The sequence below is a fragment of the Pinus tabuliformis genome, chromosome 2_2 (genome assembly GCF_031772625.1).
Source record: "Pinus tabuliformis cultivar Carrire ecotype Pingquan chromosome 2_2, CPIR1, whole genome shotgun sequence".
Lineage (NCBI taxonomy): Eukaryota > Viridiplantae > Streptophyta > Pinopsida > Pinales > Pinaceae > Pinus > Pinus tabuliformis.
The window spans coordinates 1,013,194,750-1,013,338,928 of NC_142300.1; the positions used below are offsets into that span (position 1 = coordinate 1,013,194,750).

At 38.8% G+C, this 144,179-nt stretch overlaps 1 protein-coding gene across 9 annotated transcripts; it reads left to right on the plus strand.

Moving 5' to 3' along the window:
* The first annotated feature begins 27,764 nt into the window (after positions 1-27,764).
* LOC149196810 (uncharacterized) lies at positions 27,765-119,757 on the plus strand. 9 transcript variants are annotated; one of them, XM_089405646.1, is made up of 6 exons: positions 27,765-28,301; positions 29,314-29,479; positions 29,884-30,189; positions 30,325-31,218; positions 118,137-118,430; positions 118,529-119,757. In XM_089405646.1, the coding sequence occupies exons 1-6, from the start codon at positions 28,195-28,197 to the stop codon at positions 119,138-119,140; spliced, it is 2,379 nt and encodes a 792-aa protein (XP_089261772.1). In that variant the 5' UTR covers positions 27,765-28,194; the 3' UTR covers positions 119,141-119,757. The 9 variants fall into 9 exon arrangements, with proteins under 9 accessions (XP_089261772.1, XP_089261771.1, XP_089261773.1 ...); XM_089405645.1 differs by having other exon boundaries at positions 27,769-28,301; positions 118,134-118,430; positions 118,529-119,754; XM_089405647.1 differs by having other exon boundaries at positions 27,770-28,301; positions 29,389-29,479; positions 118,134-118,430; positions 118,529-119,754.
* The last annotated feature ends 24,422 nt before the right edge of the window (positions 119,758-144,179 follow it).

Sequence of the window (144,179 nt, forward strand, 5' to 3'; positions counted from 1 at the left end):
GGGGTAAATGCTACCAATCCATCACATAAGTGTCGCCGACATGTTCAAGAGAAGTCATCCAGAGAAGTCACTTGTGTCCCATCCACTACCATACATTATACTTCATTCTTTCATGACCGCCATCCTGAACCGTATATCATCAGATTGTTTTCACCTCCATCAAAATCATTTGCTCCGTTCTGTGTCATTGATGTGGGATTCATTAAGGCCCTCCTTTGACGGATCACTTCTTGTCGACATCAGCTCATTATCCAAGAAGTTGATCTAGGAACACCCCATTCAGTACTTTGAAGCTTGCATGCCTTAATGGCAGGTTTCTCACTTCCGGCGACAGGTTTACATCAATGGCCTTCGACCGAAATATTTTGCGTGGTGTTCGACACCAAGTCCTTTATTCACACCACGTGAATTGTACTGTAGTACCTTGAGGGTCATTATCATTATTGGTGATTCATCTCGCGCTTGTTAACAGTTTACATCATTGACTGGTAATCAAGCGATGTCTTTCCATGTTCGACTTCAGAACATTTCTCACATGGATCGACTTGTACTTCGAGTGAAGATCGGACGAGATTGAAGACCCCGAATCTAGTTTCATCCATCCGGGCTGCGATATATATTCAGGAAAATAAAGACATTAGAATGTACAGCATTGCAGCACAGATAATCATCCTACCAAAAGGATGATGGCTCTATCAGAATCATCAGTCTACACTCAGACGATTGTCTGTCCTATGTACATTAAAATGAATTTATAAAGTTGAGCATGGGAATGCCCGCCTCAGCTAGATCATGAAAAATAGTATGAAGATAATGTATTGTATTGTATTACAGGTCTCCTCCCAGCATTGAAAGAACTTCAGATCCTCATAATAAAGCATTTCTCCTGATTAACGGCCTCATACTTTAGGGGGCAACTGTTATAGAAATTTTTGTGCCTTGCAGCACCAAGCATGAAATGTCCATAAACCAAGGGCTCCTAAGTCCCTAAAAGTGTTGTTCCAACCCCTAAAGGAACAAGGTCAACAAATTACAGCTTCTCCCAGAAGTTCTCCACCAGAAACTGCTCAAAATCAGTCAAATCAGGATCATTTCAGCTGCTCCACTGGCTAGTTGCGTTGCATAGCACCTAAATACACTAGCTAGGTGCGTTGCAACAAACTTGTCTTTAGACGAGAACGAGTTTCACTATCGCTAGGCTCGTTAAAACATAGCGATGGGTTTGCCCGAAGGGGAAATTATAGAACAAGCATATGTTATCCTCCTCAAGCTTGAAAAAAATGAAGAGGTACTGGTCAGCAATGACTGGGGAAAAATTGGGAAGAAAACTCAAAGAATCTTTATTGGTAGCAAGTCGCTCTTGAACATTACACTTCCACTCTGTGTCCGAGTCGGGTTGGGTTGTTTCATTCACCGGTCACATCACCATGGTCACGCCATACCATCCACATTTGGGGTAAATGCTACCAATCCATCACATAAGTGTCGCCGACATGTTCAAGAGAAGTCATCCAGAGAAGTCACTTTTGTCCCATCCACTACCATACATTATACTTCATTCTTTCATGATCGCCATCCTGAACCGTATATCATCAGATTGTTTTCACCTCCATCAAAATCATTTGCTCCGTTCCGTGTCATTGATGTGGGATTCATTAAGGCCCTCCTTTGACGGATCGCTTCTTGTCGACATCAGCTCATTATCCAAGAAGTTGATCTAGGAACACCCCATTCAGTACTTTGAAGCTTGCATGCCTTAATGGCAAGTTTCTCACTTCCGGCGACAGGTTTACATCAATGGCCTTCGACCGAAATATTTTGCGTGGTGTTCGACACCAAGTCCTTTATTCACACCACGTGAATTGTACTGTAGTACCTTGAGGGTCATTATCATTATCGGTGATTCATCTCGCGCTTGTTAACGGTTTACATCATTGACTGGTAATCAAGCGATGTCTTTCCATGTTCGACTTCAGAACATTTCTCACATGGATCGACTTGTACTTCGAGTGAAGATCGGACGAGATTGAAGACCCCGGATCTAGTTTCATCCATCCAGGCTGCGATATATATTCAGGAAAATAAAGACATTAGAATGCACAGCATTGCAGCACAGATAATCATCCTACTAAAAGGATGATGGCTCTATCAGAATCATCAGTCTACACTCAGACGATTGTCTGTCCTATGTACATTAAAATGAATTTATAAAGTTGAGCATGGGAATGCCCGCCTCAGCTAGATCATGAAAAACAGTATGAAGATAATGTATTGTATTGTATTACAGGTCTCCTCCCAGCATTGAAAGAACTTCGGATCCTCATAATAAAGCATTTCGCCTGATTAACGGCCTCATACTTTAGGGGGCAACTGTTATAGAAATTTTTGTGCCTTGCAGCACCAAGCATGAAATGTCCATAAACCAAGGGCTCCTAAGTCCCTAAAAGTGTTGTTCCAACCCCTAAAGGAACAAGGTCAACAAATTACAGCTTCTCCCAGAAGTTCTCCACCAGAAACTGCTCAAAATCAGTCAAATCAGGATCATTTCAGCTGCTCCACTGGCTAGTTGCATTGCATAGCACCTAAATACACTAGCTAGGTGCGTTGCAACGCACCTAAATGCACTACCAGGATGCGTTGAGCGGGAAATGACAAATGGAAATGCCATTCCGCGAGGTGGAAAGACAATGGAAGCTTCCAGAATCTTCTCCAATGACACTTGCCTCATTGAATTCGACCAAGGATGAGTAAGAGGCTCTCAGTCTCCAAGTGGAAGCAAGAACTGACAGAGAGAAGACACTAATCAAATCATAAGCTGACTCATCTTCCTTGCATACATCTATATATGGATCCCTCATCCCAGAGATCCAGAGGCTGGAATTTTGTACATTGCAAAGAATTGATGTTGGTTTTGAGATAGATATCAGAGTATTGGGTGATTTATGCTTTGTTGGAGGTGAAGAGGGGCTTCTTTGCTGGGAGGTTGATGCTGGATCAAGAATCATCGGTTGTAACTCCTCCTGGATCTTCTTGTTATATCAATAAAACTATTTGAGTTTCTCCTACATGCTTGTGTATCATTGATGCTTGTTACATTTGTATGTTTAGCTTAAATCTGATCCTAAGCTTTTTATGAAAGATCCATGTCTTTGTGTAGTTTTCTTCTTCTGTAATCTTACAGGAACTTGGTGAAGCTGAGCAAGTAAGAAAGCAGGTAGCTGGAAGCTGTCAAAGAAGAGAGGGATTGGATCAAAGGATTAGTGCAAGACATAGGTCGGTTCTTTCTATCCCCCTCTATCTTTAATTCATAAAGGAAATACAAAAGTAGTTTTCTCTGTTTGTTTCTAAGGTAACTGTCACACCTTAGTGGGATAGAGTCGTTCTAAATAGACACTTTTCTCGGTAACACTTACCCACACCAAGCCACATCATACCTTCGGCCTAGGTGACGACCCTCCCCCGTAAATCCTAGAAAATTCCTAAGGGTAGGAAATCAAATATATCTAAGGCCATCCAAAGGGTTGGGATTGAGGTGGTGACAAGAATACAAACCTCCATTGATCGGGTTCTTAGAGCATAAGGCAACCCTGAATTGGTTACCCCATGAAGTGCCTATCTTTCAACTATAGGGGTTTGGCTAGCCTAGACAAAAAACTGACACTCAGGAGACTTTTTGGATCTAAGAGAATCAATGTATTATTCCTACAAGAGACATTGGGTGAGGGTGTTTCCATCAACACCTTACTAACATCCATTCTTCCTAGTTGGACATTCCATACACTTGATGTGAGAGTTCGATCGGGGGGATGTGCCATAGGTTTCAATAACAGAACTATTAATATTGAAAACATATGGGGAAGTGAAGGTGTATTGGGTGCAGACATCACATCTATTGAACTAGATGCCCCACTCCACTTGATAAATATATATGGACCCTGTCATAATCGTGTGGGCTTTTGGGATAAACTAACTACTTCATATTTTATGGATAAGGACAATATCATCATTGGAGGAGATCTGAACTTCTCATTGGCACATGCTGAATCATGGGGCTCTCGAGCACAGATTGATCCCCTGACATAATACTTTGAGCTCTTATTGGATTCTAAAAGCCTCTTGAATATAGACACAGCCAAGATCCAGCCTACTTGGTGAAATAGGAGAATAGGTGAGAATGCAATGGCCCAAAGATTGGACCAATTTATCATTAAAGCACCACTGGTGGATCGCTTGCATAGAATTAGATAGTGGGTGGGAACTGGGGGAATATCTGATCACTCCCCTATCTTTTTTTAAGTAATGAATCCAATTGTAAGCCAAACTCTCCTTTTAAATTTAACTTGAAATGGCTTGAGGAAGCAAAATTGCATAATATTGTAAAGGAATCTTGGATTCACTATGGCCAATATAACAAATCCTCATCGGCCACAATCACATCTGATAATTTATCTCGGATCAAGAATAGGACCATATTATGGGTAAAAGGGAAAAAGATAAGAGACAGTACTACACTACTGAAAATTGAAGCAGAAATTAATGAGATGGAGGGCACAAGCAATTCAGGTTATATATCCACTAAAAGGAAGGAACACATTATCAGGTTGGAAGAAGAAAAGATTAAACTCTTAAGACAGAAAGAGGAGACTTAGTGATTAAAAAGTAGAGCCATTTGGCTACAAGGCGGGGATGAAAATAGTAAATTCTTCCAACAATGTGCCATGGGGAGGAAATTAATCAATACGATATGGAGTTTAAGAGATCAAAATGGCAGGGAGGCCAACACCTTCAATCAGCTTGCGGATATGGGCACTAGATATTTCTCCCAAATGTTTATAACCCCATGAGAAGCTACCATTGCAGAAGTACTCCGCATTAACAGGACAATGCCTCGATTTGTGGACGAGGAGGATGTGGAGAAATTGAACAATCCAATCACGTTGGGGGAGATTAAAGTTGTATTTCTAGTTGTTTAAAAAGACAAAAGTCCTAGACTAGATGGATAGCCTATTGAATTTTATCTTACCTTTTTTTACCATATTGGATTAGATCTCCTCATGGCTATCAAGGATTGCAAACTGTTTGGGAAGATGCACGAGGGGTTTAATTCTACACTTATAGCACTCATCCCCAAAGCTGATAACCCCCAAAAATATGATTACTATCGACTTATACCCTTATTCAATTGCATATACAAAATCATATCCAAGATCATTGCTATCTGCATCAAGCCCATCTTATCCAAGTAGATATCCAAGGAGCAATTTGCATTCCTTAATCATAGGCAGATCCATGAAGCCATTGGTACTGCACAAGAAGGCCTACATTCCATTAAACTCAAGAACATTAAATGCATCATTCTCAAGATTGACCTTTCTAAAGCATTTGACAGAGCATGTTGGACATACCTTCAACTTATACTTACCCACATTGGCTTTCCACATACTTTCATAAAATGGATTATGTGTTGCTTCACATCTGCATCATATAGCATACTCATCAATGGGGCTGCATCCAATTTTTTCCATGCTGAGCACGGCCTCAAACAAGGGTGTCCATTATCACCCCTCTTATTCCTCCTGATCATGGAAGGATTAAGTCGACTCATATCCAATGCCCAAGCATCCAGGTCATTAAGTGGGGTCAAGATGACAGATGTATCCTATATTACACATCTTTTATTTTTCGATGATGTATTAATCTTCTTAGATGGATCTGTTCAGGAAATTACTTGTTTTAAGCATATTCTGTCCTTGTTTTGTAAAGCTATAGGAATGAAGTCCAGTCACAACAAAACAACCATTATGCTTGTAGGTTGTTTACTAAGTGAACAAAGACATGCTCTACAACAATTTCAATTCACATGACTAGACTTTGAGTTTGACCTCAAGTATATTGGCTTTAGACTCAAACTAAATGATTACCACATTGCAGACTGGTCTTGGCTCATTGCAAAAATTGAAGGGCACATCAACATATAGCAGCAAATATGGCTACCTAGAGTAGGCATATTAGTACTAATTAAATTAGTACTAGAGGCAATACTAGTATACTGGATGAATCTAGTCTAGATACCAAAAGGCATCACCAATAGAATACAAAAAATATGTCGTAGATTCTTATGGAGAGGGAAGCATGTTGGAAGGACCTTTTCCTAGGTGAAATGGGAGAGAATTGGAAAGCCCAAAAAATGGGGACGATGGGGCATAAAGGATTTGAATATATTTGGATCGACTCTAGCAACAAAAATGGGTTGGAAACTAATAACATTAGATAGCTTATGGAAAGATGTGGTCTATCACAAATACATATACCCACTTAAAATTATGAAATGGGTTCATAGGCCAAACATGGGTAGTATTGGTTCTTCAATCATATGGAAAGCTATTACCATTCCATATCAGTCATAAAAAGAGGATTGGCATGGTGGATTGGATTTGGTGAGCATGTACACCCTAGAATTGATGCATGGTCGGGCTATGGAAATGCGCACATACTACCACTGGCACTCAGACAGTATCTTGAATTGGTTAGTATCACATAACTCTCCCAAATTGCAGATGGGGGAACCACTACATGGATCTCATAGGCTTGGTTATCAGCATAGGATCTTATGTTACCGGAAATTTGGAGAAACAATTGGACCAGGTACATTGGGTTATTTGATGATGCACTTGTTAGAATAACTAATCGAGAGGATGAAATCATCTAGGCTGCATCCCCTTGTGGTCGTTATACCCCTAGGGATGGATATAGTTTCATTATATTGGAACAAGAACTGGTGGAGGTTGTATGGTGGTGGTGACCCCTCTGGAAGCTTAAGGCACCACACAAATCTTGTTTGTTCATGTGGTGCATATTATCAAACAAAGCACCTACTGATGATAATCTAAATCGTCGGGCTATACATGGACCATCACAATGCTAACTTTGCAAGGAACAAGCTGAAGACATAGACCATCCCTTCCTACATTTCCCAATGACAAAGTAGGTGTGGAATCAGATATATATCTCCTTCGACATCAATATCCTATGGAATGGGGAACAACTCACAACTGCTTGGAAAACATGGTGGACCTAAACAACATCACAAAAAATTCAAAATCTACCCCTACTTGTCTGTTGGGGTATGTGGTTGGCCAATAATCAGATCATATTCTAGGACTCCCTCATCCAGTGGGCATCTATATGTAATAAAATTGAAGCACTATATCATTTAGTACCTGAGGAACAAATATCGAAACCTACCTGTACTATTACACCTGAGGTTATTGATATACCATTTTGATGGGAGTATTTTGATGGATCAGCCCAAGACACTGGTTGTGGGGGAGGAGAAATCCTATTCATATCGAAAATACATTTTTACAAGCTCAAAATGGGATTACGGCGGGGCACACTGTTATAGACAATTTTGTGCCTTACAGCAATAAGCATGAATTGTCAATAATCCAAGGGATCCAAAGTTCCCTAAACATGATGTTCCTACCCCTAGAGGAACAAGGTCAGCAAACCAACAGCTCTCAGATCAGTTCTCCACCTGAAAACACTCAAAAACAAGCAATCCTGAAATCAAAGCAGGTGCTCCACTAGGCTTCTGCGCTAAAACACAACTGCTCCATGGTGTACCTGCGTTGCAAAGCAGGTTGAACAAAGCCCACCTGCGTTGGGCGAGTTTGGACATGTGGCACAGTGAGTCATTGCTTTGGAATCTTCCAAAAATGACACTTGGGTCAGGTATTTCGCCTTGTGATGAGTCAGAGGCTTTGTTTCTCCAAGTGGAAGCAAGGTTCACCAAGTGGACTCAAGAACTGAAGATCAACTAAAGATTAACTGAAGAGAGAGAGGACACAAGGCAGCTACACATCAGTTGCAAGCTGACTCATCCTTTCTCAATTCATCTATATATTGAGCTCTCTCCTATGAGCTCAGGAGGCTGGAATTTTGTGCAAAGTAATGATATGCTGTTGGTTTCATTCTTGAGTTATTGGGTGATTGTTTGAGAGAGGTGAAGAAGAGCAATTCTTTCTTCTGGGAGGTGTTGCTGGGTTGGAGCCTGCAATGGTTGTAATCCTCTCAGAACCTTTATTTCTTCATTAATAAAAGCTATTGAGGTTCTTCTATGTGCTCTTGTTTCAATTATGTATTGTGATGATTGCATGTTTGGTTTACACTAATCCATGAACCAGTTATGATTGCATGCCTCTTGTAGTTTCCTTCTTTGTTATTGTGCAGGATCTCATTGCAGCTGGGTGAGCAGAACAACAAAGAGCTAGGAGCAAGCGGCCAAAGAGGAGAGTTTGGATTCGACATTAAGTGCAAGGCAACGGTTAGTGCTTTCTCCATCCTCTTTTGCTTTCATAAAGAAGTAAACCTTCAGTAGTTTGTTTTACAGTTGTTGCTAAGGAACTGTCACCCTTAGAGTGGGTTAGGGTCATCCGAGTCGGATACTTTTCCCTACAACAAACTGGCGACTCCGCTGGGGATCGTATAACTGAAAAGGTCCAACCGAGCATTTGTCACTTCGGGCTCGTTAATACATCGAAGGCGACTAGAGTCATCTTTAGCTTTTTCTCGACTCTTAAAACATGAAAAAGCAAAGTTATGTTTAAAAGCGTCTAATAAAATTCATTCAAATCGGAAACACAAATTTTCCCCTTTATATTTTAGTTGATCGAGTAATCCGCAATCGTGGAAGAAATTCAATTGAATATCCGTCGTTCTCGGAGGCTTGCGAGTCAACTGTCTTTGTCTCCGGAATAAAAAACAATCCGGACAAAGCGAGCTCGTCAAACCAGTTCAAAATCTCCTTTCAAAGTTAGAACAAGCGTTCCAACAACATCTGAGATTCTGGTCACTCCAAACATTTCTGGAAACCCTGCCTCAATAGAAGAAGTTCAATCGCCACAGAGGGACAGTAATACTGATCCTAGTCTGGGGGCAAATACTCGTATGACTGAACCAGTTCCATCTGTAACCGGTCCAGAGAGTTTTGTTCCTCAAACATCCGTCGCGGTCGATACAACCCCTTCTTCGGCACCGGAAATCTTTTACGGACCTGACGGTCTTCCTCTTCCACCTGGTCTGATTGCGATAGAGGAAATTATAGAGGAACCGCAAGTATCCACTCCAATTCAATTTGGAGTAGGGGTCACTCTATTTCCTGCTACAACAGAAGTTTGTCCATCACCAGTGGAAGTTCCTGTAGAATCACTAGGTGATCAATTGGATAGACTAAAAATGACTGAACAGCCGTCGACATCTAGGACTGTGTCGAATGACACGGCGACAGCAGAATTACCTGCTGCAAATCCAACAATGTTCGCCGGCATACCATCTGTCCCAACTAGCTCGCAGTCGTTAGAAGGAGTCCATCAAGAGACTATCTCGACAGTTTGGTCTGTTCCTGTTTGTTCCGGAGTAATGTCTGGTAACTCTCATGGTGAGGCTCATCAAATTGACCCTTTTGGGAATCTAATTAGGCCATCCAGTCCTCCAAGGCAGGCAGTTGCCTTGAGTTCTGGGTTGCTACCGTATGGGGGGCAGTACCCATACGGGAGCTCTCAACCTTATTCAAGTTATGGCGGAATTGCAACGAGTAGTTGGGTACCTGTGCTATCCCAGCCACCGAGAGTTGTATATTCTATGCAACAGTGTGTACCTGTGACAAACATCCCAACTACACCGGCTATTGTGACCGTGTCGCAAGTTCAAACAATGCTTGTTGTGTGTCAACCTCAGATTGCTCAGGTTCTCATGCAACAGCCACTTGACCCTGCGACCCAACTACAATCACCTACTGGTGGGACAACACAAGTACAGTTGGGTACGACTACCCCACATCTTGGTCCAATGGTTAGTGTAGCGCAACAACCCATGGTGTCGCAACCGTGGATAATGCAATACCAACAGCCGCAATTCCAACAAGTGTACCAAGGTTCTGAACAGCAAATATTTGCGAATACTGGACAACCATATATTCAAAATGGTCAAAATCAACCACTTTATAGTGGCCAAGTCCATCAACCGTATTCATCATACCAACATCAACTCCATTATGCAGGTATGCAAAGACCGACTGTTCAGGCGATTCCATCGTATCCTGGTTACGCTTCACCTAACTTGAACCAGCAGTTACCATTCGTGGCGACTTTAGAGTTGCCTGATTTACATCGGTTAACAAACGATCCAATTGCTTACGCCCCTTGGTGGCCAGTGATTCCACACAAACTCCCGTCCGACATTCCTAAATTCAATGGAAATCCAGGTGAAGACCCGTCGAATCATGTGATGACATTTCATCTATGGTGTTCGTCGAACACTTTGAATGACGATTCGATAAGGCTTCGCCTCTTTCAGAGGACATTGACAGGTCCGGCGGCAAAATGGTATATAGAATTGCCTAGAGCTTCGTTCGACAATTTTGGCTCCCTTGCCACAACATTCTTGACCCACTTTCAATTACCAATAAGGTACGAAACGGGAACAGAGATATTGACTAACTTCAAACAGACAACCGCAACTCATATATCAGATCATATACATGAGTGGCGACGTCGACGAAGAATGGTTAAAACATACGTTCCTGATCAGCTTTTAGCTGAGTGGTTTATAAAGTCATTACTTCCGGCTATAACGGAAGATGTAGCAAAGGGAGGAGTCGTAACAGAAGAGCAAGTTATCGCTCGTGCACAATACTTGGATTTAGTATATACTCAGTCCGGCACACTCTATGACAAAATACCAGACGCCCCTAGACCAGAGTTTTCAATCCCTCCTCCTCCTAAATCAAACAGTGACTCTCATGCCGGCGATGGCGTGATTGGCACGACAAACGCGAATCCGAAAAGGACCAATCAAAAGAAGGCCCGTAAGGATTCGAATCAAAATGCGCATGAAGAAGTTCTTGCTTCGGAACTAAATGCCGTATCGACAGATAGGGGCAAAGAAACCAATCAACCAGGAAGCAAGAAGAATCAAAACAAAGGGAGGAAGAATAAACAAGGTGGGTCATCCCCTAAGAAAAATTCTTCAAACCCTCCTGGGAATAGGAAACGGTTTCCGTGTCAAATATGCGATGACAAAGATCACAACACTAAGGATTGCCCATTCAAAGCTGAGCTAAAGAGGTTCTTTAAAAGTCCTCATACCTCACCTGTGTCAAGTGATCAATTTCCTAACCCAGGTCAAAATCTGGTTGATAGTGGAAACGCTTCCCCGTCCCAAGTACTTATGTTGTCGATTTCGAAACAGCAAAATGATGCTTTAATTTCGACAAGGAGCAAAGATTATGGGAATCCGCAGGTGTCGAGCGATAAAGGGACAGATCAACCTAGCAGTTCGACGACAACTTCGGCAGAAGTTGTCCCCCCCATCACACATGAATTAACAATAAAACCGCCAAAGGGAGTAATACACAAGTCGACATTCAATCCTCGTGCCAGAGCGGCACAACATTACAACATAGTAGAGGATTTGGCGCAATCGCCATCTTCTATGTCGACTCTTGAGGTATTACAGCATTGCCCATCCCAAAGGCAGGCATTGTTATCAGCGATTGGTGGGGTGGATCCTAAAGATTCCAATCTGGTATCCTTTGATCATAAAGGGTATGATCCTTAGTTGTCGGCTCAATTAGCTTTCCTCGTCCAAGTGAAAGCCCTCAACAAAACAGTTCATAGAATGATTATTGATGAGGGAGCATCGACATGTATTATGTCGATGAGTTGCTGGAAAACTTTAGGATCTCCAACCTTGTCGCGATCATCGACAATGTTAAAAGCATTCGACGGGAGGATATACACCCCTTACGGGATCCTTAGTAACCTGAAGGTTGAACTAGGGGGCAAAACAGTAGAAATAGATGTTGAAGTCATCGATGGCAATCTTGACTATAACATCCTACTGGGAAGGCCATGGATTTATGCCATGCAAGCTGTTGTGTCGACTTATTTTAGGAAGATCGCATTCCCCTTTGAAGGAGGGATTACGGTCGTCGATCAACAAAACTTCCTCCCTAATGGTTCACAAGTTACAGGAAGCGTTCCCATGATCCATGGTAGCGACCGGTCGATTCAAGACATTGGAGTAGGTCTGTTGAAAGACCCCACTATGATGGGAACTTTCGCGCTACCACCTCCTATTTGCATAGGAAATGTACCATTTGTAGCAACATGCAATATGGTATCCACCTTGAAAGTCACAGAAGGCAGAGTCACTATGGATCATGCAATGGTTTTGCCACCAAACCCCATTGAAATATTGTAGCAATCAATGTTTCATGCGTGGGAGGCAAACCCAAATCAACGCTCGTCGAGCGTTTGGGTAGATAGATCTAGGGAATATGGTACCCCGTTAGATCCTTGGTCGAAAGTACATGGGACTGACGAAGGAATCTTACAATCAATGATGATTAGGGGGGCACCATGGAATGATCACCACCATCGTTCCCTTCTTCCAGAATACGAGGAAGATACTCAGAAAGATCTTTACCACCCTTCAGTCTTTGAATTCCTAACAAATACTGTAAACACGGTGGATTCCGAGCGAAACTTATCAAATATCGAAGAGACCATAGCCATAAATATCTCAACAAAACCTGATGTTGTAGAGAATATTCATGTTGGCAAAGGTTGTTCCCCTTCAGAACTGAAAATATATAACGCTCTCTTTCGTGAATTTAGAGATGTCTTTGCTTGGTCATACGATGAAATGCCAGGCATCGACTCGAGTATTGTTGAACATGAAATTAAGATGTATCCTGATGTCAAACCAGTAAGACAACGGCTTCGACAGGTGCACCCTAAGAAAGCCGCTGCCATTAAAGCAGAAGTTGAGAAACTTCTCCATGCTGGATTCATCTACCCGGTTCCTCTAACTGATTGGGTATCGAATATTGTCCCTGTTATGAAGAAACAAGGGATGATAAGAGTGTGCGTCGATTATAGGGATGTAAACCAAGCTTGTCCGAAGGACAACTACCCTACACCCTTCATCGACCAGATAATTGATGAATGCGCCGGATGTGAAATCTTTTCCTTTATGGATGGATTTTCGGGGTATAATCAAATAAATATCCGCCCACAGGACCAGTCGAAGACTGCATTTATATGTCCGTGGGGCACGTTCGCTTACCGAAAATTACCCTTTGGCTTGAAGAACGCAGGGGCAACTTTTCAGAGGGCTATGAATTACGCCTTCCATGACATCAAGAGCATTGTTCAACCGTATCTCGACGATCTTCCGGCCCATTCACGAAAGCGGACTGATCATCTGCAGCACTTAAGAGCAATATTTTTACGTTGCCGACACTACAAGATAAGACTCAATCCTCACAAATGTGTGTTTTGCGTCGGTTCTGGTCGTTTACTTGGCTTTGTAGTCTCTAAAGATGGGGTTCGTCTCGACCCCTGTAAGGTTCAGGCAATCATTAATTTGCCTCCACCTTCGAATTTGCTTCAGATTCAGAAACTCCAAGGGAAAGCAAACTTTCTGAGGAGGTTCATTCCAAATTACGCAGAACTTGCTAAAGGTTATACACGTCTTTTGAAAAAAGATGTACCCTTCGATTGGGACCAGGTTGCGCAAGCTTCCTTTGACGCTTTGAAAGAGTCCCTAGTAAAAGCATCATTAATGTACGCCCCAGATTATCTTAGGGATTTTAACCTGTATCTAGCTGCAGCAGATACAACCATTGCGATGGTTTTAGTACAAGAAGTCGATGGAGTTGAACATCCTGTATATTATTTAAGTAAAAACTTAAATGATACAGAAAGTAAATATTCTTACGTTGAAAAGCTAGCGCTCGCTGCTGTTCAAGCGGTACAGAGATTTCAGCATTATATCCTCTTTAGGAAAACTACCATTCTGTCAGATTGCAACCCCATGACTTATATACTGTCGCGACAGTTGCTGGGGGGCAAATATTCCAAATGGATAGCTATCCTTCAAGAGTTTGATCTGGAATTTGTGAAATCCAAGTCAAAGAAAGCTCTAGTATTCGCAGAATTATTATGCGATCTCCCGTCATCGTCCAACGACGAAACTTCCAAGGAGTCTATAATGGACGAGACTTTATTTCTGATATCTGCAAGCGATGAATGGTATGGAGATATAATTATCTATCTCCAGACCCAAAAGTTTCGGCCTGACACCTCTCACTCCGAACAGAAACGTATACGATACCAAGCAAAAGACTACATAATCGTCGGTGATACTCTTTACCGTCGGGGTATCGATACCGTTCTGAGGAGGTGTCTCACCCATGAAGAAGCCGAAAAAGCCCTGAATGAGTGTCATTCGGGCGCGTGTGGGGGGCATCAATCAGGTTTCGCTACAGCCCAAAAGATATTAAGAGCAGGATATTTTTGGCCAACGATGTTCAAAGATTTCATAATCGCAGTCCGAAGTTGTCATTCCTGCCAAATCTTTGATAGCAAAACTAGAAGACCACCCGCACCACTGCAACCAATAGTTGCGGTTGGGCCTTTCGCCAAATGGGGCATCGATTTCATGCAATGTAACCCCACCTCGACCGGGGGGCATGGGTATATTATAGTCGCAGTTGACTATTTTACCAAATGGGCCGAGGTGATGCCTACATTGGACAATACTGGTGAAACAGCTGCCCTATTCTTTTTCAATCATGTAGTCGCCAGGTTCGGTGTACCCCAGGCTATAGTTACAGATCATGGATCGCACTTCCGCAATCACATGATGGTCGAATTAGCTGCCAAACTAGGGCTATCGCACGACAGCTCTACTCCGTATTATCCACAAGCCAACGGACAAGTTGAAGCAATCAACAAGGTCCTGAAGCGTATGTTGCAGAGGATGATCGGAGTTCATAAAAGAAGATGGCACCTAATCCTGTATGCAGCCTTGTGGGCCTACCGAACCTCGGTAAGAAACGCGACTGGTTTCACACCTTTTCAATTGGTGTACGGTCTAGAAGCAGTCTTACCGATCCAGTGTGAAATTTCGTCGCTTAAACTCGCAATTGATCTCCTCCCCGGAACTTCGGAAGAAGAGGCTCGTTTCATGGAATTAATCCAATTGGATGAAACCCATTGTGATGCCGCTTTGGCTAACGAAGCCCATAAGAAACGAGTCAAGGCTCAGTTCGACAAAAATGTCAAACCCCGTGTCTTCTCAGAAGGTGATTTGGTCTTGCTTTATGACCAAGAATCCGATAAATTAGGAGCAGGCAAATTCAATTCCTTATGGATGGACCCCTATATTGTTAAAAGAGTATTAGCAAAAGGAGCCTACGAGTTAATAGATTACGACAGAATTCCACTGGCACAGCCCCGGAACGGGCTGTACCTCAAGCGTTACTATGCTTAAATAGTAACCTGCGTGCTTTTGTTATATTTTGTTTTCGCCAAAGTTCTTACTCTGGTTGAGTGATTCCCTTTTGCATTCGTTGCAGATGTCAAACCTCATGGAGACATGTGTTGGATATGCCGACGGAGCAAGTCGTAGTTCGCGAAACCTATCCTCCGCAGCGTGGGCCATTTTTAATCCAAATGGCGAGTTAGTAAGTTTCAGAGGTGTATGTATTGGGCAATCAACGAATAACATCGCTGAATATAGCGCGTTGATAGAACTACTCTCTGATGCCATCGCACGAGGCATACGCCGACTAATTGTCAGGCTATACTCACAGCTCGTAGTACTACAACTCAATGGTATATATTCTGTTCGTAATCCAGCTATTTATCGCATGTTCCTAAGAGTAAAGATCTTGGAAAGACGATTTGATTCAATTCAATATCAACATATTTCAAGAAATCTAAACACATTAACAGACTCATTGGCAAACTATGTGTTATACAGACATTTGCAATATTTATAAAGGACACATCATAAAAAGTGTACATATGAATCATCCAAAGCAACCAGAATAAGACTCGAAAATCAAAATATATATAAGCTGTTCATAAAGTTCATACATGATGTTCTGCAACCAAGACAAAATTGGTCATATGACCTAAAAACTCAAAATGCTAGGGGGCACCCTAGCCTAGTGATGCTCCTGATAATAAGCCACAGTATGTGCGATCATGCGCAGAAGACGGGTCCATCGTCTAGGTACACCGATAGTATGCTGCTGCATCGGTAAAGGTAACTCGTCAACCTGTACATCCGGAAGACCACGGGTAAGGTTCTCAACCTGCCCCTGCACAGCTGTAAGGGTCTCTGTGTCGCTAAGATCACGGATAATAACCCTCCGAGCAGGTTCCTCTGCCGGAACAGTAACAGGTGGCCTCGGACGAAATGCCGGACGAACAGGACCGACATCTGCAAGCGCACATGAGTTCAATTAAAGTCTTGAAAGAATAAAGCACAGGAACATTATGAATGAAAACAATGAACGGTAATATAGTTGAAGTTCTTACCAGTAGCATCCCACTGAGCACCGTCTGGCAGTACCATATCCGGATCGCCCCGGAAATCCATACCAACATATGGGTACTCGGAAAAAGCCATCTCCTGGCGATCGAATCACCTAAAGAAAGCAGCATTGAAAGAAATCTGGGATTGACCGACATGCCTGGACATGTGATCGACCCATCGCTGCATACGTGGCTCGGTAGGAGAAGGCACTCCGAGATCAATGTACTGAGGTTGCATCAGAGGGATCTTCTCCAAGGCGAAGGCAGTCAGAATTGAACCAAAACCAAAGTTCTTCAGCTTCCCGTCCTTCACCTTGTTCAATTGATTTTTCATCTGACTAAGCACTGCATCACTCCAGTTGAAGATTTTCGGTTGGAGACATTCCAAGGCGTGCTGCATATGAGACCTGTTGGCGACATGTAAAGATGCGCTACTGGCCATCCTACCAAGAGTATACAGAATGGACCTGAGAGGCCTGCTAGTAACATCACGGATAACCACCTTGCCATCTCTGCTCGGCTGGGACCCCTCCCTGCAATACTGGCGAACATAATCTCTCACGGAATCATTCCCCCGAACTGTACCTGATAAAGAAATGGGGGCACCCCGCCTTGACAGGCCAGTCAAGAAGTAAATATCTGTCACAGTCAATGGAATAGGTTTGTTCCTGATCTGGAATACTTGGTTAACAGGATCCCAAGCATCAAGCAAATACTGCAGTAGTGAAATCTGTGCTCTCATGCTAGAGATACGGAAAAACTTCAGTAAACCACAGTCTCGCAATGCGCCCACCGTAACAGGATCATGAAGGGCAATCATATCCTCTTCTTCGTGTTCTCGTTCTCACCATGTTAGGGCCATCTTGTTCAAGAATCCCTGCAAAACAAACAAGAGGATGAGTCAGCTCCTGAAATTGATGAAAAACTGGCGAAAATTTCATCAAAATCTGTGAAAAATTGTTGCTTTTATGCCCCAAAGCAGGTGCCCAGTGTACTACCTGCGTTGGAGGACAAGCTGCCTTCAAGCAGCTTGGATCCCAACGCAGGTTTCGAATGGGGTACCTGCGTTGATCAGAGGGCGCCCTGGCAAAACCCCAGAGGCCCAATAGAGCAACAAAACAGGCATAAAACAGGAAAATGAAACCATGAAAATGAAGAGCTAAGGTTTAGCTCCTACCTGGTCCAAACGGCGCCGAAAATTGTCCGCAGAATCCTCCGGAATCAGCTGGTGAAAATCGAGGGGAAAGAGGCTCCTCCAAAGCTCCAACAAGCAAAATGCAAATGAAATGGTAAAATGAGAGGTAAAACCCTTTTTATTTGCTTTCTTACGTAATTCAAGGTAAATGTTGTAAGTTAATCTCATTTTCAAGTAAATATTACCCATTTCTAACTAGTTTGTTGCAGCAAATTGAAAATGCAGTGCTATCAATGAAAAAGAGAAGCAAATTATGGTAAAGATCAAAAGTAAACCATATAATCGAGCAGTTTTAGCAATGTTCATGCTCGTTAAAAAATAAACACAAGAATCGAGCAGTTTTTGTGCAGAATTTCATGCTCGTTAAAAAATAAACGTAAATTGTGAGCAATCTTTCCCTAGCAGTTCAAGCTCATCCAGAAAAATGAACCGGTAAACAACCTCGAGAAATGTAACCTTTGAGAGCCATATTAAAAGCCCTTGGTCGTGTTTTTATGCCATCACCTCCATCTGTTCATTTGGCCAATCGTTCACCTCCATATGTTTGTTTACCCATTTTGAGGAACAGCTGCGAAGAGTGATTTCACTTAGCCATCCTTGTGACACTGCCGTGATTGGAGAATTCCAACCTGTACCTGGAATATGCTGCTATCCCTGTTCATCACTCGTTCCTCAAAAGACGAGTCTTCTTTGAGCTCTTTTCACAGACTCGTAAAATATGAAAAGTTTGCCGAGTTTTGGCCTTCCAGCTTGTTAAAGCGACCGGAAAGCTATCCCTCCTCTAGATTTTAATCTTTTTGGACCTGAGGGATTATTGCACAAAAAGATCGAGCGCTTGTTTGTTCGGCTCGTTAAAGCAACCGAAAATTCATCCCTTCTGTATTGTTTTAAACTTTTTCGGACTTAAGGGATTAGATGACGAAAAAGGAATTTTGGAGTTAACTTTTCGTGCCTTCTCAGACTCTCTAAAAATGAAAAGGACCGAGTTTTCTTTGTCGTTAGACTCGTTAAAATGATTAAATAGCGGCAAACTTGTCTTTAGACGAGAACGAGTTTCCCTATCGCTAGGCTCGTTAAAACATAGCGATGGGCTTGCCCGAAGGGCAGGTTATAGAACAAGCATATGTTATCCTCCTCAAGCTTGACAAAAATAAAGAGGTACTGGTCAGCAATGACTGGGGAAAAATTGGGAGAACCTCACAGTATTAATGGTAGCAAGTCGCTCTTGAACATGACACTTTGTCCTCCGTACCGCATCGGGTTGGGTTGTTTCATTCACCGGTCGCAGAACCATGGTCCTCGCCACACCGTCCACAATTGGGGTAATGCTACCAATCCATCACATCAGTGTCGTTATATGTTCAAGAGATGTGGTTCTGTAAAGAGTCAACCGTGTTCCACCCACTGCCATACATTATCCTTCATCCACTTCATGACCGCCACCCTGAATCATACATCACAGTTTGTTTTTCACCTCATCATAATCACTAGCTCCGTTCTGTGTCACTGATGTGGGATTCATTAAGGTCCTCCTTTGACGGATCGCTCCTTGTCGACATCAGCTCATTATCCAAGGAGTTGATCTAGGAACACCCCCCTCAGTACTTTGAAGCTTGCATGCCTCAATGGCAAGTTTCTCACTTCCGGCGACAGGTATACATCAATGACCTTCGACCAGAAGATTTTGCATGGTGGTCGACGCCAAGTCCTTTATTCCCACCATGTAGATTGTACTGCCGTACCTTGAGGGTCATCATCCTTATCGGTGATTCCTCTCGCGCTTGTTAACGGTTTACATCATTGACCGGTAATCAAGCGATGTCTTTCCATGTTCGACTTCAAGAAATTCTCACATGGATCGACTTGTACATCGAGTGAAGATCGGAAGAGTTTGAAGACCCCGGATCTAGTTTCATCCATCCGGGCTGCGATATATATTCAGGACATAAAGACATTTGATATGTACATCATTGCAACAGATGATCATCCTTTTCAAAGGATGATAAATTCGGCAGAGAATTATCAGTCTAGCATCAGACGATCGTCTGTTCTATGTACCAAAATGTATTTATAAAGCTGAGCATGGGAATGCCCGCCTCAGCTAGATCATGAAAAATGTATGAAAAATAATGTATTGTATTGTATCTTATTACAGGACACTTCTCAGCAGATTGAATGAACTTCGGATCCTCTCAATAAAGCATTTCACCCGATAAACGACCTCATACTTTAGGGGGCATCTGTTATAGACAATTTTGTGCCTTACAGCAATAAGCATGAATTGTCAATAATCCAAGGGATCCAAAGTTCCCTAAACATGATGTTCCTACCCCTAGAGGAACAAGGTCAGCAAACCAACAGCTCTCAGATCAGTTCTCCACCTGAAAACACTCAAAAACAAGCAATCCTGAAATCAAAGCAGGTGCTCCACTAGGCTTCTACGCTGAAACACAACTGCTCCATGGTGTACCTGCGTTGCAAAGCAGGTTGAACAAAGCCCACCTGCGTTGGGCGAGTTTGGACATGTGGCACAGTGAGTCATTGCTTTGGAATCTTCCAAAAATGACACTTGGGTCAGGTATTTCGCCTTGTGATGAGTCAGAGGCTTTGTTTCTCCAAGTGGAAGCAAGGTTCACCAAGTGGACTCAAGAACTGAAGATCAACTAAAGATTAACTGAAGAGAGAGAGGACACAAGGCAGCTACACATCAGTTGCAAGCTGACTCATCCTTTCTCAATTCATCTATATATTGAGCTCTCTCCTATGAGCTCAGGAGGCTGGAATTTTGTGCAAAGTAATGATATTCTGTTGGTTTCATTCTTGAGTTATTGGGTGATTGTTTGAGAGAGGTGAAGAAGAGAAATTCTTTCTGCTGGGAGGTGTTGCTGGGTTGGAGCCTGCAATGGTTGTAATCCTCTCAGAACCTTTATTTCTTCATTAATAAAAGCTATTGAGGTTCTTCTATGTGCTCTTGTTTCAATTATGTATTGTGATGATTGCATGTTTGGTTTACACTAATCCATGAACCAGTTATGATTGCATGCCTCTTGTAGTTTCCTTCTTTGTTATTGTGCAGGATCTCATTGCAGCTGGGTGAACAGAACAACAAAGAGCTAGGAGCAAGCGGCCAAAGAGGAGAGTTTGGATTCGACATTAAGCGCAAGGCAACGGTTAGTGCTTTCTCCATCCTCTTTTGCTTTCATAAAGAAGTAAACCTTCAGTAGTTTGTTTTACAGTTGTTGCTAAGGAACTGTCACCCTTAGAGTGGGTTAGGGTCATCCGAGTCGGATACTTTTCCCTACAACACACACACAATTATGTAGAACAAAACAACCTCAGACACCTATTGATTTTTGCACTTGAGAAAAACTGCAACAGGATACAGATTTTTGGGGACTCAAATATACATCTCATTTTCATCTGCACACACTCAGGGGATTAATGGATGAGGTCATTACACTAAAATCACACTTTGATTGTATTCTCTACTTGCACATATATAGGGAAAGGAACAAGATTTCTAACGGCCTTTACAAGGAAGTCACGCAGCAACCGAGGGGGTAGTGGATAATTCAAGAACACTATGAACATGAAATATATCAGTTCTTCCATAGTTCATTCATTGAGCACGATGGGGGAGATGTACCGAATGATCTTCCATGATCATTCGACTGGTTTTAATTTTTGATAAATATTTTTTTATTGTTAATGATGTTATTATCATGTTTATATTATATGGTTTTTTATGTAAATATTTATGGTCCTTTTTTGAACTATGATGTGACACTCGATAGATGGCTTGGTCCATCTCTAATATTAGCATACTCTTTTTGCAGATGATACAACATGTAATTTTCTTTTTGGATAATGGAAATTACAATTTTTTTCTTGGAAAAAAAAACACATTGTTGTGTCGAGAGACACTCTATAGCCGAGTATGAGGGAGATGCTATCACAAAATGTTATATTTAAAAATATTAAAATAATTCTCACATTAACATATTTAAAAATGGTAATAATAGAACAAATCAATGCCAACCATAAATAAAATACTTCAATTTTTACCTTAATTTTACATCAACTTTATTGCGCTAAGATGCACTCTCCAGCCTAGTATGGAAGAAAGGTTGTAATGTCTTGTTATGTAAACATTTTGACTTGGTCAAATTACATAAAAAAAATAATAAAATAAAATAAATAATCATAATTATTAATTATTAAAATAAAATAAAATAAATAAAAATTAACCTTGGCGGTTTTTGGGCTTTGGGTTTTGATAACCCATGGTTTTTTCAATGGTATTCTTATATAATATAGCCTATTTAAAACTTCGATTGGGATGTGGGCTGACAGTTTGGACAACTTGGTCTTATTAATGATCGGTAACTCTGAAAATAGTACCATCGCCCCCCCACATGCTCAAGGCAATGGGTGCGGTGACCCTTGGCATGAATGCATGGTGGGGTGGTGGGAAAGGTGGCGGGACAGGAGTTGAGGTGAGGAATAAAGGAGGGCAGAGTACGAAAGCGAGCATTGTTGGAGTTTTTTCTTGTGGCAAAAGGCGGTGTTGTAGTGGCTCAAGAGGGAGACGGAACCTGTGACTCAAAGCTCGACGACGAATGGCATTTGAACGCAGGTATGTTATTTGGCCTTGCTCCTCCACATAATTATGTTATGGTTGGGGTTTTGTTGGGGTGAGAGGAGGGTAAATAGGAATAAGGCCTGGGGGGTAGAGAACTATTGGTGGCAATGGGGAAGGCAATTGTTGGCAATTGCTTAGTTCTACGCCCATATCCTTTGCCAGGTGGGTAGTGCCTATGGTAGTTGGGGGGATAATCTCATGTTGTTGGGTTTGGAAATATCGGGCTCCTTAAACCATGCTTGGGGCAAGGCTGACTGTTGCAAGCAAATGGGTGAGGGCAATGAGATGGAAGAAGGGGGAAGGGGGGATCAGTCGATAAGTTGCATGGGAAGCAGTCAGTATCGCTGCAGGCAAAGAAAGTGTTGGGTTAACCGGAATTCCTCTCGAGATGATGGCAAGGCCAGAGACCCCGATTAGAAAGCTAATTGGGTGAAACTGAGAGGCAACCCTATTACTCCCTGGGCAGAGGGGGAAAGGGACCCAATTTCTTCCTGGCAAACTATAAGGAGAAGGGGGGACTGTGTGAATGGCTTAGGCAAGGGAAGGTTGACCTGTATGTGAACAAAAGTTATGGGGCTTGGAAAGGGGAAGCGATGCGGGCTCGGTCTATGGAGCACTCCATTGCCGAATTCGGTCTATGGACCACCCCAGCTCTGAGGTTGAGAGAGCAAGAGGAGAGGAGAAGGAGGGGGTGGTGCATGGTGTTGGAAAAACCATTCAGAAAAGTGCCCAAATTGCAATGCTTTGTTTTGGTTTAACAAACCATTTTTGTCACCAGGGTTCAAGAAATTTGGACATGGCTCGACCTAGGAGGGGATGCGGTCGTGGAAGGAGAGGCCCGACACCTAGGAAAGATAAAGAGTCAAGCATGTCAGAACCTCGAAGGGGCAAGAAGTTGATAGAACACCTTATCACTGAAGCAGTGGAGGCTTACCGTGAGGGTACGGATGAAGGAATCCATAAACTGTTAGAAGAGTGGGAGGAGGAAATAAAACAAGGAAGTGAGATAGATGGAAAACTGGAGGACTTTAGTCCTAGATCTAGGCAACACCCGAGGAAGAATCATGCAGTTCAAACAAACTCTTTACCTTTATTGGTTAATGAAGAGTTTATTAGGTAAAGCAATGGAACAGATTTATGTGGGAATGGTAGTGACACTCCAAGGTATTTCGAGATACAAGCGGGATTTGCATAAAATCCTCTTCCAGCTTCATAAACAAGACATCAGGCTGGATAGGATTGACTGCCACATTCCTTGCATACTGGAATTGAATGAGATGCCAGGGGCATCAGCCAAGGATCTGACACTTATTGAATCTGCCTCAAAGGAGCATAAGGGATAGACTCTTACCTATGCATATTTTTGTTTTATGCGAATAGATTTTAATTTATGTTATGCAAACATCAGTTTAGATAGATATATAGTGTATGGACATGAAACAGAGACATATCTCACTTGGCTAGAGAGATTAAGACTTTACTGTTTTTGGATGGATTATAATGCGGACAGGTGGCTAACATACTTGGTTTCCCTTCGGGAAAGTTGAGGCCACCTGGTCAATCTATGTGGTGTAAATTTGCCTTTGTTTAATATAAAATGGAATGGTCCTGCCATGCCTAACAAAAAAAAAATAGCCTATTTAAAGGTGTGTTCCATCTCATACTTAGAAATCCTCTCATACTCAGATTCATAGTCACTTGCTTTTCTTTTCTTGGGCAAGGCCCTTCACACTACCCACACGAAAAAACCCAAAATAATCTTTGCACATTCCTATTTACACTAATCTACCCCTACACACATACCTATTTACACTAATCTACTCCTACATGAGATTAATTTCACATCTCTCTCATAGCCTTACGCCATTCCATGAGGGAGTTACACCTAGAGCTACATACCAATTTAAAAATATTTGCACACAAAAAAATATTTCCATTATAATAAACACCCATATAAATACATCAAGTATTATTTTAAGATAGAAATATTATCTTAACCACACAATCAATTAGTTCAGTAAATATCTCAACGAAATACTAAACTATGAACTATTTTAGTTGGATTAAATCTCTCAAATCCAACTAATTAACAATTAATAAAATCACGTAACAATTATAATTATGAAGAGGAATATCATTCAATATGAATATGATAAGTAGGATCTAAAGCTCCAAGTTAAAATATTTTACTAAACATGAATATTGAAATATTTTATTTATGACCCACATTAAACTTTTTTTGTTATTAATATTTTTTAAATATTATAAATCAAGTGCATGTTAGGAATGGAAAATTGCATATCTCTTTCACAATGGAAAATGAAAATATATAGATATTTTTAATTTAAATCACTTTTTTTTTTCTCTCTATAAAATTGATATAAAATTATGTTATTTAATATTTAAATATGGACAATGAAATATTCAATTGAACATAGAATGAACTACACATCATATAATTATATCAATAATATTATTTTTACATGCCATTTGTCAACTTCAAATTATGTCCACATTAAGTAGTAAAGGAACTCCATATCTCCCTCGTACTAAAAAGTAAATTTTTTTTTTTTTAAACTTTCAATTAATCTTCTATGTATACCAACCTAGATCCATCTTAACTCTTGATCTATTAAGCGTTGTGAGGGATCAAATCTCTCAAAGTGCAAAGCTCTTTTTTGAGTGCAAAACTTGAGGAAAGGTTTGCACCTCGAGAGATTTGATCCCTCTTAGTGTTTGATAGATTTGGAGTTAAGATGGATCTAGGATGGTATATGTCTCTCACAGTGATAATTTTCAAGCCATTTCTTTTCATGTGACCGAGAACTAAAGAAACTATCGGTATCAATGAAATGGGTGTAAATATTTTTTAGTGCAATTAATGGCATTTAAAATCATTCTAGTCAATTGGAAAGAAACCGCCATTGTCCAACATTTCCCTACCATAAGCATTTTATAGAAACATTATTTAGTTGTATTGAAGAGATTTGGTGGGGCACACACCATCATTGAAGATGGATAGAATATTGTAATACACAATAGTCTAATCAAAGGCTTTAGGGTTGTGCAAGCTCCAAGATTCCATTTTCCTTGCCAATTTTAGATCCCTTTATGTGGAGGAAATACGATCAAATTTGAAGGGGATTTATGAGGATGATGAACTATCGACTTCAAAGAAGGAAGCATGAAACTATAGGCTTGATGAGCTAAATTTCATAGCCATGTCTATACTCCTTGTCTCGACTGGATGAATTTGTAGGAGAATCTACAAAACAAAAAGTAAAAAGAGGGATCAAGCCAAGTTCAATTGCATCTATGAGTATATTCTCTCTGCTCCTCTTGTCATAGCTATTGGTGGAACCCTAAGAAGTATCTCGACCTTGTTGCACTCCTACATGCAATTGTCTGATGGAACTCATGGTGACAAGACCAATGAGATTGGTTTGAGTTATGATGATAAATCACACCACCAATCTCCACAGCGTAATGATCTTACCATACTGGTGTATAGTAGGTGAAATGGGAATAACATGAGCTTAGAATATTATTGGTGGAATACAAGGCATTTTGAAGTATTGAAAATGAGTGTAAGTTGGGCATGTCATGGATAGTCTTTGAAAGCCTAAAAATACATCTGTGATTATATTAGTTTTAACATGTCGATATGTATTAGCAATATATATGTCTGTAAAATAAATAATGATGAATTACCAAAATTAGATAAAGATGCCACTTTGCAAAACTAACTCTAGATACATTCAATATCTAAACTGCTTACCTAGATAACTGGCGAGTATAGTGGTTGACATCCAGGTATCTCGGTAGATGGAAGCATGTCCATAGAATGAATAGTAGTCCAGTGATTGCAAATGCAAAGTTTATTGTGGTCTCAAGCAACTATATCTTCAAGATATCGAGTGGAAATAAAACTCAACATGGATGGCTTTCTAGTTAGTTTGGAAGTTGTGGATCTAGGGAAACATCCCTCATTAGTTGAAGACATGAGATTGGTCTACTATTGACGTTAAGCAACAGCGTGTGGATGTTGTTCAGTAATTGAATTCAGGAGTTTCAGAGTGAAACTCAAGAATCCAACTTGCCAACTACACCTTTATGTAGGTTATGAGACAACTTGATTGGGTTCACTCCAATTGATTTTGACAATGATTAGAGATGCAAAACTTTGCCAAAAAAGAAGATAACAAGTACTTGTTAAGGGAGGGTGTTGGAGATTTAACTCCTACTAGCCAAATGCATATTGAACTATATTCCTCATCATAAATGCAATTGTTATGTGAGTTTGTTGATTGTAAAATAGTTGGATTTGAGAGATTTAGTCCAACTAAAATAGCCCATATTTTAGTGTTTCGTTGAGATATTTGCCCAACTAATTGATTTGTGTTGTTCACATAATATTCATATCTTAAACCAATACTTGATGTATCTATATGTGTTTCATATAATGGAAATGGTGTTTTGTGTGCAAATATTTTTAAATATATGTATATAGAGAGAGAAAGAACACAATTGTCCTTATCCAATTAATAACTTCTTTCTAATTCAATGTGTCTGTGTCTATAAATAGAGAGAAAGGAGGGAGAGCTTATATCCTATGTATATATGTTTTCTACTTCCCACCAAATATGAAAGGGCATGTATTAACTTTTTAATGTGGAGAATGTGAGTCATAAATAAATAAAATATTTCAATGTAAATTATATATGTGTGTGTGTTTGTTCAAAACCACCACATATATTTTAACTTCAACTATATATTTTAAAATTGTTTTTAAACAAGTATAGATTCATTTTAATTCTAGATCTGCCAAAAGCCTAGAGAAATCAAATCTATTGAAGTGCAAACTTTATTTCAAGTTTTACATTCAGAAAAATATTTACATCTTAAAATATTTGATTTTTTGAATACTTAGTAAATCTAGAATTAAAATAAATATATTCTAATATTTAATCAAACAAACAAAAATATACAAAATAATGCCAAACATTTAATCAAACAAAGAAAAATATGCAAATGCACTTGCCATATTTTCCAGATGCATTTTCCCAACTTTTTTTTCAATAAATGATTTGGGATTTCTTTGGAGTCATGGATTAATGGTTCTAACCACGCCAGACGCCCTATATATATATGCTGTGATCGATAAAACCAATTTTTTTTTCTCATATATATATATATATATATGAGAAAAAAAAATTAGTTTTATCGATCACAGCTCCACCAAAATGGCGTGGAAATGCGTTTTGAAGCCGCATGGTTTTTGGTCCACGGCCATTGGATATCGCGTGGGAAAGGTAGTGGCATCGTGCAAAACTCTCTCACATATCTTCTTTACGAAGTAAAGACTGCTCCCTGAAAGCAACAACTTTATCAGAAATTTGACTTCAGAACCAACATTCTAAGAGGAAGTGGATTTCTGTCTTTTCCCACAACCGAAAACCGTTAGCTTTCTATCATCGCTGATGGTAGTTGTTATGAATGTTCACTGATGCTACAGTCTTATTTTAATTTTCCTTCCTTTATGGGTTATCTTAACGAAAGAAATAATTCCTTTTTCTTTTTCTTTTATGAGGAAACGCAGAGTCTGATTGGAATCCAAGTAGAGTTGGATTCAATGCAAGAATAAAGAGCCAGAGAATGCCATTTGGCAAAGTGGCTTTGGTGGAAATGGAAAGTACTACTTCACAGCCTTATCGCTTCCCTTTACACCTGAGCTCATGGCATGGCAAGAGAGCCCAGGCAGTATTTGGCGACCTATTAAGGCAATCAATAATATCCGATTATCTCATGTTTGTAAAGCCCAATTTCACATGTATATCAAGAGCAGAAGTAATAAACTTGGAGAACCCAATACAGAATCAGAACAATTTACATAAACAGCAAGAAATTGATCATACACAATACAGAATTTGGAGAATTTCTGAGAAGAAAAGAGTAGTATTCTTATGTTTGAGCCCAGCCTGCAAGCTGAGAATGGGGCAGATAGCGTTGTAGTCCAACAGAAGGGCATTTGGATCGGGAAAAACATGAGAAGCCTTGCATTGATACCAAGGTTAGGTTCATTTGTTTATCATGGACTTGGGTTTCTTATTTTTAAATGTATGTTCTGTATTATTCATTGTACTTTTATCGTAATGGCTCCAATTTACATTGTAAAGTGCTAACCCAACTGATAGAAAATCTGCCCCCCTCATTCTTTTTGTTTTCTTGTAGCATTCATTCTGATATTTTATGATTAGGCAGCAGATAGATTATGCATTCGCATTGATACCAATGTTATGCTCATATTTTGATCATGGAGTTGCGTTTCTCTTTATTAATGCGTTTGGAAGTTTTTCATTGGTTTTTTAATTTTGATAGCTTCATTTTTCATTGTAAAGTGCTGACCCATCTAACATAATCTATCTGTTCTACTTTCATTTGGTCTTTATTCTGTTGTTTATTCTGCAAATAAAGTTCACATTTGCATTGGTACCAAGGTTAGTTTCATTTATTTATCTGGAGTGAAGCTTCTTTATGTTCGCTTGTAAGAAAGATTTCATGAATTGGCGTTATGGTTTATGTTTTGTATGTGTGTTACTCATTGTATTCTTATTGTTTTATATTTTACCTCTTTCAATATATTTATTTATCTCAATTTGTTCTGAGATGCAGATAGATTACACGTTTGAATTGATATCAAGGTTAGTTTCATTTTTTAATCATGGAATTGGGTTTCTCCTTGTTCATAAAGTTGGGCTTATGGTCTTTTTTCTGTAAAGTGCTGATCCAACTGATAGAATCTATCATTTTTTAACAAAAATGGTATTTTTTCTGTTGTTTTTGCTGGATACACATTCGCATTGATACCAATGTTAGGTTCATTTGTTCACCGTGGGGGTTGGGTTTCTGTTTCTTCATTTGTAAGAAATCTTTCAGAAACTGGGATTTTACCGATTTTGCTTGTTTTTCATTGTTTTCTTATTTTCATTGCTCCAATTTTCATTGTAAAGCGCTGACCCAGGTAAAGAATCCGTCATTTTTTTTTTGTTTCCTCTTTACTCTGCTGCTTCGACTGCAGACAGATTACGAATTTGCATTGATGAAGGACCATCCTCTTATCCTGCAATGTATACAGAAATGTTTGCTTCACGTGGAAGAAGAAACCACAAGAGATGTGGCATATCTCAGACCTCTACTGGTCATGATTCGTATAGTAATGTTTGGCGTCTTCCCAAAGCTTCTTACCAGGTGAGAAAACTTAACAATAACTGCTACAAACTTTTGACTGTATAGCTGCATAGCTGTTACTTCTGTCTGTCGGAGCTGAATTCTTCTGGATAATTTAAGACTGAAGAACAATCTCATTGTTTTTACCATAATCAATCCAAGAAGTCTGAGAAATGTAAATTCAAGCAAGATATCTCTCAGAAAATGATGCCAAGATTCTACTGAGAACCGAAATGGAACTCAAGTCTATGGGCTGTCTTCTCATTCAATTTCAGTTGTAGGCAAGCATCTTCAGACTTCAGCTGAGGTTGTATAATAGCTTTTCAAGCTTACGGTATTGTTTTCTTTTTCTTAGTATTTTTCCCACCAAGTTTATCCACTGCATATTGTTTCTAATATATGAGTCCTGTGCCCTACCATTTCAGATTCTGAATGATAAAACCAACCTTGAAGTTGTTTGCAAGACCATTAAGGCTTCTGCTCATTCTATTTCTGTATCAAGGACAGTAAAGGAGCTTATTGAGATGGAGTCAAACTATGAATCATTGAAAGCGGAACTTGAATGCTTGAAGAAAGATTTTCAGTGCTTCATAAAACAGTTTGATCCAATCAAGGAGCCACAAAATGGCACTGAAAATACAAATTCAACTCAAGTTTCTTCACAGTTGGAGGATAGTGGACAAAAAACATCATTATCAAGCTATGACCAGAAACCAAATCAAATTCCCAAGGTGAATTGTTTTATGAAGAGGTTTTAGGAGTGCTTTTGGTCTTTTTATAGATATTGTCCACTTCTTTGAGTGTAGCTCTTCTCTGGAATTAAATCAGGTTGTTCTGAGTTGTAACATTTACTACATTTTTTACAGGCTACAGATGCAAAACCTCCTCTCCTAAAAGATGGAAAGACCCACATTCATTTATCCAGCATAAAAAAGGACCCTGTAAGTGCATCTGAGTTAAAGTTACATCAGCCTAAAGAACTCAAGACTAAAATTGCAGTAAGTGTAATTTCACCTGAGCAAGCAGGTACAACACAAAAAAACCTGGACTTATGTTTTCTCAACGATTTGAAAGAAAATAGTGAGTACCTGCAGCTGGAATTGAGATGCCCAACATCAAATTCAGAGGCTATAGAAGGAATCAGGTCTGAGAGAATATGTCAGTCTTCAAGAAGTAAGCAACAAATATCAGGGAGTATGTGTAGTAAGAAGGAAGACCATAGCTCCCCCGAATGGGAATGCTATAGATTTACAAATATGTTAAAAGAAACCAATGCCTGTGCAGAAACATGCCAAGAGCCAATAAGGGTGGAAACAAAGATTGTGGATCTGGCCAAATATGAAGAACAAGGTGACAGATCCACCGGGTATGTTCTTGAAGATTTGAAAAACAGTCTGAAATCCCTAGAAAATGAAAGAAAGAAGATCAATGAGGCCATTCAAGAAATACAAGAAACAAGAGGACCTACTGTTGAGAAAGACAGAGTTCGGCCAGGGCTGAAAACAGATTGTTTAGAGGCCTGTGTTCTTCAGAATTATAACCATGTTTATCAATGTCCAATTTTTGAACACGTGGAGGAAAATTTAGTGCCAACAGAAGACAGAGATGGGGAGTTATTCTTCTCTTTAAACAAGAATCATTGTCACTTGATGTCTGCAAATAGCAATTTAAACTCACAAGAAGGCAGAAGAGATATTAAGGTGGCTCAGCCGAATTCAGAACTTGAACTTCTCAAGGCGCAACTAAGTACAAATAATCAGGTAAGAAAATTAATGACTTGTCACTTGTTGACTGATCTAATTTCTATTGAAAATGCTTTCTTGTATCATGTCTTTATTCATATAGCACAGCTTGCTCAGCTAAGAAATCCAATGACCAGTCTCTGCAAACTTTCCCCTGACAGGTTTCTTTTAGTTTCCTATGTTTACTATTATAGCACAGCCCACTATGTTTCAAAAATATTACATCTATTATAAAGTAAACCTCTAAGAGTGCCTAAAGTCTCCTAACCTTTCATATGCAGTATGTTGCTTGGTTACATATTTTCTTTGGCCATGCCTAGAACACCAAATATTAGGAAGCCAAATGGTATTTTATGCCCAACGTTGAATATTAAACAGCCAAATGGTAGTCTATGCCCTCTAAACTTCCATTTGTTGTCGGAAGATCACAAAAGGAAGTGCTTGTTCTTGCCTATAACTTATTTCTGAGCTCACGCTATGTTTAAAGAAACAAAATATTGATAGGGAGGATATTTTCAATTTGTGGATATCATTATATAAGTTATTCTAGGAGAATATGTAGAAACTCGTTCAGGTCCTTAGAACTTTTGCCTACACTCTAAAGTATCGGTAGATATTGATAAAATTAAAATAAGGTGGTTCAATGCAAGAAGGAATCTTATTCATAATTTCCCAAAACTGAGGAATCAATGAGAGGTCAATCAGACAAATATTTTGAAGTACATTTCCTTCAACCGAAATTAAAACCAGGGCTCAGAGAAAAACGTTTGCAGAGGTTAGAAGGCTTATTATATCCTGGAAATAAGAACAGGGATGCAAAATTTCTTATTTAGAAGAAAAGAAGCAGTTGGTCAGTGACAATTTCCATTATAATCTCTATGTGAAGTATGGAGAGAAGTATTTCTTCATGAAGTCAGACAGAAATTGAGGAGATATAGAAGGGTTTCATCCTTCACACCTTAGGTCAAAGAAATTAGCCCCATCCCTATGGATGACCTATTTACTTTGTAGAAACTACCAGAAGCAGACTAAAATATTTTCGTTCTGACCTATAATTTACGTTTTCCACCTTTTTGTTTAAATAGCAGAAAAATTGCAGTAAGAATTCTGGCAAATGTGGTGAAAAGTCAACGTTTTGTAGAGTTTAGGAGGATTGGCGTTCTTCTTCAACTCCTCTGCTATGTGTACCTTTCTTTCTCTTTTGCAATATCCTCTCCACGGGGAACTCTGGTTCTCCTCACTCTTACGGAGAAGTTTGTGGAGCATATAGCTCCTCATAGGCGGATCCCTTGGTTCTGTTCAAAACCTTGTCAGTACTTGAATTGAAAAGCAAGAAGCCAATGACGAATAAAGCTCTCCAATTGGTCAAGAGATGGGTCAAGATCTCGATGTTGAATAGGCCTCCGAAGTTGGCCGAAGAGAAAGCACTTAGATGTGTTCATCACTTGCTTTGGCTTTCCTTTTGAAACTTGATTAGCGCTTAAGTGACCAAAAAACATTCTATATCATCACTAGCAGTTGTTAAGTTTGAGATAATGAGACAAGGCTATGAAGAAATTCGAGGATTCAAGAGTATGTATTCACTCAATTACATCTATTTTTCAAACATCAAAACAGTGTAAGAAGTTACATTTCAATAACGACATGCATGGAAATTTTATTTGGACTTGTAAAAACAAATTACTTAAGCAAGGTAAATTACAAGACCCAAAAGAACTAATTCCCAAGGTTTGTTCGCCATGGAGTTTCTTCTGGATCAAATCATGACTTTTAATTCAGGAATAAAACTGCTCAAAACACTTAATAAGATAGTAAAACACTAAGGAAGTAGATATTACCTTCTCAGTGACGAGGGAAAAACCCAAAATGTTTACCACTTAAAAACCCGTCAATTCCACACTTTAAGCCAGGTAAACATGCTATAGGATGTATATGCACTTTTCATGATTGAAAAGAGCACATAGCCTTATGTATATGCTACTATGATCACTAGATTACATAAAAACAATCTTGTAAGTCTTGACTAAGTATGAGGGATTTGGTTAGGTTTCAAAATGACAAGAAAGATATGGTCTAAAATCTATTCTAGTGCTACAAATCTGTTGTGCAAGATTTAATTCAAAATATTTCTAAAAGTAAACAACACCCCATGAGAATTTCAAATTACAAGCCACATGTCTAGAAATTCAATTTTTCATAGTTACATGCATTTTCATGATGATCGTAGCAAATCCTCTATTGATTATTTTTTAATTTCAAGCTTGCTCCAAATGTTAACTCCAATTCTCCTTTTCCAAATATAAAAGTTGCTTACCATTTGACCACCCTATCAATGCCCAAATAGATACTCTTCTTCCCCAAGGACCCCTTAGTTGCAATGGGTTATATGAGAAGAGTACAAAAACTAGCATTCAAATAGTGTAGCTCCTCTATAGCATATGAGGCCCCCATATCCCAAATACATACACAATCTTGAGACCAAATTGAACACCAATTCACCAAGAAAGGTTTGATCATTACAACATCGATCCAACATTAGGGTGTAGAAAGTTGGTATCTCACTGTGAATCCTCCTTCTTAGATAGCCTCTTAGGCTCATGCCACTTGTCCATCTCATGAAATATACTAATTATTTTAATTGTTAATTGCATATTATTTACCTATCCATATGTTACTCCATGCACAAGTAATTCTTTTATTTAAAATGCAAAATAGAAATTATTCATCACATCCCAATCTCTTTTCCTATTTTCACTCTTAGATGTTCCCTAGATCCCTTTTTTGTCCCTCGCTGAGTGGTTGCACATGAAAGTGTTATTTTCTATTTAATTAAAACTGATTTTATTTCCATTTAACTCACCCCTTTCTATATGTTTTCCATTTTCAAGAAGTAAATTCCATTTGCGTTTTACCAAACATGTGCATAAGTCTATATGATCAATCAAATCACTCATGCAATTCATTCAATTTCCCATGCTAAACTAAAATCCATATGGAAAAGGATACTTTTTTCGAAAGTTTACATAACCAAATCAAATTTAATACCATGGGTGAGACCAAGTTAACTGAAACCCTTAAAGTATTTGATACAAAGAGCTAGTCATGATCACTACATCTCTTCAAGTACCTTGTGCCAAAAACTTGACATAACTTGTGCAATTCTTTAAGTTCATAATACCAAGGGTTCCATGTCCCTATATGTCCTTCATGTACTACCTATTCGTATGTACCAAGGGTGTAATTTTCCTACATGCCTTTCAAGTGTCATTTTTCAATAATCGGGGATGGTGTTATGGTTAGGACTTAACTAACTCAACTCATTCACCACTGGTGACTACCTCAACCCACCCTTACAACAACATATAACTTCTAAACATAATCATAAAAAATATGTTTCAACCTATTACACAATAGGGAGTCTAATACCTAGGAATAGGCAACCTAGATACCCTCTCCTTGTTGGTACTCATGTCACATCTCATCATACAACCCTTTGCCCACATGTGAGCTTATTTAACAAATGTTTTCCTACCTATACAAACATATAGAGATAACATATCAAATACAATTGTCTAATAATCATGAACAAACAATAAACAATATCATATACATGTCAATCATATATAACTGAACATTATCGCGGACCCACATATCTTGAATCAAACCAAAGTCCATATTCAGCGACAATTCTTCCCAGTGCACTTGACAAACCATCAATAACATTTTATAACATAATATATTTCATTATGTAACGACATATTAATTTATAATATCTCATAGCATCACACAGATATTAAAGCATAAACCATAAAAGATATATGTACACATTAAGCAACAATAACATCAAAGTAGATAAAAGATCTAGATCACATCATCCATAAATGTATCTATCAACCAACCAATTCATTCTTATAACCAAAATGCCCTCAAACAATAACGGTAGATCAATTAAATAAATTCAACACAAAAGAGGGCACTACATATACCTATTTTTCAAGAAACTCCATCTCGAAGTTCGAAAATAAATAAGGAAAATGATGACACATCGTAGTTGCATCCTCCCAAGTAGTTGAATTTGGAATTAACTATCCCACTAAGCCTTTACTTGGTTGACCAAAAGATGTTGGAGTTGTTGATTTCATTGGTCCAACATGTGGATCGATTCAACCTAGAAGGATCCCCTGTTCTACATCTACAAATGAATCAAATTAATAACATGAGAAGGATCTAAGGTATAAAGAAAAAGATAAGACACATGGAAAAATCATGCATAATCATGCATATGATTGTAACGCAAGAGTATAAGCAATTCTTCCTCATCTTTCAATCATCTTAAATGGCCTTGTTACAACAAAATCACCTAGTGATGGTTTGCATTAGGTGTTATATTTTGTTGTAACAAGCCCCAAATATCATGGTGAGAACCTAAGTCACCTGACACAAGGACACAAGACACGGAGTACCCGAAAATACAAGTATCTAACACGTGATACGACGACCCCATAGAACATGACATGAAGGACATGTTATATATTATGTATTAAAAAATATAATATACATTAAAAAATATAAAAAGTTAGTGAATTACACAAAATATTAAATATCTAAAACATTTGCATGATGATGATACAAATTCAATCACACAACTAATGCATATAATTAAAATAGCATTGAATGCAAACACAAACCATCTCTGAACAAAAAATACATCAACAAAGAGGCCCTAAATGGCTTGTACAGTAAAAAAAATAATGTTATAACACATAACTAGTACTATATCAGCAAAATCATTGCCTATGTTGGGATCCTCATCACCAATATCACTCTCTAAGAATTAAAATAAATTAGAAAAATTTTAACTTGTCAAATTGGGACTATGTTTGAGTGATGGGTGCATTTTTACTAGGGTCATGATAGAAGAGTTCAACAACCAATGCCACCAACATTGAGGTACATAGAGGGTTTGGTCCTCTTAATTAAATGCTAGCTCCATACCCTCATACATAACAAACTCCAATGGAAACATTATAATCCCCCCAATACTAAAATTCTGAAAAGTATTAAGTCTGCTAGATTTTGAGTGGGATTTAAAATTCTATTTTCTCCATATGAAATCCAATGAAGCTAAAACCACTCTCAAACATCCCAAGTCAATTATTAGTAATGTTAAAAATTTAAGTGAAAGTATGAAAATTAAAGATAAAGGAGAATGCCACTTTTACTTTAAGAATTTAACATTACCATTAATAGCATTAGTAGGGTCTGGACAAATCCACTTCTCAACACTTGGAATCCCTTCTAACATTGCTTAATTTCCCTTATTTGCACTCCAAAACCTTTGCAACCTCTAAATCTATGACTGAATTGTGTGAGAATGAGGCAATAAATCAATTTTGAGATGTCTTTTTCACAGGACACGTGTCTAAATTTTGGGACACTAGTAGGGCTCATGTCCTACACAAGTCAAACTCATGTCCAATGAATAGGACACGAGTCAAACTCATGTCAAACATGTGTCAGCCAGGTGTCGTGTCCAACACAAAAGATTCGAGACATGAGGGGGGGAGGAGGGGGAGACATGTTAGGTGACTTAGGTGAGAACTTGGTTGCCTTGTTACATTTAATCGAATACTTTTGTGGTCTAACTCCCAATTACAATTTGTCTACTTCTTTCTAACTTTTATCTATTCTATGTGCATCAACACAACTTTCCTATCTATCTTGAAATTCTTTCAACCTTTCTTAAATTTTACATTTCCAATTTCATTTCATGAATCATTTGTGTCCAATTAGAACTCTATCTTCAAGTTTGTCCCAACTAGGAGGAGCTTTATAGGGCCTTTCATATAAAACCTAAAAAGTTGTCATCTTAATCAAACTTTGATAATTGTTATTATATGAAAATTTCATAAGTAAATCCTCTTCTCAATGATTCTATCAATGCATTGCATACATACACAACATGTCCTATATCAATTGATTTACTTGTTTTGTTTATCCATTTGTTTTAGGATGATATGAAACAAATGTATAGGCAAAAACCTTCCTATAAGTATTGAACTTATATATGAAATTATCTTTTTAGTAATGCCATGTAGTCTCCTATCTCATTTATAAAAAAATGTGTTATTTTTTGTGCTTGGCAGGTATTCTTTACTTGTTAAAAATGCAAACTCTTTGTTAAAATGTCTTCTTGATGTCATTGGAAATCCCACAAAGGATTCCATCAAAATAACTTCCTATTTCAATTTAGTTATTGTATATGGCGCCAATAACCCTGGTAGATTCTAATGATCAACCTTTACTTATAAACATTCTAGGCATCTGACAACGTAACCTATTGTGTCTTTCTTCATTCCACCCTAAAAGAATAGCAATTTTAGATTTGCATACATACTTTTCGCTCCAAGATGAGCCATATGACTATCCTCTGTGCTTCTTTCGGTACCATGATACAAACTTCTTCATTTGGAGGCACGTAAACCCTTCTATGGAATCTTAATAATCCATGATCATCCAAAGTATATCCTCATACTTGGAATTCTCATTTCTTCATTTTCTAATTTTGTATTTAATTTTGCATGCCACGGATAGCTTTTTTGTAATTTTAGTATATTTTCACTAGCATTCTTCTATAAAGGTACCATTGAGGAGATCTCAGGACTTATACTCAAGGCATCTTTTAACTTATTTAGTTTCCCTTTGATATATGTTACATCAAAATCATAGTTAACCAATAGTTATATGTTACGTTAAAATCATAGTTAACTAATAGTTATGACCATCTTCTCTATCTAACATTCAAATTACTTTGTGTACATACACATTGAAGTCCATTAATAATGGTCGATCTTCAATTCACAATTTCTTTTAACCAAGAAATATCTCCAAATTCTCAATGTTACCACACAATCCCACACCCAAGGATGAAAAATCCTAATGTCTAGATGGAGATGTGAAACTAGGAAGATATCTGCTACCAACTCAGCATCACTCCTCTGCACTTTAGACAAGGGGTAAACCTAAGTCAAGAGGAGCTTCCTTATCATTACTAGGCTATGTTCATGTAGTGTAGAGTGGGAGTAAAGAGAACTTAACAACATCAACACATGAAATGGAAAAGTTTAAAAGTTTGGGTGATGAATAAAAGAGATACAATGCCTTATTATTTGGGCTAAGGAGTCACAGATGCAATCTAAGAGGGCATTCTATTAAGGATTAGCAAGCAAGGGATATCAAGATGAGAAGGAATGGGCTTCACAATAAGAGGTCCACAACCAAATTAAGTGTAGAAGTAGTTAAGAATTCACTCGCCATAGGAGTTTTAAGGCTTTCAACCAATTTATATCTTGGATGAGAGGTAAGTTCTCACTCACAATATGAGATCTAAGGCTTTAGCTCCTCTTCCAGAAAAATACTCCTAGTCTTGACTTTGACATTCTCAACCTACAATCACACGTATAGTAGAGTTGCACCTAGAACATTACCCCACATAAAATATTGTACAAATATAAAATCACAACATCAAATAATAATTTACCTTATTCCATAAGCTTCAAGAAAATAATTCGCAAGCTTCTTCATTCCCAAATTTCCCAAATACGAAATGGAGAGAGAAAACCTTTTTATAGGTTTTAGCTGGACTCTCCTCTATAATAATATATAATATTTCCTAAGAAAATATTAAAATATTTACAATAACCACCTATGTGGGCATATTAGGTCAAAATCCCATGGTAAAGTGCTTGGATACAATGTTCTAGGTGATTGTAATTCCACATGCCTCCTTCCTCCATCTTCATCTTCATGTTGAGGAAAAATTTGAGTGTCATTTTTCCTCCTCATGTGCAAGGCACTCTCCAAGAGATAACTAGCTCCAAAACTTGATCAAATAGCTACAATAAATTTCCATAAGGTGTGCATGCATGCCAAGGGTAAAGCTCTATGATGAGGGTGTTATAATAGAAATAACCACCTCCAAATAATATTGCTTGGTCAAATGAGTAGGGTGAATTTGAGTTGTTTTCCATGTGTAAAGCTCCGAACATGAGGGTGATCTAGATAAGCATGCAAATGCCAAGTGTTTTCATTATTGAACTCTTCTAGGATCTTTTTTTATCAAGAAAACTTTAAACAACCCCCTTTAGCAAGTGAGCCCTCGTTTCTTGTGTTTTTTGTGGAAAACTTTGAATAAAATAATTGTGAAATGATCCTTGAACAAGTGGACCCTAGGAAGTGTTGAAATATGTAATTAGGTTCGACCTCCACAATGACACATGTAATCATGTTTTATGTATGTAATGTAATGAGAAAAATAAATTTATTATTGTTGATCTTGAGGCATGGACTTCATGCTCAAGGAAATTTATTTTTAGGTCAAGCTCCCATTGGGAGCTCCTAGGGCTTGTCATTGAGTCTACAAGTCATTAAGTCATTTTCATGTATGAAAGACCCATTTGGGGCATGTTACATATTGTAATAAAAAATACTTGAGTCAAAGATAGAGTAAAAAATACCCTCCAAGACCTCGTCTATGTGCTACAATCAAATCAACCTCCAAAAGAAGCAAGTCGACCTATCAAGAGGACATTTTGGCCTAGGAATGATGTCAAGACAGCCTATTAGCATGGTAGAGGAGCTTATATATTGGAGGACTCAGACTTATTCAAGAGATCATCCATCAAGTATCCACGCCAAGGAAATAAGTGTGAATAGGAAAGAAAGAGAGATTCTTGAGCAACGAAGAGAAGGAAGAAGAAGATCAAAGTCTTCTAGCATAGTTTTTTTGAGAATTTAAGGGAATTTTATTTATTACAAATTCTCTTACTTGAGTACTACTTGTGTACATCTTCTTATATTATCTTAGATCATTATTATTGGGTGTGTTCAGTACATCAAATAACAACCAAAACAATAAGATAGTGACACAATGTTTAGGCTTTCAAGCCAGGGCTAAAACCCCTCATCTTGAGGGGAAAACCCGCAAACCTCTTCTTATAGATTCTTCCTAGATGAGTATATTGACCTTGAAAAAGAATCTTTACATTGGCATGCCTCTCTTGAACAGAGACACAATCATCCTCCTCCTCATTATCCTGCACCATGTATCGCCATGACAAGTAGCATCATTGAGATCTTTGTACCATCGAGATCACTGCATCACTGTTGAGAACACCCGAGATAGTAACATTGTGGAACTCGAGACTGTGGTGAACACCGAGAAGTGCAGTCCCAAAATTCATCTCTGTGAAGAGGCCGAGATACATCCCTGTGGAGAGGTCGAGATACATTCTTGTGGAGAGGTCGAGATACATTCTTGTGGAGAGACCGAGACTCATTTCTGTGGAGAGGTTGAGACTATGGAGGAGACCCAAAATGACATACATGTTTAAGGCATCCGATAATTACAGGACCACCGAGAATTGTAGGAGAAATTCTGAACTATGTATTTGTGTATTGACCCTAGGTTCCTTTATATAGTAGTCGATGCCTATAAATAAGCTGACCTGAACTTGATGAACCATTGTGTCTCCATAATAATAAATATTAAATCTGACATGACTTTCATCCAATAGCAAGCCGACATTCCATTCTTCATATTCGTTGAAGCTTATTGAGGAGGATGATTGTGCTCATAAGGAGGACTTCTTGACTTTACATTGACTTCATAATAATTATACAAATCCTAAGATACATCAAGAAGAAGTCTCTATCCTAGATAAAATTAATCTTGCTCATGAAACCCATGATGCAAGGAACTACAATAAATACATTTTATTCTTCTTTGATAATGACAAGATATTATGAAGAACGAACCTAGTTACATTCTACAACACTCCCTCTTAACTAGGGAGGTATTCATAATGACACCAGGTCACACTCAATCACTTGAAGAGATCTCATAAGAATTGGATTGGTAACCTCTGTTATAGCATCATAATGACCAACATTGTTTCCACAACAAGGCCTTGACTAATAGCTCTATCTCTCATTAGATTAGAGCAAACACAATGTTGGAGAGACAATGACTATAGATGCTCTCATCATTGTCTCTCAAGGTACACACCCACCCAAGTGTTCACTTGAGTATGTCCTTCTAGGACTATTCTTCTATTGGGTTCCCAACCCTCAAAGGATATTGGTCCTCTTTCCTACTCTTGTCTTGGATGCCCTACACATCCTCAAAGAGAATCAGATTCTAGATGATTACCCAATCCTCCATTCTTTCTTCCCAGGTGAAGACAAGAATGTTGTGTCCATCATGTGTCTACATTTCCATTCATGGCCTTCACTAAGACTTACAATTGTTAGTCTTGTTCTAGTGCATGAAACATGAAATGGAAAAACACATCTATCACTCCCTTTTAATCAGGAGTGACCCAATCCAGGCTCCCTCTTAATTAGGGATTTGTCAGAGCTCCCTCTTAAAAAGGGACTCTCCTTTCCATCAGTAGCTTCTTCTTCATGGGTCTTTCAGCTGCTTGATTAAATTCTTTCCTTGATGTCATGAAATTTAGTTGAGCTTCTTCCTTGTAGGGCATTGGCTATCAATCACTTTCCTTCTTGGTTCGTCATGTCATTTATTTCTTCATGGAAAGTGGCCTTCTTGGTACATTTCTGGAACCTTCTTCATTTGGCTACTTCTTTTTCTTCATGCTTCTTTCAATAAATTCCATCCACCACATGAATGCTAGTTGTTCTTGTGCTTACAACTCTTTTTCTAGTAGCCCTACATGAACTCATCTAGACATTATTCAATAAATCAATGCATAACATTAAATCAAATCGCACCTTTTTGAGATGTCTCTTTATGATGAAATATTTCTGTAGGTATCAATATCATGCATACACATTTCACATTTCCCAAAGATATATGTTGTCAAGGGTTTATATCTTTTCCAGACTTCCATTAGAGTCTTCATATCTTTCCGGGAGATTTCCTAGTCAGCTATTCTTGGTATTTGGATGTTGATTGCTTTCATCATGGTTGCATAGCTCACGATCTCTTCCTTTCTCACACATTTCATTATTTGGGGTTTTTAATTAGAGTTATGTAATCGTAGTCAGCCACCTCATACTTTATATGAGGACATATTATGTTGATTTCATCTAATGTGACTTATGCTTTTCTGCATCCTTTCAGAGGAGGAGATCATTTTCCCCCGATCATACTTCTTAAGATAGAAATAATGATCCATATTATTTACAACCATACGACGTGACATTATAAAATTTAAGCATAAATATGCATACCTTATTTTACCACTAGGTTATCTAGGCTCCTTCCAACGGCTTTCTTGATTGAAGTGACTTCAACCCCTTGATCTGCTTCTTTTCTTATGTCACCATGACATCATCCATGAATTCCATGAGTTGGAGTTCTTGATGAAACACTTGCTTTCTCTCTAGATTAGTGAATCCTCTGATTAGGATTCTATCAAAGAATCTTGAGGATCTTGTATATCCTCATCTGGCAAATGTTTCCTTTTGACTTGATGTATGATGAGACTTGTCCTAGATGACTTCTTTCTTTCCTTTAATTTCTAATTAGGTTTCCAAGAGTTATGTCCTTCATGTTTGACTGCCATGGATTTTGTTCTTCATGATTCCTGTGGTGATGCCATGAGCTCTTTCTCCTAATGCTTTCATGATGCTACGATGCATCTTAATCTTATGGTCATATATAAAGATTTAGGAACTTATGTTAGGACCCCTTTTTGTGAGATATTTGTTGTTCCCTCTTTCTTTGGCCCTTTTCTTCAGCTTCCTCCATAATTCCGGTGATATGAGCTTCTTTCCACATTCTTTCTGTAGCATTGAATCTTATATTGTCTTTCTCTGTCTAGCATAGAGACCACGGATTGTTGAATGAAGTAACCTTCTTCTTATCATCTTTCCTAGATCTCCCAATTGATATCTCATGAAGATATTCCTTTGTTCTTAGATACCATTTCTTTTGTGTAGGTCTAAGTGATGTGAACTTATTTACTACAATTTCAGAGAATATATCTTCTAGCATTTCATATATCTCTTTATGTCTCCTGTTCTGCTACATAGTCATGGGAAGAACTTTGAGTGATTTCATATGAATCCTATGAGTTTCTTGATGCATTCAAGCACTGCTTGACCTTTAGAGACCTTTCCATAGACATCAATGACTTCTCTTTTCTATGAGGATTATGACAATCCTCCTTATTCTATGCAAGGACCTTTTTCATGAGGACTATGACTTTCCTCCAGTATTTCTATTTCCTTGCAAAACAAAGTCATTAAACCAAAAATTGATTAAACATGAAAGATACTTACTTGGCATGTGAAGAGGAGATCTTCACCTTGATGCTTCCTTTGCTTGAGCTGCCCATCACTAGTATCCTTTTATCAAGACTTCCTTGGAGACCTTCTAGCACCATGACATTAGTGATCTTGACATTACTGAAACTGCTTCGTGACCTTGAGATCATTTTGACTCCTAATTCATCTTTAAGGTATTTGAGCATATTGTTGACATGCTAGTGATACTGCTATCCCACAAGTGGAATTTATCACACACAGTATTCCTCAGAGTGCATCAGAAAACGCCTACATCAAGCATTATCCAAACTATGATAGTGATATAGGGAGACTTAAGTTCTAATCTGAGCATCATGTTGTTCAAGGTCCGAGACTGTGACAAGTATATTGTTATGACACTATACCGAGACACTGATGTCTTTGTGTAGAGAGGCACTGTATAGAGAGACTTCCTGCCTTCTTTTCCCGAGTTTCTGAAAGTATAATTTATGCCTAGACAAATAACAATTGTCTCCTTATGTCGAGGACTTGTATGGAATTATCCAAATGATGGAATTTTACCCGAGATCCTCAATAAATAAGCATCATGAGTAGTATTGGGATCACCATGCTTATGTAATACTTCATCAAACTGTATTTCATTATGGAGAATATTTGAATAACCATTTCATCAAATTGTGGATATAGTTTTGCTGATTAGACATCGTTGTAAGTGAGGATATGTGCATAAGTCGAGATAGAGTGAAACCTTGTTAGGTTCGCACTAAGATATGTCATCCAATTATAAAGGTCCACATTGTAGTCACGAGATAATGTAGTATTGCTAAGATTATCAAACCAAGATCTTCACCATAATCTTGAAATAGTGCCAAGAGAGAGACTGTGATTTCACAGCGAGATCATATCACCTAATATGCACCAACTTCCTTTCTATGACTTGATTCGAGAGGGTTGACCATCTTTGTGAAATGTATGCCGAGATGATAATGCCATAAGAGGATTGATCCTTACATTAGGTGTCCTAATATCATTGTATTGACTGCCCTTGACTGAACCATAGCTCTGATACCATGTTGAGAATTTAAGGGAATTTTATTTATTACAAATTATCTTACTTGATTACTACTTGTGTACATCTTCTTATATTATCTTAGATCCTTATTATAGTGTGTGTTCAGTGAATCAAATAGAAACCAAAACATTAAGACAATGACACAATGTTTAGGCTTCCAAGCCAAGGCTAAAACCCCTCCTCTTGAGGGGAAAACCCACAAACCTCTTCTTATAGATTCTTCCTAGATTAGTATACTGACCTTGACAAAGACTCTTTACATTGGCATGCCTCTCTTGAATGGAGACACAGTCATCTTCCTCCTCATTATCCTGCACCATGTATTTCCATGACAAGTAACATCACTAAGATCTTTGTACCATAGAGATCACTACATCACTATTGAGAACACCCGAGATAGTAACATTGTGGAACTCGGGACTGTGGTGACCACTGAGAAGTGCAGTCCCCAAATTCATCTATGTGAAGAGGCCGAGATATATCCCTGTGGAGAGGCTGAGATACATTCATGTGGAGAGGCCGAGATACATTCCTGTGGAGAGGTCGAGACTCATTTATGTGGAGAGGCCGAGATTCATTTATGTGGAGAGGCTGAGATTGTGGTGGAGACCAGAAATTATAGACCTGTTTAAGGCACATGAGAATTATAAGACCACCGATAATTGCAAGAGAAAGTCTGAACTGTGTATCTGTGGAGTGACCCTAGGCTCCTTTATATAGTAGTAAATTCCTATAAATAAGCCGACCTGAACTCGATGAATCGTTGTGTCTCCATAATCATAAATATTAGAGCCGACATGTCATTCTTCATATTCATTGAATCTTATTGAGGAGGATGACTGTGCTCATAAGGAGGACTTCTTGAATTTACATTGAATTCATAATAATTATACAAATCCTAAGAGACATCAAGAAGAAGCCTTTGTCCTAGAATAAAATCATCTTTCTCATGAAACCCATGATGAAATGAATTACAATAAATGCATTTTATTCTTGTTTGATAATTACAAGATATTATGAAGATCGAACCTAGTTACATTATACAACAAGTTTTTGGGTCATTCATGTTACACATGTGATTGCAGCTAGGGTTTCTGTAGTAAGGTATTGTAGATCTTGAAGAAGCCGAGATATAGCCCAAAAAAGGAGTATTTTTGCTAGCTGAATTCACAAGAAGAAGCATCCAAGATAAGTGAAGGAGAGAAAATATTAAAAAATTAGAAAGGCGGAAAGATTTTCTTATTCTTGATAATTACTTGTGATGTTTCTTATTATTACAATTCTTTATATCTTCTTTCTTTTAGTTCATCAAGAAATTACCAAAGTAGCAACACATAAAACAATAGACACTAGATGTAGGCACTATGCCAGGGAAAAACCCCCCTCGAGGGGAAAACCCAGTCAAGAAATTCTTCATTTCAATAGTATTATCTGATACTCTTCACCCTAGACCAAGACTAGACCTTCCCTCCACACCAAGTCAGCCTTCCAGTTCGTTGACCCTTCCAACAACTTCTACTAGGCAGCAACTTCTGGCAACTGATGGCTTCCGGCAACAACGAAGCTTAGGAAACTTTGATCTCCCAATCTAGACCATGAAACAAAGAGAGAGAGGCACCAAAATTTTTATTTTTCCTTTCTCCTTAGACTTCCCAAAACTCGCATTCACTTCGTCTTCCCAACAACAAACTTCACACTTCTTCCTAGTTACAAGAGAACTTCGCACTTTTTCGTAGCTACAAGAGAGATCGAACTTTTGTGTGTGAATGATGCTACAAATGAATTCGATGATCTTGTATTTATAGGCTCCATGTGAGGTTGAAGAGAGTCCTTAGGCCGACTTAGTCTTCTTTGAGGCAAACATGGTGTGGAGGTTACATAAATCATATTTGACTCAATACTTAACCTTTTTACATGATTCAAAAGCCCAAGAAGGGTCTCTTTAAAAGTACAATAATTTTGTTGACTCATAATAAAGCCTAGAAGTCCTCAATGGGGACTTTGACCTAAAACATGGTGACCCAAGCATGAAACCCATGCTTTAATAAGTCACAATAATAATTAAAAGAATTATTTTCTTTATTCTTTTGACAAGTACATTACATGATGACTCAATTACATTACATGATGACTCAAGTACATTAATGAAGACCGAACATAGTTACATTTTCCAGCACTCCCTCTTAACTAGGGAGGTATTCATAATGTACAAATACAATGGAAGATCTCAAACTATATGAACCATGAAGAACATTAGGCACCACAATGCCATGGACTAGATTCTTGAGCAGGGCAATCTATCCAATGGTCTCTCAACAATTTAGGCACCGCAATTCCACAGACTAGATTCCTGAGTAGGGAAATCTATCCATGTGGTCTCTCAATAATTTAGGCACCACAATTCCATGGTCTAGATTCTTGACTAGGGAAACTTATCCAAGTGGGAATAAGATGGACTCAAGCTTTCATCCCCTCTAGGTACCATCAGGCTTACTTGCCAACCATCAACCTAAAAATCTAGGTGTGTATCCAAAACAGAGCTCAATAACCAACACTACCTTTCCAACTTTGGGACCTAGACATGAACACAAAGTTTCAGCAAGATTTCCTCCTAGGAAATGCTTCACTCATAAAACCTCAACACCCCTTGATCCAACAAATTAGGGCTGACCAATCTCTCCCAATCAAACTGATTGGTAACCAACATGCTATCAAAATCTTCGAGAGATTTACATGTACAAACACAACCCCAATCAATAATATACTTTCACATGTACATAATCACATACAAACCTTCGGGGTTGTTCTAGATGTTGCTCCTCAACTCAGTAGGGCTATCAATCGAATATTTGATAGAATATTCTTCAATTATATATTTTTCTTTCCTACTTCTTATGCAAACAACATATCCTCCAAAATTTCATTCTTCAATTAAAACCAAGCTATGCCCTCCCTCTCAACCAGGAAGCATCTCTTCATCCAGACTCCCTCTTTATCTTAGGGGTATCTCCTCTATTGATGCTTCCCTAGGGAGATCAACTTATTCTTTTCATCATCAGAGAATCTTTCATGGCTTCCAACCATTCTATTAGATTTATTATCATCCTCATCATGCTTGTCGCATCGAGCACATTCACTAAGTTAAAGATTGTGTACCTACACAACTTAGATAAAAGTACAACCAAATCTATAGAAGCATGAAGTTAGCCATATCAGAATCATGGAAGCATTTCAACTTTATACATATCAGATACCTAGACTTAATTACAAGCAAGAGACATGTACCCTTCAACATCATCTTGCTAGGGGCTTTGTCATAAACCCTAGACTAATTCATAATAACTTTCATTCTATCTAGGGTTTCAATGTGTCTTCCAAAGGTATGACATACCTTCCTACAGCATATAGTAAACCCTAGGAATAATTTAGACAAATATAAAGCATCTAACGACCTTTGAAAATTCATATGTGAGACTTCTTACTAGGGTTTCATACAAAGGAATCAATCAAAACCAATCACAACTTAATCACTAGCATGACCAAATTCCACTAGGGTTATTTGCAAACCCTAGATTTTTGATCAACCATCAATCCCAACCAAAAACCTAGATTTCAACAATCTTACACAAATATCAAATTATCATATAGTCATCATACATCAGAGATTTCTACTTCTACTAAGGTTCAACTCCAAAACCCTAGAATCCCATTTTCACAATCTCAACAATCATTATATAAATAGATCTCAGATTGTTATATCACACATACTAGACAATTTAACTACTACTAGGGTTTAGTTGCAAAACCCTAAATTTCCAAATATCATCATCCTAGAATCTCATACAAGGACTTCCATTAAATCCTAAGACTTATGACCATCAATAACTAGGTCAACACACAAATCTAGAAATTCATAACCATGCATAAGCATATAATATGTCTGATAACATTAATACATCCGATTAAGACCAAGATAGGGTTTCAAACAAAAGGACATATCTATATATGCCTATATTTCATCATCATGAAAGACACTTCATATCATGTGTTAGTCAACCCCAACTTCACAATGATCAATAAGAATTATAAACACAACAATCTTGATAATACTAGAGTTTGATCATATAAACACACCCATATGAAGGAGATCATTTCTAAGACATTGAAAGGGTCTTTCTCTCATATTCCACCAAACCCTAATGAGTTAGGGTTTCAATGTAGAAGCATAGAAAACCCAACATTAGCAAACCAATGTTGCACGAAGCGGGGATGAAACGGGGACAATTTTTGGAAGCGGGGACGCGGAAGCGTCATTTTCCAAAAATCTAGGAAGCGAAGTGTTTGCTATATATATATATATATATATATATATATATATATATATATATGTATGTATGTATGTATGTATGTATGTATGTATGTATGTATGTATGTATGTATGTATGTATGTATATTTATATTTATATTTTTTTGCATTTATACTCAAAACAAACATCCCAAATACCAAATTAGTTGTAGAAGACATGAAAACATGCATATTTTTGCATAAATCAAGATAGATATAGCATCCATTGTACATTAATGATTAATTATTTGAGCATCAACCATTTAGATGCATCAACCATCTAGAATCTAGATTCTTCTCATCTTGTCTAGCCTTTGCCACTACCTCGATTGTCTAGGGATATTAGTCAACATTGCCCAATTTTGATCAAACTACCTAATTCAAGACTTAAAATATGGTAGAAAAAGCTTAACATGCTTGATAGATGATTTTGACTTGATTGAAAGGTAATTTTTTGCTAAGGGCGTGACAAAGGAGTTCAACAATTAACACAACCAACACTAGGGTACATATAGGGCTTGGTGCTCTTGATTAAATGCTACTCGCATACCTTCATACTTGATATAATCTAATGAAATGCCACAATTCCATCGATCCTGAATTCCTGAAAACTATTAAGTCTGCTGAATTTTGAATAGGATATGAAATTCTATTTTCTCTATATGAAGTCCAATGAGGCTGGAACCACTCTCAAACATCCTGAGTCATTTCATGGTAATGTTAAAAATTTAAGTAAAAGGATGAAAATAAAAAATAAAGGAGAATGTCACTTTTACTTTAAGAATTTAGCATTACCATGAGGGAGTATCTGCTATATTTATATTTATTTTATATTTTTTTTCCTTCATTCCTCACCCTAACCCAAGGTGGACCCACCCCCAATATGCAAACTCACCTAAAATTTTAAAAAAAAAAATCGATTTTCTAAATTGCGCGGAGCTTTTTCCGGAAGCGTGTACGGAACCATACACTTTTCCCTCCGAAGCGTCGCGCTTCGTATGGCCGAAGCGTAGTATGAAGCGCACTTCGGAGGGATGCTTCCGAAATTTCCAGGAAGCGTCCAAAATAGGCGGAACCGCATTTCCAAATTTTGGAGTCGCGCTTCCAGGGATGCTTCATGTACGAATCCATATGGGACGCGCTTCAGGCATTAGATCCGGGGAGATTTTAGACCTTATCATTTAACCCTAACAACTTAGGTTTTCCTAATCACACCAAAATCCCAAACATGAAATTATCAATAAAAACTTCAAAAAACATTTCACAATATCCCTAAGCAGTTTAGGGTTTTAGACATTCACATTAGCATACCCTTCAGTTAGGGTTTTCCAGAACATGTCAAGATTCTATAGAACCAGTTAAGAATATGAGTGCTGTGGGTAGATTTATCAAGAGATGAATCACCCAAAACAAAAATCATTATGATTCAATATAGCTAGACATAACAATGTTAGTAATATATTATCAAATGAATAATCCTTTCAATATAAAGAAATCAATGTATTTAAAGCATACCTTTGTTCCTTGACCAACCTTGTCTTGAGAGATCCTCCTTCATACTCCTTGCAGATGTTTTTCCTAATCAAGACAATAGAGGGAGAATGGTGATTAGTATTTAATATAATCAAAACTAAATGAATACATGAACCAAAACTGAAAGGAAATGAGATACTTATCTTTGGGAGTTGTTGGGGGCTCCCTCCAAAGCTTGAGGGATACCTACAAACTTATAAAAACAATAAAAATGTCTTTTCCAAAATATGTTAAAAACCTATAAATTATAAAACATATAAAACAAGATATATAAAGCTACAAGTAAAGGACTTAGTAGTGTAAGTCCCTAATGTCAAATTCTTCGGGCTTGGATTTCTTTGAGTCTCCTTCCTCAACAAAGTTAGCATGATCTCTATCTCTCTTCTTATTCTTTGGATTGTCGGGACAATCACTCTTGTAGTGACCCTTCTTATGGCATTGATAACATTCTATATTAGACATGTCAAATTTCTTCCTTGGACCCTTCGATCTCTTTCCTTTATGTTGAGAAATGTAGGTATTTGAAACACGTTTAGAATTAGCAACTAAAGATATCCTCAATTCTTCCTTACTACAAGTAGTTTATAGTTCTTAAAAAGTGGGAGCTTCCTTCCAACTGTCAAGACCTGCAACAAATGCAGCCGAAGTAGGTGGTAATCCTAATAGGGCAGTGATCACGAGTTCTTTGTCTGGAAAAATTTCATCAATGGCCAAGAGATCATCCCTGATTCTAGCTATCTTCAAAAAGAAGGTTGTCACAATGTCTTCTTTAGTCATATTTGTGGTCCTTAACTCATTCTTCAAACTTGCCACTTGACCAATATTCTTAATAGTAAATAACTTAGACAAGGCTTCATACATTTCCTGAGCATGATCGATGTTAGCTATGAATGGGACAAGGTTTTCCTTTATTCCTTCTACCATCAGAGTCATGGCCACCAATTCTGATTCCCTGTATTTCACTTTGCCAACATCACTGGAATCCTCTTAGGATTCTTTACTTTTCCTTTGACTAGGTCCAATACCTTGTTCTTTTCAAGGATTAGGTCAATCCTCTTCTTCCAGGACCTGTAGTTAGAGACCCCTTCAAGTTTGTTCTCTCCCTCAATTGTGTTAGACATCTTCCTTGAATATGGTAGACTCCTTCCTTGAGATAGTCCTTTTGAATGGTTCCTTCATCAAGTGCTTGAGACTACCATTTACTTTCTTCTTCACCAAAGCTCTGATACCATGTTAGAAAATCAAATTGGCAGAAATATTTTCTTATTCTTGATAATTACTTGTGATGTTTCTTATTATTACAATTCTGTATATCTTCTTTCTTTTAGTTCATCAAGAAATTACCAAAGCAGCAACACATAAAACAGTAGACACCAGATGTAGGCACTATGCCAGGGAAACAACCCCCTCAAGGGGAAAACCCAGTCAAGAATTTCTTCCTTTCAATAGTATTCTTTGAGACTCTTCACCCTAGACCAAGGACCAGACCTTCCCTCCATACCAAGTCAGCATTTCAGATCATCGTCCCCTTCCAACAACTTCGACTAGGAAGCATCTTCTGGCAACATATGGATTATGACAACAACGAAACTTAGGAGAATTCGATCTCCCAATCTAGACCACAAAACAGAGAGAGAGAGGCACCAAAATTTTTATTTTTCCTTTCTCCTTAGACTTCCCCAAACTCGCATTCACTTCGGCTTCCCGACAACAGGCTTTGCACTTCCTCCCAGCTACAAGAGAACTTCGCGCTTTTTCGCAACTACAAGAGAGATCAAACTTGTGTGTGTGAATGATGCTACAAATGAATTCGATGAGCTTGTATTTATGTGAGGTTGAATAGGGTCCTTAGGCCGACTTGATCTTCTTTGAGGCTGACATGGTGTGGAGGTTACATATATCATATTTGACTCAATACTTAACCCTTTTACATGATTCAAAAGCCCAAGAAGGGTCTCTTTAAAATTACAATAACTTTATTGAATCAGAATAAATCCTAGAATTCCTCAATGGGGACTTTGACCTAAAATATGGTGACCCAAGCATGAAACCCATGCTTTAATAAGTCCCAATAATAATAATAATAATTTTTTTTTCTTTATTCCTTTGAAAAGTATATTACATGATGACTCAAGTGTTGAAGAATCTAGGGAAAATAAGTGTAGTGTGATTCTTCGTTACTTGATAACAATTTGTGGAGCCTTTTTACTTTTTTCTAGTTAGCTTAATTTTCTTCTTCTTATCAATGCATGTGTGTGTACTTCATCAAACTACTACCAAAACATAAGAACAAGAATAAAAGATGTTGGCTCTCTGCAATGGCCAAAACCTCTCTTTTCTTGAGAGGAAAACCCTTCAGTAAGTTTCTCTTGTTGAAGCTTCTTATTGATCAATGCCAAACCCTAGACCCCTGACTTGAATATCCTCCAAGCACAAGTTAAATCATTCTGGAACTTTTTTTCTTCGACACTTCCTCCTTCTAACATTTCGACCTCCTTCTTTCGACACTTTGTTCTTCTCTCAATTATTGATAGACCTTGTTGCACTTGCTCTAGAAGAGATACCTTTTGATAAGTCCCTTTTCTTCTGATGATCCCTTTCTTCTACTTGACCAAATGAGTTCTTTCTTCAAGGTGTAGGTGTAGACTTGATATGACTGTCCTGCAGCCCTAGATTTCCGCACTTGTGGTTATTTCCTCGATATGGTAAGCTCTTTTATTCCTTCACTTGAGTTTCCTTCTCCTTCACTTGATTGGGAGACCTTATAGGTCTAGCTTCCTAGCCCAATTAGAGAGATATGCCAATTGTGGATTTTTTTTGTTATGGCCGCAGTAAACCTTCTTTGGCGTTGCACATGTGACTGTAGATTTCCCTAGAAATAGTCCTTTAAGATTCAATGTTCTTCCTTCCTTCGATGGTGCACTAGATGCTCCCTTTTTCGTCTCTTTTCCACCCTTTACTTGCTCATTTTCTGCGCTGATTTCAAAGGTAAGTGAGTGTGTTTTGGTGGAGTGGACAACATCTATATATAGAGGAATTTCCCTCCCTTTTGGTTGACTAGAAGGCCGACTTGAGGACAGTTTGCAAGCTGACTTCTTGTGCTTGCTTCGAATGGCTTCTTTGGTGGTGTAACATGCTTGAAGGAGATTCTTTGATGGTGCCTTTGCATAGGAGGGGACTTGACTTTGCTTAGAGGTATCCTCTTGATCCTAATACATGGTGTAACATGTCGTTAAGGCCTTCAACATTTCCTTTTGACTATTTGACTCACCTATAGCACTTAACATGTGCTAGACCTATTTCAATGAGAAAGAAACTCATTGACATATATTATAAAAATAATATTTCTTTTCTTGAATAAGTACAAATATCAAAAGTACATTTATGAAGACCGAACCTAGTTACATTTCCTTCAAAACTCCCTCTTAACTAGGGAGGTATTCATACAATATTACAAGGTGTTTGGATATTATCAATTTTTGAAGAATTCACATAAGAGAAACCGGATTTGCAATTCATCTGTTATAGCATCATAATATCCAACATTGTTTCCACAGCAAGGCCTTGACTGAAAGCTCTATCTCTAAATAGATCAAAGAAAAATGTTGGTGAGACCAATGACTTATAGACACCTTAGTCATTGTATCTCAAGGTAAATACCCACCTGGTTGTTCACTGAGTATGACCTTCTAGGACTATTCTTGTCTTGGGTTCCCAACCCTCAAAGAATATTGGTCCTCTTGTATACCCTTGTCTTGGATGCCCTACACATCCTCAAATAGTATCGGATTCTAGATGATTACACAATCCTCCCATTCTTTCTTGCCAAGTGAAGACAAGAATGTTGTGTCTATCTCGTGTCTACGTTTCCATTCATGGCCTTCATCTAGACTTACAGTTGTTAGTCTTGTTCTAGTGCATTACCCATGAAATGGAAAAACACAATTGTCACTTCTTTGTAATCAGGGGTGATCCAAAACTCCCTCTTGATCAGGGACTTTTCAGAGCTCCCTCTTAACTAGGGACTCTTTCATTCATCAACAACTTCTTCTTTGTGGGTCCTTCAGCTGCTTGATCTCCTTCCTTTCTTTGATGTCATGAAGTCTTTGTTCGAACTTCTTTTAGGTAGGGCACCATCCATCAATCACTTTCCTTCCTGGTTTGTCATGCCATTGTTTCCTTCGTGGAAAGTGGATTTCTTGTCATATATTAGGTTTTCTTGTCATCTAGCTACTCCTTTATCATATGCCCATGCTTTAGAATACACTTCTCATGGATGCTTCATTGTACTTGCTTTTACATGGTTTGACCTAGTAGCCCATCATGACTTTATCTTGATATTGCTTCAACATTGCTTTTTCTTTTGCTGGATGGATTCTTCATCATGACATCTTTATAGAGTAGAATAAGTTATCTACATATTTTATATCTCCAAGGCCTTGATAGGTGTCAAGGGTCCATCCTTCCTTTGTCAGAGTTGTCTTGTCTTTCTTCGGTGATCATGTTGTTCTTGACATGCTTGATCTCTCTCCTCATTTTTTTCTTCTTAGATAGATAGGTCAACCATCTTATGCTTCTTGTGAGAGCACTTCTTCATTTCTTAATTCTTGGACTAGTCATCATTTCTTCTTGCTTCTTAGTCAACAATCTTATACTTCCCTATGCGAGCATATTCTTTTGTTGACCTTCATTGCATTGTAGTACATGCCTTCGAGCATGTCCTTGGTGAGAGAGATTCTTTCATACTTGATCATGTTATAGAACTATTCTCATGACTCAATAATATACAAATGATAACATGACTAAACTTTGATGCATACGTACCTCATCTTGATTCTCCTTTGATCATTTGGTTTTCCTTGGTGTTTCCCTTCTTGCTTCATCTTAGTTTGCCTGCATATCATCCTTTTCTTGAATCCCATGAATGAGAATCCCAATGAGACATATGCTTCTTATTCATGAATCTTCTTTTGAAGATTCCATCATAGGATCTTGAAGACCCTTACCCTGCAAATGTTTCTTTCCTTTTGATGAAGGAGGTCTTCTAAGATTCTTATTCATGATCAATTTTCTTTCATAGTGGATGAGGTTCTATTCTAGGTATGCTCCTTATACATGAATATCTTGAGTTATGTCCATCATACTCCTATATCCTAGAAGACATTTTTAACCATGCATTTTGTTCACATTTATAAATTATATTCCTACATAACTATCTAGACTTCTATGTACTTCATGTTTCTAGATTGTAGAAGATGTTTCTAGCTATGAAATTTTATTTTATTCCTACATGCTCCTATCCTTCTCAAAATTTTGGAAGAAGACTTGAAGTAAATAGCTTGACTTAGTCATAGTAGAGATCCGAAGGATCTTCCTTCTTTTGCTTATTTTCTTCTTCTTTCATCTTTTGAGTCATGTAAGCTTCTTTCCTCTTTCTTTTGTTGTTTTTGTCCTTATTAAGCTTAGGACAATTCCTTTTGTAGTGTCCATATTCTTGACATCCATAGCATTGGATTTTGGACATGTCTTTGTTGTTTGTTCTCCATGGACCAAAGTTTCCAAATTTTCCCTTTCTCTTGGCCATGGTAGCAAATGCTTGCTCCTTTGATCCCATGTCTTCCTTTGCTTTAAGTCTGGTTTCCTCTGTCCTGCATAGAGACCACATTTCAGTAAGTTTGGTTGCTTCCTTCTTGGCATAAATGCTTGATGTGAAGTTGCCCCAATCCTTAGGTAGAGCATTGAGTGCTACAGTTGTCATCTCTTTGTCAGACATGACTTCCCCAAGCTCTTGAAGTTGATCTATCATTTTAGAGATTTTCATGAAGTAGGGAGCTATTACTTCCTTTGTTATCTTCATCTTGTACAATTCATTCCTTAGATATATTACTTCTCTAGTTGTGGATACCGAGAATAGCTCTACTAGCTTATCTTAAATTTCTTTTGATGTTTCAAATTTGGAGACATAAGGAATGAGAGAGTCTTTGATTGATTCTATTAGAATCCTTTGAGCTCTTGTCTCATCCTTATTGTACTTAGATAAGGCTTGAGTTTGTTCCTTAGTAGGGATAGTGATATCCCCTTTGACATGTTCGAGGATTTCATTCTCCTTGAGACGTAAATTAGTCCTCTTCTTCCACGCAAGAAAGTTATTGGTACCTACCAATTTGTTGCTTTCTTTGCAAAAAGACATTGGTGTATATTCAGAAGGGGACATATACTTACTTGATATATTTTGAGATGTATTGGATTTTCTTTCTCCTTGAAGACTTGATGGCTTGCCTTCCTATGATCTTGATGTTCTTCAAGTTTCCTTCTCTAAGTGGACTTGCTTGATGACTTGTCGCTTTATGTAGTTCATGCTTCGATCTGCTCTTCTTTGTAGGTTCCTTTATGTAAGGCTCTTCTTCTTGCTATGTAGTCTTCCTTGATGAATGATAGGTGATAGGCCTTCTTTTCCTTGAGTAGATTTGGCTTGATGCTTCAACCTTGTAGATGTATTTCCTTGATGAGTGTTCTTGAGTTGCCCTTTCCTTGATGTGTCACCTTAGCTCTAATACCATGTTGAAGAATCTAGGGAAAATAAGTGTAGTGTGATTCTTCGTTACTTGATAACAATTTGTGGAGTCTTTTTACTTTTTCTAGTTAGCTTAATCTTCTTCTTCTTATTGTCAATGTGTGCGTGTGTACTTAATCAAACTTCTACCAAAACATAAGAACAAGAACACAAGATGTTGGCTCTCTGCCAAGGCCAAATCCTCTCTTCTCTTTAGAGGAAAACCCTTTAGTAAGTTTCTCTTATTGAAGATTCTTATTGGTCAATGCCAAACTCTAGACCCCTGACTTGAATATCCTCCAGGCACAAGTCAAGTCCCTCTGGCACTTTGTTTCTTCGGCACTTCGACCTCCTTCTTTCGACACTTTGTTCTTCTCTCAATTTTTGATAGACCTTGTTTCACTTGCTCTAGAAGAGACACCTTTTGATAAGTCCCTTTTCTTGTGATGATCCCTTTCTTCTACTTGACCAAATGAGCTCTTTCTTCAAGGTGTAGGTGCAGACTTGATATGACTGTCCTAGAGCCCTAGATTTCCGCACTTGTGGTGATTTCCTTGATATAGTAATCCCTTTCTTCCTTTGCTTGAGTTTCCTTCTCCTTTGCTTGATTGGGAGACCTTATAGGTCTAGTTTCCTAGCCCAATTAGAGAGATATGCCACCTATGGGTTTCCATTGTTATGACCGCAGTCAACCTTCTCTGTCCTCTCACGTGTGACTGTAGATTTCCCTAGAAACAATTCTTTAAGATTCAGTGTTATTCCTTCCTTCGATGGTGCAATAGAAGCTCCCTTTCTCATCTCTTTTCCACCATTTAATTGCTCATTTGCTGCACTGATTTCAGAGGTAAGTGAGTGTGTTTTGGTGGAGTGGACAACCTCTATATATAAAGGATTGTCCCTCCTTTTAAGCTGACTAGAAGGCTGACTTGAGGATAGTTTGCAGGTCGACTTGTTGTGCTTGCTTCAGATGGCTTCTTTGGTAGTGTAACATCCTTGAAGGAGCTTCTTTGATGGTGCCTTTGCAGAGGAGGGGACTTGAATTTTCTTGGAGGTATCCTCTTGACCCTAATACATGGTGTAACATGTCCTTAAGGCCTTAAACATTTCCTTTTTACTATTTGACTCACCTATGGCACTTAACATGTGCTAGATCTATTTCAATGAGCAAGAAACTCATTGAAATATATTATAAAAATAATATTTATTTTCTTTAAGTACAAATATCAGAAGTACATTTATGAAGACCGAACCTAGTTACATTTCCTTCAACATCAAGTACATTAGTGAAGACTAGACATAGTTACATTTTCAAACATAAAACACTTAAATTTTCCTTCATCACCTCACACATGTGGCTAGGGTTTCTGAAATAAGGTCTGAAAATCGTAGAAGTTGCAGGTAGATTGAAATTGTGGAAGGAAAGATCGAAGTGCTAGTCAAGTTGGTGTAGGACCAAATTTGAATACAAGGAAGAAGAAGCTAATTTGACATGGCAAAGGAGGAAAATTTGACTTGGTCTTGGAGGGGTTTTTGGTCAAGGGTTTAGGTCTTGGAATTCGTCAATTGAAGATTCTATAAGAAGAAGAATTCTTGTGGGTTTTCCTCTCAGATTGAAGATGTTTTGGCCCTAGATGGTCGCCTACATCTTGTGTCCTTTGTCTTATTGTTCCTTATGGTTTGGTAGTTATTTTATGAAGAAAACGCTAATAATAACAAGTGAAATAAGAAGCTAATTAAGTGAAGTAAAAATACACCACAAACAATTATCAAGAAGAGAAATCATCTTATGTTGTTGCCTCTATAGATTTCTCAACATGGTATCAAAGCTAAGGTGACAATTCAAGGAAGGGAAGCTTAAAGGACACTCAAGGCCCGAAGCACTATAAGATCATCAAGAGAATCAATCATAAATAAGGACAACTCATGTAAAAGGCACTACAAGGACAATGATTACATTGTCATCTTGAAAGAAGTTACTAAGGAAGACCTCAAAACACTGGTTCATTCAAAGAAGGGTTCTTCACTTGAAGCATTCTTGGGAACCTTGCACTATCATCACCTTGAGAAGAAGGAGATCTCAACGACTCGATCTCTACTCGAAGAAAGAAGGACTAAAAATTGAATCATCTTGAAGCCTATACATCAAATAAAAACAACGAGAAGTCGTTATCATCATCATCAAGGAACCAAGGTGATCTTTTCTTGAAGTTTCATTTTTGAAGGAAAGCATCTTCATCAAGAAGACATCTTCTATCATTATCATCATCATCAAAATTAAGAAGGCAAAAAGTTGAAGATACTGTCATCAAGAAGTATCTTCACAAGTAAGTATCTTTATGTCCACAACTAAATCTATCAAAATGACTTCATTTTGCAAGGAAAGCAACAAATTGGTGAGGTTATCGAACTTTCTTGCATGGAAGAAGAGGATTGATTTGATCCTCATAGAAGCTGAGTCATTGATCATGTTAAGGGTTCAATCACTAAACCTCCAAAGGAAGAATCTCAAGCTCATGCAAAGTATATCAAAGTTGGAAGTAAGGGACCAAAGGATCCTTATAGAATCCATCAAAGATCCCCTCATACCCTATGTGTCAAAGTTGGAAACTTCATAAGAAATATATGAGAAGCTAGTAGAATTATTCTCTGTAAGTATTGTTGGAGAGGTGATATCTTTAAGACAAGAAATTTACAAGATGAAGACATCAAAGGAAGATGGAATAGCCTCATACTTTATGAGGGTATCCGAAATAAGAAACCAAGTACAAGAATTGGGAGAAATAATATATGATAAGGAAATGACCACTATAGTGCTCAATGCACCACTAGAGGAATGGGGCAACTTTAAATCAAGCATCTATGGAAAGAAGGAATCTACCCCATTCAATGAACTTTGGCCATTGTGAAAAATTGAAGAAACCAAGCCGAAGGTAAGAAGTGATGTAGGATCAAATGAGCAAGCACAAGAATTTGTTTCCATGGCCAAGAAGAAAAAAAAGTTTGGAAGGTTTGGTCCTCATAAGAAGAACAAGAAGGATATGTCAAAAATCCAATGCTATGGCTGTCATGAATATGGACACTACAAGAGAAATTGTCCTAAAATAAAAAAGGACAACAACAAAAAAGGAAGGGAAGAAGCCCATATCACTGAAGAAGTGGAAGAAGTTGAAAAGAAGAAATAAAAGGAGGAAGTAAAAGATCTCTATTATGATTGAGATAATCTTCTCCACCAAGTTCTTTTCAGTTTTGTAAAGTATATCTACCATGGCAAGAAACATTAGAAGCATGATAGGATGAATCATTTTAGTAGATGCATCATAAGAGCATACAATTGAAGCAAGAGTTCATGACATCATTATAAGAAGCTTGAAAGATAGCTGAAATAGAAGTCTATGGTAGTCATCATTAGAAGGAAGTAGCTCTTGGTAACCTCATTGGAATCATAAGTAGTACCTATGGGTAGAAGAAAGTCATCTAGTATAGAGCTCATCATACATCATTAGAAAGGAGCATTTGCAAGATAAGGATAGTTAAGATCCTCCATTGGAATTTCATTCGAAGGTTCAACACTTGAAAGAAGCAAGTGTCTCGTTGAGAATTCCACCTTGGTTGGGATTCATTATTTAGAAGGATGATGGTATGGTGACAAAGTAATACAACATGTCAATATGATTGAGGTACTCTTAATCAAGGAAAAAGGAAGTTGTTAAAGAAATCCTAGATGACTAAAAGAAGAAAAAAGGTTCATATGCATATGTTTAATAAATTAAGTCATGTCATCATATAGTTGCAGATAACATGGATCCATACTCTACCTTATGAGTATGAGGAAAGGGATCTCTTTCATTGAAAAGATGCAGGAAGGAATGGCTCACATATTGACTAGATGAAATCAACATAATATGTCCTCATATGGAATATGAGGTGGTTGAAAATGATGAAGGAACTATGGATGGAAGTTCTTGGGTAGAAATATGTGAAGAAACAAAGAAGAGATCATGAAATATGCAACTATGGTCACATAGAAAAGGAAATCAACATCCAATAACTAGAATAATTGTCCTTGATGTCTCCATAGGAAAGGTATGTTGACCTTGCGAAAGTCTGAAAAGAAAGAAGACCCTTGACATTGAATATCTTCGAGATGTGTCAATATGTATGCAGGATGTTGATGTTGCTACAAGAAGATGTCATGATGAAGGGCCATCACAAAAGGTAACTTTGATTTGAAGTTCATTTTGATTTTTCAACAATATGTGGATGGGATGATATAGGGCTACCAAAAGAAAGTTGTGGAAGTTACCCACAACTAGTACTCATGTGGTGGGATGGAAGATCCTAAAGGAAACCTGATGTGGAAAAGGTAGTTGTATGAAGAAAAGCTAGCTATTGTCTAGCAGATCACTTTCTAATGAAAGGAAGGATGACATGACTAACATGGTTCAAGAAGGAAAGTGATGGATGGATGATGCCCTACAAAGAAGTCCCAAAAGATGAAGGCTCCATAATGTTGAAAATGAACTTCATGGCATTGAAAGAAGGAGCCCCTCAAGCAACTGATAGTCCTATGATCTCCACCTTGAGAATAAAGTTGTTGGAAGCAAGTCTTTGGTTAAAAGGGAGCTTGGACAAGTCCCTAGATAAGAGGTAGCTTGTGTACATTCCTTTTATAAGAATGGGGTACATTTCTTCATAGGAATGGGTATATCCTCCCTAGTTGAGAGGAAGAGATAGACACATCATTCTTGTCTTCACTTTGGAAGAAAGAATGGAGGATTGGGTAAGTATATGAAAATTGATACTCTTTGAGGATAAGGTAGGGCATCCAAGATAAGAGTAGTTGTAGGGGACCGATATTATTTGAGGACTGGGAATCCAAGATAAGAATATTACAGGAATGACATACCCTATGAACACCTAGGTGGCGTATGTAGCTTGAGAGACAATGATGATGGTGTCTATAAGTCATTGGTCTCACCAACATTGTGCTCTGATATCCTAGAGAGATAGAGTTGTTAGTCAAGGCCTTGCTATGTAACAATGTTGGTTGGTATGATATTATACAGATGAGTTACTAATTTGACTCTTCTTATGAGAATTATTCAGATTGAGAATGTCCAAGTACTTTGTATGGATTATGAATACCTCCCTAGTTAAGAGGGAGAGTTGAAATATGTAATTAGGTTTGGTCTTCATAATGACACATGTAATCATGTTTTTATGTATGTAATGTAATGAGAAAAATAAATTTATTATTGTTTATCTTGAGGCATGGAATTTGTTGTAACATCCATCGTTATTTGAATTTCACTTTCAATATTATCACAAAAAATAAAAAATAAAAATTAAATCTAATATTTAAAAATCAAAAGAGAGTTTGAAAGTCCGAAAACAGTGATTTATTTTATATTATTGATGACATTCAAATCTAATATAAGGTGGGGCCCCGACCCAAATATTAAAGTTCGAGCGGTATCATGAGATATAAGAAAGCGAGGTCTCAAGAGGCAAGTAAAGTGCTTTGCAGGGGGAACAACAAGCATGAGTTATAACTCAGGCTCAACCCCCATAATTTCCCATGACGTCACGGTATTTGACTGAGATCTATGGCCTGAGATCGCTGTGGGGGTTCAAGCCTGATGAACCTCCTGTACACTCCCTACCCCCGCAGCGGGCCACCCCCATCGTTTCACTCCATCTCATCTCCTCCACATCACCCGCCACCCTCATTCATTACCGTCCACCTCACCCACCGTACCCCGTCACCTCATCTACCAATCCATTAATTAGTTACATTAATTACATGATTTCCCTCCATTTTGATTATCATATATACAAAAGAAAAATAAAACCTCGTTGCATTAGTCTTTTGTTTTTAGTACTAAGCAACCTCGCATCCAGTTTAGCAATATGAGTCAGCAACCGTCCTGGCAGTTGTCATCTACAGACACCATGGCCAAACAAGTAAGTTCTTCCTTATTCATCCATACCCCATTAATGGATTTTGAATGTGATATTTCTGATACCCTCTACACAATTAAGCATCTTTCACTGTATCAAGAGGCCAGTATGAACCATAAAAAGTCTCCTATATTCATGGCAATGGTTAGGTCAGGTGTTTTAGCTTCTTTTGTTCCCAGGACTCATTTATTCCCTGAATTTATTCAATGGCTAGCCTTAGCAATGTACCCCAAGAAGTGTTTTGTAATGAATCATTCAGGGGAGAGTGTTTTTCAAGTAACCTCACAATTAATACATCAAGCTTTGAATTACCCTGTATTTGGAACTTACACCACCGTTACTGAAGAGTCTCTGGTTTCATATTATGATAACATGTATCCTCAGGAACTTTCTCATGTTACCTCTTTCCTAGAACCTAAATCTGGTCAATTCTCCCTAGATGGGAATCTCTTATCTTTAGAAATATTTGTAGTTGATATAAGACCTGTTTTGCAAGTAATTTCTAAGATTCTAGGAAAAGAAAACTCCAAGCAGGTTGATAAAGTATTACTGGGATTTTTCCCTTTAATGATGAAGCCAGAGCTAATACTAGACATTCCAACATTCTGGGTAGATACTATCAATACCCAATTTATGACTTTTCATCTCACTGGGTCCTTCAAGTTTCCTTCAGTTATTACTTATTTATTTCTGTCCCAAAATGTTGAACATTTTTCAAATTTGGGACTAAATGTTGTTGACATCAATAAAAATAAGCAGTTAGTGGTATTTTGGACAGACCTGATAAGGGGTGATCCAAGAGATAGTGGTTTATTTGAGTTCACTTCTTTATTCCTTCCAGTGGCTTATAAAATCTTGAATGGAACCTTGCCCCCAACTTTTCTTCCTAAAGCTTAGGAATTTTTTCAATTGAGTAAGGATGTGAGATGTGGAGATTGGTTTATCTTTGAAGAGCATGCAGAGATTAGGCTTTATGGAGCCTCTGTCAAGCCTTACAGGTTACCAAAATTTGTGCCAATGAGGCCTTTTGCCCTTGAATTTATTAGGCAGAGCTTGAATGTAGATCAAGTTCATTTTGTTCCTATGAAGAAAGGCTATTTCTTTAAGTTGCCTAAAGCAATGGGACCCTTTATTGTGAACACCAGATAGGCTGCCCAAGAGGTCGAGAAATTATTGAATGATATGTGTCTTTTAAATGTGGTTGAGTGGGCTTATGACCCTCATCAAATTATTTCAAAGAGAAGGCCGGAGAATGCATATTCAGACTTTGTACATGAAAGTAGACCCGAAACAAAGAAATTGGCAAATGGAGGTTTGCAAAACACTCAGGGGGCAGAGATTGAAACCTCTGGTATCACAGAAAAAGGTGTCAAGAGGGTTATAGAAGAAGTCATTGATTTAGATGAGGAAGAATCTAAGAAGCAAGAAGGACTAAGCTTATGGATTCAATGTCTTTAGCACAACCTAGTTTGGTGCTTCAGTTAGGAGAAACAAAAGGAGCCCCAGCTTCCCCATCTTTTAGAGAACCTGTTCATGATCATGTTCCTTTAATTCAAAGTATGTTTGCTCAAATAGCTGAGAGAAACTAGAAGGTGAAGCTAAATATGGAGGCTCAAGCTGAGTCTCAAGTTGCTCCTGAACAAACTAGATTGCTATCTGCTATGGATTTGGAGAGGAGCCAACTTAAAATTGCTTTTTCTCATCCTACTGAAATATCAGTGGGGTCCACTAGTAATTTCAAGACTGTGAATTTAACTGTTGACACTCACAAGCTTCCAATGCTTGACAAGATCAATTTGCACATGCAAATTGGGCAATTGATTGTAAATGATCTACATAAGACAAATGCAGCAGCTGTCAAGGCAGAAAAAATGTTAAATAAGGTAATTCAGCAATTAAAGTTGGAGAAAGCCAACTCCAGAGCTTTGAATGCTCAGGTGGATGAGCTAAAGAAAATTATCATTAAAATAGGTGTCAATCCTTATGACCAACCTGTTATTCAGAAACTATTTCAATCTGCTAAGTCAAAGATCGGGGTTTTGAAAAAGAAGTTAAATCTACCTACAGGTAAGCATCCCATTGCTGCAGGGATAGTTGAAGTGGAAAATGAAAAGGAAAATCTCCTACAGGATGTGTTGCAGAAAACTAAAGAAGTTTCTTTACTTAAAGAATCTTTGGACAAGCTGCAACGACAGGTAGACACTCATGTTTGTACAATAGTAATGCCAGCCAACACAGATGATCCAATAACACAGGTTTTACAGTTGGGAACAGAGCTTAAAATGGTTGAGCATGATGTAAAGAAAGCCCAAAGAGAATTGGAAACAACTTGCAAGCTATTGAATTTGAGTGAAGAAGAAGCAAGAAGGGAGAAAGAAAATGCAAAGAAGTATAGGGAATATCTTCTAAGGGCTAAAGATGAAATCAAAAGGCTAAAGGAAAAAACGAAGGGAAATATGTCCTTAATTCAAGCCAGGGAATCCTATGGGATGAAGTCATTGAGGTTATTAAGGGCATTTGGGAATTTCTTGTTATTATATCTGAAGAGAAAACACTATTCCGAGACATGGAAGAGGTGGTCATAAAAAATAAACAAGAAGATTTAGATAGATCAAATTTTGCAAAGAGGATGATAGATTTCATTAATTCTAAATCTACTGCAGAATTGAAGGAGCATGACATGCTAGATAGAACATTATGTGAAATAGATTTCAATAAGATGATTGTCAAAAATATTTATAGGAATACTACTGAGAAGAAGATAAATGAGATGAAGGAAGCAGTTTCCAGGTTTAACATCATGTTTGATAAAAGAGTCAGAGCTGGACTTCCCTCTTGTTGGGATCTACAAGGAAACTTACTTCCATGGAAGAAATATGAGACTTTGCTAGTTGAGGCAAATAGCAAAGTTGATAACACACATGAAAAGACAACAGTATTAAAGGGAGCCACCATTTTGAACTACCTTAACAAAGATTTTAAGCTTCTCTGGATGGTGAAGACTTTGTTTACAAATAAGCCTACTTATAGTAGGATTACAACTTGCAGAATAGCACTTGTCAGGTTAGAGGAAGCACCAAAGTCAAATGTACCATTATGGAGGAAATGTTGGCAAGACCATCTACTCAAGCAACAGATTCAAACAACGAGCAACAATCACCAATCATACTTTAATTTATGTTACTTCATGTTATCTTATTTATCGAGAAAAATGAGGTGTCTTTTACCCTCTAATGTAATATTCTGTAATGACTTTTACTTTAGACAGTTAGAAGGTAGTTAAGCAGTTTGACAGTTTTGGTAGTTACCAACTGTCCCATGATGTATAAAAAGAGGCAAAATTATAGAAAAAAGGGGGAATTTTGAAGAACCTGAAGACTATGCTATTGTATACTTGATAAATTGATGATTAATGAAAGAATCAGGAGTTTTCCACACAATGTTGGGTATGATTTCGTAATTTCTCTGTTATGTGTCATTATGTTTCTTCCTTTCTTTAAATATGGTAATGAAGCTGCAGGTCTTTTTTTACTAATGTGAATAAAGTTAAAATTCCTTAAAAGAGCACTCCCATATTTAAAGCTCCTACCTCTGTATTTCTTCTAAGTTACAAATAATAGTTCTTGTCAAATACAACATATTATCTTTAATTTCTCAAGACATTCTTCACACAACATTTATATCCAACATCACATGGAATTTTGAGATTTTCATATCAGCTAAATATTAAGGGTTAAAAGTCAAGTCATTCAGGTCCTTCACATGAAGATACATTATACAAATAAGTGACATGCATAATAAAATTTAATGTCTTAAGCACAATTTCTCAACAACCAAGAAATTGGTTTCTTAAGAGACAACAGAATTCATGCTCAAGGAAATTTATTTTTAAGTCAAGCTCCCATTGGGAGATCCTAGGGCTTGTCATTGATCCTACAATTCATTAAGTCAATTTCATGTATGAAAGACCTATTTGGGGCATGTTACATATTGTAAGAAAAAATATTTGAGTCAAAGATAGAGTCAAAAATACCCTCCAAGACCTTATCTATGGCTTGAGGAGTAATAGTGAAGAGAATTTCTCCAGTGGGGGTAATGATGGCCCTTTGGCTTGGCAAATAAGATGCATGGCACTTCCTAACAAACTCTGGGGTGCTGTGGGTACAAGGAAAAATATAGTGGGGTAAATTGGACTCCCACAGCTGAATGTCATCAAATTTGTCAATGTATTTGTCCTCAAGCCAGCAATACATCTCAAAGAGGTCCAATTCACAGAGAGTTTCATGGATTTTGAGGTCTCTGTCAGCCAAAGGGATGTGGTGAAAATCAATGGGAGGATAAATCAGAGGATTGACAGGCTCTTCTGGTCCTTTGGAGGCATCTTTGAATAAAGCTAAGGACAGGAGTGAAAATTGGATTGAAAGTTTGATTATGCGGAGAGGAGTCAAGTTTCGGAGGTAAGAATAGAAGCAATAGGCTGAAAATGATTAAGCAAATAGTGTCATTGGCGGGTGAAAAAGTTGAACTTTTAGTCCAGCAAACCTGTAACAAATCAATAACAGTGATAATGCATGAATTCAGAAACCTATTCACAAGTGAAAGGGAGGCTTATATAATCAATCAATCGGGTTTTCCATTGGAGGTGGCATGGGTCCGTTGGATTAACGGCTAAGCCAAATAATTGCTTAATTCTGGAGGGAGTGGAGGTGATTGGTGGATTTAACGGGCAAATGCCGTGGCAGAAGGTGAGTGGCGGGAGTGCAACGGGTAGGAGAATGGTATCGGCAGTAAGGGAAACAACTTTTCAGAGGGGGGGAGCGGTTAGTAGTTTCACCCAAGGGGGGTCCGAAAAGCTCTGGTGCTGACACGTAGGGGAGGGCGCAATTTCGTATATCGCCCATTTTGGATGCCCTCCCCCGGTAATGGTAAAGTTCGGATGGTGAGGGGAGGTGAAATATAGCGTGGGCCATCACATCTTAGGAGATGGAGTGAGAGGTGGAAGAAAATTATCGTGATGGGACAGGACAACTGGTGGGGCCGACAGGAATTATTTAATGCATAGAGGGATATTTGCAATGTATGAAAGGGGTGTTAAAACTTTAGGTATAAGTGAGTGGAGGATAATATGAGCAGAGTGATGATTTGGGGGTTTTAAACTTAGGAATAAGGATTAATACCAAAATTAATTGATATATAAAACCTTAGAGAAAAACCTTTACTCCTTTCCTTTTTGCTTCTGCACATGAAAATCACATTTGATATTTGACTTGTGGCGCATTTTGACTAGCAGCCTGTGCATTTATAAAATATGAAATGAAGCCATTATTTTCTTTTTACTTCCCTAACATTTTGTTTCTCTTTTTCCTTCTTTTTAGGGTAGCTAACACCTAGCATTTTATTGATATGGATGCCTATAAAACATTAAATTGGCCTAACATTTTAACTTTTCTTTCTTTTGCATCCATATCCTAACTTAACATTTTAAAATTATTTTTGGCTAATATACTAACTTATCAAAACCAAATAATGTTACAACATCGGCTCCAGTTGGGGACTGCTTCCCCCTGTGGGATGCAGAGAACAAGCAGATCCAAGTGCCTTCTCCTCAGGCTATGGAGTCTTTGCTGAAACAGATACTCACTTGCAAATTTTTCAAAAATAAAATAAACTCTCCAGATATTTACAGATGATGAATGAATGAAAAATCAATACTGAATGTAATGTTTCAAGTATTTCCCATTGACTGGCAATGAGGAATACTCTCCTTCCAGATTCTGTAGGATGAATGTATTATTCCCTTTGACTTCTACAATGCTAAATGGACCAAACCAGAGGTTGTCAAATTTTTCATGCTTGCCTTTATCTTCTCTCCTTGTATCCCATCTAAGCACTAGGCCACCTTTCTTGAAATTTCTTTCTCTAGCCTTTTTGGCGAACAGTTCTTTCATCTTATTTTGGTATTTCCTTAGCGTGTACTGAATTTCATCCCTGTCTTCATTCAACTCAATAATTTGATTAATCCTTATTGAGAAATCATCTTTTTATTCATAGGATTCCTGGAGGGACCTCATAACAGGTAAATCTAAATGAGTAGGAAAAATTGCATCCTTGCCATAAACTAACTGGAAAGGAGATTTTCTTGTTGATCTCTTAGGAGAAACTATGTTTGCCCGAACTGCATGGATTAGATGGTTGTCCCAACTCTTTTTATGGTCTTCAAGAGTCTTCTTAATGACCTTAACTAAGCTTTTGTTGGAAGACTTGTTAGGCCATTACCTTGTGGATAGTATGGTGTAGAATGGTGTAATAGGATTGAATTTTTTTACAAAACTCAATCATTTTAACACTGCTAAAAGATGATGCATTATCTATAACAATCCGTTGAGGAAATCCAAATCTTGATAGGATTTTTTCTTCAAGAAATTTAATCACAACAGTATCAGTTGCATTTTTAACAGGTATGGCTTCTACCCACTTGGTAAAGTAGTCTGTAGTAGTTAAAATCCATCTGTGTTGACTACTTGATTGTGGATAAATTTCCCCTATAAAGTCCAACCCCCATTGTAGAAAAGGAGCATGAACCAATACTGGAACCAAAGGAAGTGTTGACAGTTTTTGTTTTCCTGCAAATAATTGGCATGGTGTGCAACTTCTTACTCTTGCTCCAACTTCTTTAAAAAGTGTGGACCAATAGAAATATGCTTTTAAAATTTTGTAGGTTGTTTCTCTCCAGGCATAGTGTCCACCACAAACCCCCTGCATGGAACTGATCTATAATTCCCTTTGTTCCATTTTTAGTTAAACAAAGAAGAAGGATATTAAGAGGGTCTTTCCAATATAGATTAGCATTAATAATGTAGTATTTTACTGCTTTAAGCTTCAGGGCTTTGCACTATTTCAAGTTAAGATCAATTGTACATTGAAAATCCCTAAGAAATTGCACAATATCAGAGTACCAATCAGAGAGTAGATATTTCTGATCTATGTGAACAAAAAGGACTTGATCTGAAGAAAGAGGTTCTTGTGGATTCTCCCCTTCTCTAAGAGGAGGAGGTTCTTGTGGATTCTCCTTAGATATTAAGGAAGGTTCTTGTGGATTCTCCCCTAATGACATTTCAGAAACCAGATTTATCCCCAATACTTTGCAGTTGGATTCAGCTAACAATTTGGCAAGGCCTTGGCCTTTTGATAGCTTTGTGGTCTTAATTTCAAGTTCAAATTCAAGGATTTTAGCAATCCATCTCCCTCTTCTTCCATCAGTATCAGTCTAGGTCAGAACAATTTTAACAGCATGATTAGGGACATAAGTTGTAATGTGTGAATGTTGGACATAGGTTCTAAAGGCTTTGAGGCCTTGAATCAAGGCATAAGCTTATTTTTCAATAATATCATACCTAAGTTCAGCATCCCTCATAACTTTGGAAAACAAGGCTATAGGTTGGTCATCACCATTTGTGTTCTTCTGTAAAAGTACAATAGCTAAGGTTGTCTCAGATGCAAAAGAAAATATGCTAAAAGGTGAAGAATAATCAAGGCTAGCTAATGTAGGGGCCTCAGATATAGCCTTTTTGATCTGATCAAAAGCATATCTAGCAAAAACTATCCATTTCACTTCATTGTTTTTCTTTAGCATATCAGTTATATCCTTAACTATCTCTGCATAATTAGGGATGAACCTTCTGAGAAAATTAATCTTTCCAAGGAAGGTTTGTATCTCTTTCTTATTCCTTGGTAGAGATAGGGTTTGAATAGCTGAAACTCTCTTTGGGTCAATTATAACTCCCTCCTTAGAGATTATGTGTCCTAGTAATTTCCCTTCTTTTACAACAAACAAAGATTTCTTCTGATTGATGGATATGCCAAATTTCCTGCACCTATCAAAAACCTTGCTCAAGTGTTTTAAATTATTTTCATCAGAATCAGGGAAAATAGTTAAATCATCTAAATAAATGACAAAAAATTTAGATGTTTTACCTATAAATGCTAAATCCATGGCTCTCTGGAGAGTGGCTCCAGCATTGGTTAACCCAAATGGCATCCTAACATACATAAATGTACCGCAAGGAGTGGTGAAAGCAATTTTATCTTAGTCAGCTTGACTTACCATGATCTGGTTGTAACTAGAAAATCCATCTAGCAGAGAGATCCTATTTGCACCTGAAACTTTCTGAAGTAGATGATCCATTTTGGGCAATGGAAAAGTTGAACTTTTAGTCCAGCAAACCTGTAACAAATCAATAACAATGATAATGCATGAATTCAGAAACCTATTCACAAGTGAAAGGGAGGCTTATATAATCAATCAATCTAGTTTTCCGTTGGAGGTGGCATGGGTCCGTTGGATGAACGGCTAAGCCAAATAATTGCTTAATTCTGGAGGGAGTGGAGGTGATTGGTGGATTTAACGGGCAAATGTCGTGGCAGAAGGTGAGTGGCGGGAGTGCAACGGGTAGGAGAATGGTATCGGCAGTAAGGGAAACAACTTTTTGGAGGGGGGGGAGCGGTTAGTAATTTCACCCAAGGGGGGTCCGAAAAGCTCTGGTGCTGACACGTAGGGGAGGGCGCAATTTCGTATATCGCCCATTTTGGATGCCCTCCCCCGGCAATGGTAAAGTTCGGATGGCGAGGGGAGGTGAAATATAGCGTGGGCCGTCACATCTTAGGAGATGGAGTGAGAGGTGGAAGAAAATTATCGTGATGGGACTGGACAACTGGTGGGGCCGACAAGAATTATTTAATGCACAGAGGGATATCTGCAATGTATGAAATGGGTGTTAAAACTTGATAGGATTTTTTCTTCAAGAAATTTAATCACAACAGTATCAGTTGCATTTTTAACAGGTATGGCTTCTACCCACTTGGTAAAATAGTATGTAGTAGTTAAAATCCATCTGTGTTGATTACTTGATTGTGGATAAATTTCCCCTATAAAGTCCAACCCCCATTGTAGAAAAGGAGCATGAACTAATACTGGAACCAAAGGAAGTGCTGACAGTTTTTGTTTTCCTGCAAATAATTGGCATGGTGTGCAACTTCTTACTCTTGCTCCAACTTCTTTAAAAAGTGTGGACCAATAGAAATATGCTTTTAAAATTTTGTAGGTTGTTTCTCTCCAGGCATAGTGTCCACCACAAAACCCTGCATGGAACTGATCTATAATTCCCTTTGTTCCATTTTTAGTTAAACAAAGAAGAAGGATATTAAGAGGGTCTTTCCAGTATAGATTAGCATTACTAATGTAGTATTTTACTGCTTTAAGCTTCAGGGCTTTGCACTTTTTCAAGTTAAGATCAATTGTACATTGAAAATCCCTAAGAAATTGCACAATATCAGAGTACCAATCAGAGAGTAGATATTTCTGATCTATGTGAACAAGAATGGCTTGATCTGAAGAAAGAGGTTCTTGTGGATTCTCCCCTTCTCTAAGAGGAGGAGGTTCTTGTGGATTCTCCTTTGATATTAAGGAAGGTTCTTGTGGATTCTCCCCTAATGACATTTCAGAAACCAGATTTATCCCCAATACTTTGCAGTTGGATTCAGCTAACAATTTGGCCAGGCCTTGGCCTTTTAATAGCTTTGTGGTCTTAATTTCAAGGTCAAATTCAAGGATTTTAGAAATCCATCTCCCTCTTCTTCCATCAGTATCAGTCTAGGTCAGAACAATTTTAACAGCATGATTAGGGACATAAGTTGTAATGTGTGAATGCTGGACATAGGTTCTAAAGGTTTTGAGGCCTTGAATCAAGGCATAAGCTTGTTTTTCAATAATATCATACCTAAGTTCAGCATCCCTCATAACTTTGGAAAACAAGGCTATAGGTTGGTCATCACCATTTGGGTTTTTCTGTAAAAGTACAATAGCTAAGGTTGTCTCAGATGCAAAAGAAAATATTCTAAAAGGTGAAGAATAATCAAGGCTAGCTAATGTAGGTGGTCAGATATAGCCTTCTTGATCTGATCAAAAGCATATCTAGCAAAAACTATCCATTTCACTTTATTGTTTTTCTTTAGCATATCAGTTATATCCTTAACCATCTCTGCATAATTAGGGATGAACCTTCTGAGAAAATTAATCTTTCCAAGGAAGGTTTGTATATCTTTCTTATTCCTTGGTAGAGATAGAGTTTGAATAGCTGAAACTCTCTTTGAGTCAATTATAACTCCCTCCTTAGAGATTATGTGTCCTAGTAATTTCCCTTCTTTTACAACAAACAAAGATTTCTTCGGATTGATGGATATGCCAAATTTCCTGCACCTATCAAAAACCTTGCTCAAGTGTTTTAGATTATTTTCATCAGAATCATAGAAAATAGTTAAATCATCTAAATAAATGACAAAAAATTTAGATGTTTTACCTATAAATGCTAAATCCATGGTTCTCTGGAGAGTGGCTCCAGCATTGGTTAACCCAAATGGCATCCTAGCATACATAAATGTACCCCAAGGAGTGGTGAAAGAAATTTTATCTTAGTCAGCTTGACTTACCATGATCTGGTTGTAACTAGAAAATCCATCTAGCAGAGAGATCCTATTTGCACCTGAAACTTTCTGAAGTAGATGATCCATTTTGGGCAATGGAAAAGTTGAACTCTTAGTCCAGCAAACCTGTAACAAATCAATAACAGTGATAATGCATGAATTCATAAACCTATTCACAAGTGAAAGGGAGGCTTATATAATCAATCAATCTGGTTTTCCGTTGGATTAACGGCTAAGCCAAATAATTGCTTAATTTTGGAGGGAGTGGAGGTGATTGGTGGATTTAACGGGCAAATGTCGTGGCAAAAGGTGAGTGGCGGGAGTGCAACGGGTAGGAGAATGGTATCGGCAGTAAGGGAAACAACTTTTCGGAGGGGGGGGAGCGGTTAGTAGTTTCACCCAAGGGGGGTCCGAAAAGCTCTGGTGTTGACACGTAGGGGAGGGCGCAATTTCGTATATCGCCCATTTTGGATGCCCTCCCCCGGCAATGGTAAAGTTCAGATGGTGAGGGGAGGTGAAATATACTGTGGGCCGTCACATCTTAGGAGATGGAGTGAGAGGTGGAAGAAAATTATCGTGATGGGACAGGACAACTGGTGGGGCCGACAGGAATTATTTAATGCACAGAGGGATATCTGCAATGTATGAAAGGGGTGTTAAAACTTTAGGTATAAGTGAGTGGAGGATAATATGAACAGAGTGATGATTTGGAGGTTTTAAACTTAGGAATAAGGATTAATACCAAAATTAATTGATATATAAAACCTTAGAGAAAAATCTTTACTCCTTTCCTTTTTGCTTATGCACATGAAAATCACATTTGATATTTGATTTGTGGCACATTTTGACTAGCAGCCTGTGCATTTATAAAATATGAAATGAAGCCATTCTTTTCTTTTTGCTTCCCTAACATTTTATTTCTCTTTTTCCTTCTTTATTTAGGGTAGCTAACACCTAACATTTTATTGATATGGATGCCTATAAAACATTAAATTGGCCTAACATTTTAACTTTTCTTTCTCTTGCATCCATATCCTAACTTAACATTTTGAAATTATTTTTGGCTAATATACTAACTTATCAAAACCAAATAATGTTACAACATCGGCTCCAGTTGGGGACTGCTTCCCCCTGTGGGATGCAGAGAACAAGCAGATCCAAGTGCCTTCTCCTCATGCTATGGATTCTTTGCTGAAACAGATACTCACTTGCAAATTTTTCAAAAATAAAATAAACTCTCCAGATATTTACAGATGATGAATGAATGAAAAATCAATACTAAATGTAATGTTTCAAGTATTTCCCATTGACTGGCAATGAGGAATTATCTCCTTCCAGATTCTGTAGGATGAATGTATTGTTCCCTTTGACTTCTACAATGCTAAATGGACCAAACCAAAGGTTGTCAAATTTTTCATGCTTGCCTTTATCTTCTCTCCTTGTATCCCATCTAAGCACTAGGTCACCTTTCTTGAAATTTCTTTCTCTAGCCTTTTTGTCGAACAGTTCTTTCATCTTATTTTGGTATTTCCTTAGCTTGTACTGAATTTCATCCCTGTCTTCATTCAACTCAATAATTTGATTAATCCTTATTGAGAAATCATCTTTTTATTCATAGGATTCCTGGAGGGACCTCATAACAGGTAAAGCTAAATGAGTAGGAAAAACTGCATCCTTGCCATAAACTAACTGGAAAGGAGATTTTCTTGTTGATCTCTTAGGAGAAACTATGTTTGCCCGAACTGCATGGATTAGATGGTTGTCCCAAATCTTTTTATGGTCTTCAACAGTCTTCTTAATGACCTTAACTAAGATTTTGTTGGAAGACTTTTTAGGCCATTACCTTGTGGATAGTATGGTGTAGAATGGTGTAATAGGATTGAATATTTTTTACAAAACTCAATCATTTTAACACTGCTAAAAGTTGTTGCATTATCTATAACAATCTGTTGAGGACATCCAAATCTTGATAGGATATTTTCTTCAAGAAATTTAATCACAACAGTATCAGTTGCATTTTTAACAGGTATGGCTTCTACCCACTTGGTAAAATAGTCTGTAGTAGTTAAAATCCATCTGTGTTGATTACTTGATTGTGGATGAATTTCCCCTATAAAGTCCAACCCCCATTGTAGAAAAGGAGCATGAACCAATACTGGAACCAAAGGAAGTGCTGACAGTTTTTGTTTTCTTGCAAATAATTGGCATGGTGTGCAACTTCTTACTCTTGCTCCAACTTCTTTAAAAAGTGTGGACCAATAGAAATATGCTTTTAAAATTTTGTAGGTTGTTTCTCTCCAGGCATAGTGTCCACCACAAACCCCCTGCATGGAACTGATCTATAATTCCCTTTGTTCCATTTTTAGTTAAACAAAGAAGAAGGATATTAAGAGGGTCTTTCCAGTATAGATTACCATTAATAATGTAGTATTTTACTGCTTTAAGCTTCAGGGCTCTGCACTATTTCAAGTTAAGATCAATTGTACATTGAAAATCCCTAAGAAATTACACAATATCAGAGTACCAGTCAGAGAGTAGATATTTTTGATCTATGTGAACAAAAATGGCTTGATCTGAAGAAAGAGGTTCTTGTGGATTCTCCCCTTCTCTAAGAGGAGGAGGTTCTTGTGGATTCTCCTTAGATATTAAGGAAGGTTCTTGTGGATTCTCCCATAATGACATTTCAGAAACCAGATTTATCCCCAATACTTTGCAGTTGTATTCAGCTAACAATTTGGCTAGGCCTTGGCCTTTTGATAGCTTTGTGGTCTTAATTTCAAGGTCAAATTCAAGGATTTTAGCAATCCATCGCCCTCTTCTTCCATCAGTATCAGTCTAGGTCAGAACAATTTTAACAGCATGATTAGGGACATAAGTTGTAATGTGTGAATGATGGACATAGGTTCTAAAGGCTTTGAGGCCTTGAATCAAGGCATAAGCTTGTTTTTCAATAATATCATACCTAAGTTCAACATCCCTCATAACTTTGGAAAATAAGGCTATAGGTTGGTCATCACCATTTGGGTTTTTCTGTAAAAGTACAATAGCTAAGGTTGTCTCAGATGCAAAAGAAAATATTCTAAAAGGTGAAGAATAATCAAGGCTAGCTAATGTAGGGGCCTCAGATATAGCCTTTTTGATCTAATCAAAAGCATATCTAGCAAAAACTATCCATTTCACTTTATTGTTTTTCTTTAGCATATCAATTATATCCTTAACCATCTCTGCATAATTAGGGATGAACCTTCTGAGAAAATTAATCTTTCCAAGGAAGGTTTGTATATCTCTCTTATTCCTTGGTAGAGATAGGGTTTGAATAGCTGAAACTCTCTTTGGGTCAATTATAACTCCCTCCTTAGAGATTATGTGTCCTAGTAATTTCCCTTCTTTTACAACAAACAAAGATTTCTTCGGATTGATGGATATGCCAAATTTCCTGCACCTATCAAAAACCTTGCTCAAGTGTTTTAAATTATTTTCATCAGAATCAGATAAAATAGTTAAATCATCTAAATAAATGACAAAAAATTTAGATGTTTTACCTATAAATGCTAAATCCATGGCTCTCTGGAGAGTGGCTCCAGCATTGGTTAACCGAAATGGCATCCTAGCATACATAAATGTACCCCAAGGAGTGGTGAAAGCAATTTTATCTTAGTCAGCTTGACTTACCATGATCTGGTTGTAACTAGAAAATCCATCTAGCAGAGAGATCCTATTTTCACCTGAAACTTTCTGAAGTAGATGATCCATTTTGGGCAATGGATAATTGTTAAAATTGGAAACTAGGGCCAAACTCCATGTGGGTCTTATTATTCATGGCAGCTGATATTTTTCTTGGATTCCTCTCACCGAGAGGTGTATGTTTGATCTAAATATCATCCGATTCCGATAAGTATTCATGGAGATATGAATTTATTTGTGTTGCGGGACAATTCATCAAGGTCGACCAACAACCAAATTTCCCCCACTTGTGCTCAACGTTTTAGTATAAAAGGAGGTGGCTTGTTAGTCATTTGAGTAACATACATTTTCTCTTGTGATCTCTTCCTCTCCACTCATTTGGGTCTTAGTGGAAGGAAGAGTCTGTTATCACTGAAAATGCTGTAGTAAAAAGTCTTTTAGCTTGGCTTAAAGAGTGGGTGTTTTCGCAGCGCCTGAATTCTTTTTAGCAGTTTCGCAGCGCCATTTGTTTTAGTAATTTCGTAGCGAAAACATTGACCTTGCATTGGCTGCGCTGCGAAATTGGGAAATGACAGATATTTAGGATTGTCCCGGAAACTAACTATGACACACAAAATCTGGGTGAAACAGAAGCTGCTTGTATTTCAAATAATGGACCTGTTGATGTCATTAGTATGAATGGTGGATTTGTTTCTTTCTTGAGTAAGTGGGAGCAGGTTCATGAATCTTGTTTTAATCTGCATGTCAGTAATGCAAGTGAGCGGGATTCATCACCAATGTTTAAAGTCCAAGGTTGGCTTTCTGCTGGGAAAATTCTCCGAAGCTATAGATATTTGTATTGTAGCATGGCTGTTTTGGCCAGATGAACGCTGTAGCAAAAAGTCTAGGAGGTCACAGTACTGCTGCTTCCTGTATGGCGTTCTCAAGGTTTGGTGAGGCAGGCAAATCACAGTTGACAGACTTGAAACAAATAAATGTGTAACACCCCTTTCCAATATTTCAAGGTTGTGCTGGTCATTTTGGATACTGTTCATCACCTTCAAGCTTAGGAACATGCAATGCCAAGAAAACAGAAATGGAGACAATCCTCATGCATGTGTCTGTGACGGATGCTCCTCATCAGGTGTGATAAAGGAAACTTCCTTCCAAAAACAATCTAATCAGGTAACTACAAAATTCCCAAACTTGGGTGTTCTAGATCGATTTGTAAGTCCTGTAGATCTAGTGCAGAAGAACACGAGCTTGCCTTCTCAGACCCTGCCTTCACCTTCGACGGGAAATTTTGACTTTTCAGTTGAGATGAAGAACAGGGTGTATTTAAACAACATTTTAACTCGTAAATGGGTGATAAAAGAATTTTGTAGTCAGCTTCCGAGGATGCGCACCCTTTTAAAGGGCACCTGCAAACAAACATGTCTTTGTCAGTTGCAAGCAAACATATTAATCAGCAGCCATTATTCAATGGTTCAGAGAAAACATTGATGGAGCAATTACAGTTTCAAGGAAACAAGGCATATTTCTCTGTTTTAAGTTGTCAACTTCCAGGAGGTATTTAGAGCAGATGAAAGTGTATTTTCGAAAATTGAAAGAGGCTTTTATTCCTAACATACTGAACTAGAAAAACCTCTTTCAGTTTCCTCAAATCCGTTACGAGCTGAGAGAATCGAATGACTAAAGTTGCGCTACAAAACTGCTGTAGATGCAGTTTTTAATTTCCTGTTTCACACATCTTTTTCAAGGCTCGATTCTGGGCAGCTGGAGTAGTTTTTCAAAAAACCAAAAGAGGTTTTTGTTAAGAACGGGTTGGTTTACAAAAACCTCCTTTAGTTTTGCCAAATGCGTTTTCTGTGAGAAGCTATGAGCTCTGTCCCAAGAGCTATTTTTCAGGCAGAATAACAGTTTCGTAGCTGTAATGAAAAGGTAGCAAAAGCTTTGCTAGTCAGGTAGATGCAGTGGCTGAGGTGTACACCTGGACGGTTTCAGCCATCAAACAAGCCAAACATGTCAGAAAGATGAACATGAGCCTGAGATCAGAAATCAAAGCATTAAAGGAAGAAGTCATCAGTCTAAAAGGGAAGCTAGACAAACTAGCTAAATGATTCAAGGAGGAATGTGTTTTCCAAATTTTGATATATTTTGGCCATCATCTTTTTAAAGCTTTTTGAGACTTTTTGATGTCCTTACACCTGTATAGAATGACTGAAGAAATCACAGACTTGAGTTATTGTTGCTTTAAGGTTCATGTGTTTAATTTTGATGACCTACAGCAGTTTCGTAGCGCGCTACGAAACTGCTGTAGATGACTGGTTATGTTGAAAACTTGAGTTTGAATGCTGAGGTCAGCAAATATTTAAAGAGATGACTTAACGCCAGCATGGAGACTATAGAAAGTCAGTCAGATGTTTAGAAAAGGATGCCAGGTGTAAATATTCGAAGAAAAGGTGAAGTTTTGTCTTTTGTTGAAAGTTTCACTTTATGTCCGAGTTTTTAGGGTTATGATAGAGCTGCCGAGGTGTTAAGTGGTACACCTGCCAAGTTATGGGATGGCCAGATCATTAGTTTTCTTCAGTTACACGGGACTATCCAAGGATTAAATGGCTTGAAACTTGATCATTAATACATGAACATTGATGGGAGGCAGCAACCGTGAATATAGGCTTCATATTATTATTGGTTGATGAATCATCTTTGCATTAGGCATCCGAAGCTGTTCATACATTGAATCTGCTTTCAGTTTGGTTTGGTTATTATTGTAATGCTACAGGTGGCAAGCTCCAAGAACGCAGCAAAGTATACGAGGAGATAGACTTAAAGTGCCAATGTGATGGAGTCCTCTGTTTTCGTAGCACCATATCTCTTGTAATCAATTAGTTTGTTTATGTTATAGTTAAGGTCATTAATGACAGAATTCCGAGCTCCCTTCATGCTTGTTGAGGAGTCTCAGATAGTAGTGTTTTGATTGGCTATATATAGGAATAACTCTTATGTAAAAAAGGTTGGATATTATATACAAAAAAGAGAGTTTTATTGGAGCCAATGTAAGACTTGTTACAGCAATAGTAAACAGTGGTTGTTTCTTCTCAAGATTCTCAATGGATCATTTTGTTCAAATGTGATGTTGGTGTATTCTCTTAATGTTCTTTTACAGCTTTGTTATAACACAATCACTCAGAATTCATATTATATGCTCTGACTTCCTGTGTGTTTGGCAAGTTGTGGTGTTGCTGAAGCATGTTTGAACATCTGATGCAAAGAGCCTTGACTTCCATGAGATGACTGTGATTTTGTTTATTAAATGTGAGAGACTCCATAGCCCAATGAAGACCAATTTGATGTGTGTCCAACCAGCTATATTTTCATAAGTGTGTGAAGAGTTAGCCCTCTGTTGTTGTGATTAATTCTCTATCAAAAAGCCTGTGAGAGAGCCCTCTCTGATTAGGAAGGCTAATTCCTAATCTAAAGTCTGGTCTGAAACAGTTACATGAAATCTTGCTTGGTTGCAGCCCTCAGTAGTGATTTTGTGATAACAGAGTCACTAAGAGTATACACTGCCATAGAATGAGTACCCTAAACATCTACTCTATCCTAATAGAGAATCCTATACACTGTCATGAAATGATCCTAACTCCTATACGCTGTTATGGAACCTAAATCCTATATGCTTTCATGAAATGAGCCTAAATCATATACGTTGTCATGGAAGGGATGCCTAAACTATACATTGTCATCCTTATGTTAAACGTTGTCCAAATGAAGCCTATACATTGTCCTAAAATAGAGAGCCACAGAAGGGTATTGACTGCACCAATGTCTTGGGTTTAGGTGCAATCATGACCATGTATAAGGACACAGCAACAAGTTGATATTCTCGACATATCTATCTCAGTATAACAATGATATATCAACAGTCGTGACATACGTTTATCATGGTGAAGAATAGACAGTGAATAGAAGACTATGTATATGTGACAACCTTGCCATAACTCTAAATTGTAATAGGTCTCGAAGATCTACAAGAGATCCTAGGCATACCTATGAATGGAGAGAGACAGTCTCAAGACATATCATTCGGATCTAGTGTGATGCAGTCTTGATGTACTTCCAGGAATAGTAACAACCATAGCCTTGATACAATACATCGTCTCACTCTTCAGTAAGGCACATGCACAAGATATGATCTTGAGTTGAAGATCATGATCTCAATGAAGGTTACATCAGTGGTAATCTCTTAAACAATGATGCATTGTGCAGCATGATGCAACACAGTGATGATGGACATGGTGATGGCGAGCATAGTGCACAGTGATAGTGGTGCAACACAGTGATGATGGACATGGTCATGGTGCAGCGCAGTGATGATGGACATGGTCATGGTGTAGCATAATGCACAATGACAATGGTGTAGCATAGTGATGCATAGTGCAACATGGTGCAGTACAGTGATAATGGACATGGTGATGGTGCAACATAGTGCACAGTGACAATGGTGCAGCACAGTGATAGGTACAGCAAGGTGATGGAATCACCTGAGTCTAGATCAGTTACCTCATGTGACATCTTCTTAGAGAAGATCTCTACTCTTAATCTTGACAAGTCAAAATGTTGACTTCTGATGTATATGTACTCTCTCTCTCTCTACTAAACTATTGAAGAACATATAAGAAGAATTGATCAATGGTTTCCCCACATTGGGGTTTGTCCCTGGCTAGCACCACATCTTGTGTCCTCTTGTCTTGGCTTGTCTTCTGTGATTTATGTTTATGTTCTATCTGCAGTTTACTTTAATGCTGATGTGATTGCTAATCTGGAAACGATATTGAGCTAACTGTGAAAATTAAAATAAATTGCTCTAAGCATAGAACATACCTAAACTTAACATGGTATCAGAGCTGAGGTGAATACAAATCCCAAGCAAGAGTGAAAGAGCAATCATCGAAGACAGTTGGGAAAGGATAAAAGGAACAATGGATTCCTCATCCCTCTTCAAATTCATCGAGGGTGAAGTCGGAGTAGAGAATATAATCAGAGTGGTGCAGCAGAAGCTTCTAATGGCCTACCTAAAGATCACTTCAATGGGAAGTTCGGATCTAAGGGTGGAAGGAAAAGTAGATGCCTTGGTTGTAATAAATCCAACCATTATGCGAAGGAGTGTCCGAATGGCAGGGACACATCTTTTAATGAAGATAACAATCATTCCAGGGAAATCTTCAATGATCGGAGGAATGACAAGTAATGAAGGTCATTAAGGAAACGACCGACTCTTCAAAGAAAGCAAGGAACCCGAAGTATGAAGAATCAAATGTTGTTTATGATAAGATAAAGAAGTGTTATCTTGTATTGGCCCTCTCGTTCAAATTTTGTGGGAATTTGGCTTATTGATCGTAGTGCTTTAAGGAACTTCGTCGGATAGAAGGGTGATCTATCTAATTTAGTAGAGATGGAAACAATCGTGGGATTATACTTGGAGCTGATGCCACCTATTCGAGAAACAGTGTAGGGAATGTTACCCCTTAGTTGAATGAGGGTAACTCGATTCATTTACGAGAATCTCTTTATGTACCAGATCGGAAGAAGAACCTGGTGTCCATTTCAGCAATGGAAGTCAAAGGTTTCAGGGTGGCATTCATTGATGGAAAGGTACATGTTTGAAAATAGAATTTTCAAAGATGCTTTTACTTATGGGTTCAGGGTTGGCAATTTGTATCAAGTTGCAGGAAGTCCATTAGGGACCATGTCAGTTGACACATCTCATCTATAGCACCAGAGGTGTTCTTATTATGGGGCCCCACCCGATATGAGTCAAATTGTGACGGGGATGCCTGAATTCAAGAAGAGCATGAAGGTACATGTCCGAGATGTACCGAAGGAAAAATCTTACAAGGGAACCATTCACCTCATGTAGCAGGTCCATAAGTTTGGAATGACTGAGGGGTTTGAGATTCATGATCGGGAATATCATGTATGGAGGTGGAAGAATGCCTCTATGGCTTGGAGCAAAACACCCCGGGCTTGATATGAGAGGATTGATAGTTGTTTGATGAAGCTGAGATTCACTAGGAGTGAAGCCGATCCAAACCATTGCTTGAAGGTTGTGGATGATAGACCTCTCATACCGACACCTTCTGAGGACGACCTATTTCTGACAGGTGCAGACCCTCTCATTTGTAGAAGTAAGAGGGAGTTGGATTCTGGATGTGAAATGGTAAACTGCAAGCTTGTGACTACCTCGAAGATCTTAACTTTCAGAAGTTATATGGTTGTGATGCCAGACCAGATTTGGGAAATACCTTTGAGTTTCATAAACTCATTCGCGTTGATGTTCTTGGTGAGCTTCCGTCCAAACATATGATTTGTAGTTAGTATGATGAGAACATATATGGTTGAGCCTCACTGGATTGGTGCCAAGAATCTTCTGAGATATCTTAAGCGCATAAGCTCTCATGGATTGAGATACACTTCCAGAAATGTGAAGCTGCATGATTGTTCGAATGCTAACTAAGCAGGCAGTGTGGAGGATTGTAAGAGCACTTCTGAGTGCTGGTTCTCTTTGGGTTCTGCTTCGATATCCTAGATGAGTAGGAAGAAGAAGTCGGTTGCTATAAGCATCGCTGAGACCTAATACATAGCTACGAATATGACCTCGTATGAAGTTGCCTGGTTGTGGAAGCTCCTCAATAAGATGTTTGACACATGATGGATACCATCGTGATTTTCTGTGACAACTAGAAGGGGATTTGATTGTGAGGAATCCCATATTCTATGATTGCTCCAGCATATAGACATCAGATACTACCTTATCTGGGATATGGTACATCAATGAGCGATTAGGCTCTATCGCATTAAGACTGATGTACAGGTCGTAGACATTCTGTCGAAGCCCCAGGGAAAGGTCAAATTTGTGACTTTCTCGAATGACTTGAAGTCGTTGAGAGACCCTCTTATGAGGGTCCTACATGATGCATGCATTGAGCTCTCGGAGCTCCGGGGGGCTTGGGGTACTGCTTGGAGGAACAAGCAACCATAGGGCAACTCACCCTCCCCTAATGGTGTGCTGTGTATAGGGTGAATGGTTCAATCTTCCCCTATGATACCTTGTGGTGACTTAGGGACAGGATGATTGGTTCTCCTATCGAGGCATCCTACCCATGTAGTCTAGGATTCATGGGAAGTACCTCTCATCTGGCCAATGAGCAGGGAAATGGGGTTAGGGACCATAGTAGTACTATCGATGGATGCATCATTGTATCTAATGTCCTCCCTATGCTAGGATGACCTCCATTGCTCTAGGATCAGTATGAGTGGTTTGAGGCACTCTCTTGTGATATTGATCTGGGATCAATGAAACTGACTTCGGGTCAATAAGAGTGGTATGACACACTCTCTTCATATGGAACTGACTTCGGTCAGTAGAGACTGGTATGAGGCATTCTCGATCAATTCTTCTTCTTCATGGTTCAGTAGAGCAGAGTAGAGCAGAGCAGAGAAGTGCAGGGCACTGATGGCAGAGATAGTATAGTTGGACAGATGGATCAGTGGATGGAGTTCTCCCTAGTTGAGAGGGAGTGTTAAAATTGGAAACTAGGGCCAAATTCCATGTGGGTCTTCTTATTCATGGCAGCTGGTATTTTTCTTGGATTCCTCTCATTGAGAGGTGTAGGATTGATCTAAAGATCATCCAATTCCAATAAGTATTCAAGGAGATATGAATTTATTTGTGTTATGGGACAATTCGTCAAGGTCGGCCAACAACCAAATTGCCCCCACTTGTGCTCAATGTTTTAGTATAAAAGGAGGTGGCTTGTTAGTCATTTGAGTAACATACATTTTCTCTTGTGATCTCTTCCTCTCCACTCGTTTGGGTCTTAGTGGAAGGAAGAGTCACTAAGAGTATATGCTGCCATAGAATGAGTGCCCTAAGCATCTACGTTGTCCTAATAAAGAATCCTATACGCTGTCATGAAATGAGCCTAACTCCTATACGCTGTTATGGAACCTAAATCCTATATGCTGTCATGAAATGAGCCTAAATCCTATAAGTTGTCATGGAAGGGATTCCTAAACTATATGTTGTCATCCTTATGTTAAACATTGTCCAAATGAAGCCTATACGTTATCCTAAAACAGAGAGTCGCAGAAGGGTATTGACTGCACCAATGTCTTGGGTTTAGGTGCAGTCATGACCATGTGTAAGGACGCGGCAACATGTTGATATTCTCGACATATCTATCTCAGTATAACAATGATATAGTAGTTGCCATGACATATGTTAATCATGGTGAAGACTAGACAGTGAATAGTAGACTATGTATATGTATATGTATTACAACCTTTCCATAACTCTAAAGGTGTAATAGGTCTCGGAGATGTACAAGAGATCCTAGGAATACCTATGAATGGAGACAGATAGTCTCAAGAGGTATCATTCAGATCTAGTGTGATGCAGTCTTGATGTACTTCCAGGAATAGTAACAACCTTAGCCTTGATACAATACATCATCTCACTCTACAATAAGGCACAGGCACAAGATATGATCTTGGAGTTGAAGATCATGATCTCAATGAAGGTTACATCAGTGGTAATCTCTAAAACACTGATGCATAGTGCAGCATGGTGCAGCACAGTGATGATGGACATGGTGATGGTGCAACATAGTTCACAGTGACAGTGGTGCAACACAGTGATGCATAGTGTAGCATGGTGCAACACAGTGATGATGCACATGGTGATGGTGCAGCGCAGTGATGATGGACATGGTCATGGTGCAACATAGTGCACAGTGAAAGTGGTGCAGCACAATGATGCATAGTGTAGCATGGTGCAACATAGTGATGATGGACATGGTGATGGTGCAACACAATGCACAGTGACAATGGTGCAACATAGTGATGATGGACATGGTGATGGTGCAACACAATGATGATGGACATGGTATGATGGTGCAACATGGTGCAACACAGTGATAGGTACAACAAGGTGATGGAATCACTTGAGTCCATATCAACTACCTCATGTGACATCTTCTTAGAGAAGATCTCTGCTCTTAATTTTCACAAGTCAAAATGTTGACTTCTGATGTATATGTACTCTCTCTCTCTCTCTCTTTGTTGAACTATTGAAGAACATATCAGAAGAATTGATCAAGGGTTTCCCCACATTGGTGTTTGTCCCTGGCTAGTGCCACATCTTGTGTCCTCTTGTCTTGGCTTGTCTTCTACAATTTATGTTTATGTTCTATTTGCAGTTTACTTTAATGCTGATGTGATTGCTAATTTGGAAACGATATTGAGCTAACTATGAAAATTAAAATAAATTTCTATAAGCATAATACATACCTAAACTTAATAATAATTATCCTTTAAAGATGATTTGTTCAGATTTCGGAAGTCTACACATAGCCTAATCTCACCATTTTTCTTTCTGACAGGAACTAGGTTGGCTACCCAATTAGAATACCTTAAAGGTACTATGATATGAGCATCAAGCAACTTTTTAAGTTCTTTCTCAATGGTTGGAAGTAGTATGGGATTGATTCTTCTTAGTTTTTGCTAAAATGGTTTTGCTTCTGGTTTCAAAGGAATCTTATGCTCAATCAAAGATGTATCATAAGTTTTTAACTCATTATAAGACCAGGCAAAAACATCTTTGTAATTTTTAAGAAGATTCAAGTATTTTATTTTTACATCCAAAGGTAAGGTTGATGACAATTTAATATTTCTCACATCATCCAAAGTCCCAATATTGCATTCTTCGATTTCTTCTTCTGGTGAATTAAACAAGGGATTTTTAGAGACATCATTATTATCAAATAGTTTTTCCAACGGAACCAATCCTTTAGGAATAAAATTATTAGATAATTGGATGATATCATGATCAAGAATTTTAGGACTGAATGAAGTTTCTGGATCTAGGTGATTTGATTCTTGAATATCATTTTGATCTTCTTCAATTTTCATATTTGAGAATTCATCAATGACTTGAAGAAAATGTTTTAATTGTTCATCATCTTCAAAAATCTGCCAGTGTTTAAGGTTATTAGGAAATGATGGTCTATACTTGACTTGAATTTGGTATTATAACAATACTGGCTTAGGGATTTTGAAAGAGCTTGCTGATATAGCTAGTGAGTTAGCATGCATATTTTCATCTCTATACTCTTGACAGGTATTTGAGCTAAGGTGACAATTAGGTCTTTGATCAATCCTAGGCATGGTACTTTCTTGAATCAAAGGTGTAAATATCATGATAAGAACAAGTAACTTGTAACTGACGCTGATCCATAATTACCTTTTTCATAAGGCTATGAGAGGCTCCAGAATCTAGCATGCAATTATACAAAAGAAAGTCATGAATCTTTAAAGTTACATAAAATGGTGGAACAATTTCATTGATCATATCAGAACTAGGGTCAAACACTACCAAGGGATTTTCATCTTGCAAACTATAACATCTCCTTTAGCATCTAAACTAGAGGACTGTATCCATTTAGATACTTTATTTTTATAACCAGGGTTTTTGGAAATTTCAGCTAAAGTTATATGAATCTTGACCCTTTCCAATTCCTTTTCAATATTAAAAGTTGTCAAAATAGTCTTGTCAGATGAAGAGGTTTCAGTGGATGACTCTATAGTTTGAGGTGTTGGAGTTTGTGTTTGAATGGATTTTATTGCAGGTTCAATTATAGTGGTAGATTTTGAAGGTCTACCAGGACCTGATCTTGGTCTTAGATCATATCTCTTATTTAGTTTTGCAATAAAAAATTCAAAGAATTCTAGGTATTTTGAAAGTTGAACATCTCCTTGTTCTTGTTCAAAAGATTGAGGTGAAGATGAAGGAACTATTGCCATTCGTATCGTTGAAGAATCAATATTATTGATATCTTCGGTGTTTAAAGGGCCTATGTCTTGTGGCTATTGATCATCAATCAACAAAGGTGGTTGCACATTTTGATCAGAACCTAGTCTCTGAAGAATCTGCATTTGAGGAGTTCTTCGAAATTGAGTTTGAGCTTGAGGTCTGATAGCAGTTTGCTAAGCATTCTTAGGTTGTGTTTCAATTTTAGAAATCCTATTAGAATGGTTTCTGAGTAAAGATGTAATTTCATCAATTTTCTGATCTTCAAATTTAGATTTGGAAGAAGATGAATCATCAACCCTAGTTTTAAGTTTTCTTTCTTCTTTTTTTCTGCTTTAACTTTGCGTTTGCCAGAAGTTGACCTATTGGCTTCTACCTCTACAGAATTTGTCTGCATGTCTTCTAATGTATTAGAAACCCTTTCCCTTATCATGACTACAAATTCATCATCAAATGATTTGGAAAATCTGACCTTTGCAGCTGCTACTAGTGGTTTACAATCAATAGGCATTTTATGATAGAGTTTGTTAAATCTTTTGATGAATTCAACAACTGGTTCACCAGGGTTTCTCTTCAATTCTTCAAATTCAATGAGAAAGTAAACAGGATCTTTCTTTACCCCCCATTGGTTTTTAAATATAGTTATGAGCTCATTCCATGTTCTAATAGAGTCAGCTCTAAGTTGTCTAAACCAGATCCTAACATTTCCTTCTAAAGATTGTACAAATAATCTCATATAAACATTTTCCTCTTCTATGTTCATATTGTCAACAAAATCTAGGAAAGCTAATACATGATCCTCTATTGAGGGACCTGTTTCTCCATTAAATCTTGGCATATGTTTTAGATATCCATCAGGAAAATTTCCCAAGTTTGCAGGGAGAACTAGAGCAACATACCTTGCTTGCACAATGGGTTGAAAAGCCATAACAACAGGAGGAGTATGGGGTGACTGAGTGGATGATGATGAGGAAGAGGAGGATGATGAAGATGAAGATGTAGGAGATGAAGATGAATTCGTAGGGGTATTAGTATGTGGAGGAGAGAAAGAGGGAGGAGACATTTTTGAGGATTTCAAAGGGGTTTTAATAACCAACTTCTGAACTCCTGGTGGAAAGTATTCCTTATTATCAAATAAAGGATTCGAATAGACAAAAAATGTCTCTTCAAGATTAGTAGAGGTTGATGGAATAGAATAAGGAGTTGGAGTAATGAAATCTTGAGGCTTGAATTCAGGTAAATGTAAACCCAATTCTTCCTCAGATGAAGGTGACTTGATAGGAATGGATGGGACTTGATATGACTCAAGTGACTGTATTAAAAAGGTTGATTGAAGGTCTACTCCTCTAGAATGGAGTTCAGAAACCCTAGGAGGTAGTTCAGTCCAATTAGGATGGGATGGTACAGATGAAAAAGGATCTACATATGAGATGTCTTCAGGGTGTAAAGCTGAAGAAGAAGAAGGTGTTCTACGTCTTCTCCTTGAAGAGGCTCCCCTAATAAGTCTTTCTGGGTCTGGTAGAGGGTTAACAATCTCAGAATCAGAATGTGATCTAGTGTGCTTAAAAGGAGCCAGCTTGGACCAGTGGAATCGCCAGGTGAAATATTTTGACCTATATCCTTATCCTTTATTCACCTTAAAGGAAAGGGAGAATCGTTGCCCTAGGGAAAATTTAGCTTTCAATTCTTCGCTCCCCGACAACGGTGCCAATCTGATGTTGTCCTTTGAGATAACCTAAGGTCAATTGGTTATGCCAAAGCATCTATAATGTTTTGTTGATTTTAATGGTTGGATGACCAATGAACTATTTATAAACAGGTGCTTTAAACTTAGATAGATTCTTAATAAAATAAAAGGCTTTTCTTTACATGCACATGGTTATTTTGATTTTAGCGGGATGGATAAGTAGAATATGGAGAAGTATAACTGATTTAATATTCAAATTGAGTATTTAACCATTTATAAGCAGAAATTAAGAAAACAATGTTTTCTTAATCAACAAAATATAAACAGACTATCACAAAGATCTAGTGCAATTTATTCTCAAAGAGGAATTTACAATAATAGATAGTTTTGTAAATTTATCTCTTATTTAAATTACAACTTCACAGAGGATCCAAAATGAAACTAAAATTCAATTAAATTTTAAATCGGAAAAATGCAAAAGACATGATTTATATGAAGAAGAAATTATGAATAAACAAAATGAAATACAACTCACTGAGAGACAGACCATATGTGGCGAATCCATAATCTTTTATTATCTAAAAAATGCTCCAACTTAGTACAAATTTTCTTGATAACTTGTTCAAGGGTTCAACCCTGAATACTTCGACATAATGAATTATTTAAGAAAAATTACAAAAATATTACAATTAATGCTTGAGTGACACAACATTCTATTATTAACTTACGACTAATAGAAAAGAAGTAATTCGATCAAAAGGAATGAATTTGAACATCTGGTCCTGCTTTGAAGGAGAACAATTGCTGAGTGGCCACTATTCGGGTGTTGCGCTGGTGAAGCTGACCTGTCCTTTAATCCTGAAATTCACACAACTTATCCCACCATTCTTCATCTAGAATAGCAATCTTGGTTACCTTGCGGTAGATTTCATCTACCTCAGTATACCGAGAAAAAGTGGGTTTTACTGTAAAAATGTGTTTTATCTCATGTTGGATAAAACTTATGTTGTTGATGGCTTCGTAAAACACTTTGCCTGTCATAGAACCTTTGATGTTGGAGGACTTAGTTGTATCCTTGGCAATGTCCTGAAGCTTCTTCATGTAGTCTTCCTTGGTCATTAATTTGTCATTGATTACAAACAGTGAAGGCAGACCTTTCTTGTTCAATGCATCAATCCTAGTGAAAAACATGTTAACTGCTACCTCTAGAGTGTGACACTTCTCTATTAGTTGTACAACTAAGTTCTTCTTTGTTAGAACTTTCTTTACCTCCAAAATAGTTTATGTTTTTTCATCCACTCCTAGATCATACAACTCATATCGTTTTTTGGAATTAAGGAACTTTATGATGCTGTTGGCTCTAGCAGGCATTTCTACCAATTGAGCATTGATAGTAGAAATAGTTTGCTTAGCTTTCTCCATCAATTCCTTCAGCTAAAAAGTAATTTGGGTACATGGCTAGATTTCATCTATTTCTTCAATGATATTATTCCAGATGATTTCTTTAACATGACCCAATGTATAGCCAATAGAAGACTCAGCTACTGACTTCTTCCATGCCTCTATCTGATTTTGAGCTCTTTGTAGCTCTGCTGCATGAAAAGTCTTAGTCTTCTTTTGATGATCCTATAGAAGTTTCACTTGATCCTGCAACTTTTTGATCTCTTTAGTCTGGAGAGACATGTTTTGTACTGCATTCACCAACTAATCTGCAACATCCCTTGTACTTGTTGTAGAAGATATGGTTGTAGGAATGGTTGTAATAGGGAGTGCTTGCAAAGGGACAACAACCATTTTGGGAGCTTTCTCCTTCTCTTTAATCAATTTTTCCATCTTTGTCTCCATTTTCTTCAACTGTGCACTCTGCTCCATGATGAGCTTCATCATATCTGCCTTTTGTGTCTCTATCTCTTCAATATCCTTGGCTAGAGGATCTTCTGTAGATGGAAATTTTAACTGCTTCCTTAATGCTGCTATGTCTAAATTCTTTTTCTTTATTAGCTCTTCTGCAACATCGATGTTTTAAGGGTCATAACCCACTTTGATCACAAGTCCTCTTGAGTTTTAATCCTGGTGTCTTTGGCAAGTGAAGAGACCTTCTCCATCTTTAGCTGTGATTGGACATTTTCTAATGTAACCTATAGTTTAGACAAACTCATAGTAGTGTTAGTGACAGTTGAAAATATCATTTCCCTAGTCTGCTTATGCATCTCCATTTGGTCAATGGGATGTATATCTTTTACATCAAACTCAAAGGTTGTCTTCTTATAGTCTGATGCTACCTTGGGCTAGGGAAATTGTGCCTGGAGGAATGCCATTTTCATTTTCCCTTTCTCTAAATCAAAGGCTGATAGCAGCCTGCTTTGAGCACCAGAAGTATGCTTTCAGAACCGGTTGTAGGTGTTAATATTCAAGGCCTCATTCCTGACTTTATCTCCTTAAAAATGTCCATTATACTTTTCTTTTCCTCCCCTGAAGTAGATGCACTGGTCTGCATAATTTGTTGCTGCTCCTGTGAAGTTGTGGAGATAGTGGGAAACTATGTGGTCTGATCACCCACTAATGAGGAAACAAGTGGCTCATTAATGGTGATAATGGTCTCTTGCTCTGAGTCCTTGCTGAGGCTTATTTTGGAACTAAGCTTGGCCTTTTTCCTATACATAATTTTGAATCCTTCACTCAAAATTTCAATCCCTGAAGGGGACTCTTCTTCTCTGCTTCTCTTAGCTATGTCCTCTTGCACGGTAGAAGTCTGCACTGTAGAGGATGAAACCAACTTCTCTTTTGCCTCTTGGAGGGTATTCTCAACCCATTCTAGCTAATTTTTGTACTTCTCTATCTCTGGTCTGGCAGTGTTAAAATAAGGAGTAGATTTGGTTTCTACACTTAATTTAGAAATGATCCCTAATGGATCTTGTGACCAGGTAAAGCTTAGGCTGAACTGCATTTCCTTTAGTATCTTGTCTGCTTCTTCCCCTGCTGCACTTGTGTTGCAAATGAAAGGCCCAATATGTGTTTTGATTTAAAACTGGGACTTCTTCTTGGCAGTAACAAAGCGGATTTCATCCATATTTAGCATCTTCCTTATGTACTCTAGAGAAAAATCCTTGTTGGGAGGAATCTAGACAGCTTATAAGGTGCAAGCTCACACCCAAATATTCTCAATTCTGTATATTTTTGGTAGAGGTACCAATCTCCTGTCTGAACTTGGTTTGATAGCTGCAACACCTTTCTAATTTCCTCACTGATCCTTGGTTCTATCCTGCTGCCTAAGAGACCAATTGCTAGATGCACAAACATCTCTATGAACTGTTTATATGTGTATTCCTTATGTTCCTTCATCACCAGAGTAGTCCAAAATATGACTGATTGTTGGTTTCCTTTTTCATCCAACTTTTGCAAAGCAAGGTTGATGTTGTCTCCCTGAAAGTATAAGAACATATAAACTAATATAGAAGAATATTTGAATACCTCCTTAGTTGGGAATTTGATAAGTTGCTGATGAATTGACTCTGCAAGAAATTGTCTAAAGTTAAATATGAAGGAGGGTTTAGAATCAGTAGAGAAAATGGACAAAAATCCTATGATGGCCTCGTCTACCCACTGATCAGAGTAGTATCCAAGGAGGTAGGAGACAACTGTGATGAATTGTTTGGCTCTCTCAGGGAAAATAGAGGAGGGATAGGGAGGATTTTTCTTTGGCAATGGGGCATCTTGTGTCAAGAACAACTCAAGAGTTTGGGCCCTCTTAGCAAAGTCTAATTTCTGGTATAACTCAACAAGTGCTTCATAGGAAAAGGGAGTGGCATTCTCTATTATGGGGGCTTGCATCATCTGGTCTATGGCTTGAGGAGTAATAGTAAATAGAATTTCTCTAGTGGGGGTAATGACGGCCCTTTGGCTTGGAAAATAAGATGCATAACACTTCCTAACAAACTCCTGGGTGTTGTGGGTACAAGGAAAAATATAGTGGGGTAAATTGGACTCCCACAGTTGAATGTCATCAGATTTGTCAATGTATTTGTCCTCAAGCCAGCAATACATCTCAAAGAGGTCCAATTTGCAAAGAGTTTCATGGATTTTGAGGTCTCTATCAGCCAAAGGGATTTGGTGAAAATCAATGGGAGGATAAATTAGAGGATTGACAGGATCTTCTAGTCCTTTGTCCTTTAGAGGCATCTTTGAATAAAGCTAAGGACAGGAGTGAAAGTTGGATTGGAAGTTTGAATACGCAGAGAGGAGTCCTGTTTTGGAGGCAAGAACAGAAGCAGTAGGCTGAAAATGATTAAGCAAACAGTGTCGCTGGCGGGTGAAAAAGTTGAAGTTTTAGTCCAGCAAACCTGTAACAAATCAATAACAGTGATAATGCATGAATTCAGTAACATGTTCACAAGCGAAAGGGAGGTTTATATAATCAATATGGTTTTTCTGTTGGAGGTGGCGCGGGTCCGTTGGATTAACGACTAAGCCAATTAATTTCTTAACGGCTTAAGATGGAGGGAGTGGAGGCGATTGGTGGATTTAACAGAAAATGTTGTGACGGAAGATGAGTGGCGGGAGCACAATGGGTAGGAGAATGGTATCGATAGTAAGGGAAACAAATTTTTGGAGGGGGGGAGAGAGGTTAGTGGTTTCACCCGAGGGGGGTCCGAAAAGCTATGGCATTGACACGTAGGGGAGGGTGCGGTTTGGACCCCCCCGACCCAATAGTAAAGTTCAGATGGTGAGGGGTAGCCGAAAGATAGCGTGGGTTGTCAGATCTTGGGAGATGGGCGGAGATGGAGTGAGAGGTGGTGGAAAATTATCATGATGGGATGGGACAACTGTGGGGCCGACGGGAATTATTTAATGCACAGAGGGATATTTGTAATGTATGAAAGGGGTGTTAAAACTTTAGGTATAAGTGAGTGGGGAATAATATGAGCGGAGTGATTATTTGGGGGTTTTAAACTTAGGAATAAGTATTAATACAAAAATTAATTTGATATATAAAACCTTGGAGAAAAACCTTTAGTCCTTGCCTTTTTGCTTCTGCACATAAAAATCACATTTGATATTTGACTTGTGGCGCATTTTGACTAGTAGCCTGTGCATTTATAAAAAATGAAATGAAGCCATTCTTTTCTTTTTTCTTCCCTAACATTTTATTTCTCTTTTTCCTTCTTTATTTAGGGCAAGTAACACTTAACATTTTATTGATATGGATGCCTATAAAACATTAAATTGGCCTAACATTTTAACTTTTCTTTCTTTTGCATCCATATCCTAACTTAACATTTTGAAATTATTTTTGGCTAATATACTAACTTATCAAAACCAAATAATGTTACAACAGGTGTGAACAAGGTTATGCAAGAATTGGATATGTCCTCACATTGGAGTGCACCACCTAGGTATGTGTGCATGAAGGACAAGGTAGATGAGGTGGATGGATGAGGTGGGAGATAAAAAACCTAGGGGGCATGGGTAATTAGATTCCCTATTCAACTCAAGTCTCAACTAACCCCTCAAATCTTGTGCTAAAGGATAAGGATAAAGCATGAATAAGGTTTCCATGTGTGAACAAGGCTAATTGAGGCTAGATCAAATTGGTTTTTTGTCTTTTGTTTTTCCTCGACATATGTGCCAATGCGGGAGTTCCTAGCCTCACGTATACCACATGGAATTTAAGTTATAACCCCACCAATTAACAAGTAAAACTTAGGGGGAAAGGCCTCAATAAATAATTAGAACAATAAAGTAATAATAAGCATTTCAACCTAATGTTTAGGATTTAAATAAAAAATATCTCAAATTAATTAGGTGTGTTCACATTGGAAATAGTGGAAATATGAACATTAAGAGGGTAATAAAGTTTACAACTTAAAAAAGCATAATCACCTTCTAGAAGATGGAGTGAAATGGAATGTAAGTGTGAAAGTGACTTCTACCCAAGCAAGAAGTAAGAATGTGATGTGATACGTAATTCACCTATGAAAAATGGTGAAATAGGGTGGAAATGTGTTTCATCTAAGCAAAAGTAAGAATATGTTTTCAGGAAACAATTTTCCTAGGTAAAATTATCGAAATGACATGGAACATGAATGCAACTAGGTAAGCACTTCACCACATTATAGGATACTCATGATCTGGCCATCCAACACAAAGTGAAAGAATGTGGCTATGTGATCAGCATGATGATGGAAAATATGCACTATTAAAGAAAGCTTTACTAATATCCTAATATTTTGAAGGCGAGAATGATCCCATGAATCTAGACAAGGCCAATTTACCTCTCATGTCAATATTATTTTTGAAAAGGGTTGTTATTGATTCCAAAGGTAGTTTGGATGGAAGTTAAAGCTTCATAATCAAATGGCCAACTCCAAGACCTTTCCAATGATAGGTAGAACATCTTCTAACTCTTTATGGTCGAAGAAAAATGAATTTATCAATGCATACATATATAAAATATGTACCTAACTAATGTCAACCTAAAGTCCCCACACCCTCCCCCCTCTCTTAAAGTAAACTTAAAGTGAAATTTTAAGGGTCAATTTAGCCATAGGAACCCCCCCTTTTCAACCACTATTTATAAGACACTAGTGTGGCTCATTTGAAAAAAAGACAACTCGCTAATGAAGCAAGATAAGATTTGAGGCAAACCATAGGGCCGAGCTAAGGAAGAAGGCGACTGAGATGAGGAGCACAGAAAATTGTGGAGTGATAGAACCAAGACTATTTATGTGTTTTCTTATAGTAATTCCTGGGGGTAATTCTCTGTGGTTAAATATCGTGACAAGGTCAAATTTTGTGTTGGAATATACCTATGTTTATTTCCCCCCTGTTTTTGAAGAAGGTTGAGCCCCTCTACAGGGATGGCTAGTAATTCCCATCAAGACCAAACCCATGTGATGAGGTGATTTTGTGGTAGGATGCAACCCTTAGGACACAGGCCCTTTGTGAAATCGAGTTAAGGGCTTGTTTGTGGATAGATTATTGTTGTGTAGACCTGTTGAGTAGGTTGAGCCCTAAACCATTAAATTTTCACACTTTTGAAGGTTGAAATTGATGCTTGGATCCTAGCAGAGCTATTGTTATTTTTACCATATTTTTTGGAGTAAACCAAGCCCTTTTAAAAAGGTTGGTTGGTAAGCCATTCCAAGACCAAATCGTTGTGGTGCAAAATTGTGGTGATCATGTGTGTACAAGTAGACAAGAAGGGAGGCCAAAAACATTTAAGGACAGATAGAGGGCTTACTATAGAGACTGGGCCAATTTGTTACAGTATTGAATAGGGCTTGAATAGGTTAGGAGGAATAGGTCAAGAACAATTAGGAAATCGAAGGAAGGACTACGAAAAGCGAAGGACCAGGAAGAAGGATAAATAAGAAGGACAAGTGGATGTGGTCAAGCTTGAAGGTGCAAACCTAAAGGTAGCATGGTAGGGTGACAACCCTACTGAAGGTGAATTCATTGTGAACCATAAGTTGATATTGACATAATCAAGGAACAAGTTGAAGGCATAGATTGGTGCCTACAAATTTGTTAAGTTGGTGCTCAACTAAGGGTATTGGAGTCCCTTCTAGTTTTGTGCCTACAAATATTCTAAGTTGGTGCTTAGAGAGGATTGGTTTCCTCATAGATGGTTCACCATAATATTGTAATGAATCAAGGTTTGATTGTGAGTATTTTACAAGTGGTTTTCTTCCTATTTTGGTTTCCACTTTAAATCTATGTTTTCATGTCTTATCAAGATAGTTCATCATGTGATGTAATGTCCATTAAAGGTTAAAAATTGTTGAATTAACAAAATATTGATTCACCCCCACTCCCCAGCCCTCTCTCAATATTCACAACAATGAGGGATAACACTTAGCACATGCACTATTGCTACAAGTTCTAATTTGTGCATTATACAAAGTGAAAGTGACTAGAATGTGACCATGTGATCACCATGATGATGAAAAATATGCACTACTAAATCAACCTCCACTGATATCCTAAACTTTTGAAGGCTAGAATTATCCCATGGATATACACAAGTCCAAATTTACATAACACTCAACACATGCATTATTGTTGCAAGTTCTCAGTTGTGCATTAGATTTTTCTCTTCATGAGGTCTCAATTTTCTTGAAGTGCAGACAATCACCCTACCTTCTTTCATTATAATTGCACCTAATCCTTTTTTTTCATCATCCGTGCAAACTAAAAATTATTAATCCATATGTAGTACCTTCAATATGGGTGTTTTTGTCAACAACTATTTAATCTTGTTGAACGCTTGTTAGCATTTCTTCATCCGTAGAAATTTCTTATTTTTCTTTTGCAATTCTATAATAGGATTCAATATTTGAAAAACATTTTACAAATATCCTATAATAATTGGCCAAGTCCATAAAATTGTGTACTTCATGTACATTTGTAGACATTGGCCATTCCATAATAGCTTCTATCTTTGTTGGATTCATATTAGTTCCCCCTCTTAAAATGATGTGACCCAAATAATGAATCTTTGATTTGAAGAAAAACACTAAGATAACTTACATCTTATGCTTTCTAAGACACTACAATACTAGCCTCAAATTATCTTTTTTCTCTTTTGGTGTTTTAGAATATATCAAAATATCATGCAAAAAAACTTGCATGAGCTTACCAAGGTATTGCTGAAACACCCTATTCATCAAACTTATAAACATAATTGACATACTTGTTAACCCAATTGGCACCACGACATATGATAATGACCAAATGTGTCTTAAACGCTATCTTAGAGAGATCCTCTCTCCCAATTCTTAATTGATGATGTCCCGATCACAAATCAATATTTGAAAATATAGGTGCTCCTTTCATTTGATCAAACAAATCATCAATCATGGGCAATAGATATCAGTTTTTATGGTTGCTTTCTTCAATTGTCAATAATTGATATAAATCCTCCATGATCCATCTCTCTTCTTTCCAAATATTACTGGCACTCCCCTCATTGAAACTCTAGGGTCAATAATTCCTATTTCTAATAATTCTTGGCGCCGCATTTGTAACTCTCACAATTCCAAGGTTGTCATGTGATAAGGATGCTTAGTAATAGGCTCAATTCCTAGTTTGAGTTCAATTGTAACTCCAACTCTTTCTTAGATGGTAGCCTAGGGATCTTGTTTGAAGAGACCTCAAAAACTTATGCTAATATAGTATGTTGAACTATGTTTATTATATCCTCTTCATCTTCATAATTTCATATCATACAAGTTTAACTCTTCATCAAACTTCCTTTAATTCCATCATTGAAATAAACCTCGATGACACTCTTCTATTATTCATTCTTAAAATTTTTTGGTGTCTCACGTCATATATAATGTAAAGAATTTTACCCTTACAATCTAACATTATCTCATGCACTTCTAACCCATACCTATAACCATATTGTAGGATCCCAAGGTGGTAGTATACAATGACACTTGAGAAACACATACTATAAGATCGACTTCATAGTTTTTAATTAATGGGCCTAGCCCTTGTTTAACATCATAAGCTATTTCAATTTGTTTAAAATCCTATTGACTACTTCTTTTTGTTCCATATCTAGATAACACATTGTATGAAATAAAGTTTCTTGTCCCTCGTGGTTCTGTCAATAACGAAAAACATGTCTTTCAATAATTCCATCTGAAGCATAGTTAGTTCTATACACTTATTTGCATCTAACAAGTTTTCTTAATTTTGGTAGAGGTACAAGATCCAAAGTATTATTTGCAATTAAGTAACAATATTTTTTGCAATTGAGTAATTAATGTTTCTATAATTTGGATGACTGAGTCTCTAAAAATTAAGCCAAAAGAGAGGAGGCTTTTTGGAATTGTGAACATGTATGACATTGATCGGTGGGATCATAAACACAATCACACATTATTTCTTGTGTTGTGTGGACCCATCTAGGAAGCAATGGTGTTGATGTAAGTTCAAATATAATGGAGCCAACTGGAGGAACATGAGCAAGAGAAGGTTTTCATCCTCACTATCATCATTTGAAGAAGAAATCATAGTATGATCATTGACAACAAAAAAAGTTTGGGAATAAAAGATGGCACACATGCCAAAAAATGGTCACAATTCAAAGATGACACAAATGTCGAATTAGGCTCGCAAGCCAAGGGACCTTAATCAAACTTAACATCTCTCCTAATAATAATTTCATTGGAATTAAGTTGAAGAAGTCTATAACCTTGTACATCAAATTATTCGACAAAAATGCACTTCTCACCTTTAGGCTATAATGCTTTCCTTTTCTTTTTAGGAATGTGAGCCCATGTTTAGTCCAAACACACAAAAGTGGCTTACACCTAGTTTAGTGTTACTCATGCTTCTGTTGAAGAATCTAGGGCAAATGTAGGTTAATAAGATTCTTCTCGCCATGATAACTGTTTGTCAGGTATTTTTTAACTTTTTCTTCTTAGCACAATCTTCACTTGTTATTATTATAGTGTGTCTTATTATATTCATCAAATAGTTACCAAAACAAAAGAGACAAGAACAAAAGATGTTGGTTTTCTGCCAAGGCCAAAACCTCTCACTCTTTGGGAGGAAAATCCGCCCAAAATTATTCTTGTTGGGTTGTGTTATATTCTTTCCACGTAGTTAATAGGGGGTTTGAAGGGCACCCGTAACCCCAATTTATGGGGTCCAGGGCAGCGCCCCGGAAAATTTTGGTTTTGGACCATATGTTAGGTTGGGCGGACCCACCTATGGTTTTGTGCATGATTTTCGCACATGTTTTTTTGGACGCGATGGTTTTCGGTCCATGGTATTGGACGCGATGGTTTTCGGTCCATGGTATTGGATGCTTCGGCATGTATAAATATATATTGTAACATTGAAAGGAACATAATGAAAAATCAAGTTGGTAGTCCTGGTTTTGGGATCCAGGGAAAAATCTCTGTGCATATGTGTTTTATGGGTTATGCTCTCGCATTGTTTATTTTCTTTGTTTAAGAATTCGTATGCAGGTAATTTCTGTACAGGGTTAAAACCTACATTTGGTATCAGAGTTGTTTTGGCTTCAAGGGGACGCCTTTGTTGCTGAGGGGTTTCGCTCGGGCCTATGGTAGACCCTGTTCAGTGGGAGATCTGCGAGATCGATTCTGGTGGTGAAAGAAGATGGTGAGCAGTGGAAAGATAGAGATTGAGAAGTTCAATGGTCAGAATTTTGAGTTGTGGAAACTCAAGATGGAGGATCTGTTGGTGGATAAAGATCAGTGGATCGCGGTAGATCCGGGTACTAAACCATCGGGAGTGACCGATGAAGAATGGAAGAAGTTGGATCGGAAGGCAAAGAGCACAATACAATTGTGTGTCTCGGATTTAGTATTGCTGAATGTATCAGGGGAAGCTACGGCAAAGGCTTTGTGGGTCAAGTTAGGGACTTTGTACCAATCTAAGTCTCTGGTGAATAAATTGTTCCTGCGGAAAAAGCTGTATAACCTGAGGATGAAAGATGGAGACTCGGTGACAGAGCATCTGAATGCATTTAATACTGTGGTAAGTCAGTTACTATCTGTTGATATCAAAATTTTAGATGAAGATAAGTGCACCAGTCTGTTGTGTTCTCTACCAGATTCGTGGGATAGTCTGGTTATTGCAATAGGTAGCAATGCAACTGCTTTGCAGTTTGATGAAATAGTCTCAGCCTTGCTGACGGAGGAGATGAGACGGAAAAATATGGACAACCAGAATGGTGATGCCTTGTCTGTACGAGGACGGTCCCAGAACAGAAACAAAAATAAGTCATCGAGTGGGAGATCTAAATCTAGAGGGAGATCTAAATCTCCAGGAAAACCTACAAAGGTGGTGTGCTGGAAATGAGGAAAGGAAGGGCACTTCAGAAGGGATTGTAAATCTAAAGCTCCTGATAAAGGAAAGGGATCTGATGATGCTCATTCTACAGAGGCGAAAACCACCTCAGATGAAGGTGGGGATGTGTACTTGGCTTCTTCAAGTACACATGTAGATCATGAGGCATGGTTGATTGACTCAGGTGCATCCTTTCACTTCACTCCCCATAGAGAGTGGTTCTGCGAGTATGAGAAATACGATGGTGGTGATTTCTTCTTAGGAGATGATAAGAAGGCTAGAATCATTGGTCGGGGAAAAGTAAAGTTGAAGTTGCAAGGTGGAAGGGTTAGAACACTTCCGGGTGTTCTACATATTCCTGCATTGGCCAGAAATCTGATTTCTGTAAGCAAGTTGGATGATGCAGGTGTAAAGACGGTGTTCGAGAAAGATACCTGCAAGATGGTTCGAGGAGCACTGATATTAATGCGGGGAGTTCGGATTGGAACTCTGTACAAGCTGCAAGGTAGCACTGTTGTTGATGGGTGCAATAGTTCTATGGTTCCTGAAAATGGAGTAGAGAATCTAGTGGTCTCTGGAGAGAAGACCATGTTTTGGCATCAAAGGCTTGGACATATTGGAGAGAAGGGCCTTCGAATACTTCATGGTAAAGGTATGGTAGAAGGTATGAATAATAGCTCTCTGGATTTTGATTTCTGTGAAAATTGTGTATATGGGAAGCAGAATCGGGTGAGTTTCCCCTCTGGTGGTAAGAGGACGAAACAAATATTAGAGCTTGTGCACAATGATGTGTTTGGACCTGTGAAGGTTCCATCATTGGGTAAGTCTGTGTACTATGTATCATTCATAGATGACTTCTCAAGGAATACATGGATATATTTTCTTAAGAAGAAATCTGAAGTCTTTGACAGGTTTAAAGAATTTAAGGCTCTGGTGGAAAATCAGACAGAGAAGAAGATAAAGGTGTTGAGGACAGATAATGGTGGAGAATTTTGCAGCAAGGAATTTGAAGAATTTTGTAAGAAGTGTGGTATAGCACGGAAGAAGACTACTCCATATACACCTCAGCAAAATGGAGTCGCAGAAAGAATGAACAAGACGTTGATGGAAAGGGCAAGAAGCATGCTCAGTGGTGCCGGGTTAGGATAGGAATTTTGGGCAGAGGCGGTGGATACTGCATGTTACCTGATCAACAGATCACCTTCATCAACGTTGGAGGATAAGACTCCACAAGAAGTATGGACTGGTAAGAAACCCTCTCTTTCACATCTAAGGGTATTTGGATGTGATGCATATGTACATGTTCCAAAGGAGAAACGAACCAAGTTGGATAGTAAATCTGAAAAGTGCATCTCTATTGGGTATAAGGATGGTTTAAAGGGTTATAAGCTTTGGAACCCAGTCACACAGAAGGTTGTGTACAGCCGAGATGTGTTGTTCAGAGAGGTAAAAGATGTTATTCAACATGAAGTCCAACTAAAGGAACCTGAGAAGATAGAGTTTGAGCCAAAGGAGGAAGAATCAGACTCTGCAGCAGAGGAGGAATCAGAAGATGAAGAGCCACAAACTCCGGCTGTGAGAAGATCAGTTCGAGAAAGAAGGTAGCCAGAAAGGTATAGTCCATCTGCTTTCAGTTCAAATTTTGCTTTGTCTGTTACTGATAATGATCCCAGAACTGTGAAGGAAGTAGTGGATTCAGAGGATGGAAAACTCTGGAAAGAGGCCATGGTCGATGAAATGGCATCTTCGCACAAAAATGAGGCTTGGGATCTGGTGGAGTTGCCGGCTGGAAGGAAACCCATTGGCAGCAAATGGGTGTTCAAGAAGAAGACAAATGCAGAAGGAAAGGTGGAGAAATACAAAGCTCGGTTGGTAGCAAAAGGTTATTCCCAGGTGTCGGGAATTGATTTTGGTGATATTTTTTCTCCTGTTGCCAAGGTAACTTCTATTAGATTACTTTTATCTCTTGCTGCTACTTTTGATTTTGAGGTAGAACAGATGGATGTGAAGACATCATTTCTTCACGGGGATTTGGAAGAGGAAATATACATGAAGCAACCTCAAGGCTTTGCGGTGAAGGGTAAGAAAGAACTGGTAGCAAGTTAAAGAAGTCTCTGTATGGGTTAAAACAGTCACCAAGGATGTGGTATCAGAAATTTGATACATTTATACGGGGACTTGGCTTCACCAGAAGCAAAGCAGATCATTGTGTGTATTTTAAATTAATTGGTGACCGTATTATTTATCTAGTCTTGTATGTGGATGATATGTTGCTGGTTGGAAATGACAAAGAAATTATCCAGGATTTGAAGACCCAATTGTCCTCCAAATTCGACATGAAAGATCTTGGTGCTGCAAACTATATTTTTGGCATGGAAATTAAAAGAGATCGATCAAAGAGGAAGCTCTGGTTAAACCAAAGGAAGTATGTCGAGACAATACTCCAGAGGTTTAATATGCAGGATATTAAACCGGTGAAGGTTCCTATTCCTGTAGGTGTGAGGTTATCTACTGAATAGTGTCCCAAGACACAAGAAGAGGAAGAGGACATGTCCCGTGTTCCATATGCAAGTGCAGTGGGTAGCCTGATGTATGCAATGGTCTGTACTAGACCAAACATTGCACATGCAGTGGGAGTATTGAGCAGGTTTATGTCAAAACCTGGGAAGGAGCACTGGACAGCAGTGAAGCGGGTTTTTAGGTATTTGCGTGGCACTAGTGATTATGGTTTGTGCTACCAAGGAAGACCAGGATTGGACAGAGTGTTAGATATTCATGGCTTTGTTGATGCAGACTGGGCTGGAGATCTGGATCAGAGAAGATCTACAAGTGGGTATGTGTTTAACCTATTTGGAGGTGCAGTCAGTTCGATGAGTAAGAAACAATCTGTAGTGGCACTATCAACTACAGAGGCAGAATACATGGCAGCCACTCATGCAAGCAAGGAAGTAGTTTGGTTGCAGAGATTGTGTTCAAGTATGGGGTTAGTACAGGGAGCTATAATAATAGATTGTGACAGCCAAAGTGCAATTTTCTTGGCAAAGAACTCTGCTTATCATTCAAAGACAAAGCACATTGATGTTCAGTATCACTTTGTGAGGGATATGATAGAAGACAGAAAGGTGTTGCTGGTAAAGGTGGACACTTTGAAGAATACTGCAGATGCATTGACAAAATCTGTGAGCTCTGAGAAGTTCTCTTGGTGTAGAGAAGCAATGGGAATCTCAGGGCTGAAAAAATGACTAAGCTCTCCTGTGGCCCCCTGTGGAAAGAAAACAACAAGTGGGAGATTGTTGGGTTGTGTTATATTCTTTCCACGTAGTTAATAGGGGGTTTGAAGGGCACCCGTAACCCCACTTTATGGGGTCCGGGGCAGCGCCCCAGAAAATTTTGGTTTTGGACCATATGTTAGGTTGGGCGGACCCACCTATGGTTTTGTGCATGATTTTCGCACATGTTTTTTTGGACGCGATGGTTTTCGGTCCATGGTATTGGACGCGATGGTTTTCGGTCCATGGTATTGGACGCGATGGTTTTTGGTCCATGGTATTGGATGCTTCGGCATGTATAAATATGTATTGTAACATTGAAAGGAACATAATGAAAAATCAAGCTGGTAGTCCCGGTTTTGGGATCCAGGGGAAAATCTCTGTGCATATGTGTTCTATGGGTTATGCTCTCACATTGTTTATTTTCTTTGTTTAAGAATTCGTATGCAGGTAATTTCTGTACAGGGTTAAAACCTACAATTCTTATAGAGATTCCAATCAATGAATGCCAAGACCAAGACCAAGACCCTTGACCTAATAGCCACTCCAAGATCAAGCCACTGGTTCCTTTGAATGTCTTTTCTGCTTTGTGATTCTTCCTTTTCTTCAACCTTCTTTGTATCTTCCCATCAATGTCTTATCAAGATCCTTCCATTAAGGTTTTCTTCTCACTGTCATGTCCTTCGATGAACTGTCTTATCTCCTTCGCTGCTCCTAAGCCATGAACTATATAGAGATCTAAATTCTTCCTTTAGACACCCAATTTATTCTTCTATCTGGCAATCTAAGATTTTCTCTCACATTGAATCATATAGATGCTTTACTAATCAACTATCTACATTCAAGAAGGATCCAAATTCCCTTCTCCATGGAACTGTGATCTTGTAACCTTTGACTGTAGTCTTTATCGAAACATGGCTAATTTGAGATCTTTTGATGTCCTAGGTCACTAAGATCTTAGAGATCTGAAATACTGTGATCATCCACTTAAATTACAGAGGTATCAACATACTGTACCATGGACAGACTGCTGAAAATTCATCACTCTGGTATATGAGATCATTTCCTGTGATAGTCCTTTGAAACTTCATCAGAACCCGAGATCTACACTTCATCCGAAACACTGAACTTCCTCCCTGTAACTTTAATGCGAAAATACCAGAGATAGATACAATTTCTTTGTGTTTTTATGCGAAGAGTCCAACAGGGTATTTATAGTAATTCATCCACAAATTAAGTCGACATGACAGTATGAATAGATGTGTCTATTAAATGTAAGCCGACATGAGTTGTCCACACAATTTGGAGGCTGACTTTGAAGAGGATGGAAAGTGCTTATCGTTGGAGGGCTAACTAGACATATTTATAGACTTGTATGCATTGACTCATGCTCAAGAAGAGCTTCTTCATACATGACATTGACTCTTTGCCTTATTAATAAATCCTAAGGCTCTCAATGGGAGCCACTACTAAATAAACCTCTTGCTCATGAAACCCATGCAGTGAGGCATATAAAAATAATTTTATTTCTTTCATTTCATCATTTACAAAGATCATGTCATTATGATGACCGAACCTAGTTACACTTTCTTCAACAACTTCTTCTAGTGTTATATTTTTTAAAGCCTTTGTGGGAGTGCGATTGACTATATAATTGGCACAATATATTACTTCTTCCCAAAAATGAATACTTAATCCCTTAGATTAGATAATACAATTTGCCACTTCATTTCATTGTGGTTTTTTCTTTTAGTGACACCATTTTCATATGATGTATGTGGAATAATATGTTGCATTTGAATGCCTTGTATAACACAATAAGTTGTAAATTTGTTGTTTTCATATTTGCCTCCATTATTTATTCTTAACTCTTGTAGTTGATACATAGATTTTTCTTTTTTTACAAGAGCCTTTGTAGGCCAAAAACATGTAAAAATTTCACTCTTTAACTTTTAAGAAATAAACCAAAGTGAAAAAAATCCACTCTTAAGTTTAAGAAATAAACCCAAGCACATCTAATCAAGTCATGAATGAAAGATAATAAGTACTTGAACCTATAGAAAGAAAGTGAATAATTGGACCACACAAATTAGTATGAGCACACCACAATGGGGTTGAGGCATGCCAAAAATCATGTTTGTCAAAATTTGTATTAATGATGTTTACTGAGAACACAATGGGCATGATAGCCATCTTTCAAATAAATGAGAGGAAGACTAGTCACCATATTTTGATTACATAGTTGCCACAATAAGGGATATTTTAAATGACTAAATCACTAATGCCAAATTTTTCTCGAGTCATTATTATGAGCAATAAAAAGTAATGGAAAAGATGATGAGCCAAAGTTATCAAATCTATACAACATGGTGATATCATCAACACTTCCAATTGCTAGGACATATCTAGGATTTTTTAAATTCTTAAGTACAAGGTACAACCTAGTACGACGAAAGATTTATTGTTTTACTTTCACCTAAATGAGTGGTCTAATATATTGATAAAAGGTTGCAAGAGATACTTGGAACACACAACTAGTCATTAAGCTGATCATCATCTAATTGAACTATTCTAGACCTTATAATACCAAGATATCTACATTACCAATACATATTTATTTGGTGTTACATGGCATTAAAAGCAGAAAAAAATGGCTTTATCCATATCAATATGATAAGATGCTCTTGAATCAATAAGCCACATATTAGAAGAAGTAGATGTTGCATTGAAGGAAAAACCAAAAGCAAAAAGTGCATGTCCATGAGAAGAAGTGTTAGCCCTTACTACTTCTAAGGCCTCCCTCTTCTTAAAACATTTAGACTTCAAATGACTATATCGCCCAAAAAAGCCTTCAAACTTGAGCTCCCAAAGAGAAAGAACATGAAAAGACATAGGAGCTCGAGATCCCAAAAAGAAGGAACATGAAAAGACACCTTGGATTTTCAATTAACAAAGAGTTACCTGCGAAATCTTGTAATAGTTGGCATATTGATCAAAGCCAACCATAATTGCACTCATGCCACTGCAAACCATTGTATAAACAACCAAAGACCCTGATCCAAATTTAAACAGGGACACAACAAATTACAGATATAACCATATATTTAGAGATGCAACAAAAATAACACTTCATTTCATTAATAGAAAAATATTGAAGTATGCTTACAAATAGAATGAAAATAAGACTAGCTCGGGAAATGGTAGCTTATCTCTGAGAAGAGATGTGGTCGCTACATGCCTTTGAATTGTGTTACATTGAGGCTCAAAGACCTATTTATTATTGAGAAACAATGGAAAACCCTAAACATCCAAAAACCTAACCCTAGGAGATGAAGCACCAAAACTATGGGCCCCATTTGGGTAAATTGGTCCATCAACTTCCCGAGGTCGTAACTTTGGCATACGATCTTCGTTTGGCTATCATACTACCTTGTTTCGAAGAGAAGGCGAAAAACAATTTGTCACACCGATTTGGGACATTTTCGATCTCTCTGTTTAGGGCCTCAAAATGGCTCCGGAAGTTCAGGACCCAAAAAAATGCCAAAAATAGTAAACTGTGTTGCAATTAAGAAAACTAAAAAACTGAAAGAGACAATGTTGGGAGTCCAAGTGAAATACACAGCTGGCCACCAATATCCACCTGGATCAAAACCATACCATTGGTATCCGATATACCCAAGATATGTGAAGGCAACCATTTTTTTTTTTGGTCAAATAAGAGTGGATCTTTCTATTAACCGAAACAGTTACATTACATATTTTACAAGGTAAACCAAACTTCCTTGCGTTTACCAAAAAATGGCCCACATGACCTAACTGAAGCAGAATTGGCTTGAACCTTTAACACTTGGAACCAACCCCACAATCGGTATATATGGCTAACCCAGGTAAAATAATATAAAAAAACACCCGACCCCACTACCTAAAAGTTTGGAATTCAAAATAATTACATTCGCGACCATAAAAAGGCGGGTCCGCATTCCCGGTGCATCCAACCCTCCACCGTTGATCATCCCTTCGTGGATCCAACGGTCTACATATATTTCAGGTGGACATGTAGCTCGAGGAATACCCACCCGAAAAGTGGTATCCTCTTCCTTCCCACTACTACGTGTCGCTTACCGAGTGGAATCAGAAGCCATCCTCTGAATACTAGTTCCTGCTTATGCCCCTTCTGAAATACCACTTGTGGTATAAGAAACCACTTCCTCGTGAAAGGACTATCGTGCTTTACAGCCGAGCGATGATTGTCAATCCACCCTTCGGACGCTTCCTGCTCCTTGGATGGATTTACGATGGATTTATGCTTAAACCCCATTTTCTCTGCTTTTCGTTGAATCACTGTGTATCCATTGATCCATTGAATCACTGTGACGAACCTGCCACACTTCCAGAATCTGTCCTTACGCCCCTGCTTCCTTCATTTTCCTCCTCTGATCTCGACCTTTCCCATTGTTCCATATCTTTGGCAGCCTGACCTAGATAGTCCTCTAACAATTTGCCTGGGGGTATCAGCTCCCAGACATACCGGGTGTCCCTTTCCTTTTTAATCACACCTTTGTTCGCCAAACGATCTGCTACCATGTTAGCTTTTCTTTTCACATGGAAAAAGCTTACAGTTTTTAGGATTTGCAGGTGGGAGTAGATACGGTGAAATATTTGCGAGAGCCTCCAGTGTTTCGACACTTTATCCGGTGATGTACCATTACATATTTTCTTGGTTGCTCTGATAATCAGTTCTGAATCTGCTTCAATGATGACATTATGAGAATCTGAATCCACCAATATTTCCAAGCATTGCTCTAGGGCCATGAGTTCCGCCATGTTATTAGTTTCCTTTCCCAAGTGGCCATGAAAGATTTTCTTAATTTGACCCTGTTCATCTCTTATAACACCCCCAAAACCAGCTAACCCTGGGTTGCCCTTAGATGCTCCATCTATATTGACCTTTAAGAAACCATATGGAGGAGGCTTCCAAATGTTTATATCTGAATTTATTTGGCTCACTCCCTTGATAATGCCCTATGGGCTTATGGATTGAAGACCCAAATGTAGAAGAATACTTGCATCTTGGGGCAGAGGAGGGTCCTTAGGAAGTGTCCTCAACAGGCTATTGACTGTGTCTTTGAGCTGCCTTAAAATTTGGTCAATTATGTGCTATGGCTTGCTTGCTTTGTTCTTGAAGATTCGACTATTCCGCTCTTTCCAGACATTCTAGAGGACTAAGCCTAGAACTAGGGTCCAAGGTCTATTAATAATTTCATTCCCTGAGAAGTTTTTCCTCCAATTCTTCAAAGTATTGGAGATGCTGAGCCTGTCCCTATCAATTTGCTTAAACGTTGAGGCCACCCATTCCCACACGATGGAGGTGAACAGGCAGAGGTTAAGAAAGTGATCCATCGTCTCCTCTTGTGAGTCACAAAGATAACATTTGGAAGGTCCAATGAATCCTTTTTTCAGGAGATTCTCCCAAGTTAAGATTTTCCTATGATGAGCTAGCCAAATAAATAGTTTTATTTTCATCCAGTGGGGGCTCTGCCAATGATTCTTCCCAACTTGATCAGGATTAGGATGGTTAAATCCTGTTACTACCTATTTAGCTTCTTTGAGATTAAAGTTTCCTTCGTTGTTCTTTCCCCATCTTAGTTTTTCAGGCAAGGAGGATACCAGAATTCTCCTATGCTCTAGATCCTAGGTAAGAGAGTCTGCCTGGGCCCTCATAGGACTCTCTTCATTGTGACCTAGATCCTTCCAAGTTCTCCATTTTCCATTGTTTCTTTCCTGGTCCTAGAAGTATTTTACCATAAGTAGACCTTTGTTATCTGTGTCATTCTTGAGAGCTACTAATTCATCCTTGTAAAAGTTGGGTTCCTGCTACTAGTTATCCTCCCAAAATCATGCTAGGTTCCCAGCTCGAATTTCCCAGAAACTATGTTGCTGAACAATACTTTTATTGTCCAAGGGAAGGTTCCAAATGTGGGAGCCCTTTATGTGCCCGAACATTCTGATGTGATGTTTCTCCTGCCAATTCTTTGCATATTTTTCCTTCCATAGCTTAGCCCAGGGAGTAGTCGATTCCTTGATCCATCTCCACCAAAGTTTGGCTCCCGAGACCTTGTTGATGGTTTCCAGATCATGAAGCCCCAAGCCACCGTGGCTCTTGGGTTTACAGATCTTGTCCCATGCTACTAAAGCCCATTTCTTTTTTACCTCTCCTTTGCCCCATAGAAAGTCCCTTTGTATGCTCCTGATCTACTGCTTGACTCCTTTAGGAGCGGGAAGAGTTGAGAACATAAATATGGGAATGGCTTGCAGTACAGCTTGTGTGAGCACAAGGTGGCTTGCCAAATTTAAAGACCTGCAATTTATTTACAATTGGCTCCCACACTTCCTTGTTGAGAGGTTTATCTGTGAGAGGTATGCCCAGATACTTCGAAGGTAGCTGGTCCCTTTGAAACCCAAGAATTCTGGTGATATTACGTTGAATAGCAATGTCAGTGTTAAAGAAAAAAACTTTTGATTTGTTGAGGCTTACCTCTGTGCCAGCAGCCATAGCAAAATCGTTCAAAATTTGTTTGATCGTTCTGGCTTCCCTGATAGTGGGTAAGCCCTGCAGCATTGTGTCATCCACAAATTGTTGATGTGTATTTGCCACTCCATCCAAGGTGAGTTTGATGCCCTAGATTCTTCCTTCAGCATTAGCTGTTTTAAATGCTCTACCAAGCCCTTCCATCATGAGAACAAAGAGGAAGGGTGAGAGTAGATCCCCTTGCCTGAGACCTCTGGAGGGTGTGAAGAGTCTTGAAGGAGCGCCATTAAGTAGTATGGAGAAACTAGTTGTGGTGACTAGTGCCATAACCCATCTTATCCAGTTGTGGTCGAAGCCATAGGCTTTTAGAACTGCCCTTATATAAGACCAGCTTAGCTTGTCATAAGCTTTCGCTAGATCTAATTGAATGATCATACCAGCTTGTTTGCTGCTTTTGAGAGAGTGTACCACCTCATGAGCTTGGATAATATTATTGAGGATTTGTCTTCCTTCCACATATCCTGTTTGCTCCTCTGAGATGAGAGCTGGTAAAAGTGGCTTGAGTCTATTGGCTATCACCTTGGAAATAATTTTATACACCACATTACATAAGGCTATGGGTCTGAAGCCATCTGGAGTCATGGCATTTTCCTTTTTTGGGATCAAAGCTATGAAGGAAACATTAAACGCCCTCAGTTCCTTCTTGGATCTTCTTGAGTCTTCCACCACCTCAAGGATATCCTGTTTGACTGTTTTCCAACATGCTTTGAAGAAGTCTACATTAAACCCATCCGGGCCTAGAGCTTTTCCATTTTGCATTTCATTGATCACCTCACTAACCTCCTCTTCCGACATTGGCCTGTTAAGATTGTGGTTGTCTTCTCTAGTGACCAGCTAAGGGATGTACAATGTGAAATGGTTGATGAACCTGGATCTGTCCTCCAAGGGCTCCTCTGCAATACTGAGGAAGTGTTGTACAAGGAGAGATTCCATGTCTTTGTGAGAGAAAATTTCTCTCCCTTGAGAGTCTTTGAGCTTTGTAATTCTGTTGTGTGCCCTGTGATCCATGGTGGATTTGTGAAAGAACTTCGTGTTTCTTTCTCCCTCTTTTATCCACTGTATCCTTGACTTCTACCTCCAGAAAATCTCCTCTTGTAAGCACCGATCTTCCCATTCTTCCTGCAAAGTTTCAACTAGCTTTTTCCGCTCCTCGGTAAAGCCCTCTACGATGTTGATCTTATTGATTTCCTGGAGTTTCTGCTCAGCTTCTCTTTTGGCTTTGAAGATATTTCCAAATTCCTTTTTGTTCTAGCTTTTAAGCTTGGCTTTGATATGTTTAAGTTTCTGTTGGAGCATGAACATTTTGGTGCCTTGAATGTTTAGATCCTCTTTCCACCATTTGTCAATATTACTGTTGAATTCAGGATGAGAGAGCCAGGCATTCTCAAACCTGAAAGGTCTGTTTTTTGGTATGCCCATAAAAGTGGCTTCCAGCTGAACAGGCCAATGATCCGAACCTCCAAAGGGAAGAATAGAAGCTGTCATGGCCGGGCTTGAGAGAAAGAGTTCCTCTAAGATAATAAATCTATCTAATTTAGAGGCGACTTGTGAAGCCCCTCCCCTCTTGTTGTTCCAGGTGAAGGTCCCATTTATTGTTTCTGTGTCCACTAACCCCATATTCATTATGAAGTTCTGGAAAGCCGTGGAGTCTCTACTTAGCTGCCTATTGCCCCCTTTTTCTATGTAAGAGATTTTATCATATTAGGGTATCTTGCTCTTAGTTCCTCAAGGGAGGTAAGAAGCTTGAATTTATCTTCTTGCTTTTGAGGGCCATATACATTTGTGATCATGTATATCTCCTTATCCCCTAAAGGTTGACATACCAAAGAAATATAGTTCCTAGATGCCTCAGCATCTAGTATTCCAAATTTTTGTGGATCCCACAATGTGAGAATCCCCCCGCTGAGTTTTTTGCTTTAACCTCTAGATATTCATACTTGATTAGCCATTTATTATGTATTTCTCTAATCTTATCCATCGAGCATTTTGTCTCCTGAATAAACACCATATCTGGTTTTTCTTCTTTTATTCTATTACTGAGATTTCTTTGTTTCCTTCTACTTCCTAAGCCTCTAATATTCCAGGTTGTGAGCTTCATTAAGAAATATTAGTAAAGGAGTAGCTGGTAAGCTCTTTCATCTTACCTGAGTTAATCAATAGTTTTCCACATTTGTTCAGCAGCTCCTTCTGTCTTTTTCTTCCTCTTTTCCTGCCTGGGTTCTTCGGAGATAGTGCCTGTGTCTCCTCCATCATTTTGACCCCTCTGTATTCCTGGCTTTCATGATTTCTTTTGATTCCATTTCCTTTCGATTGTGATCTCCATAGGAATAGCTGTTGAACCCTGTCATATTCCTCTTTTGGCAGGGAGTCCACTCCTTTGGTCGTTCCTTGTTCCAGAAATTTTTCTAGATCTATATTTTCCCTCTCTAGAATCTCCTGCAGTTCATGGTCCTCCGTTCCCGCCTCACTTGGAGTCATCTCATGGTCCTTATTTATCTCCATCATGGTTTCTATGATTTCTTCCATGCTTTCATCTCTTTCCTTCTCAGTGATAATGTTCTCCATTTCCTAGTTTGTTTCTTTGTTTCCTTCTTCTTCTTCAAGGATCTTGAAGATGTTATGGCTCGGTTGTTTTTCCTTATTGATCTTCTTTTGCAACCTTTTTCCACCTTTCCCTTTGCCCCCCACCTTGGTGAAACCCTAAGAGTTTTATCCACCGTGGTTTTCACATTTTTTCCATGTTGTTTGTTGGGTAGTCTCTATATAGATGCCCATGCTCATAGGATTTGCGGCATATTCAAACGCCCCGCCCATTGTATATATTACTAAAAGGACCCATCAACAAGGGCTGTAAAGTTATCCTCCGACATCGATGATAGAGGGAGTATGTGTGCCAAGTTCCAACTACACAAATTTTTCCAATCTCAACTCCTTTCGGAAAAGCCAGTGTTCTACCAAACACACATTAGAAGCTAGTAAAAGCCAGCACAGAACTGCGGTTAAGTTATCGCAGTAGAAGCTACTAGAAGCCAGCACAGAACTGGGGTTAAGTTATTTTAGTATCGACATGCATGAAACCTCAGCTTGAAATTGTACCTTCTTAATTTCAAAAAGTTCATGACCTCCACCATTTGCGGAGGAACGGCCCCATCTTAATCGTAAAAGTTCCTACAACGATCAGGCAATCATACTGCCTTCGACTGGGCCCGAAAATGATCCCCAACCCAAGTAAATCATAGCGAGCTACACCAGTATGCACCATCTCCATTGCCCAAGGGCCAAATGGATCCCTTCCTCGCCCACTCACACGCGCATCGATCTTCGATATCACGATCCTGGCTAGGTTCGAAATTCCTGTGACCGAAGGGTCGTATGGAATCGCAGTAGAGAACAAGGATGAATGTGCTCTCTATTTAATATAAACCTTGAAATTGAAGAATAAAGTGCGAGTGAGTGAGTAGCCTCGACCAAACCAAAATAGTCCGTTCGCATTTCTGTGACCTCTTGGAAAGCCACATTCTTCTCCTTGGCACACACGGTATCATGTAGTTTCCCTTTATCTTCAAGGAATGCACGTAATTTCTCTTCATCCGCAATGAATTTCAGTATGTGTATAAAAGTCTCTCCGTAGATAAATGTCCTTGGTCCAAAATCCCTAAATGGTCCTCTAAGGTCGTCTGGGCCGCAATCCTGACAATCGTTGCGAAACAACAGGCTTGTAGGACCAGGCGTCGACCGGCCACTGTGATGACCCTTCCAATTACGGCTTCTACCATTGTAATTGCCTATCCTCGGCGGGCAGCTATAACTTGGGATTTTATGCCCCATTTTTCACACTACAAAAATTAGTTCTAGGCCGATATGTGCTACGCAGAATACACTACTTAAACAAGTGCAGATCGAGAGGATATGCAGAGAACATGCTTTAAGTAATCCAGCTCGCTGTGTTCGCTAGGGTTATTGGAGCGTGCAAGAGCACCAAGCAAAGAGAAAATGGCCTCTGAAGGTGAAGGGATTTTGCATGAAAGGATGTTGAGACAGTTACATTGAAAGTGTGGGACTAGGCTCATGAGGGTTTCTGAGTGAAACATACACACGTTGAAGTTTAAAACAGGAGAAAGTGAATTTGCTAGGGTTACACACAGATGAAGAACAGAAGTGGCTGAATTTGGACGACTGCACATGTGGGCAGAACATAGGTGAGATAACCTTGGAATGTCGGGCAAACGGATATAGATACAAATAAATGGCAGATGATAGGGCTGAGGAAATGCAAGGCCTGAGCAGAGCTCAGATCTGACAGGTCCAGCTCTGATACTACTGTTAGACTGTGCCCGACTGAACGAACACCAGAGAGAAAGATAAGTGGGGAATTGCTACTTCATTAAGATGATACAATATAAATAAAATGTTCTGAGCATTGAATTCATCTTCAGGTCTTTGGGACTCCCTGTGCCCATTTGCATTCTACACCATAACCCTAGCTGAACAAATTATATAGAACTTTTGCCAACTTCCCTCACCCACTCAATGCTTTCCAAAGTAGTTGGAAGATTATGGAGTAAGCCTTACAACGCATGTTTGTTCAGGATAGACTAATCTTATTTTTGTGTTTTTAATGTGATTGGCAAAGACTCCGGCTAAACCTTGTAGAAGACATTGAGTAGAGTGATTGGTCTCTAGCTTCCAGCACTGCCCTTGGAGCCTTTTGATATGCATTCGATGATTTCTGCATTTACTTGCTTCTCCATGAAACCCATTTCTAAAGCCTACTGGCACACTTTAGAAGAAAGTCACCAATCACCTACCATATCTCTAATAAGAACTCACGCGAAAGTCTCAAACCCAAGATATTTGCGTTTGGCAATACCTTGGATGACATTGAAGTCTACTCATTGTTGAGACTCGAGAGGGAGGGAAAGGTATAATTGCTCATGGGGAATTTTATTAGGCGATACATTCCTGATGATCTACTTTGCTTACTTTTATCTGCATCACATGTTTGGAAGTGCCTTTTTATTCTTTCACTATCCTTAGTTTGCTCACGATGATCCATTTGGATGATTTTTTCCACTCGAGGTATTAGGAATATATATTTGTAACATTGTGACCCTCTGTCCCGGTTGATTTTACCTCCTCATTTATTATCCTCATAAAAGTTGTTCTAGGATAAAGTGAGATTCTATTTGTCATACTCAAACAAATCTTCTTCCAAGTTTCCCCTGGGTTGATTTAGTGATTTTTTATGAGTAATCTCTATTGCATGTTTGCTGTGAGCAATCAGACGTTCCCAACCCCTTTCGAATTCGAGTCTCGACTCTTTGCTGATTTGTTCCTGCCCACTAGAGAATACATCATTAGCACAGCGGTTGAAGGACCAGGTTCCAAATTCTCCCAATGGACCCCAATACAATCCAGAGAATCTAAAGTGTAAAACATTCAACTTGTAGGGCAGATAGAAGGGTTGGACAAGGTCCTCCTCTAAAGAGGATCCAAAAATGTAATGGAACATTCACCTAGAGCAGAACGTTTGGATTTACTAGAGAAGGCAGCCTTTTGGAGATTTGCATAGAAGTGATCCAGCAGAGCTTGAATTCTTGCCTGTCCTCTTTATGGTTGCATCAAGTGACTCCAAGAATTTGTGCCTAGCGTTGTCCACTCCCCGTCAGGAATGTCCAAGTTGAATGTGCAGACAAATTACATCTGCTTCGATAGCCTGCAACTTTTATTGCTCCTGTACTCAAACCTCCTGCTACCCGTGCTGTATGATACTATGAATACTTGAACTAGGAATTTCTAAAAGCCTTGGCAGCAACAGTGATGTCACAAATACCATGAGGCCCTGGTATCCCATCGACATGGATAGCTAGCACTCTGCAATTATAAAAGTTTGCCTGAATTGTGGCAAAACATTTAAGGAGATGCCCCTGAAAGCAAACTTCTTTTGAAGGAACTTTTCCGATTTGAAATTCTGGTCCCCTTGCACACTATTCCCATTGGTCCTTTACAATCTCGAAGGGGTTTCATTGAAGGCATTTTTTATGTTCTCATTTTTCATGTCTTTTTGGGAAATATCTTCACAGTTGCATGATCAATGATGCTTATGCGTTGAGCAATTCTCAATGATAGAAATGGAAGAAAAAGGTTGTTATATACCTAGGGGGATAATATGGGGTACCAAGGGAGGTACCCAAGGTAATAATGGGATGAGCCATAGTAATAAATAAAGTGGTTAACCTATGTCATGTAAGGGACCACAAGTAGTTAATAATAATGTAATGGGCCCATGGTATTAGTTGATGGTATGAGGGAACCATGGTAATGACCCATGGTATTGTATGTATGAGGCCTATATAGAGGCTAGAGACTCCACATGGGATATAGTGAAGGATTATTATATGAACAGGCATATGGCTTGTGGAATGTTCTCCTTCCTTAAGGAGTGAATGTATGGTGTTGCCCTACCGTAAGGGTTTGATATCAATAAAGTATCATTTCATATTATTTTTGGGTTTATTTGCATTATATTACATTTTCATATCTGATCTATAATATTTCCGGGTTAGATCTACAACAAAGGTTTTACTTCAATTCGATCTCTTTACTTTCCTAATTTTGATACATGACACAAGATTCTTAGAAGTGCTGAAAGTTGAAACCAGTAAGAATAATAAGTTTGTATTTTTATCTGTTAACACATTTCTTTTTTTGTTGTTGTCAGTTCATAATCAAATTTAGGAATATCTAGTCATTTGATCAGATTTCATCATTGCATACAACTTATTTCAGCAGGTTCAGTCCCAAACGAAAACAGAAGATGAGCTAAAGCAGGTCATTTTCCAAAATGAAACTAAAGCTCTGGCTCTGGAGAATAGTCTAGAAGAAAAGGAGAACCAAATAAAAGGATTAAAGCAGCTTATTCATCATATGCAGAATGAAAAAGACAACATGGGACTGACTAATATTGAGCTCATGTTTAAAGTGGAAGAAGCCAAAAAAGAAACACGGCAACTAAATTGCTATGTTACAGATTACCTCAATATAAATGAGGATCTTCTAACACTTGCCCAGCGGAAAGAGGAGGAGGTAATTTTGAAGCTTGAGAGTTTTATTTTGAAGGATTATTTTTATTACCATCAATGGTAGAATACATCATGTATTAAGCCCTTTTATACACGTTGCAGATGAGCTCTTTAGCTGAAAGAGTGGAAGGCTTGCAGATGGTACTTTCCAAGAATACAGAGGAGAATATCATTATGGGTGGAACATTGAGAGCTCTTAGAGTCGAAATGGCTGATCTCAGACAGCAACATCTGATACTTAGGCAGCATTATGATGTTACTCAAATGAAGCTTAGGAATAGTGAGATGGAGATTGCAAAACGTGAAGAGTCGATGGGAAAGTTAACCCGAAGGTTAACAGCCATTGTTGCAAACCAAGATTTGCTTTTTGCAGAAACTGAACACCTGCATAGACAATTGCAAAATGCCAACTACAAAAAGGTTGAAACTGAGGCTGAATTGATACATTCCAAAAATCTGATGAATGATTTGAAAGGGAAAATATGTCATATGGATGATGAAATGTGCAGACTAAGGGCCGAAAAGAGTGATATGATCAAGCAGAATATATTGCTTAAGCAAGCAGCAGAAGCTAAAGACCAGGTTATTCTAAACATCCGGAATGAGGCAACTGACTTGTGGCACAGAGTACAGGTTTTAGAAGATGAAGTCATGGAGAAAGAAGGTCAAATTTCTATATTAAAGGGATCATTCTCTGAAGAGTATTGGTATTAACAAAGCATAAGAGCATGGATTCACCATCAGATTGGCCTTTTCTGTCAGGATGTGTGTCATATCTGGGCATTTACGAAATATACAGAAAACAATGTTGATGTCTTCTAGTGACCAAATCCAGTAATTGGCACTGGAACTTACTAAAATGCATAAAGGAATTCAGAGAATACATGTAGAGTTTCTAGTCTATGTTAATAAATCAGTGTTTCAAAATATTTGGTTTCTCCCTGTTTTCTTATTTTTGGGGGAGTTTTTTCTGAGATTTTAAGGTCCGACGATATTATTGCTGGGTTTTACCCCCTTTTCCCGATTTTGTCAATTTCCGGAGTTGATGACCCCGTCATCAACTCCAGAAATAAAGTAGCAAGCTTAGCTTAAAAGAAAGTAGCAACAAAAAATTGTCTGGTATTTATAGCAGGATCTGGCCACTGAAATGGGATTCGACCATATACTGCATGATGTGTCTGGTTTTCAGCTGATACAAAGCAGATCCTCTGATAATTTTCATTGAGGCCTTTCTTAGCTAATCTTCAATAAAGAGTCACGGATTAACATTATTCACTCGGTTCTATGCCGCATTATTCATCACAATAGTTATAAATCTATAGTATTTCCTGTCAGTAGAAGTTAAAACATTTTATAAAGGTTCGTTACTTTTTAATGATCATTGGATTTCCTAGCAGGTCTTACAGAATATGTCATGCAAATATTCTATTGCTGTACATTCCACGGAGACATGTATGGCAGCTGCATGCTGGGATCTGTTATGATTGGAATGAATATAGTGGTGTGGGGAAGCATTCCTCTCCTGAAAATATTATCATGCAGACAATTTAAACAGTAGCAGAGTTTTTAATCATGTAGCCTCATGTTGTTAGCTTGATAAGCAGTAAGTAGTCAACATCTTTTGTGAATGAAGTATGTGAATAAAGTAGGGCTGAATTATGAATGAAGTATGTGAATAAAGTAGGGCTGAATTATGAGGAGGTATTTATTAATTGGTTTGGGTGAGATTTAGTTCTAGCCATGTTCAAATTTTATGGTTAAATTTTTGTTATGGTTCAAATCTTATGATTAAATTTTTTGTTAGGGTTCAAATTTCATGAGAAAAATTGAGAATGAAAATTACTTTTGGAATAATTAAATTATACCAAAAGATGTGGTAATTCAACCTCGTTTTTCAATCCAATATTGAGAATACCTAAATCCAAAAAAAAAATGTGGCTGCCAAAAAAAAGCGTGGTTTTTTTTACAGGAGAGCTATGAACCCCACTCTCCATTGGCAAGGTTGGAAATTGTAGATTTTTTATGGCTTTATTATTTAAACACGTCTTCTATTAACTATTTTCCTCGTCTTCTTTTAAGTGTAGTTTCTGGCCTTTTGACTTGTACCTTATATATATCAACTTTGGAGTTAGCAAATAATCCTAGTTGAAGAATTATCACAAGGGCTTCGAAAAATTGACATGGTCAGCTTATATGTATAATAAGATCGAATAATTTTTAATTTTAGTTTTTGTAAATAAAATATTTTATAGTTTTGGAAATAGGAAGATTTTGAGACAAAGGCCTTAGCCATAACTCAAATGGAAGAGCTTTGTTGAGGATTCTTGTGTTATCTAGCTTTATGGTCATCAGATGTTGAATATGCTTCTTACTCACTTTAATTCCCAATCAGACTCCATCAAGTTCACAATGGAAATTGAAGTTGATGGATGTCTTCTCTTTCTTGACATTCTTCTGTTGAGGATGTATGGTGGCTCTGTCTATCACCAAGTTTTTCGTAAGAAGACTCACACGGAACAATATCTCCATGCCAATTCTCATCATTTCCTGGCTTGGAAATTCGGGGTTCTCAGCACCCTTGCTACCCTCGCTCTAAGAATCTCTGATGATAGCTACCTCGAGCAAGAGAAATCTCATCTTCTTGAAGCTTTTAAAAATAACGGGTATAGCAGATCTCAAAGCCTCAAGGCCTTTCAAAAGGCTTGCAAAGCACCAAGAGTTAAATCTGCTCGTTCCGATCCTATCTCCAAGGTTCATCTACCTTATATCCAAGAAACCACAGATAGGATTGCCCATATCATGAGGAAGATTAATATCTCCTCTTTGTTCAAGCCTCTCAACACCATTAAAAATTCTGTTAGGTTAGTGAAAGACCCTGTTGACCTTAAGGACACGAAAGGAGTCTACCTTGTTCCCTGCTCCTGTGGTACTCCCTATATTGGAGAAACAGGTAGGTCTATTAAACGGAGAATCAATGAACATGCTGCAGATATTAGACACAATCAATCCCGTGCATCAGCCCTAGCCGAGCATGCAGAGAAATCTAAACACCATGTCTGCATCGAAGATTCCAAGGTCATTGCTAGGGTTGATCATTTCCACCACAGGAAACTTAGGGAAGCGATTGAGATTGAGAGGCATGCCAAAAATCTGAATAGGGACGATGGTTGGAAATTGAGTAAGAGTTGGATTCCGGCTCTCTCTTCTTGATTCTTTCTCCTTTCTGATCTACTTCTAGTTTCGTCTTGTTTCATCATCTATCCCCTTTTATCCGTATCAATATTCTCCTTTTTCATATGCTTTTAATTTTAATTTTTAGTCTTAAATCCCTCCCTTAAATTATGCTTATTCCTTTAGCAACGCGTGCGCCCCTCCCCCTCTACTTCCCCTTTTAGCACTCTCGTTTTTTTAGAACCTTTTGAATTTAGATCAATTTTGGATCCTTCTCTCCTTTTATTTTTTTATTATTAATACCCCTAATAATGTATCTTGATGTTAAACTTCTTTAATTATTAACCTAAAAACTCTAGTTTATATAATCCAACTTTACTTTATTTCTATAGGCTAACCTCTCTCTAATTATAATTATATAAATATAAGTTGAATATATAATTTTTTTGGTTTTGTTTTTGTTTTACAGAGTAAATAATAATAACAAATTATTGGTAGTTTTTATATATATTAACATTTATTATCCATAATACTGAAATAATATATTTTATTTTTCATAAAAGCTATTTTTAACTTAAATATATAATATTTTATTAGATATTTACGTACCACTAATTATTAAATAATATTTTATTTTCTTTTTTTAACTAATTCACCAAGTGCTAATTCTCAACGGCTAACCCTGGACAATGATGCATCCATGCTATTTATTCCTTTGGATCGAGTGATTTCTCACCTTGTCCTGAAGATGAACCACATTAGTTGGTTCAAAACGTCCACTAAATCCCAACAATGCGATTAATCTGGAAGACTTATATTTACACCATGGATAACAAAAGTATTAGATCTAGCAGGTTTAATCCAATTGTGTTATATATTTATTTAGTTCAGTTGTGTTATATATTTATTTAAATAATATTTAGTTAGTTTATTGAAATTTTTGTATGAATTTGTTTGAAAATGAATTTCAAAATGTGTTTGACAATTTAATCACTTTTTTATTAGACAACATGCTCATACTCACTATATTTTAATGTTTAAAAGATCTATATCGATCTTGAATATATTAAGTATGGAGTGGGATCAAAAGAAAACCAAGTGTAAACTTTTCAGTACTTAAAAGATCTTAGATTAAGATGGATTTATGTTACTTTATATTTGTATTTATTCCTTTAGACCACTCTTAAATAACATTAGAAGTTAGATGCCAATAATTTTTAATTTCAATTTATATAGTAGACATTTCTTCCACTCATAAAAACACTTATTCCTTTAGGCCACTCTTTTTAACAACATTAGAGGTTAGATGCCAATAACTTTTCCATTTTAATTTATATACTAGACATTTCTTCCACTGATAAAAACACCTTGCTTTTCTCAAGGCAATAATAATATCATATTAGTCTTCCTCCAACTAATTCAATAAGAATTTTGGTAAATAAATAAATAAATTATAGGGATTTTCAACCTTCAAATGAACTTAGGTCTTATGATGTTTAAATAATGGTATCATGGATATCAATGTTAATGTTATTAGAGTTTTTTGTTTTTTTTTAAATAAATTGCTTTCTAACATTTCTACTAAGATGATCAAAATATGTATATACGAGTTATATATATCAATGTTAATGTTATTAGAGTTTTGTGTGTTTTTTTTTTGAATAAAATGCTTTCTTACATTTCTACTAAGATGATCAAAATAAGTATATACGAGTTATAGAGGTTATGGCATAAGCAACACATAGAAGTTAAATATTTGAGGCTAGTCATAAAAATTATCATATCCCAAAGTACAAAACTTCTAAAGGTGATTCTTACTATGGGATTGAAATGTTCAGGAAAAGTCTCAAAAACTAATGTAGTTTACTAGTCATAATTGTTGAGTAAGCTTAATAATCAAACCATTACATATCATAATGCTTAAATATATTAAAATGCACAAGTTGGCCCACATAAACAAAAAAATCCAAAGAAACCATAAACACAAATTATGCTGCAATGAGAATCATGCTAGATTTGCTATGATGAATCATCGTAATGCTAGCATTAATGCAATGAATTATCATAGTGCTAAGGGGTGGGCCTTGTTACCACTCATATTGTGTGCGAGTGATTAAAGCTCCAACCCACAATGCACAATCCAAGGGGAACCTTGTAGGAAGTCCACTCACTATCACCTTAATAATTTGTCCTCTCACTTTAGGCCGACTCTTCTTAAGCTCAAGGGACATTCCCTACTAGGATTACCAAATCTTAATCAAATGAGCATAAGGTGATGAAGATAGTAGCCTCAGTAAAATGACTTTTTGAAGTTTTTTAGGGTTTTTTTGAAATAAGTGGAGGGATGTGAAGATGGGTGTTAATATCCCACTAGGGCTATATTTTAGCATTAGTGAGTGAATCATCATAGTTCTATCGGGTGGGCATTGTTACCACACATATTGTGAATGAGTGATAAAGGCCCCAATCCACAATGCACAATCTGAAGGGAACCTTCTAGGAAGGTCACCCACTATTGCCTCAACAATTTTTCCTCTCACTTTAGGCCAACTCTCCTTTGGCTCAAGGGGGATTCCCTACTAGGATCATTAAAGCTTAATTGAATGAACATGAGATGATGATAATAATAGCCTTAGTAAAATGTTTTTTGGAACTGTTTCGGGTTTTTTGAAATAAGTGATGGAGGGATATGAAGATGGGTGTCAATATCCTATTAGGGCTATGGAGTCAAGGGGTATCGAATGGAAATATGAGATCAAGAAGGAAACCCTCCTAAGGTCAATTATTCGATGCTTTTGGATTAGGGCAAGAGGTTAGAACCCTATAAGCTAAATCAACCCATTGGTTAATCAAGGGAAACCATGAAATCATGGCTCCATTAGAAGAGATCCCTCTAAGGGGAAAGCCTTCAACCATAAGATTGAATATGATATGAAATAGAATAAAATACCTTACCAAAGAAATGTAGAGTATGGCCTAGCAAGAAGGATCAAAACTTAACCCAAACCAACAAATAAGAGAATGTAAGAATACCGTTAGACATCCTCCTTCCAAGTGACAAAGTTTCCCTTCAAATGGGTCGACCTTAATAGCCTTGTGATAGTCTTGAGAAATCAAAATGATTCCATTAATGATATAGAAGAACTAATCAAGAAAGAACAACTTCTAGGCTGAAAACATTCACCAAATAGATAAGTCGTCAACAACAAAAATGCTCCAATAAAAATATTTCCATTATGCTCCAAGGTGAGTAGTGTTATAACACTCCCTCCCACCCCCTCATCCTATCTCAGGTTGTGGGAAGTGTTAACCTGACCCCCAAGGTTTGTTATGAAGATGGGGTTCCAAAAATTTCTTTTTTCTCGAAGTCTTCAAATATCAAATCAAACACAACCATCACGTTCAACTCATCGAGAGACTTTCAACAATATAAATTTTATCTTAATTTAATTCCCATATTGAAAGTTATGCCCATAAGAAAATTGACCAATTATATTAGGCCATGTTAGCATTGAGCTACCACATGGCATCCACGTGGTCCCTTCTTGGCCCCCATGTGTTATAGACATTTTTGGGCCCTACAACCCCAAGCATGAAATGTCCATAAATCAAGGGCTCCTAAGTCCCTAAAAGTGTTGTTCTAACCCCTAAAGGAACAAGGTCAATAGATTACAGCTTCTCCCAGAAGTTCTCCATGAAAAACTGCTCAGAATTGGTCAAAACAGGATCATTTCAGCTGCTCCACTGGCTAAGTGTGTTGCATCTCACCTAAATACACTGTGTGGGTGCGTTGCATTTCAAAAATCCCTTCTGTGGGGTGCGATGGGCGAGAAATGACAAATGGCAGTGGCAATGGAAGCTTCCTGAATCTTCTCCTGTGACACTTGCCTCACTGAATTCGACCAAGGATGAGTAAGAGACCATCAATCTCCAAGTGGAAGCAAGAACTATCAGAGGGAAGACACTAATCAAATCATGAGCTGACTCATCTCCATTACAAACATCTATATATGGATCCCTCATCCCAGAGATCCAGAGGGTGGAATTTTGATATTGTAAGGAATTGTTGTTGGTTTCTTGAGATAAACATCAGATTGTTAGGTGATCTAAGCTTTGTTTGAGGTGAAGAGGGGCTTCTTTGCTGGGAGGTTGATGCTGGGTCAGAACAACTGGTTGTAACTCCTCTTGGCTCTTTCTTGTTTTATCAATAAAAGCTATTCAAGTTTTCCTCCATGCTTTTGTGTCATTGATTCTTGCTACATTTGTATGGTCAATTTACATCTGATCCTAGATTGTTTATGATTATAGATCCATGTCTTTGTATAGTGCTATGATTCTGTGATCTTACAGGTACTTTGTGAAGCTGGGCGTGCAAAGGAGCAGGTAGCTGAAGACTATCAAAGAAGAGAGGAATCAAATCAGGAGATTAGCGCAAGACAGAGGTTGGTCTTTCTGTTCCTCTCTATCTATAATTCATAAAAGAAAAACGAAAGTAGCTTTTCTCTGTTTGTTTCTAAGGCAGTTGTCACACCTTAGTGGGATAGAGCAGTTCTATATAGACACTTTTCCCTGTAACAAAATGGTGACTCCACTGGGGAAGAATTAGTTTGTTTGTTTATCATTCTTTGTTGTCTGTTTCATAAACTTACAAGTAGCATTTGAACTGCATTTTCCATAGCAAATGAAAAGTAGATAATTGCTACTTCAATCCATCTACTGGATCTATTTATGATTTAAACAACTGATTCACAAACTATCTGATTGCCCTTGTGATAGCTCTTAGATCCTCCTTAGATCTACCCCTGATTGTTGCATTATTGATTGCTTTTTTCTCGGCCAAAACCCAAGAACTGAACTGCAAACTGTGACCCGAAACCCAAACAGAGTCTCGTTTCTGGCCCAGCGCAGGTACTGTTCAGAGAATCTGAACTTCAGCGCACTTCCCGAGTGGACAAGCTGTGCTGCATTTCAAATTGTCTGTGTTACAGGTGCGCTGATCAGACTAGCTCTGTGCAGTTTTGGTTTCCGTGATTCATTCTTTCCAGTTCTATTCCTGAATTTTGTTGCCTGTGATCAGTATATGTCTGTTTGAAACCCCTTTTCCTTGCTGTTATTCCGCCTCCTTTGTCAAAAGAACTGTAGATGTTTTTGTGTGTTTGTTGAGTCATTTACAGTTCTCCTTTGCAAAAGTAGCATAATCGTACTGTCGTCCTTTGATTTAAAACTGTCGCAAGTGTCGATTTCAATCGTAGGAAAGAGTTTGATTGCTGTTGATGGTCGATTATCCTGTTACTATTGCTTTTGGTCTGAATTTGTAGTTTTCTAGTGTCAAGAACAAGTATTCGTTTCAAAATCGTAAGGTGTTGTGATCGTCTCCATTTTTGATTTCGAAAAGAAACTTGTTGATATTTGTCGCTTGAAAAGAAATTCAGATTTGTGCATCAACTTTCTTTTTAGCATCCATATACTAAGAAAGTCAAAAACAAATACATGCATGTGCATTTGCATATAGACAGTCTGATTGGCTTGATTTAGGAAAGTGCATTTAGAGTGTGCTCTTTGCTCTTTGTGAAAAGATTCTATCTTTCTTTTCCTTAGTAGCTAGGATTTTCATTGCACAAAGAAGATAAAAGGTTTGTTTATCATCTTAGATTGCATTTTAGGAATTACATCTACATCTTGCGGTGAACCTGAAAGGAAAACTTCATAAACAAGATCAACTTAAAATAAATTCAGTGAATCTAACAATGCTTTGGAACTTAACGCACAACATTTAGAAGTCTAGGCTAGAGATGTATTCCGGCGTCGTAAAGCTTGGTAACTGTTGTTATCACTGATGGTTGGGTGATTCCTCCACTTTGAGACGATAAGTGCCAGTACAGACTTGTGCTCCCACGTACCGTCGAGTATATTTTGGGAGACCCCAATAGGCTTAATCCTTTATCCATATGAAGCCGTGTCTGTCGCCCTATCGATCGCAATGCACTAAACACAACATTCGGGAAGATTGACTGCCGTACCGTAAAAAGTATTCTACAGTTTTGCGATTGGTTTGGTAATCCCTCTACCTAGATTTCCAGATCAGTCCCTTTCATTCCTTTTCAGACTCCTTAACAGAAAAGGTCCATCTGAGCACTTGTCACTTCAGGCTCATAAAAAATCGAAGGAGACTAGAGTCATCTTTTGTTTTTTCTCGACTCTTAAAAATTGAAAAAACAAGTTGTGTCAAAGCGTCTAAAATTCATTTAATTCGGAAACATACTTCCCCTTTATTTTAGTTGATCGAGTAATCCACAATCGTGGAAGAAAGTCAATTGAAATCCCGTCGTTCGCGGAGGCTTACGAGTCGACCGTCTTTGTCTCCAGAATCTAAGCTAGTACAGACAAAGCGAACTCGTTTAACTGGTTCCAAATCTCCTATTAAAGTTAAAACAAGTGTTCCAACGACATCAGAGACTCCGATTACTCCAAACATTTATGGAATCCCTGCCTCTACAGAAGTTCAGCAGCCACAGAAGGATAGTAGTACTGATCCTAGTCTGAGAGTAAACACTTGCGTTACCGAACCAGTTCCATCTACAACTGGTTCAGAGAGTCTTGCTCTTCAAACATCTGTCGCTGCCGATTCCATACCTTCTTCGGCACCAGAAATATTCTACGGACCTGACGGTCTTCCCCTTCCACCTGGTCTGATTGCCATAGAAGAGATTGTGGAAGATCCTCCAACTAGTACTCCATCGCAATCTGGAGTCGGGATCACTCTATATCCTTCTTCATCAGAAGTTAGTCTACCGCCAGCGGAAGCTCCTGTAAATCGCTAGGCAATCTTTTGGATAGACTACAAATGTCTGAACAACTGTCAACATCTAGGACTGCGTCGTTTGACACAGCGATGACAGAACTCCCTGCTATCACTCCAACAATGTTCGCCGGTATACCATCTGTCCCGACTAGCTCTCAACCGCTAGAAGGAGCCCACTCAGGGGCCATTTTGACAGTATGGTCTGTTCCTGTTTGTTCATTCGGAATAATGTCCGGAAACTCTTATGTTGAGTCTCAACAAATTGATCCATCTGGAGGTCAATTTGGGCAGTCTGGCCCTCAAGGGCAAACCATTCCCTTGATTTCTGGATTACCACCGTATGGGGGGTAGTATACCATTTCATTATCCCTTCCGGGAGGATATCCATATGGGAGTTCACAACAACATTCGGGTTATACTGGAATTGCCTCAAGCGGTTGGGTACCGATACTACCTCAACAACCAAGAGTTGTATATTCTATGCAACAATGCTTACCTATGTCAAATATACCAACTGGGCCAGCGATTGTGACGGTGTCACAAGTTCAAGCACTGCCTGTTGTATCCCAACCTCAGGTCTCTCAGGTTGTAATGCAACAGCCCCTTGACCCTGCGACTCAACCACAATCGTCGACTGGTGGAATGACACAGGTTCAGACGGGTACGATCACCCCTCATCTCGGTCAAACTGTTAGTATCGGACAACAACACATGGCTTCACAACCATGGCTAGTGCAATACCAACAACTGCAATTCCAACAAGTATACCAAGGTTCTGAGCAACAAATATTTGCAAATAGTGGACAACCGTATATTCAAAACGGTCAAAATCAACCATTTTACAATGGTCATGCCCACCAACCTTACCAAAGTTACCAGCATCAAATGCATTATGCTGGTATGCAAAGACCAACTGCTCAAGCAATCCCATCTTATCCTGGGTATGCTTCACGTAACCTGAATCAGCAGTTACCCTTTGTGGCAACTTTAGAGTTACCTGATTTAATTCGGTTAACAAACGATCCAATCGCTTATGCCCCTTGGTGGCCAACAATTCCGCATAAACTTCCATCAGATATTCCTAAATTTAATGGAAATCCAGGTGAAGATCCATCAAATCATGTGATGACCTTTCATCTATGGTGTTCATCAAACACCCTAAATGATGATTCGATAAGACTTCGCCTCTTTCAGAGGACGTTAACGGGTTCGGCGGCAAAATGGTGCATCGAATTGCCTAGAGCTTCGTTCGACAACTTCAGTACCTTAGCCACAACCTTTTTAACCCATTTTCAATTACCAATAAGGTACGAAACGGGAACGGAACTCCTTACCAATTTCAAAAAGACGACGACCACTGACATATCTGATCATATACATGAGTGGCGACGTCGTCGTAGAATGGTAAAAACATATGTTCCCGGTCAGCTCTTAGCTGAATGGTTTATCAAGTCATTACTACCTTCCATCACGGAAGATGTGGCAAAGGGGGGAGTCGTAATAGAAGAGCAAGTTATCGCTCGTGCGCAATATTTGGACTTGATTTACACTCAATCCGGCACGCTCTACGATAAAATACCTGACGCCCCTAGACCGGAATTCTCAATTCCTCCTCCTCCTAAATCAAACAATGACTCTCATGCCGGCGATGGCGTGATTGGCACAATAGACACAAAATCTACAAAGGCTACATCCAAAAAGGCCCGTAAAGGTCTAAATGCAAAAGATGAACTTCTTGCCTTGGAAGTAAATGCCGTATCAACAGATAAAGGCAAAGAAACCAAACAACTAGGGGGCAAGAAGAAAGGCAAAGGGAAGAAGAAGAAACAGGAGGAATCATCACCTGAAAAATCTTCTTCAAACCCTACTGGAGATAGGAAACCAAAAAATCCGTGCTTTATATGCGATGAGGATCATTGGACCACAAATTGTCCACACAGAGCTGAGTTTAAGAAATTCTTCAAGAATTCAAAAACCTCCACAGTGTTAACTGATCCATTTTCAAATCCAGGAACAAATTTGGTTAATGCTTCCCCATCTTAAGTGCTAATGTTTTCGGGTTCAAAACAGCAAAATAATGCTTTGATATCGACAAGGAACAAAGATTATGGGAATCCACAGCTGTCGAACAACAACGATAAAGATCAACCTAGTAGTTCGACAACAACTTCGACAGAAGTTGCGTCGCCCATCATTCCTGAATTGACAATAAAACCGCCAAAGGGAGTAGTACACAAGTCGATGTTTAATCCCCGCGCTAGAGCGGCACAACATTATAATATAGTGGAAGATTTGGCCCAATCGCCATCCGCTATGTCGACTCTTGAAGTACTACAGAATTTCCCATCCCAAAGGCAGGCTTTATTATCAGCCATTGGTGGGATAGACCCAAAGGATTCCAATCTTGTATCCTTCGATCATAAAGGATACGATCCTCAATTACCAGCTCAACTAGCTTTCCTTGTTCAAGTGAAAGCCCTCAACAAAACTGTTCATCGAACAATTATTGATGAGGGAGCATCTACATGCATTATGTCGATGAGTTGCTGGAAAAATTTAGGATCTCCAACCTTGTCGCGATCTTCGACGACATTAAAAGCATTCGACGGAAGGACATATACCCCATATGTTATTATAAGAAACTTGAAAGTTGAACTAGGAGGGAAAACAGTAGAAATAGATGTTGAAGTAATCGACGGAAATCTCGATTACAACATCCTGCTGGGAAGACCATGGATATATGCTATGGCCGCTGTTGTGTCGACCTATTTTAGAAAGATTGCATTTCCCTTTCAAGGAGGGATTACAATTGTCAATCAACAAAACTTCCTACCCAATGGTTCTCAAGTTACAGGAAGCATTCCTATGATCCATGGAAGCCCTCATTCGCTTCAAAATATCGGAGTAGGCCTACTAAAAGATCCTATATTAATGGGAACTTTCGCCCTTCCACCTCCAATCAATCTGGCAGAAGTAGCGTCGGTAGGGACCTGCAATATGATATCTTCTAAAAAGATCTCAGAAAACGATATCGACATGGATCATGCAATGGTTTTGCCTCCAAGCCCAACGGAAATATTGTAGCAATCAATGTTCCTAGCATGGGAGGCAAACCCAAATCAACGCTCATCAAGCGTTTGGATAGACAGGTCTAAAGAATATGGTACCCCTTCAGATCCTTGGTCGCGAGTGCATGTCACCGACGAAGGAATTGTCCAATCAATGGTAATTGAAGGGGCACCATGGAAGGATTCCCACCATCATTCCCTTCTTCCAGATTATGGAGAAGATACTCCTGATGACCTTTATCATCCTTCAGTTTTTGATTTTCTATCAAATACTGTAAACACGGTGGATTCCGAGCGAAACTTGTCCAACTTTGAAGAGACTATCGCCATAAATATCTCGACCAAAACAGATGTTGTAGAGAATATTTATGTTGGCAAATGTTGTTCTCCTTCAGAACTGGAAATATATGACGCTCTTTTTCACGAATTTGGAGATGTCTTTGCTTGGTCATATAGCGAAATGCCAGGAATTGACTCAAGTATCGTTGAACACGAAATTAAGATGTATCCAGATGTCAAACCAGTACGACAACGGCTACGGCAAGTGCACCCCAAGAAAGCCGCTGCCATTAAGGCAGAAGTTGAGAAACTTCTCCATGCTGGTTTCATCTACCCGGTTCCTCTAACCGATTGGGTATCGAATATTGTCCCTGTTATGAAAAAACAAGGAACAATTAGAGTGTGCGTTGATTATAGGGATGTAAATCAAGCTTGTCCAAAAGACAACTACCCTACACCCTTTATCGACCAGATAATTGACGAATGTGCCGGATGCGAAATCTTTTCATTCATGGATGGATTCTCCGGGTATAATCAAATAAATATCCGCCCACAGGACCAGTCAAAGACTGCATTTATTTGTCCGTGGGGCACATTCGCATATCGAAAATTACCCTTTGGATTAAAGAACGCAGGGGCGACCTTTCAGAGGGCAATGAATTATGCCTTCCATGACATCAAAAACATCATTCAACCATACCTCGACGACCTTCCGGCTCATTCGCGAAAGTGGACTGATCACCCGCAACATTTGAGAGCGATATTTCTACGTTGTCGACACTACAAGATACGACTCAATCCACACAAATGTGTATTTTGTGTCAGTTTTGGTCGTTTGCTTGGCTTTGTAGTCTCAAAGGACGGGATTCGTCTCGACCCATGTAAGGTCCAGGCAATCATAAATTTGCCTCCACCTTCGAATTTGCTTCAGATTCAGAAACTCCAAGGGAAAACAAACTTTCTAAGGAGGTTCATTCCAAATTACGACGAACTTGCTAAAGGTTATACACGTCTTTTGAAGAAAGAAGTACCCTTTGTCTGGGATCAGGTTGCGCAAGCTTCCTTTGATGCTTTAAAGGAATCCCTAATGAAAGCATCATTAATGTACGCTCCTGATTATCAAAAAGACTTTAACCTGTATCTGGCTGCAGCGGATACGACCATCGCAATGGTTTTAGTTTACGAAGTCAATGGCATTGAACATCCTATATATTATTTAAGTAAAAACTTATATGATACAGAAAGAAAAAATTCTTACGCTGAAAAGCTAGCACTCGCAGCTGTTCAAGCGATACAGAGATTTCGACACTATGTCCTCTTTCGAAAAACTACCATTCATTCAGATTGCAACCCCATGACTTATATATTGTCGCGACAGTTGCTGGGGGGAAAATATTTGAAATGGATATCAATCCTGCAAGAGTTTGATCTGGAATTTGTAAAATCCAAGTCAAAGAAAGCTCTAGTTTTCGCAGAATTATTATGCGATTGATGAGCCCCAAATTTGGTAACATTTTGGGCTCATTTGGCCTAACTACCTCTACTCAATCCTTCATTTTTCATAACTTATGCATCATTTTTTTAGTATATTTATGTCATTTGTACGAATGAGGGCAGTCACTATTCCTAGGTGGCTAACACGTGCTTATTTCAGGTTTTTTGACATTAAATGGAGCAAAACCACGCAGATGAGGGCTAGGAGACAACCAAGATGGGATTGAGATTTTGTAGGAAGGTTGTCCACAACATTGAATGGCCTTCCTCGTGATCTTCACCCGCAACTCCGAGCTCCAACAGCCACCACCACCGAGTTAGAAGGCAGCCAAACGGATCTTGAGGAAGCAGCAGTTCACTCCTAGTTTGGTCAGCCAAGCCCCACTGGTTTAGGAGGCCAGTTTAGGGCCTCAAGATGTATAAATGATAGGGCTTTAGCCTTCGAAGAGGACTTTTGAAACCTTGTTTCACATTCTGAACTACGAGCTGCTAGCTCTGTTTTTCTCTTTTGTAAGCCATTATTGGCATGTTATTTGACTTATGATTGTTATCTTTTAATGGAAAGCAGGCAGATTTGAGTTCAGTTCTGAGTTCTTAAAGGAGCCATAACTCTCGGGGTTGGGCCCAACCTGAGAGCCTAAGGCCTCCTTCCTTTGTATTGTTATCTTTCTTTCAGCATTACGGTTTTTTATCTACATGCATTTGAAACACAGTTGTTGAATCAGATTTCTTGGTATGGTTAAGTAGGTCATTGGTAGAAGATAGAGTTGCCTTAGCTGTTTAGAATAAATTTAAGATATTAGAGTTGATAAAGGTTCCAGAAAAGGGTTGCTTGCACACTCATTTTCACCTCTTTCTAGGGGCTGGAATTGCAGACAGTGCTACCCACCAAAACCATTGGTTTACACGTTCATGCAATCTTAGATGCAATATCTTTGTTTGTAGAAGTGTCCATGCGTTCAGATCTTGTGGAATGATTCTTTGCTTCAGTACCATGCATGATTTTCCTCAGAAATAACGTTGATGTTCTTTGGTTTTATTAAACAGTTAGAATAGGTTAATGAAATTTCGGGTATGTGCAGGACGTGGATGATTTGTTTCGTTTACACTGTGCAGTACTACTCCCTCACTCCCTTATCCTTCTAAGCCGTGCCTAGGCCAACTACTCATCTCCCAATTAGACCCCTTGTCTCCCAACTCTTCTATTGCCCACGTTATTCTACCTTTTCGGCCTTCCATTCCCTCTACCCTCTTCAAGACAACCTAGCTTTGCACACCCCCTCTTCATCTCATCTCTCTGTCACTGAGTCCTTACAAACTCCCCTCCTACCTCCCTATCCATCCATGTAGCCTCTTCCACTCACCCATCACTCAAGAATCCGATTGTAGAACATTCTGTAGGAATTACTGAACTTCCTGTAGAAATTCTGAACATCCTGTAGAACCCCTGCAGACTTCCTGTAGAAGCTCATAAACACGGTTGCTTAGCATCCAGACTTTGTGAAACTCTCTGAAAGGATGTTAGGGACTCCTTAGACCCTCTTTGAGCCTTCCTGGCCTCTTCCAAGCATTTCCCCCCTTGATCTATCCCTGCACAGTAAAGACCCAGTTAGAAGCACATGCATAATAATTCCAACAACTTGAACAAAAATACAAAAATATGTTTTCTTCAGATCAAAGTAGTCTAGACACATGCATCTCACCTTCCTAGAAGTAATGGCATCTCTTTCAGTAGTTTTCATGCTCTCCTTTGCGTCAGTAGGACTAGCTGGTAGAATTAGGGTTTGCTAGGGTTTGTGTTTCTTGTTGGCTTTCAGTTCTTTTTTGCAAATAGATTAGCTTCCTTTGAGTTAGCTTCCGTCCATCAGTTAAAAAGCTTCTTCTGAGAGCTCATAGAAGTTGGCTTGAGCCCTAGCGGACTTGTGCCAGCTGACCAAGTGACAGCTGCGACAAGAGCTAGTACTTGTGCATACAGCACCGTCGTTTCCAAGTTTGTTACGAACTACTGGGTTGATAAAATTAGAGCAGGAAGCTCCAGGAGTTGTAGCATTATTGCTACAATACTGGAGCCCACCATCTGTTTGGCGCTGTTGCCGGGGAAGCGTCAGAGTATTAGTGATTGTTGCTTTTCTCCTATTTTCCACTACAACCTTCTGCTAAGTAGTTTATTTCATTTCCATTATGCAAAAGTAGCATAGACATTCCTGCTTTCATAGATTAACATTTCAATTCCGCAATTTCATTTTTGCAAGCATAGATTAGCATTTCAATTCTGCAAGTGTAGACTAGCATTTCAATTCCTACAATTTCATTTGAGCAAAGTAGATTAGTTCTTTCCTGCTTTCATTTCAATTCTACATTTTCATTTCAGCAAGATAGTTAGTTGTAGATCAATCTGTTTCAGTTTTTGCAGGTACCAGAGGAAAAAACAAAAGCAATCAAAAGTCTTTCCATTTCATGCCTCGTAGGAATCGGGATAAAACAGGAAAATTCTTACCCAACACCCCCACCACATCACTAAGTCACCCTTCTCTCTTCTTCGGTGACAGTGATCCAGAAGAACCTATAGGTGAACCTCCTGAGATATACGAAGATCCTATAGCAGAAGAAGAGTTAGAGACCACTCCATCTGAAGCTATGGCTGACAATAGGGGAGAAGATGAGAGAATTGAGGGTGCCTTCCCCATCCGAGAGACCAATGGGGACATGAAAATGAAGAACATTAGCCCCTCTGCTTTACCTCACTTCCATGGACTGACTACTGAAGATCCTGATACCTTCCTGTTTGAGTTTGCTGTCCTTTGTCGAACCTATGACTATACTGAAGATGAGCAGAAACTGAAACTCTTCCCCTCAACCCTTAAGGATGCAGCATTACGCTGGTTCATGGGCTTACTTGGGAACAGTATCACCACTTGGGCTCAGATGCAGCAAGCTTTCAATACCAAATACCGGGACTACTGTAGGTCCAAGGAAACCAAGGGAGAAATCTTTCGGATGACCATGGGAAATGATGAGTCTTTAGAAGATTACGAGGAAAGGTTCCAACTCAGCTATAAACGGGCCAGGTGCACACTTGACCCTGAATCCCTCAAGTTGGTCCTACTCCGAGGAGTCCCTGAAGACCTCTTAGATACCCTTCACATGCTAGCTGGAGGAGATATTTACCAACTGCCTTATGAGGACATAAAGACTGTGTTTAGAAACCACTCTAGGGCAGCGCGGAAAAGAGGTAGAGGAAACCTCCTCTCAGCTGGTATTCCTTTCTCCAAACATGAGTTTGCAAATCAATTAGAAGATCTCAAGAGTGAGGTGAGACAGACCATCACCATGCAACTTGATACATTCCGAATCCAGCAGAAGAAAGAGGAAGCTGAGAGGGCTTTGGCTATTTTCTGACCTAGGTGTACGAGGAAACACCCTAAGAATGAGTGCCCATTACATTCGGTTGAGGTATGTTTTGTCTGTGAGGAGGACCACCCCACAAACCAATGTCCAACCTTACCTGGGCTTAAAGCCATGTATCAAGGGACAGAAGCGCCCACTGAACCTCTCTATTTCCTCAATCAAAGGAGGCCACAAGGACCTAGACCATACCAGCAGGGGATGCAAGGGACACCCCAAGCTTATTACAACCCCAACCAATCCGCTCCTATGCCTTCCTAGGGACCCCCTGTTCATTCTTCCTGGTCTATACCTCCTCCATGGTCTTACCCACCTCAGTACCATACTTAGCCCACTACTCATTCGTTTCACTCACATGCCCAGCCACAGCCTCAGTGGAATGCACCTCAATCGGGGTGGAGGCCCCAGTACAATACTCCTCCCGCCATTCTGCCTCCACCACCAGCTCAACCACAACCATTACCTCCTGCTCCTCCAAGGCAACCCCAAATTTCTGCTCAACCGAACTCGAACCCCAACAATAGACAGGCCAAGCAGGTATATACTGGGGAAACATCATGCCCTACCTATGCCGTGGAGATCCAGGAGATCAATCTGCGATCTGGAAAGACTCTTCCGGATCGCCAACCTCCTCCCCCAGAGGACGAGGAAGATAAACAGGAAAGTGAACCAAAGGCCATTCCACCCTTTCCTGAGAGACTAACAGCCACCACACAACCCAACCCAGAGGAGGATGAGCTTCTGGGAGAGCTCAAACAGTTGTGTGTGAAAATACCACTTCTCCAAGCCATCAAAGATGTACTGATATACAACAAACTGGTTAAGGAAAAGTGTTTCAGACACCCAGGCAGGCGAAAAAGAGATGCTTCAACCATCAATGTCATGGGACAACTGTCGGATCTTATGTTGGGGCAGGCCATCTGCCCAAAGTATCTGGATCCTGGGAGTCCTGTAGTAGATGTCCACATCAATGGCACCGTCATACCTCACACATTGATTGATCTGGGGGCTGCCATTAATGTGATGACCCTAGATACCATTCTCAAACTCAACCTTCAGGGTTCCCTGAGAAAGACCTCGACAGTCCTACAACTAGCAGATCGCTCCACCGTGACTCCCGAAGGGATTGTAGAGGATGTCTTGGTCTCTGTTGACTCTTGGGAATACCCTGCAGATTTCTTGGTTCTGCAACCAAAGGCAAAGCTTACTGGATACCCTCTTATTTTGGGAAGGCCTTGGTTAGCCACTGCAGATGCTTACATAAGCTGCCGTGCAGGAAACATGACCATCAAAAATGGTCCTATGTCCAAGCAGCTAGTCCTGTACCCTCCTGCCCAACCCTTATTAGAGCATGACTTACCACTTTGGTTGGAAGAAGGAGAAGAAGATGAGGTGTACTCAGCACCTTTGTGCACCCTAGACACCACTAGGGGAGGCCTCCCAACAGAGGATGATTTGATTGAAACCTTGATCCAGACTCCACCTCCCAGTGCATTGTCCTTAGAGGAATTGGTGGAGGATGCCCAAGCCAGCACCTTAGTGGACCTTTGTGTGACCGACCCTGTCACTCCTAGAGTCAAAAATGTGGATTTCGACCCTGAGAGAACGTTAAAGATCAGCTCCTCCCTATCTCCTTCCCAGGAAAAGGAGCTGTGTAGTCTGTTAGCCAGTCATCTAGATGCTTTTGCTTGGAGCTATAAGGAGATGAAAGGAGTCCATCCTTCGGTCTGTACCCATCACATCTACATCAAAGAAGACTGTAAACCGGTTAGGCAACCCCAAAGGAGAATGAATCCAGCCCTTAAGGACATCGTCAAGGAGGAATTACAAAAACTGTTGGATGCCGGATTCATTTACCCCATCTCGGATAGCGAATGGGTGTCCCCTTTGGTGTTGGTTCCCAAGAAAAATAGGAAGTGGAGAATCTGTGTGGACTACCGAGAACTGAACAAAGCTACCAAGAAAGACCATTTTCCTCTACCTTTCATAGATCAAGTGTTGGATGGACTGGTAGGAAAGAAGTTTTTCTCTTTCCTAGATGGGTTTAGCGGGTATAACCAGATCCAAATCAACCCGGAAGACCAAGATAAGACCACCTTCACTTGTCCTTGGGGTACCTTTGCTTACCGAGTTCTTCCCTTTGGACTATGCAATGCTCCTGCCACCTTCCAGAGAGCCGTCTTGAGCATCTTTTCTGAGCTGGTCCATGATTCGGTGGAAATCTATCTGGATGACTTCACACCTTATGGGTCCAACTTCCAGGAAGTATTGTCCAATCTGGGAAAAGTCCTAACCAAGTGCATTGAGATGAACCTGTCCCTTAGTCCTGAAAAGTGTGAATTCTTGATGACTGAAGGGACCGTGCTAGGCCATACCATTTCTTGTCAAGGATTACAGGTGGATCCCAAAAAAATTGCTCTCATCAAGAAGGTTCCACCTCCTCAGAAGGTAAGAGATGTCCGAAGTTTCTTAGGATTAGTAGGGTATTATAGGAGATTCATTAAAGACTTCAGCAAGCTAACCTCGCCATTGTTTGGCCTCTTGGCAAAAGATGTTGAGTTTAAATGGACTGACGACTGTCAGAGGGCTCTGAATGAATTAAAGGACAAGTTGGTGTCTGCCCCAATCTTGAGAGGTCCAAACTGGGCCCTACCTTTCCACATCCACACTGATGCCTCGAACAAAGCCATAGGGGCAGCCTTAGGACAAGTTGAACAAAAACTTCCATATGCCATCTACTTTGTCAGCAAAAACTTATCCAAGGCAGAACTGAACTACACTGTAACTGAGAAAGAATTCTTGGCCGTGGTCCATGCACTGAACAAGTTCTGACATTATATCACTGGCTATCAAACATTTGTACATACTGATCATGCTGCAATTAGATATTTAATGAATAAACCAGATGTGAATGCTCGTATTATTAGATGGTTACTTTTGTTGCAGCAGTTTGATTTGACTATTGTTGACAAGCCAGGTAAAGAAAATGTTGTTGCTGACTTTTTGTCTAGATTGGATTTACCTGCAGGGGAGGATGGAACAGTGGATGACCAGATGCCCGATGAACATCTGTTTGCTATTTCAGTACTCTCTCCATGGTTTGCTGATATAGAAAACTACCTTGTTTCAGCACAGTTCCCTCCGCACCTATCCTCAAGAGAGAAGAGCAGAATCGTCAGAAAAAGTGCCTCATTCACTTGGATCGGGGGCAACCTGTTCAAGCTTGGCCCTGATCAGATCTTAAGGCGTTGTGTAAGGGAGGAGGAAGTCTTTGATATCCTCCTCACCTGTCATGATGGGCCTTGTGGAGGACATTTTGCAGCAAAGAGGACTGCCTTCAAAATCCTACAGGCAGGCTACTATTGGCCCACGCTTCATCAAGATGTCAGAAGGTATATCAGCTAGTGTGACCGATGCCAAAGGATGGGGAATCCGACTCCAAGGGATGAAATGCCTCTCCAACCTCAAGTGACTCTTGAGCCATTTGAGAAGTGGGGTATGGATTTTGTGGGTCCAATCAATCCTCCTTCAAGGCAGAGGTCTTACATCATTGTGTGCATAGACTACCTGAAAAAGTGGGCAGAAACCAAGGCCATCAAAGCAGCGACAGAAGAAAAGGTGGCCGAGTTCTTAAGAGAAAACATCTTCTACAAATTTGGCTACCCAAGAGAGCTAGTCACCGATCAAGGAAGCTAGTTCACCTCCAACTTAATTGAAGACCTGCTAGCTCATCACAAAATCAAGCATAGGACTTCCACCCCCTATCATCCTCAGGCAAATGGGCAAGTGGAAGTCACCAATAGAGCACTAGAAGGGATCTTGACTAAGGTGGTGAGCAACAGCAGGAAAGATTGGGCAGATCGCCTGGTTGAGGCCACATGGGCTTACAACACCACTTGGAAGACCACAACCGGCTTCACACCTTATGAGCTGGTCTATGGGAAGAGAGCTTTGCTGTCAATTGAATTCGAGTACAACACTTTGAGGATGGCAGCTCAGCTGGACCTAGATCTCAGCCATGCCCAACAAGAAAGGTTATTTCCGCTGAATGGATTGGACGAGCACTGAATGCAGGCCCTTCTTCACTCAGAAGTGGTTCAACTTCAGAGGAAGGTGTGGCATGACCAACACCTCAATGACAAGCAATTTCAACCGGGAGATTGGGCGCTGTTGTATGATTCCAGGCATAAAGATTTCAAGGGAAAGATGAGAACCAGATGGCTAGGACCATATGCAGTGGAAAAGTGTAATGACAATGGATCTGTTCTTATTCGGACCATTGATGAGGAGGCCATCCCTATGCTTGTCAATGGGCATCGGTTGAAGATCTACAGAAAGCCTCTGTCAAGGCAAGAATTCATCAAAACTGTGGGGAAATCAGTGCTGGTCATAGAGAAGGGTTCTGCCTCTGTTTTGGGCATACCCTGAAGATCTTAAAAAAAAAAAAAAAAAAAAAAAAAAAAATCCTTGGGTGAAAACCTTTCTGTGGCTCCCAAGGCAGATGGAAGGGGTGAAAACCTCATTGAGGCGCCCCTGCTGTCTTTCAAAAAAAAAAAAAAGAGGTTTGAAAAAGACACTTGAGTGAAAACCTCTCTGAGGCGCTTAAGGCAGATGGAAAGGGTGAAAACCTCATTGAGGCGCCCCTGCTGTCTTTCAAAAAAAAAAAAAAAAAAACAATAAACAAAAAAACAGGTAAAGCAAGTTCACAATGTGGCAATGCATGCAGGTTGCAGGTATTCTATGAAGGAAAAGAGGCCTTCAACTCAAAGATAAGGGTCCTTACTATGCTACCAGGTGACCTCACCAGCACCCCCTCCGGAAACACTCATCTTCTCCAAGGTCTGGGCACAATTTGATCACAGTTAGTCTTCTACAGGAAGCTACATGACTTTCTACAGGAAGTTCTGTATTTCTACAGGAAACTTCCTGTAGGAGTTTTGGATGGGCCAGAACTAATTGTGTGGGGATATCTAATGCCTAAGGTCCAGCACGAAGGCATGCAAGCTAATATTTTCTCCATCACGCACTGCTGTCACCTCCTTCTACCATCCCAGTTGCCATGCAATGAAAATACCTGCACAATCAAAACAACACATTGAATTATCAGAGGAAGCGCTTCTCAAATGGAAAGAAGATGCAGAGATATCATGCAATATTTATCGAAGCAATCCGAGGGCCCTGCGATCATGATTGTGATGCCACCATCTTCACCGTTCAGCATGCACCCGAGGAGGAAAAAAACTGCTACAGGACATCCTACAGGAATCCCGTAGCAGTTCAGCCAGCTAGAGTGTACACTATCAAGACGCCTGCAGAACATAGAGCGGGCACATGCACCATCCGCGGCCAGGTAATAAGCTCCGTAGCCAGCAGCAGTCTGCGAGGAAGAACCCCCGTGCCTGTGCACGAAGCAGCAACCAGCAAATCCAATCACCATCGTCCTGAAACCTGGAAATCATGTCGCGGCCACACAGGTAAGTGCCTCACCCTTCTTTCGTCAAATTACATGAATCATACTATGAAATGTTTGCAAGTGTGGGAATGAATGGGTTGAGCAGTCGAATGGCCATTCAACTGGCCACGACGACCAGTCAGCTGGTCTAGTCGGATTTGGAAAGTGGCGGTCGTGGCAAGCAAACCGGGTAATAGACACGTGAGAAGTGTCCAGTCGGGGGGAAGCGGCGTTTTAACAGAAATGACGGCAGCGGATCTGCGGAGAATGATGCAACAGTCAGGGAAACTTGTAGTGGAATGAGTAGGTGACGTCGTCCAATGGTCCGGTAGGGACAGCTCACCCCCGCGCCACGAATTCCGCCGGGATTCAAATCCATCGGCTAGATCGCCACCCCACACATTTATCATCAGCCATTTAGAAGTCGAGTGAGCGTCCGAATTTCTCTGAAGCTCGTTACTCCAAGTCTTCGGCTTGTTCGAACGTCTGGTAGCGGCACAGAAGGCGCAGAACCACTGCAGTGCTCTCCAGAACCCGTGCGCTGCTTCTAGAGGAAAGATACGCTACAGGAAGCTCACTGCCACGAGGAAAATTGGCCTCTTCATGTCAAAGGTGGCGAATTGAAAAAGGTAAGCCTGAACTTGTGCCTCCCATGCAATTGGTTTCGAGGGTGGCGGAGTCGACGTTCTAAAAAACTTAAAACTACAGTCTGGTCATAAAAATTGCAAGCGTTGTCTTCCTTTTGCATGAGTTGTTGTCGAAGTATATGTGGGGTTTTCTACAGGAGGTGATTTTTAAGGCTCATCTGTAGATAGTCTTCGTGAATTGTGTGCGTGGCAGAGGCGTAGTTCTACGCTCTGTCCCAAAAGGCTAGTTTTTGATATGCACCTGCTACCTCCAGCTAACATAGCAGGTTTTCACCATGCCGAGTGGATTCATCAGAAAGGAACTGACCGACTCAAAGAAACTAAGGGAGAACCCTGAGGTGGTAGAGTTGTTCACTCGTGCGCAATGGATGTCGTTTTGCGACAAACTTCAAGGATATGATGATGAGGTGGCAGAGGAGTTCTTGCGAGCCCTGAAGCCAAAATCAAAAACACTGGCCACCGTCAATTTGAGGGGTTTGAGTCTCAAACTCACCCCACAGTTCATCAGCCGAGTCACTGAGCTCCCAATGGGGGTACCGTGGGACAAGGAGGAGAGGAAATTAGGCCAGAAGGCCAAAAAGGAGTTCTTTCCACCAGAGGAGCAATTCTCAGAGGATAAGAACAAGGTTCGCAGAACTAGCTTACTGCCACTTTTGAGCGAGGTCAGCCTCCAAATTATGAAATACATCACATGCGAAGGACGGTTTAGCATTGTGTATGGGTACCATTTCCGGCTACTCACTGAATTGAGACATCAGATGGACCTACCTGCAGAAAGCAAACTAAGTATTCCCTACTTTCTCCTGCAGTCTATGACTGAATGTGCCACCAAATTACGAGAGGGCACACCAGACCAGGTAGCTCATCATGGGCTCATTAAGCTCCTCATGGAGGATGCACTCCACACATACAAAGTCCCTCTCTCGTGGGAAGCCTTCCGGAATCTGACTAAGGATGGCGATATAAAAATGTTGACCGAAGAGCTTGGTTCCTCCAGTAGCGAGGAGAAGGAGTCAGTACCCACAGAGAAGAAAGGAAAAGGCCAAGGACCCACAGCCAAAGCACCAAAGAAAGAGAAAAAGGAGAAACAAGAGAAAAAAGTTGCCAAAGAGAAGGATGACACACCCATATTGATGCCCAGAGAGAAAAGGTTACAAAGTAGGGTGGACAGGACTGAGAAAGTCCACGTCAGTAAAGGCACCTCGATAGTAGCCTCGACCAAGTCAAAAAGCAAAACACACTCAGCAAAACAAGCTAAAACAGTGCCACCTGTTTCTACAGGAAAACCAAAACCGACTTCTACAGGAAGCCAGAAATCAGCTGATAAAGGGCCTTCTACAGGAAGCCCTAAGAAAGGAAAACCAAAGGAGAAGTCAGCAGAAATTCTTGCAAGGGAGGTAGCAGCCGTGCTGGCCACCCTCAGTACACCTCCTAA

Coding starts and splice junctions, on each gene's coding strand:
- LOC149196810 (XM_089405645.1), top strand. CDS start 28,195: ATGTTTGAGCCCAGCCTGCAAGCTGAGAATGGGGCAGATAGCGTTGTA. Junction 29,480..29,883: donor TTCCCAAAGCTTCTTACCAG/GTGAGAAAACTT, acceptor CTACCATTTCAG/ATTCTGAATGATAAAACCAA. Junction 31,219..118,133: donor AACTAAGTACAAATAATCAG/GTAAGAAAATTA, acceptor AACTTATTTCAG/CAGGTTCAGTCCCAAACGAA.